Below are 144,179 nucleotides of genomic sequence, written 5' to 3'. Positions count from 1 at the left end.
AAAGCTGAATAGAGGCAGATTTATGCTGATATAATGAAAAACTTGCTACCTATTAGAGCTAAGTGGAATGAATTGTTTCATAAGGTGCGAAGTTCCCCATCACTGTAAATCTTCAAGACAATTTGAATGGTCATTTGTTGAATGTTGTAAAGGCGGTGCCTACTTAGGTACTGGTTGGAGTAGGTAACGTCTGGGGCTCCTTCCAACTCTGAGATACTGTGATCTGCAATCTTCAGCTGAGTTCCAGGTCTCTCTGAGCACAATATCCTTACCTTCTCTCTCTTATTCCTCCACACCACCAAGCTGCTTCTCTATTCTTACCTTGAGACCTATTTCTTCCCACATGCCTCCCTACACAATCCAGACCTCATGTTGAGTCATCTTAAGGTGCTTTTATTCATCGTTGTTGTTTGGTCATGTCCAACTCTTCATGACCCTGTTTGGGGTTTTCTTGGTAAAGATACTGGAGCAGTTTGCCATTTCTCCAGCTCATTTTATAGGTGAGGAAACTGAGGCAAACAAGATTAAGTGATTTGCCCAGGTTCCCACAGATAGTAAGTATCTGAGCCTGGATTTGAACTCAAGAAGATGAGTCTTTCTGTCCAGGCCTGGTGCTCTATCCACTGCACCACCTAGCTGCCCTCACATGTACTTAGCCATAAAGTACAATTCATCAATGAGTGCCTACTTAAGAAAGAGAGGCGATATAGTCAATAAAGAACTGACCTTAAAGCCAAGAAGACCTAGGTTCAAATCCTATCTCTGACATTACTGTTTGTGTGACCCTGGACAAGTCACCTAACCTATCAATAATCCATGAACCTCTTGAAGACTACGAGTTGCAGAGGTGCCAACCAGCATTATTAGAGGGAGTTTCCTCACCTGGGAGTTCCTGTGCCAATGAAATCCCAGGTTCAATCTCTATAGGCCCTTGGGATACAAAGATAAAAATGAAAAAAACACTCTCTGCCCTGGAGGAGTTTGTATCCTAACAGGTACATGACACAGACAAGGAAGATATTGGAAGCTGAGACTAAATAGGAGGCATTCACAATAGTCCAAACAAGAGGTGAATAGGGCCTGAACTAGGCTGATAGCCCTGTATTGGTGCAGAGATATTGAGAGAGAAATGGCAGGATTTGCAACTGATTAGATACAGAGAAATGAAGGAGAGAAGGAGAATGAAGAGTCAAGGAAGACACCAAGTTTGAGAACCTTTGTAACTGGAAGGATGATGTTTCTTTCAACAGTAATAGGGAAGTTTGGTGGAGAGGTGGGCTTTTGAGGAAAGATGTTTGGATATGTTGAGTTTGAGGTGCTAGTGGGACATTCAAGTGGAGCTGTCCAGCAGGGAGTTGGTAATATGGGAATGAGGATCAAAGGAGAGATTAAGCTTGCGCTTGCACACGCGAGTGCACACACATGCACATACACACACGGAAGTAATTTGCATAAAGATAATAATTGGATCTATGGGAGCTAAGGAGATCATCGAGAGATGATGGACACAGAATAATATAGGGCCTTAGACAAAGTTTTGGGGACAGCCATGGTCAGGGGATGGAAACCGATAATGATTCAGTAAAGAATACTGTGGAGAATTTGGAAAGTTGGGAGAGTAATATCATGGAAGTCAAGGGAAGAGAGTATTCATCCAGGAGGAGGGGGTTTTCAACAATATCTAAAGCAGCAGAGAGGTCAAGGAGTTCCTTTCTAATTTTTCTCTGATTGCTGAAGTCAGGGACCAGGACCATTTCATAAATGTTTCATGTTGCTGATTGCCAAGCATGAAACTTGATAAATAAAACTCAAATGGTAAACATGTACTAATAACCTATTTGTGCTAGGCATTGGCTATGCAGTTGGTGCTCATAAAAGCATGTTGGCTTAATTCACCTTTTAAATGTGATGCCATGGCACAGAGCAGAGTGCCTTATTTTGTGCTCCTTAAAGTGTTTCAAGGCCCAATAACCTATAGATTTCTCTCCTTCTCCTTTAGCTGCACATTGCCGGGGCCAATGGATTCCTTCATGCAGCTGAGCTCCTTCTTGATCAGGGAGTACGAGTGGATGTCAAGGACTGGGATGGCTGGGAGCCTCTCCATGCAGCTGCCTTCTGGGGCCAGGTACATCCTCCAACCCTCTTGGCTGCATGGGGGGAATATGTGGCACCTCATGGCAGAGCTTTGGGTGTCAGGGGTTTGGAAGGTTCTCCTGCCTGGAGTTGATGGCCCATGCACTCCCAGACTTCTAGTAGTAATCAGCATGTATGACATATACCAAACATATCTGGTAGACTGACTTCCCCAAACACACCCCATACCCCACAGTGGGTATAAGGATCTGCAGGGCAACTTTCTCATTTCCATCCCCAAAATATGGTGGCTCCTTTCCTGGTGACAGTCTATGCCTGGGTCCCTTTACCTCACTCTGGAGTTAGCACTCAGAATTTGATAGAGCTATGGTTCTTATACTCTTTGGTCTCAGGAGCTCTTTGTACTTTGAAAAATCATTGAAGCCTCCTCCCCCCACCCCTTGAGCTTTTGTTTATGTGGGTTACATCTATTGATGTTTACTATATTAAAAATGAAAACATCTTAGTTTATTATGAAAATAGTTTTGACCTCAGGGATCCCCAAAGAACATATTTATCATATTAAGAAATCTTAGCATTATTATGAAGATAGTTTTGACTGTAAGGATGCACTGAAGGGGTCTCAGAAAGCCCCATGGACCCCCAGATCCCACTTTCAGAACCGTTGCTCTGGAAGAACGGGGTCCAGAATAGTGTGCTGGGAAGAGCACTGGTTCTGGACTCAGAAGACCTGGGTTCAAATCCTGAGTCTCTTACTTATTAGCTGTGTGACTAGATAAGTAATTTTACTTTTCTGGGCTTGAGTTTCTTCAAATGTAAAATGAACATGTTTAATTAAATTGAATGCGCATGGTATAGTTGATAAAGCACTGGACTTGGAATGACAAAGGCCAAATCCTTCCTCTGACCTTTACTAGCTGTGTGACTCTGCACAAGATGCTTAACCTCCTTGTGCCTCAGTTTCCTCATCTGTAAAATAAGGAGGCCGGACTTGATGTTCTCTATGTTCCCTTCTAGCTCTGAGTCTATATAGTTCCATGAAACTATCTATAGCTTTTAGGACCCTTTTGCCTCTAGATTTTATGAACCTGGGCATCCTGCCTTTAGAAAGATGACAACCCCAGCTATAACCCCTCTATTTGCATCTGCTCCACTGAAGCAACTAGAAGTCACCTAGAAAGTACCTATAAATCCCTCAAGTGCCTGTTTTTCTTTGTTGAACTTTGAATGGAGTAGATCTCATCACAAATAGTGTGATAGAATTTAGAGCTGGAAGGTATCTTACAGAGGAGCTAGTCCAGCTTCCTCTAGGCCCAGAGAAAAATGACAACTCATGGTTACACAGGTAGCAGTTAGAGCCAGAATGTGAACCCCTGTCCTCTGATGCCAAAACTGAGTCTTTCTACTACAAGTGGGCCATCTTGAATAGCTAAGGGTAGGTGGCAGTCAGCAGAATTTGAAGGTTTCCATAAAGAATAAGCTCCCTAGGCCCCATCCCCTACCCTGGTGCCTGACATTCTGCTATTAGCTTATTCCTTTGGATCAAGCAGTGTTCCTTCCTTGACTTCTCGTTTAAAATGCATGTATCCCCGGGCAGAAAAGGGAAATGGGAAGCTTTCCTGAAGGGGATGAGCCCTGGTCACAGTGTCATTGTAAGGCTACCATGGGTCCCAGGTGCCCAGGATTTTGCTCCGTGGCCTTCAGTAAAGCTTCTTGGAGTTTGCTGCTAGTGGCTTTGTCTCTTTGTTTCAGATGCAGATGGCGGAGCTGCTGGTGTCCCATGGAGCTAGTCTCAGTGCTCGGACGTCCATGGATGAGATGCCAATAGGTCAGTTTTCTAGCTCTTCCCTTTCTTTCATTTTGCAGTCACGTGGGCTCTTTCTCTCTCTCCTCTTAAACACTGTCAGTTCTGGAGGGTCCTGGTTTACTGCTGGTTTACTCTTCCTCCGTATCCTAATAACAATAAAACTGAATCATGGGGTTTGGAACAAGTAGGGACCTTAAGGATCATTTAGTTCAATCCCCTCATTTTATAGATGGGGTACCTGGAAAGGCTAAGAAAGTTAGGTCACACAAGTAACATTTCTGGGATTTGAACTTAGGCTTTTCTGACTCCGTGACTCACATTCTTTCATCGTCATCAACATCATCTTTCATCAACATCAAACTGCTTCTAAAATAATGATAGCTGACATTTCTATATCATTTATGGTTTACAAAACACTTTATATCTAAAGGAGGGAGAGAAAGAAGGAAAACAACCAAAACATAACACAATGTTCACAACAACCTGGGAGGTAGGTATTATAAATATTATTATACCCACTTTACACGTTTTAAAAAAAAGAAGCTCTGTGAGTTGCACAGGGTCACATCGCTAGGGTGGTAGAGATAAGATGTGAATCGAGGTCTTATGCCTCTAAATCCAAGGTTTTTTCAATGATACCACCTTGCCTCTGGCTATTGCCTTGATCCTTTGCTTCCTATCTCCACACACCTTTTAGAGTAGGTTCTTTTTGTCCCGAGAAATGAGACTCATCTTCTAACTTTTGGGCTGCTCAGTCATTTTTCAGTTGTGTCTGATCTTCATGACCTCATTTGGGGTTTTCTTGGCAAGATTCTAGAGTGGTTTGCCATTTCCTTCTCTAGCTCATTTTACAGAGGAGAAATAGAGAAACTGAGGCAGACAGGGTTAAGTGACTTGCCCAGGGTCACACATATAGGAAGTGTCCAAGGCCCAATTTGAACTCAGGAAGATGAGTCTTTTGAACTCCAGGCCCAGCACTGTATTTGCTGTGGCCTCTTCCCTTTGTAAGCCCTAACAAAGCTGGATGCCAGGCCTTTCCCTGCCTGCCCTTAAAAAGGTCAGGCTTTATTCCAAGTAAGTGCTGCGTTGTCTGTGTCACTGCTGTCACATCTTCCTTTCATCTGGCAAATGGTCCTCAGCCCCCTGAAGCTAGGAGAGCCATCCCTTGTGCCCAATCTGACTCTCCCTGGTTTTTCTGTCTTAGACCTATGTGAGGAGGAGGAGTTCAAGGTGTTGCTGTTGGAGCTGAAGCACAAACATGACGTGATCATGAAGTCCCAACTGAGGCACAAGTCTTCACTGAGTCGGCGCACATCCAGTGCAGGGAGTCGAGGGTGAGTGGGGCCCTGACTGGGCACAGCCTGATTGGGTACTGCATATGGGGATTTACGCCCATCATCCTGCCTCCCTAGCATCTGAGAAATCAGGCATTCTCTCTCTCCGTCTCCACAGGAAGGTGGTAAGACGGGCAAGTCTGTCAGACAGGACCAACTTGTACCGGAAGGAGTATGAGGAGGAAGCCATTGTGTGGCAGCAGAGGGCCTCAGCAGAGGAGCAGAGAAACTCCATCTACAATGGGGATGTCAGAGAGACTCGTTCTGATCAAGAGAACAAGGACCCGGTAAGGAGAACTGTCCTAGAGCCTTTGGGTTAGATGGGACCCTAGAAATTATACACTCTGTGCTCTCACCCAGGGCAGAGATTCCATTTTGTTCTACTCCTGATAGTTGTTTTAACACTTCCAGTGATGGGGTACTTATTATCTCATGACAATGATACTATGGCTGAGGGTTAGATTGTATTCTATTGAGAGAAAATCTAATTCCCTATAACTTCCACCTAATGGTCCTAGTTCTTTCCTAATGGTCCTGGTTCTTTCCTATAGAACAACTCAGAACAACCTGAATTCCTTTTCCTCGGTTCACTGCCCCCATGGTTTCTTTTCTAATTTCCTTTCAAAAGCTAATTGGTGCGTGTAAGAGATAGAAAGTAAGAGTTAAATGATGAAAGATGGAGGCTGAAAATAGAAGATGAGGGGGAGAGTGAGGGATGGAGAATCGGGGTGAGAAATGGATGATAGGTAAGGATGGTTTGTGAGGAATGGAAGGTGAGAGAATAAGGGGTAGGGTCATGAAGGTAAAAGAGGAAAGAACAGGGCAAAACATAGAGGATTAGGGTTCTAGAAGGTAAAGGTGGGAGGAGAAATAGAGAAAGTCAAAATGAGAGAGGGAGAGTGATAGATGGATGAATAAATGAATGAATAAGAAAGCATTTATTAAGCACTTACTGTGAGTCAAGCACTAGGGATACAAATTGAAAAGGGAGATAGTCCCTGCTGTACTCAGGGTCCTCACAACTTAACAGGGGTAAGTAACACATAACATACATAGAGCAGTGGTGGCTGGCCGAGGATATTTGGATCTAGGAAGACAAAGGGATGGCGAGTAGTGCCATAGTGATGTTGATTAGACTATAATTCCCAAAGTAAGTGGCAGAAAGTGGGGAGAGGTGGGGTGTGCAGGCATGGTGTCATGTCTAGAACATGGCCTGGGTGTTGTATGGTCAAGGGTTAAGGGATAGCTAGATATGGTGGTCTATGGGGAAAAAAATGGAGGGTAAAAATGAGAGTGCAGGCCTAGACCTGAGGCTGATGAAGGCCTGGTGTGAACTGTTTAATAGGCATGTATCATCCTGTGATAAAACTGAAGGCATCTGAGACAGGCAGTGTAGAAAAATGACTGTCTGTCTCAGATGGAAGATGGATTCCTTCCAAGCCTGATTTCAGGGATCATCAGCTCCGGGATTTTGTTAGAGGAATTGGGAAGGGTGTAGGGGACAGGTAGTCTTCACAAGGCATATGGTCATTCAGAAAATCTGCATGGGTAGGATGAAATAAACATGTAAAAACTAAGCATTGAGAAAACAAATATATCTCCTGGCTTTGGTTAGTGGGACTTAGGACATAGACCAGCAACCTGGAAGGTGTGCAAATGCAGGAGGATGGCGCCCCCTGCTGTCTGTCCTACAATGTGGCTTCACTAGGTGCCAGGTCATTCTTTTTCCTCTTTTTAACACATCTGCATTTCCCAGACTGATTTGTCCATGCAGTCTTGAAATACAAGTTGTGCTAAAAGCCTTGGTGCCATTTAAGCTTGTTTAAGCTTGAATGACACTGAGATATTTGAGACATCCTGTATATCAATGGAAAACAAATATTTATGGAGATTGAGGATAGAGAAGACTTCTGGGATAAAAAAGGCTTCAGAGAATTTTGGAGCAAAATAAAGGAAATTAGGGCCATTCCTCTTTTATTGGGGGGGCAATATGTAATAAACATTTTTGGTATATCATAATTGCACATTTAATATCCTAGAAGGGAAAATATGGCTAGCATTGAACATTTTCTTATAGAAACCCTAGTTCTATGTCTCATTAGTTTTGTCTCACCGAAGTTAGTTGGAATACAGTTTGGAAAATGATGTGTGTAAACCAGCTTTTAATTTTTTTATCATGGAAGATATGAGATTTCATTGGCCTGGGTACTCCCTCTGTCAATGTCAATCTCTCCATATCCATATGTTCCCATGACCCCTCTATAGAAGATCTACCTTTTCAAATTAAATCTTTTTTTCCCCTTTGGACTTGACCTGTGACTTGGCATAAGGGATTACCCCAGAGGAATGGACTCTACCAGTGCAGCTTTATCTTCAACTTGTAGTCCTGGAGAGTTGCCTGGGGCAGCACTAAGAGGTTAACTGACTTGCGCTGAGTCACACAGGCCTTGTGTGTCAGCGGAGACTTAAACTCAAATTTCTGTCTTCTTGGCTTTCTACCTTCTATGCCAGGTCAAATCATTTTTGACAAAAATGAGTAAGGTCATAAGGTCATAAATTTAGAGCTAGAAGGGACTTTAAGGATCATCTAATCCAAGGGTTCCCAAAGTATGGTCTGAGCATCCCTGGGGCCCCCAGAGCCTTTCAAGTGGTCCTTGAGAGCAAAGCTATTTCACTTATAGTACTAAGAGGTTATTTGCCTGTTATAGATCTGTGTGAGGCCAGGTTTTCTTCAAACATTTCAACCACAATAACGTATCATAATCAATTAAATACAGAAGCATATTTAAGAATCCAGTTGTGTTCTAATAAGCCAGACATTAAAGAGATTTACAAAATATGAAAAACAATGCCCCTTTTTGTCACTAAATTTTTTTTGGGAAAATTTGTTATTTTTCATAAAAATGTTTATGTTAACTTGCAATGGGCTTATTTTTAAATGAATAAATATTTATAAATGTATCTGTTCTGATTTCTAATACGGTAAATATTGATAGCTATGATCCACATAAATAAAAGGTTTTATTAAGAGTGTAAAGATTCCTGAAACCAAAAGAAAAAATGAAAATATTGATCCCTTAATAGTACCGCTAATACAACCCCTTAATGTTGCAGATGAAGAAACTGAGCCAGCAAGGTTATGTGATGGATACAAGATCACACGCTAGCAAAGAGGCAAAGCTGCCCAGATCCTCCACTATTAAATCTAGTGTCCATTCTGCTAACTCACATGAGAAGTCCATTTCAGCCTGACCACCTGGCCTCTCTTATTATTTGTCAGTTTGTTCCAGGGTAACATTTAGAGGAATTAACTGATTTTGATTAAATTTTAAGTAAAACAAAAAGGTATGATCATAAAATTTGTAAGCTTAGGGAATTTCGTGGATCATCTGGTTCAATATCCTCATCTTATTGAAGAGGCCCAGAAAAACCAAGTGTCAGTATGTGAGGAAGTCAGGATTCAGGCCCAGCTCTCTGGAATTCTCAGTGTTCTTTCCACTTCACCAGGTCACAGTTTTAAATTTGATTTGTAGTTTAATTGCTGACTTGAAAAAAAAAATGGCAATTGGCAGTTTTTGAATGAGCATGTCTTCTATCATTTTAATGACATTTCAGAAGTTTCCGTAATATTTGGCCTTCAGGTAGAAGTGACCAGATAAATAGCCCTGAGTGAGATCTGTAGTTCCCTTAGTTGACTCAGGACCACTTGCTTTATAAAGGACTTGTGATGGGACAGTCTGGCCTAGGGGAAAGCACAGCACACTGGGAGTCAAAGGACCTGGGTGCAAGACTGGACACTTTCATTTACTCTCTGTGATAGCTTCAGCAGATCACTTCCTCCCTCTGGGCCTCTGCTTCCTCTTCTTTAAGATGATGGGGCTGGACTAGAGTTTTGAGGGGTGTTCTAGCACCAGGTCTTACGATGAATCATTTTGTGAATGGTCCTTCTTTAAAGCACAGAATTGTCTCCTAATTTGGCTGTTTGTGGAATTTGTTTTTGTGCTTTCTAATCGACTGAAGCCTGAGGTGCTCACAGAACTGGGCAGTCACTCAGAACCTGAAGAACTACCCGGGCTCTCTGTTCCCGGGGGAGCTTTGTGATTAGAGTTTTCCTACAGATATCCATGGGCTTGGAGAGCTCTGTGCTGAGCCTCTCCGACTTACAGGGAAGTCAAAATCTTCTGATAGCCCTGTCTTACCTTTAGATTTGTGTATCCCATCATTTAACACAGTGCTTTGCACATCATAAGGACTTAATAAATTCTTTCATTCATTTATTCATTCATTCACTGTATGGTGGGAGCAATGGTAGAGTTAAAATCCCATTTTGTTCAAAGCCTCTTCAGAGTTGGATGATACTAACAATCGGTGACTTTCCTTCCCTTGTTCACAGAACACTATGCTGGAAAAGCCATTGCTTCTTTCTGAATTTATGACCAAGAGCACATTGGGAAACACAGAGCTACCCATCCAGAATGGTCTCCGGGGTCCAGTCAGCACTTACCCATACTCATTGTCTAATGGGGACATGCCTATCCAGAATGGACTCCGGGCTCCGGCCACCACCCACCAATATTCTCTTGCCAATGGTGACATCTGGAAGGTTCATGAGGTGCCAGACTACACCCTGAGTGCATCTCTTCCCTATGGTAGCCCTGGCCTTCATGACATGCCACAGCCCTGGAATGTATACAAGGAACCCAGCCACCAGACGCTGTCAGAGCTGAAGCGGCAGAGGGCAGCTGCCAAGCTCCTCAGCCACCCCTTTCTGAACCCCCACCTAGGTGGTGGGGTGACAGGGGTGGGTGAGGGCAGCAATGAGAGCAAGACCCCCCTGATTGGAACAAGAACTTCTCCTTACAGTGCCAATGGGACTTCTGTATATTACACAGTAGCCAGTGGGGACCCTCCTCTCCTAAAGTTCAAGGCCCCAATGGAGGAGATGGAGGAGAAAGTGCGAGGCTGTTGCCGAATTTCTTAGTTCTGCTGCAGCCATGTCCCTGGACTCAGGAGAGAGAAGGACCTGGTCATGGCTAAGGCATGGAGCATTCCTGAGCCTGGCCTGGGGCAAGTACCTGAGGGGCAGCCTTGTGGGATGGAGAGTAGAAAAAATGAGGCCGATTCTCATTTTCAGAGAGGAAAATTTTACACAGTTGTCCTCAATCCTGGTGTCACTCTGAACTGCCCACCCCTGAGAACTTACCTTGGACTATACTTATCACCATTCTGAATGAAGAATACCAGTTTTTAGCCTTGTGCAAGTGACTGCCAGATGTCTGAAATGGGACACGAGGAATCCCGCTCTGCTCTTGTGAAGCACTTGCAGCCCTAGTGTTTAAACTCCTACATGTCTCTCACATGCATATGTGCATACACACAAACATGCACACACCCACACATGCACACACCCACACATGCATGTACAAACCACTTGTGGCCCCATTTGTGCCAAAGACCAAGGTGGATGGCTATAAATGGGAAGGTTCATGTGCAGCCTGGGCCCTGAGAATATTGCTTATATGAGTAACTGGTGTTGACACAGGATGTGTGTGAGACAGCAGTAGAATGTCTGTGGTGTAAGGTGTTTTCCAAACTATAGCTCAAGACCCATGGCGGGAGTGAGGTCCAACTCTACTGCAGCAAGGCTGCAGCCATGGTTAACTCTGTGGTTATGTTCAGCAGGGGTGCCTGAGGGTATTTATGCCTCTTGGGGTCTCCCTAGCAGTACCCCTTAATAGAATCAAAGCAAGAACCCTAAGTCATCTTGGAAGTTGGAGACTGACAGCACCATGCACACATGTACTCCATGTTTGTTGAGTGAATAGGTGAATGACCAGTTTCATAGCCATAGTCAGTAGGGGCTCTTTCCTGCGCATCATTCCAAGGGAGGTGAGAATCCGTGAAATTGTCCAGAGAAGCTGCCCTATCAATCCCACTAAGACAATGCCTCACTTTGTAGGATGTGGTCCCCCGGAGAGTCCACTGTCAGAGATAAAAAATCAGGTTGCTCCAATCTCATTTGATTTTTAAAACTCCACATGGAATTTTGCCAGTTAGCTCTACAAAATTAACATTTTAAAAAGAAAAAATCTTGCAAGACTAGTAAAAGTCAAGGGGAAATTACATTTGTCTCCAGTCAAGGAGATTCTCATGTTGGCTCCTGTCTGTCAAGGCACAGTTGTGTAAGGGAAAGATCACTGGATTTTGTATCTGGAGCACCTGGGTTCCAATTGTGATTCTCCTAATTACTAGCTGTGCAACCTTGGGCAGGTCAGTGAAGTTGTCTGGACCTGTTTCTTTATCTATAAAATTAGTGAGATGGACCAGATGATCTTTAAGATTCCTCCCAACTCTTGATACCTGGATCTCATGAAACTCAGGGACCAGCCAGTTTTTGGCTACTGAGTTATCTGCCTCTCAATACTCCAGCCTAGGGAAATAGGAACTCATGTTGCCAATTTATGAAAACATCACTGTAGGAGTGAGACTTAGCTTAAAGCACATAGCTAATCCCTGTAGTGTTTAAAGTGGACAAGTGCTAATGTCCCCAGCCCTTCAGGTGCTGGTAACAGAAGTAGGATCCCTGATGGGGCTAAGTGGTCAATACAAGATTCTGAAATGCTTTCACTGCCTCCCAAGCACATCCAGCTTTATTTTTGTGCCCATGTGTTGTGGGTACAGAGTCTCCTTTCTGGTGAACTGCAAGCACAGGATATGGAGGGTGACAGGGCTACTCCTGGAGGCATAGACAGTCAACTAATCTGTGCTGATGGAGCCCATGCCAGGACTGGTAATGTTCATCCCAGCAGAAAGCATTTGGTTCTTATTAAAGGTGACAGGAGGTGAGGAGGAGGCAAGCATGGTGCATATGACTGATGAGGCCATTTATTCAGTGGCTCTTCAGGAAGCACAGCATGCAGGAAGGCAGTAAGGGACTAGCCCATTGAAGAAATGGAGTTTCTAGGTTGCCTGTGTTCCAAAGGAACCTGGGCTTCACAAGCAGAAGGAAATCACCCCAACATTATTTCCACAATCCCTCCAGCCCAGGATTCTTTCTCTGATAGGAGCCATCGAGTGGCTTGATTGCTCCCAAACAACTGAAATTTTCAGCTTAGCCCATTACGACGACTACCATGGTGAATTTATTTCCTCCTTTGGAGGAAGCTGTTTATCTATTCAGCCTCAATCGCCTCTTGGGGGGCAGGGGAACAGTAAATTTCATGTTTCCTTTCCACTTAAGCAGGATAAATAAACTACCTCTTTTCAGCTCCATGGAGGTGCCCACGTTCTAGCTTCCAAGATTTGGGGAACGAGTACATGTTTATCCCTTTCTATAAGTTAGAGTGATCCAAAGGTGGAATGGGTTGCCCCAGGAGGTCCCTCACTGGAGGTGTTGAAGCAGAAGTCACAGAACAACTTGTTGGAGATGTTACAGCATGGATCCCTCCTTGGGTACAGGTTGGGTTAAAGGCCCTCTGAGGTTCCTTCCAGCTTTGAGATTCCTTAATTTCTTGAGTCAGCAAACAAATTTCTCTGCAAGCTGATGGACTAACTTTTTATTAAAGATCTGGGTCAGGGGTGGCGGCTGTGATATACATAGTCCCTGCTGCCAGAGAGGCTGAGACTGGTGGAATCTTTGATATCAGGGATTCTGTGCTGTAGTGGGCTAAGCTGACTGGGTATCTGAGTTAAGTGTAACACCAATATGGTGAGCTTCATGGAGCAGAGGTCCATCAAGCTGCCTAAGGAGGGGTTAACCATCCCAGGTGAGGAGAAAAAAAAGAGGTCAAAACTTGCCTACTGATTAGAAATGGAATCTGTGGTAAGTGGCCAACTGCACTTTTAACTTGGATGAGACAGAGAGGGCTAGGCTCAAAAAAGAAAAAAAACCCCCAAAATATTCCAGAGGTATATAAACAACATGTGTACATTTATGCAGACACATCTGTATATGCAAACACATCTTTATATGCAGCCCTTACACGAAACAGTGATGCCTGATAATTTTTACATTGTGTTTTATATGTTAATAGCCCTTTACCATCATGATTTGACTGATTCACTCAACCCTAGACAGGTCCAGAAGCTGAGACCATTGTCTTCAGGAACCTGAGACAGAGAGATAAAGGTGGAGGTAGAAATAGTGGGCTGGCAAAGGCCTTTCAGTGAGCCAGAGCTGGATGGGGAGAACTCAAGTGTTTTTGAGATATGATCTGACACCTTGCTACTGTAAGAAGGTGGACAGCACCCTGACTCCAAAAGACTAGCTAGGATTGGGCATCTCAGATGAGGACAAGACAGAGAAGATAGCTGGGGTCCACAGCTGCCCCAGGAGTTGGCACACATGAACAGTTTTACCTTGTTTGTGCTGTAGAACAGATGGAGTATAGTGACATTTTAAGTGTCCACATGTCTCGAGAACCAGGGGAGGGGCTAATCCAAAAACCATGTACTTAGTAACTATATTATTGCAGACCAGTCCTGAAATCTACTCAGTCCAGACTGGCCTCCATGCTGGGTGGGAAGGTGGCAAGGTGTGTAGCAGCAAAGAGATAGGAGCTGACCATATCTGACCTCTAGTTGTACCTGATGACATGCAGACCTGATGACTTTAGTCCTAAATATATAAGGACTCTAGGGCATGCCTATCCGATGTGTCCACTTCTAGACTCCCTGGTCTGAGTTCTGTCCAGGGCCTCTCATGTAAGGTGTATCTGCGTGTGAGGTGGAGGTTCTCCAAGGGTTTCTTTGGCTCCCAGTCTCCACAGATGAAGTCAACTGGCTTGGAAGAATTGCAGAAGTCTCTATGGCTGAATCTCAAGTTACAGATTGTGGAGAGCACAGGGAAGGGTCTGCCAGACTGAGAAATTGAGAGAACGATGATCTTACCTACTACATCTACTTCAGGGCAGCTATTATGGGTCCTTCTCCAGTGTGCCCTTGCAGTGGGATAAGGCTGACTCCCTGAAGAGGAAACTCTGAGCTTTGTCATTTCAGCCAGGGATTAAAGCCTCCTTGTTTCAAGGGCATTAAATATAGGAAATAAACTTGTCCAGCTTCTCATGGGTTTGCCTGGAGGCAGGGGGATGTGATAGTAGAAAAAGCCAGGTGAGTCAAAGACCCCCAAGCCTAGTTTTTTCTTGTGCCTAATCAATGCAAAGCAGAAACCTGCGAACACAATGGAGCCAAACAGGGCCCTGTTTGTTGTCTCCCTAGCAGCTAGGTAAATTAATAACCAGAGACTTTGCCTACTGTGGAGATAGGACCCCACTGACAGGTTCTCTGATTAACTTCCTGTTGTGGGATATACAACAAAGGAACACTGATGTGCTGAGATACAAAGCCATGGCTACAGGTGTATGAAGCTTGCCTAACTTTAAATGTGGCCTTATTGGGCACCACCCAATGTGTCATCTCAGTTCTGCCCCTGTATGGGGAGGCGCAAGGATTTCTACACTCACCATATTGCTGGACTCTTCCAAAATGGAGGACTTACTTGTGTCATAGCTGACCAGAGCTGCAGCCCCAGACTCATAGATGCCTGGCCTGAGTCAGAATGGCCTCTCTCCATTATCCTTTTGTTTCTCACATGCTCGGTGTTGCACTAGTCAACACAAGCTTGACAAGGAAACCATTGCTGCCTCCTAGAGTGGATTTGGCCTGACAGTGTCTGCATCAGAACAGTATCTAAGAGATCAGCGATGGCAGCCAGCTTGGAAGGAGAGTGTAACTTGAAGTCACAAGGACTTGAGTTCAAATCCCAGCTCTGACACTTACTACCTGTGTGGCCTTGAGCAAGTGACTTAACCTCTCTAGGCCTCAGTTTCCTCCTCTGTAAAATGAGGCCCATGTGCTAGCTGACCTCAAAGGTCCCTTCCAGCTCTAAAAATGAGATTCTAAATTCTTGCTGATGCCATCTCCTGCTCTGGTTGACACAGATCTTTGATTAATATGACTTAGCAAGAAGTGGAACAAAGGCTTCTTCATCTTTGCTGAGGAAAATTTCCCGTCTCCTTGAAGAAATGACTCTGCCTCCTCTTCTCTTAGACTGAGGAATGGGGGGAAGGATGGAGAAGTTGGACAGTTTACCAGATCCTTCCGAGTTACAGCTCTGGCACCATTATTTACTTTGAATTGTGAATTCCTTCAAAACCAGAAACACCCATATTCAACCACAGGTGCAAAAAGAACACCGCAAAGCCAAAAGAGATTTACAGGTTATCCATACTGATATACATATGTGTATATATGCGTGTGTTTATACACACATGTGGGTTTCTTATTCTTGGTTATCTGCTATAAAATTTAAACATTTTGTTTAACATATGCTTATATGTTTAATGTTTTGCTTAACATATGCTTATATTTTGTAGCAGATAACTGAGAATTAGAAACAATCTGCCTTTCTCTAACACCTTAACCCATTTGGTATGAGCTTTCATCTGGCCAAGAGCTAGTCCGAGAGAGTTTTTTAAGGTCACAGTCACAGGCTACCGGCTGCTAAGGCCTCGGGCTTAGTGGTGACTGTTAGATGAACTGTCTGCCCATGGAGTCTTAAGTCAATTACCGTGACCTTAGAACTTATTAATAGATCGTAAGCTCCATGAGGGCAGGTACCTCATCTTATTTATCTTTACATCTCCCCCATGCAGTGCTGTGCACAAAGTAGATACTTAATAAGCATTTGTTAAATTTAAATTTTGTTTCACCAGAAGAAAAAATAGTGTTGCCAATTGGTTGATCAAAATCAATAATTTTAAGCCATAAGAAATTTTTTAAAATGGGGGCTTTTCTTTCTTTATAGTTTGCTATGTACAAAATTAAGCTATACCATTTCCAGATTTCTCTTCCTCCTAGATTTGTTGCAGAACATGATGGTATTTTTCAGAATAGTCCAAGGAGCATTTCCACAAGGGTGCCCCCCATAAGATACCAGAAGGGTATCTTCTTTAATTTTTCATCATCTATAATCAAACAAGCCTATCCCTCACTCCTTTGGCATCTAGTAAGAGTAAGGTCTATGGTTAGGCCCCAGAGGGCATCTGAGTATGAGATGGGAGCTACCACACAGGCAGTGAAATTGGGCCTGGTTTAGAAACCACAAAGGCCTTTTTACAGGAGTGCTGAATGCAGTGTAGATAGGCATATTAAGTGGTGTGTAGCAGGGTGCAGACCTGAGCATCCAGGACATGTTTGAAGATACCTAACCCCCTGCAATAACTAATTCACCAGGCCAGAAGCCACCGATGTATATAAAACACTTAACAAAATGTATTTTATGTGAGAAATGTATGAACACTGTATATTGTATTAGCAACTTTGTGTAAAAAAATTGGTAATCAACAGAGTAATATATTTAAAACATTTTTTAAAGACAACCACCGATCTTTGATATTGTATGGAAGTGACTTCATGTTGTACCTTGAAGTCTAACTGGTGGTTTCTCACTGTATGGAGACAGTGCGTCTGGTCCCCAGGGCGCTGTGCATGCCAGATGGGGACCTGTGACAAGAGCAGCTTCTAAATGGCAGTGTCCTTCATAGGACATGAATTTTTTAATTAAAACTATTAAATTTCTTTTAATAATACTTGTCATTGTCACTATTCATTTCAGGGGGTGAAGTCTCCTCAGTTTGGCTGAGCTGGATTTGGGAACTCATTGAGGGAGGGCACTGAGGAACAAATTGGCAGATGGTTGGAGAGGAAGGCATTCTCACTTTCACTGCTCCCACTCACCCACCCCCACACAATCAGTGACAACTGATAGAACATCTGGTGATTCACCCTCAAGTCATTTTTCTTGGGCCTCACGGGCCCAAAGTGGGACTTTGGTGAATTCTAGTGTTTCTTACTTCCATCATGGGACAGATTAAAAGCAGTGTAACTCAATTCAACTAACATTAAAGCCTACTATGTGTAAGCACAGTGTTGGAAGATGGGGGCACAATGATGAAACAGTCCCTCCTCTTAAACAGCTTACATTCTACTTGCCAACTTAGCCAGCTGCTCTCTCCACCTAGAGGAGTACAATTGTAACAGTGCAATTTGAAATGCAAAATAAAATGAGGCTTTAGGGTCCTTCAAAACTGGGATCGCTGGGACAATTTCCCTTTTAGCTGGTAGAATAATTTCCCTTTCATTTTCCACTCTCTCATTTTCTGGTTTTACCTATCAGTCTACTTCCATATGATCTGTTCTTTCCTTGTTATCTATAAACTTGTTCAGGTGCCCTCTACCCTTAAAAATATGCCCTTGCCCTTGCCCATCCCCACTGGGACCTTCCAAGCTATTGTCCTATACTGAGCTGAAACCAGAAATTCTAGTGTCCTGGCAAGCTCCACAACACTAGCCCAGGGCAAATGAGGGTGGGACATGGGAGGAGGGAAATAGGAGCTTAGGAAACATGGTCCCATGGTGGGACAGACCCAGGACACTCTCCTGGGATGCCAGTGCCATTATGTACTCCACTTGGAGGGCTATTGCTCAGGAGGCTACTGGGGAAGCCAAGGAAGTACCCATCTAGAATGGGGGCTGGGCGGAGGCATCTGGTAGCCTTCCAATTTTAGCTAATTATTCTTAGTAACTAGCAATGAACTGTTTTAATTTCAATGAAAATGCAATAGAAGGGGTCCCCTAAATTTTCATACTCTTGGGAACAAAGCCCAGCCTAGCTGCCCCAGCCTAGTTCCAATTCTGATCTTCTTCCTGTCTTCCTTTTAACAGTTAAACTCCAAGAAAGGGTAATACCTACACTTCTTACCTCCACTCCATCATCTTCTAACAATCTGTCATCTGACCCCATTGCTCTACTGAAACTGCCCCCTAAAAATTCACCCGGGCCTCTTAAATGGCTAAAGCTTTTCTCAATTTTCATCCTCCATGATTTTTCTGAAGCATTTTATGCTACTGACCATCTTCCCCTCCCCGTACTTTCTCTTTCATTGTCTTCTGGGACACCACTCTCCCCTAGTTCTCCTACCTGCCTGAAAGCTCATTTCTAATCTCTTTTGCTAGTTTATCTTCCTCCTCTAGTCTTCTAAGTATGGGAGTTCTCCTCTCACCCCTTTCAAATAATAGCCAGTATTTATGTGCCAGGCACCATGCTAAGCATTTTACAATTATTGTCTCAATTGATCCTGACAACAACTCTGGGAGGTAGGTGTTATTATTACCCCACTTTTACAGATGAGGAAACTGAGGCAGAGGCCAAGTGACTTGTCACACAGCTAGTAAATATCTAAACCTGAACTTGAATCTAGATCTTCCTGACTCCAGGCCCAACGCTCTTCCACTGTACCACCTAGCTGTCCCAAAAAGCTCTGTCGTGTGCTCTCCTTTCTCTCTACATACTCTCCTATCCCTTTCCATGAATCCAATTGTCATCTTTATAGAGACTACTTCCAAATTTATATAATCAGCCCTAATCTCTCTCCTGAATTTCAGCCCCCATCAACCACTGCCTGATGGACATCACTTGGATATCCAACAGCATCTCAGACTCAATGTGTCTAAAACCAAGCTCATCATCTTCTCTCTAAACCTGGCCTTCCAGCTTCTCTGTTTCTTCCAATGCAGGTCTGTACAACCTGCAGCCTGAGGGCCGTAGGTGGCCCATGGGCATGCCAAAGGATTTCAGGCGGCCTGCAAAAGAATGGAGAGGATGTTTTCCTTTATATTTTTCACAGGCCACTGAAATCCTTTGGCAGGCCGCAGGTTGTGCAGGCCTGTGCTAATGTCACCACCAAACTCCCAGGAACTAGCCTCACAACTTTAGATTCAGTTCTGATTCTTCTCCTCCAACCCCCACATTTTTTCAGTTACCAAGTCATGTTATTTGACCTTTATGACTTCTATTGATAATGTCTACTCTCTACTCACAGGGCCCCCACTCTAGTTTAAATCACTCATCATCTCTTACCTAGATTATTGCAACAGCTTCCCAATTAGTCTCCCTTCCCCTTTCCCATCCATTCTTCAAACACCTGCCAAAATATTATTCCCATCATGCAGGTCTAACCAGGTCGGTTAGCCAGCTTTCAGTGACCTATTGTTTCTACAAGATAAGATGCAGCTTTCTTCACCCAGCATTTAAAGTCCTACACAGCCCTCCTTCCACCTACATTTTTGCTTTATTCCACATACTCTCTGAACTTCCCCTCCCTCTTCTGTGCCTTTGCAGAGGCCACCCTTGAAAAGCACTTCCTTCTCATCTCTGTCCTTCATAATTCCTTTTCTTCAAGGTGCAGTTTATGTGCCGCTTCCTCCATGAAGTCTTCCCTTCTTCCTCAGATTTTCATTGAGCTCTAAATTTCTGCTTTGCATCATCACACCTATATTGACACTTAGCTGTGTACGCATCGGAATCTTCCCAGTTGCATGTAAGGGACTGTGTCTTAAAAATTTTTGGATTCCTCATAGCACTTAGCTCAGTGCCCTGAATGTAACAGAAACAATACATGTTTGTGGAAAGCGTGCATGTGTAATAGTTAGAGGGGAGCTCCACCGAAATAGATGATGTCCCCGTGTAAGGGGGTAACCCTGCTTGTAATGAATGTGGAGCTTTAGAATATGAGCTCCTCTCATGAGATCAGCCCTGCCAGGGCATACATTTGACTCCAAAGCTTGTCTGTCAGGGCTAAAGGTATCTGTAAATTATGGTATTTGCTGATAAACTCTCCTATTAATAGGAAACATTCACCTAAGGGTAAAGTTATGATAGGTCTTTCTTGCTTGTGGGACACTCAAACGAGATCAGAGATCACTCTTTTCCCTCTTTCAGTTCACGATGAAGCAAAGATAATATCCCATGTTAAAAAAAAAACCAGCAAAACACCCACCTTCCTTTTAAAGGGATTTAAACCTCTTAAGTCTCTACCCATCTAGTCGTACTGATCTACCCCATTGGTCACATCAGAAAAACATACGGCATCTGCCTTATTTTGGGTCTGTAATCAGACACAAGACATCCAGGATGATGCATGGGTGAGAAGGGAACCCAACTGGAAGGTTAACAATGAGCACTGTGATTGCTCTTGGCTAGGAGCCAAGGAGGTCAGCCCTCTGACTCTCCTGTCTATTCCTTCCTTGTGTGGACTGGAGGCAGGTAGGGGCTCATAGGGAGTGTCCCATCAGTTCCATTTACTACCATTCAAGCAACAGCAACCTATAAAAAGTATCAGGGGTGAGGGGTAGGTACCCAGAAATTGGATTACCACTCAACACTGCCTACCACCCTTCCTCCTATGTGGTAACAAAAATGGAGGAACATCTACCTGTTTGTTCTGCCTAGAATTCTCTCGCACAAAAAGAAGTTATATGCCACCAAACTGATGAATTCTGGGAAAGAATCTGTTTGGCATAGCCATCTTCAGAGTCTAGAAGCTTTAATGAGAACCCCCTGAAGACATCGGCCCCAAACATTACATGTATACATGTGCATGAATAAATGAGTGGATGAATAAAACTAGCTCATGGTTGGAGAGCATTCCTTACCTTTGCCCTGCCCACTAACTACAGATACTACAATTTGGTGAATCACATACATTGGGATGTCTCACTATGGTGGTCTCTCAGATGGTGATCTAAAGTCTGGCAAATTGTTTTATTTTTTTCCCTGCTTATGAACCAGGAACTCAGTTCCGAGGAGTTGTTATTTTATTGTATTATTTATAATGCAAAGTGGATCTTTTGGGCCCTGAGACAACTGGTCTTTTACCTTTATTCTCAGCTAAGCCTGATCCAAGGGCAGTGTATTCCCAAAAGAGTTGCACAGGGGAAAGGTGGGAGAGAAGCCTGGTTGGGGGAGACATCAGAGATAGGAGGGGCTAAGCTGGCTCTGCTCCTGGTTCTGCCACATTACTTGAGTTTGACTTTGAAGGAGGGTCCAGGTTTCACCCAGCCCAGGTGAGGGGACATCCATTCTAGGTGTGGGCAATGATGTAGCATGTCTTGGGAAGAATGCTTAACTCCAGAGTCAGAAGTCCTGGGTCAAATCTTGGCCCTGTCACCTGCTATAGGTGGGACCTTCAGCTAAACAGCCTCTCCAAGCCATTTCCTCATTTGTAAAATAAAGGGATGGGACTAGATGACTTCTTAGGGCTCCTACAACTCTCTATCTAAACAGGGATAATTTGGCCGGAATGCAGAGCACGTGAAGAATTGTACAGTTAAGGTTGGGGCCAGACTGGGGAGAGCCTTGAATGCCGGCAGCAGGACAAGTCTTTCCCAATTTGCAGAATTTGGCAGCTCTAGTTGAAAGTGGGTACATTGAGTCCAACCTCCGCATTTTATGAAGTTTCTTAACTGAGACGCAGAGAAGGGAAGTCCTTCCTTTGTGACATGAATGGAGGGACCCGAGGATCTCTGCGATTCAATCCCTCCCTGGGTGCTTTGCAGCCTTTAAAGCGCCATCTAAATGCCATTTATTATTAGTTAGGAATGGAGCAGGTCCTCGAACCGTTCTCTGAACACGACTTGTCCACTGTAGTATGTACATAAGAGGCAAACACAATCGCTGACAATCAGCGCGTCCTCTCCAGCTTAGGTTGTGCCGGAACACAAGACGCTCCTCGGAACCAGCAGGGGGCGCCCCAGAGCCGCTCTCCGGGGCAAGGCCCGCGGTGCCCCGAGCTCCGGGAGGAATCTCTCGGGAGCTGTAACTCAGTGCTCGGTAGAGGCCAGTTTCTGGGGGCTTGCAGCAGAGGATCAGCTACCAGCTCAAACTGGAGCCTGGTCCTCTGGACCCCAGGCGCAGAAGTTCACTCCCCTCCGCTGGCTCCCCTTCAAACCTGGCAGCGTAGGGTGCACAGGACAAAAGCAGGCCATGCCACGGTTACGGCACGAGCCCTAAGCTTCACGGACCCACCAGGTTCTGGGTGCGGGGTTCGGAGCCGTTTGCAGGCGGGGTCTCTGTCTGCCTGGCTCCGCCCGGTGTCTCCTCTCTACACGCGCTGACTGAGCCGGAGCTCAGTTTAAAATCAGCTAACCAACCGCGGGCTCCTTGTGGGCGGGGCTTGGCCGCCGGTGCTCTGGGCGGGGCGGTTCTTCGACCAATGGTTGGGCCGAGTTTGAATTTAAATCTCCATTATAAAATGTGGGCCGGGCGCCGCAGCTGTAGCCCAGGCTGGCCGCCGGCAGTTCCTCCCGCTCCCTGCTGGCTGGCCCGCCATGGCTTCGCCCTCGCAGCTCCTGGATGACCTGGCTGCATCGTGCCTCTCCCCGCGGGGCCCTCCCAACCTGCCCGAGCTGTACAGCGAGGCGCAGCGGCTGGCCGTGGAGGAGCTGGTGAGCGGAGGCCGAGACGCCTTCATCGCTTTCCTGCGGCGGGAGAACGTGACCTGCTTCCTCTCGGAGGCGGAGATCCAGAGCATCCTCCAGGCTGCCGAGCGACCCCGAGCCCGGGGGGAGGATAGCGCGGCCGAAGAGTCCTTCGCCTCGTCCCAGGACTGCTCCTCGCTCACCTACTTCCCCGAGCAGTCGGACATCGAGCCGCCGGTGCTGGAGCTGGGCTGGCCCGCTTTCTACCGCGGCGCGTACCGCGGCCCCACCCGGGTGGAGGCGCATTTCCAGCCCTGCTTCCAGGACTCGCCGTACGGCTGCAAGGACGCGGTGCGCAAGCAGATCCGCTCGGCTAAGGAGGTGAGCCTGCGGGCTGGCGGGGCCAGGCTCCGGCCCCTGGGGTAGAGTAGAGCTCCCAGGCCACCCGAAGCAACTCCTGAAGCCTCCCTTAGCCCAGGCCGGCCCGGGGGAAGTAGTAACCCCCTTTACACGAAGGGGAAACTGAGGCCCAGGGCTACAGAAGCAGCTAAGGACCAAGGCCTCCGGGGTCCTTTCAGGAATCCTGGCCTTTGGGGCTTTGCTGCTGAAGCTTCCTACACCTTGTTTGTGTTCATAAATGGCTCGCGAGAGGCATGATAGAGTGGGAAATGTGGACTTGCAGTCATGAGAGACCCGGGTTCGAATTCGGCCTCAGACACTTTTCTTTAGCAAGTCACAACATCTCTGAGCCTCAGTTACCTCATTTGTAAGAGGAGGATGATATTTGCATTACCATCCTCACAGAGTTGTGAGGAAAGCACTTTGAAAACTGTATAGCACTGTCTACACCTGGTAACATTCTGGCTGTCAGCCCTTTGCTCCCACCCTGGGCTGCGGACCCCCTTGCAGGACCACCAAGATTTTCCACTCCTGAGTTTAGTTAATTTCTATTAATTTTTTTCTCCAGGACCAGATTATGGGAGGACACTCTTCCCAAGAGAGAAGGAGAGTGTGACCCTTCTGCAACCCCTAAATAACACTGCCACTTCCCAGAAGTGAATAAGATTAACACACCTCTTACCTCCGGAGCCCTGACCGATGGGCCCCCTCTCCTCTTAAAGGGCCCATCATCATAAAAGGCCCATTTGTTCCCTGTGGTGATGGGGTGAGGAAGAGGCAGGTCATGGAGCAGAAGAGCCTATGGGAAGAATTGGGTCTTGACCATTTACTTATTTCAGTAAGACCCAATTCCAATGGCTCCAACTAAGGCCTGTTAAATAAGATGTTATTCTTAAGAAGACAGCATTCCGTTAACCCCGATCAGTCATTGAGCATGTAAGGGTTGTTGTGTGGCAGGTGATGGGGATAAAAAGATAAACTTGAGGATGTCTAGTGATGACTGAGGTTCCTGGATCTAGAGAATTGGGGAACAGGGAGCTCTCATCAAGTGTTGATGACCTTGCTTTTAAACAAGTGAAAATTACTTGTGACTTTACTTATACTAGTTTCTCAAAAAATAGGGACTCTGCTGCCAGATAGATCAAAGACAAAGCTGTCTACTTTCATACCCAGGGTCCTCTCTTCCAGAGACTAGAAAAATACCAGTTCCACTTTGTAAAGTGGGGTACGAGAGGGAAAAAGAAGGAGCCATTCCTGCCTTCTTCCAGCCCTTCCCCCACTCACCCATCAATTAGAAATTTACTTGGAGATCACTTTCCCCACCCGCTCATCTTATCAGTTGTTCACATATTAATATTAATTTTCGTTCAGCTGGAGGGAAGGTATTGGTAAGTCAACTGAGGTAACCTGAAGACAGTCAGGGATAAGCGAGGAGGGACAAAGGGTAGCAGGAAATTGGAAAGGGGGCTGCTACAAAAAGGGATTTGAGAGGGAAAAGAGTAGTGTCAACTTTGCAATTTGGCCTAGAGCCTGGTGGAAGTTGGTGACTCAAGTTTGCCACCAAGAATGGCCTAGGTACTTCCTAGACAACTCTGGCTGCTACTTCAGGTCTTCTATGGAGGGTTGTTGCAGAATCCTGTGTAAGTGGAAATATTGGACATGTTATATAGAAATTATGTAAGCACTCAGGATTCTTACCTGTAATTGGACATCTAATTATATAATTGGGCATAAAATCAGTATTAAAAGCCTGAATTTCTCCCAGCTCTGCCCCTTGCTACCTGTGTGACTTTACATAAATTGCTTAAACTCCATGGACCTTAGTTCTCTCATCTCTGAAATGAGAGAGTTGGGCTACATTACTTCTAAGATCACTTTCAGGTCTAAGTCTGTTTCCCTATACAGTCACGTAGCTAATAAGGTAGGATTCAGACCTGGATCTTTGGACTCCAAGTCCAATACTCTTTCTAGCACCTTCTACTTCCTCTTGAGGGCTACGTGCCTGCCCTCCATAGAATCTTTGTGTATTTGTGTGGTTAGCAATAGCCAAATATGTGACTTCAGATTGGTATCTCTTTACTAATAATATTGGTGATGCTCTTCGAGGACTAGACAAGCTAACATTAGTGAACTGTTCTCTCTCCGTCTATTAAACCTGTGAAGTTACCATTTCTCAGTGGGTCTTTCCTCAAAGTTAGATCCAGCTCTGTGGCAAGATTTTGGGTGTCCTCCATGCTCTCTGTGAACAAGAACTAACTTGCCAGTTCAAACGAGAGCTTGTGGTTTTTTTTTTCTTTTAGCAAGAACAACCTGAGCTCAAAAATATTTCTTGTGATTTTCTTTTTTTTTTTTTAAAAAGCCTTGGATTCTTATCTAAGAGGCATACTCAATGGAATGTGGTCTTGCCTGCTTAAGGAAGAACCTTGGTATAGGGGAAAAGGATCTGGCCTTGGTGATAAAAGACTGATTAAAATTCCACCTTTGGTGCTTCAAAGGTGTGTTATCTTTGACAAGCTAGATACTTCATTTTTCTGGGCCTCAGTTTTCTCATCTGTAAAATGGAAGGACCCCTTCCAGCCCTGACATTCTAGGGGTCTTTACCAGATACCCTTGACATCATGGTGTTTGCATCATGAAAACCACTGCTAGACACTGGGAATGCAAAGACAAAACCAAAAAAAAAAAAAACCTTCCTTTAGGAGCCTAAATTCTACTTGTTGGGAAATGGAATGGAAGAGTTACAATATATAAACATATATGCTTGATAACTTGAGGAGAGAGAGAGAGCACTAATACCTATGGGGATCAGGAAAGACTCCCCCATAGGAGGTAACAAATGAGGGGAGTGTTGGAGAAAGAAGAGAGGAGGAATACTGAATTATAGACACTCAGGGATAGTTTGTACAAAAGAACAGTGAGTTTGGAGAACTTTGAGTAGACCAGTTCAACCAAGAGATAGAATTCTTGAGAGTGAATTATATGTGCTAAACTTGGAAAAATAGGCTGGAGCTAGATCATGAATGGATAACAAGTGGAAGAATTTGTTTTTTATCTTAGAGGTAAACAGGGGCCATCTAAGGCTCTTGAGCAAGAGAGTGGTAACACAGAGTTGTGCTTCGGGAAATTTTGGCAGATGTGTGGAATATAGAATAAAGAGAAAAGAGCTTAGGAGATGGTGTCCAGTTAAGAGTCCATTGCAATAATTCCAAGTGAGAAGTAACGAGAGCCTGAGCTAGGGTTGTGGGCCAGTAAATGGAGAAAAGAGGAAGGGGATGGGACAAAACTTGGCAGATGACTAGGTATGGGGTATGAGGGAGAAGGAAAAATCAAGTTAAGAAATTGGGCAACTGGAAGAATGATGGTGCCCTGCTGGGATGTTAACTTGAGGAGTAGTGGATTGAGTTTTGCTGTGGACATGTTGAGTTTGGGATGCCTTTGGGACATTCAATTAAAAGATATCTAACAGGACTAAAGCTCAGGAGAGAGACTGGGTCCAGATAAATAGATCATCAGCATAAAGATGACAACTGGACCTATGAGACTCTATGAATTAGCCAAGAGAGGGATTTTATAAAGAAGAAAATTGGGCCCAGTATACGTTCTTGGAGGACACTCCTGACATACATTTGATCCAACACAAGAGACTAAGGTGGAACAGTCTGAGAGATAGCAAGAGAACTGGGAGAATGTATTCTCATGAAAAGCCAGACAGGAGAAAGTAGCCAGGAGGAGGAGGAGGTGGTTTTGTTGTTGTTTTTCAGTCATTTCAGTTGTGTCCAACACTTTGTGACTCCATTTACAGTTTTCTTGGCAAAGAAATTGGAGTGGTTTACATATGAGGAAACTGAGACAAACAGGGTTAAGTGACTTGCCCAGGGCCACATAGTGAGTGTACACAAAGCTGGATTTGAATTTAGATCTTCTTGACTCCAGGCCTGGCTGCTGTCTCTAGTGGTTACTATCTAGTTGTTGACTAGTGGGCCCTCTATCTAATGGTCAGTAGTAGTTAAGGTCAAAGATTCTATGGTCCCAAATGCAGGCACATGAGCTCAGGTGATCCTTAGATCTGAGGTTGGTTATCATAATATATGGCCCCAACCTTTCTACTCCTTAATAGGCCCTGGCAGGTAAGTTGTCTGTAATTCCTCTTACTCTTCCCAGCTTCACATTTGCCTTCTATATGTCTCTCTCTGACCTTGTATGAATAAACAACCTGCTGAATATAAATAAACAATATGCTGAACCATATTCAGGAATTAATAAGGGCTTACTTTGTGCCCAGCTCTGAATTACATGCCACAGTAGATCATTAGGATATTGTCCTTATCCTATAAAAAGTTTATAATCTTTTGGGGGAAATAAAGAGTTTCACAGTTTAGTGAAAGATCGAGTGTCAAAATGTCTGATACAGACAGCAAGTGCTATAAAGGTTCAATTCTGTATAATGACTGTATTGGGCATAGGTGGGCTAGGTACAGAAGACCCAGAGATAGACCAGTGTCCTCATTTTAAAAAGGTGAGCATTTGGGAAAGAAAGAGGGATCTACTAAGAGCAGGTCATGCCCAAATAACCTATTTCCTTTTATGTTAGGGTTTTTGAACTGATAGACCAGGGAAATGCCACCAATATAGTCTATTTTATTACACTATAAATAATGTTAATTTGTGGCTTTCAGAGTCAATATGCTGGCTGCAGGGATCAGTTTCTATTTGAGTTGACACAGATGATCTAAGGTTCCTTCTGGCTCTAAATCTATGATTCTACAATTAGCTTTTAGAGATGACAGGAAGTTGGAAGGGAAAACTAATACGTTAAATGACAGAATCAAGATTCAATGTGATCACAATAAGATTAGAACAAAGGTCTGAAACCAGCAAGATAAAATTTAACATGGGTAAAAATAGACATTTGTTCAGGTTTGTTATTTGCTTTAATTATAGAGTGATAGAAAACTTGACAGTGGTTGGTGAGAAGGAAACCCAAGGTCTTATTTTTTTTTCCTTAACAGTATTTTATTTTTTTCCCAGTTGCGTGTAAAGATAGTTTTCAACATTTGTTTTTATAAAATTTTGAGTTCCAAAATTTTGAGTTTTTCTCCATCCCTTTCTTCCCTCTTCCCTCCCCAAGACAGCTACATGTTAAACATATTTCCACATTAGTCATGTTATAAAAGAAGAATCGGAACAAAAGGGAAAAGCAACGAGAAAGAAAAAACAAAAAAAAGTGAAAATAGTATGCTTCAATTTGCATTCAGACTACAAGTTCTTTCTCTAGATCTTGTGGTAGCATTTTCCATCATGAGTCTTTTCGAATTGTCTTGGATCTTTGCATTACTGAGAAAAGCTAAGTCTATGATAGTTGTTCATCGAACCATGTTACTATTGCTGTGTAGATTGTTCTCCTGGTTCTGCTCACTTCACTCAGCATCAGTTCGTATAAGTCTTTCCAGGTTTTTCTGAAATCCACCTTCTCACCATTTCTTATAGCACAACAGTATTCCATTACCACAACTTGTTCAGCCATTCCCTAATTGATGGGCATCCCCTCAGTTTCCAGTTCTTTGCCACCACAAAAAGAGCTGCTGTGAAGATTTTTGTATGAAAAATGTTGAAAAATGAAAAATATGAAAACCTGAGGTTTTGGAAAATGAATGAGCCAACTGAAAGCTATCCCAGTCTTTGGAGGCTTAAGTGGGATAATACACAAAAAGGCACACAGTAATATATGTAAGATGGAAGAGCTAATAGAAATCTAGCACCCAGAGTGTATCCAGAATATTGTGTTCCCTTCCGAATGTTACGCTTTAACAAGGATGTTGATACGCTAAAAAGCATAATTTAATAGTAGCTAACATTTACATAGCACCTACTACGTGCCAGACACTGTGCTAAACACTTTACAAATATTAGCTCATTTGATCTTCACAACAACCTTGGGAAGTAAGGTACTATTATCCTCATTTTACAAATGAAGCAAAGCAGGTTAGATGACTTGTTCAAAGTCACACAGCTAGTAAGTGTCTGAGGCTGGATTTGAACTCAGGTCTTCCTTATGATAGGCCTCTGCTGTATCTACAACTCCACCTAGAAGAAACTGGAGATCTCTTCTGGAGAAAGAAATGGAGATTTGGAGGTAGGGATATGAGAGTAGGGGTGACAGGAACAACTGATAGCCATTTTCGTGTATTTGAAGGACTGTAATATAAAAGAGGAATTAACATTATTTTCAGTGTCCTTCTTTAGGGCAGGAATAAAACCAGTAGATTGAAGTTACAGACTTTTTTTTTTAAGTGAAGTTTTATTAACACCTTTTGGGCTTTACATTTTTTCCAACTAACACATTCTCTTTCTTTCCCTACATCTCCATCCCCCACCTGTATTTAGAAGAAGAGAAAAACCAAAGCCTTGCAACACATATGCATAGTCACACAAAACTAATTCCTACTTTGACCATGTCCAAGAGATATGCCTCGTTCTGTATCTTGAGTGTCAGGAGGTGGGTAATGTGTCACCATGGGTCTTCTGGAATCATGGTTAGTCACTGTGTTTATCAGAGTTCTAAATCTTTCAAAATTGTTTGTTTTTTTACAATGTTGTTGTTATTATATGAATTTTTCTCCTATTTCTGTTACCTTCATTCTGTATCAATTCATGTGTCTTCCTAGGTTTCTCTGAAACCATCCCTTTTGCTGTTTGTTATAGCCCAATAGTATTCCATTCCATTAATACACTCATTTCTTTAGCCATTTCCCAACTGATGGGCACCTTCTTATCTTCCAGTTCTTAAAGAGCTTCTATAACACATGAGACCTTTGCTTTTTTCTTTGATATGATACTTTTTGTTTTATATCACAGTCATTTCTAGATATATCCTGTTTTCTGTCAGACTTCTGTAATTTAAAAAACAACATAGCCACAGGCAGATTTTAACTTGAAATAAGGGAAATTCCATGGTCCATATCCCAATCTTCCTATCCCCCTACCCCCAATTGAGAGCTGTGCAATGGTGAGAAAAGACTGCCCTCTGAGAAAGTGAGCTCCCTGTGCTAGAGCAGAGGCAGGTTGGCCATCCTGGCAAGGTTCTTTTAACACTCCCAAGTTGGACAGACTCAAGTAAGGCTCATTTGTGTTTGAGGTGAAAACCAGATTCAAGCAACCTCTAGTTTTCATTAATGGGATGGGGATTTTGGGGTAAAGAGTACATTTAGATTGGGGGGGAGGGAAGTATTGGGGCAGGGATGGAAGGCAGTGCTGAGGATCCTATCTCCCAGAAGTGGTGATGGTCAGTGGAAGGGAAGAGAGTGTATCAGCATCCAGGACTTGCTCTTTGCTTTGCCTTTGGCTCTGTAGACTGTACTAGATTGGAGCCAAAGCAAGGTGAGGGGTCAGGGGGACTAAGCTGCAAGGTGGTTACGTTGGATAATATCATGAGTTTAAAACATTAAGACTGAAGGGAGGCATCATAGAGGGAAATAGCCATTGGTAGCAGTTGTTTGGGAAGAGGAGTGCCTGAGGTCACATAGTTGGGTGGTTTTATTTTTACCAGACCCGGGCTGTTTTACAGGATATATGAGACAGGTACTGCTGTATGTCTTGTTTCCTCAATTAGACTGTAAGCTCTGTGAGAGCAGCGCCTCTGTCCATATTTCTTCGGATCCCTATAGCCCTTTTCATAGGTGGGTGCTCAATATTTAATATTTTAATTAAATAAATAATACTTATTTAATATGAATCACCTCCCCTTTCTAAATCAGTACTGGACTGTTCAGAGATGACTTAGTGGAAGAGACAGAATGCGATCAGGTTTCTGATTTCATAGTGTTTGGCTGTAAAGTGTTCTGCATATGGGATCTCATTTGATACTCACAGCAGCCTAGTAAGATAGGTAGTAGGATCCCCATCCTTCTTATTCAAATTATAATTTTACTATTCAGCTACCACGGCTATTTTCTAAAAGCATCAATGGAGTTGAATATGTATTTTAACTGTCGAGCAGTGTACTCCCTCTTATGTTAACTTGGTCTCTCCAGTCCACATTCTACATAAAGAACCACTACCTTTTCGCCGGAGGATTCTGGGATAACATCAGCTTCTCATTTTTAGGATTAGCAAAGTGTCAGAAATAAAAGTCCAGATCTTATCAGGTTACATTTATAGTTTTGTGGCTTACCTGTTAGAGGGAAGTATTGCATAATCTCTCCCCCTTCTTGGTTCGGAGACAGACAAGTGGTTTTAAAATTGTAAGATTTCTCTAATAAAATCATTGTACCTGAAACAGATATCTCTATGAACTTTCTTGTTATGCTGGAGCATCTCTATTATTTTACTACCAAAGGGATACTGGGAGGATTCCTCACAAGGTTGTTGTAAGGATCAAATGAGAATCTGTGTAGAATGCTTTGTATACTTTAAAGCACTATGTAAATATCAGCTTTTTATTGTTATTATATTAGTTTCTGGGAAGGAAGTCGGACGACTATACAAAATCCATCTTTCCTTGTCGCTTTCCCTAGCACATTGATTGTTCTGTCTCAATCTTCTTTTCGCCTCCAATAACCTCTTAGACCCCCACGCATACCCTGTTCATCCTTATTTTTGTTTGTATAGTCAGAGGTTTGTTTTTTGTTTGTTTGTGTGTTTTGGTGTATTGGAAGATTCAGGAGCTGTTAATCAACCAGTTGCTGAAAAACCAGGAAAGAATGGAGATCCTGGAGAAGGAGGAGGGGGAACTTGGTAAAGTTACTGGTGGTATTTGTTTTTTCTTTTGAAAAATGCTTGAAGATGGGATTTTGTTGTTCATTCATTTTCAGTTGAGTCTGACTCTTCATGACCCCATTTGGGGTTTGGTTTGCCTTTTCTTTCTCCAGCTCAGTTTAAAGATGAGAGAACTGAGGCAAACAGGGAGAAGTGACTTGCCCAGGGTCACACAGCTAGTAAGTGTCTGAGGCAATATCTGAACCTCAGGTCTTCCTGACTCCAGGCCTGGGGCTCTATCCACTGTGCCACCTAGCTGTTCCAAAGATGGGATAAGGTAACCTAAAAGGAAAACATACTGGACTCCTTGAAAAGGGAATTTGTGGTTACAGCTTTGTAAAGCAAATTAGGGCTTTCTAGTTCTAACCCATTTTCTGTACCTTTGGCAGACCAGCCAGTCAAAATACTGCTTTCATCCAGTTGCTTTTCCCATTTGAGATCCTACATTTTTTCCCCCTCATTGCTTTGAACATAAAGTCCAAACTTCACCTTGACATTCAAGGCCCTCCATAATATAACCCCACCCTGCCTTTTCACCCTTATGTCCTACTTCAGCCAGCTTTCAGATACACTGTGTTTATTCCCAATGCCACGCTTTTGTTTCTTTTGCCTGGTTTTTCCAGTCTTTCCCCCTTCTGTCTCTAAAATCATATTCATATTTCACCATGAAACATGGTGTGGTAGAATAAGCTCAGGCCTGGAATAAGAAGAAGCATTTGAGTGCCTCCTTCACCATCTATTGAGCTGAACTGCCCCAGCTTTAGTGGAGCTGTTAGAAGTATATGAATATACCTGAAGGTCAGGGACTGGTTAAGTTTTTTGATTGTTTTATCTGGGTGCCTCCAGTGCCTAACACAGTGCTTGCGATGTTGTAGGATACTGTAATAAGTGCTTGTGGGATGGAACTGAGCTAGTAAACAGCTGTAGTCTCTAAGCATTATGGTTGAGAAATGAACCCTTTTTTTAAGGTGGTACTGGCCACCTCAGATTTGATACTCCCCGCTGAGTATACTTCTTCCTCATCGATCTCTTAAAATCCTTGAGCCCTTAAGGCTTTGCTCAGGTGCCGTCTCTCCTGTGAAGACTTCCAAGGTTCCCCTACCTTTCCAGCTCCAGTCATTAGTGTTTAGGATCATCAGGAGACCAGGTCACTCTTTTCTCCCCTGAGAAGAGTGTGCCAGAAATGCAAAATCTCTTTTATGGATGCCTGGCTGAATATAGATCAAGGATAAAAGTCCAACCCTGTGGTTTGGGAGGAGGAGGGAGAGGGAGGATGAGTCGAAGGTCAGTAGGAAAATAGGCAGCCTTGCCCTGCAATGAAATTTCAAAAGGAAGTAATTGAGGTGTGTGAGCATCCACTCCTATTTATACGCTGTAGATGGAAATAGAGTACAAACTGACAGTTTGGAACAGAAGAGTCTTAAAGGAGGCAGTCTGATATAAAACAGTCTCTATCATTTAGTCATGTATCCCCCATGAGCTCTACAGGGCTAAGGTAAACAGCAACAACCAGGAGTGTATTATCTAAGAAAAAAGGCAATCTGTCACATCTGTACAAACCTAAAGAAACAGAACTCCTACTATTATTTTCAGCTGTAATTTTGGTCCGTCCTCTTGGTTAAATACAAACCAGAATGTATTCACGGATCTCTCCTTTGAATATCTTGCCCCCTGAATCAGTATACACCAGGACCAATGGCTCCCCAGTGCCTATGGAATAAAATGTAAATGACAGCCTGGCATTTACAACCCTGCACAGTCTGGCTCCATCCTACCTTTCTAGCCCTATTTTATACTATTTCCCTTCACAGACTTGTTTCATCAGCTGTTACTAGCAGTTCTTTAATTTAAATCCTCCATCTCTTGCCTCCTCTTTGTATTTGCACAAACTATCCCCTCAATGAGCTCTTCACTTCTTAGAATCCTTGTCCTCTTCAAGGTTTAGCTCCAATGCCACTCCACTTCCACTTTAAAGTCTTCCATGAGTTCCCTCTCTTCCAAGTTGTCAGCATCCTCTCGCTTTCAATTTTCTTTGTACTACACATAATCATGCATGAATTTTGTCTCCCCCCTCCCCCTCCTTTGCCCTCTCCCTTCTTCCTCCTCTCTCCTCCATAGAGCTCCTTGAGAGCAGGGACTATATTTCATTCTTGTCTTTGTCTCTAACACTTAGCCTTGAGTAAACTTACAGTTTTGTTTAATTGAATTGAATTACAGCAAAGTTGTATTTCCTGCACAAACATATATTTATTTCTTGTAGTATACATGGAGACCTAAGCTCAGGGCATCCACCACTTAGGAGAAATGTTGAATGGAAGCACTGTATTCTATTACATATTGGTTAGGTAGGTCCATAAGTAACTATTAGAGCATCCGGTATCCCTAGAATGGAGGGTTAGGGAGGGTGACATCTTAATTCATCATGTCCGTGCGATCATAATCTTTAGCTGTCTGACAGTAGCCACGTGCTCCTGTTCAGAAGAGGCCCTTTTGCTGTGATCTCAACATCTGGGATCCTTTTGATAATTTAAGGGTTAGTAGGAGTGATAATAATTGATGAGCAAGCTATCTACTGCTGTAAGCTAGAGTGCAGACCAGCTGAGTAGCTATTGAGGAATCTTGTTGGAGGCCTCCACAGATGATGGGCAGTGCCTTGGTTCACCTAAAAGTTGCACAACTAAACTACAAAAACAAGATTTGAGCATAGTAATTAGTTACTCTTTGAATAAAAATATTCCTAGAGATCTCAAGGGAATCACAATTATGGGATGGTAACTAATCAACTGAAATATAGCCAGTATTTCTGTTTCTTCTATGGCTTAATTGATGATTAACCTGTATATTCCTCAAAGCTCTTCTACAGTGGCTCTTATCCAGCTCGTAGCCATCATTTCCCATTTCCGAAATCTTTCCTTTCCTTCCACTGCATTAGGTATTAAAGAACCTACTTGATTGCTTTATGATGCCTATACAGACAAGATTCAATGTACAGCAGGAAGATTTCCCATAGCCATCATTTTTACTTGTCCCAACTGCAGTGCTTTAAGGAGCTATAAGGAATCATGGGTCTCTGTGGATATTTCTTCCTCTGACACAGATTATAACCCCTGTACAACTCAATGAATGGTATTCAAGAGATGCTGGGATCCCTGTGATCAATCTGGAAACAAGTCTCTCCGTAGGACACTCAACTTAGCTGGTCCTCAGAGGATAGACGCGTGATCTACCATCCAGCCTATACTTGAAGCCCCTCCAGCTTTGGTAGGCTCAGCCAGAACTTCTGTTCTGTGTCAAGCCATCAAAACGTATAGGATAACCCCCACAATGAGGAATCAGGTAACACAGTGGAGGTTTGACCTAAGGGGGGGAAATCTAGTCTTTAGAGACACTGAGGTTTTAAGAGAGATGCCTCTAAGAGTTATTCAGCTCCGAAGCTCAGTAAACTCTCTATCACTTATTTCACTGACATTGTTTTATGGATAAAATTATTTCATTTTTAAGCTCTTTAAGGGGAGGAACCTTCTGTAAACTGTCATCATCATTGTCAGCACCTACTTATTGAGCATCTGCTCAACCCCGTGCTGCTTGATGATTGATGGACAGGTTGAGCAATCCCGGAATATGTAGCTGGCTTTGTGAGCTAACACTGAGATGACCCCGGGTGTTGTTGTTGTAAGAAATAGTACTTTTTCTTCCTGCCAGAGGCCAGATCGTTTCTAAGCTTTTCTGAATTTGAAACAGTCAAGCCAAACAGGAGTCTCAGAGTCTGGCTCAGTTACGGACCCCAAGGGCTAACTGGACCCCAGTCTCTGGCTCCATTCTTGGCTCAATCTGTGGTGCTAAAGAGAACTGGATGCATCAGGGCATAGAGGAGAGACTCAGTCAGGAAGACCCAGGTTGAGACCCTGCCCAATACGTAGTAGGCACATGTCTATGGGTAATATACAGCCTCTCTGGGCTTCGCTTTCCTCATTTGTAAAATGGAGATAATACCACCGCTGGTATATACGTCATAGGATTGTTGGGAAGCTGAAATGAGATTGTATTTAAAATGTTTTGTCAAGTTCTGTATAAATGTTAGCTATTAAGTGATGTCTTTTTGGCCTTTCATGGTGAGGTTGTGGGCTGGGATTGTGGGACCCGAGCACAGTCTTCTTCCTGAGTCCTATATGGCCTGAGCCTGAAAACAGATCTATATGGAATAGCTTAGGTTTCATGGGAATTGACTTTAAACTTCCAGTTTTAATGCAAGTGATCTGAGGTCATAGATGGACCGGAATGAGATTCATCTTCCCATTTTTTTAAAAATTTATTTAATATATTTAGTTTTCAGCATTGATTTTCACGAAAGTTTGAATCATCATTTTTACCCTCCCCCCACTCCAAGATGGTGTATATTCTGGTTGCCCCGTTCCCCAGTCAGCCCTCCCATCTGTCACCCCACTCCCCTCCCATCCCCCTTTCCCTTCTGCTCTCGTAGGGCAAGATAAATTTCTATGCCCCATTGCCTGTGTATCTTATTTCCTAGTTGCATGCAAAAACTTTTTTTTGTTGTTGTTGTTTTTGAACGTCTGTTTTTAAAACTTCGAGTTCCAAATTCTCTCTCCTCTTCCCTCCCCACCCACCCTCCCTAAGAAGGCAAGCAATTCATCATAGGCCACATGTGTTATCATTATGTAAAACCCTTCCACAATACTCATGTTGTGAAAGATTAACTATGCTTTGCTCCTTCCTAACCTCTCCCCCTTTATTGAATTTTCTTCCTTGACCATGTCCCTTTTCGAAAGTGTTTGTTTTTTATTACCTCCTCCCCCCATCTGCCCTCCCTTCTATCATCCCCCCTTTTTCATCTTCTTCCTCCTTCTTTCCTGTGGGGTAAGATACCCAATTGAGTGTATGTGGTATTCCCTCCTCAGGTCAAATCCAATAAGAGCAAGATTTACTCATTCCCCCTCACCTGCCGCCTCTTCCCTTCCTACAGAACCACTTTTTCTTGCCACTTTTATGCGAGATAATTTACCCCATTCTATCTCTCCCTTTCTCTCTCTCTCAATATATTCCTCTCTTATCCCTTAAATTGATTTTATTTTTTTAGATATCATCCCTTCATATTCAACTCACCCTGTGCCCTTTGTGTGTGTGTGTGTGTATATACATATATATATATGTATATACACACACACACACACATATATACATATTCCTTTCAGCTACTATGATATTGAGGTCTCATGAATCATACACATCATCTTTCTATGTAGGAATGTAAACAAAACAGTTCAACTTTATTAAGGCCCTTATGATTTCTCTTTCTTGTTTACCTTTTCATGCTTCTCTTGATTCTTGTGTTTGAAAGTCAGATTTTCTATTCAGCTCTGGTCTTTTCACTGAGAAAACTTGAAAGTCCTCTGTTTTATTGAAAGTCCATATTTTGCCTTGGAGCATGATACTCAGTTTTGCTGGGTAGGTGATTCTTGGTTTTAATCCTAGCTCCATTGACCTCCGGAATATCGTATTCCAAGCCCTTCGGTCCCTTAATGTGGAAGCTGCCAGATCCTGTGTTATCCTGATTGTTTTTCCACAATATTCAAATTGTTTCTTTCTGGCTGCTTGTAGTATTTTCTCCTTGACCTGGGAGCTCTGGAATTTGGCAACAATGTTCCTCGGAGTTTTATTTTTGGGATCTATTTGAGGAGGCGATCTGTGGATTCTTTCAATTTCTATTTTACCCTCTGGCTCTAGAATATCAGGGCAATTCTCCTTGATAATTTCTTGAAAGATGATATCTAGACTCTTTTTTTGATCATGGCTTTCAGGTAGTCCAATAATTTTTAAATTCTCTCTCCTGGATCTATTTTCTAGGTCAGTGGTTTTTCCAATGAGATATTTGACATTGTCTTCCACTTTTTCATTCCTTTGGTTCTGTTTTATAATATCTTGATTTCTCATCAAGTCACTAGCTTCCACTTGCTCCAATGTCATTTTTAAGGTAGTATTTTCTTAAGTGGTCTTTTGGACCTCCTTTTCCATTTCGCTAATTCTGCCTTTCAAGGCATTCTTCTCCTCATTGGCTTTTTGGAGCTCTTTTGCCATTTGAGTTAGTCTATTTTTTAAAGTGTTGTTTTCTTCAATATTTTTTTCAGTATTTTTTTGGGTCTCCTTTAGCAAGTCATTGACTTGTTTTTCATGGTTTTCTTGCATCATTCTCATTTCTGTTCCCAGTTTTTCCTCTACTTCTCTAACTTGCTTTTCCAACTCCTTTTTGAGCTCTTCCATGGCCTGAGACCAGTTCCTGTTTTTCTTGGAGGCTTTTGGTGAAGGCTCTTGCACTTTGTTGACTTCTTCAGGCCACATGTTTTGGTCTTCTTTGTCACCAAAGAAAGATTCCAAAGTCTGAGACTGAATCTGGGTGCGTTTTCGCTGCCTGGCCATGTTCCCAGCCAACTTGAGTTTTTCATCGGGGTATGACTGCTTGTAGAGCAAAGAGTACTTTGTTCCAAGCTTGAGGGGATGTGCCGTTGATTTCAGAGCTATTTCTATATAGCCAGCTCTGCCATTCTAGCACTCCTCTTTCCTCAAGAACCACCAACCCGGACCTGACGCAAATCTTCAGCAGGCTCTTCACGCCTGCTCTGATCAGCCACTTAATTCCTCCCACCACGTGGGCCTGGGGCTGGAAGTAACTGCAGTTGTAGTTCAGTAGCTGCACCTCCCCCACTTCCCCTGGGGCAGTGGCTGAACCTCGAACTCTGTCCCCCGAAGTTTTTCCCACTAACCTTCTCTGTTGTCTTTGGTGTTTGTGGGTTGAGAAGTCTGGTAACTGCCACAGCTCACTGACTCAGGGCGCTAGGGCCTGTACTGCCCGGCTCCTGGTCTGGTTGGTCCTGCTGCCTCCCATGCTGAGCTCCGCTCCCCTCCACTTCGTGCGCGATAGACCTCATCCAGTGACCATCCAGTCTGTCCTGGGCTGGATCCGTGCTTCCCTCTGCTATTTTGTGGGTTCTGCAGTTCTAGAATTTGTTCAGAGCCATTTTTTATAGGTTTTTGGAGGGACGTGGTGGGGAGCTCATGCAAGTCCCTGTTTTCCCATCTTGGCTCCACCCCCGGAAGTCCCTTCCCATTTTTTTTCTACTTGAGCAAGAAAATGTTTCAAGTAATAACGTTATTGTGAGGAAAGACTCGGACAAGCATTCCAGAGAGATTCGATCCCTACTGAATTTGGTGTGAGAGATGGCAAATAGAGTATACAGTGGGGGAGTGTAATGAGAAAGAATCCACTTCTGTGTTAATTGTAAGACCATAGAATTGCGGCTGGAAAGGGCCTCAAAGATAATCTAGTTTAAACATAAGTGAAGTGAGGCCCATGGAGGTAAAGTAATTTGGCCCAAGGGTATCCAGGTAGAATCAGGACTTGAATCCAAGGCCTGATTCCAGATTTAGTGCCCTTTGCACTAAGCTGTGCTATATTGTTGACATTAAAAACAAATAGAAATCACAGGCTTAGTTTGCTACACATATTATTTTACTTCTCTAAAGCTCCATCTTACCTATATACTTTATGTTGAAATAATTTAAAGGGAATGTGGTCATGTACTGTCAATCCCTCTATTAAGTCAGCAATTTGTTTAATCCTCCACCCATTGAGTTAGCTTGCACCTTTCTGGAGTGAGGTTGTAACACCCTGTTTGAACCAAGGCTATCAGCCCTTCAACAAGATATCTGACTGTAATTTGGATAATGCTGATTAGAGACATTTTATAAAGGTATAGTGGATAGTTCTTGGTGTGTACTTTGTGGTAGTCCACAAAGTTAGGAAGCTTCTCCATAGGAAAAGCTCTGATGCTTGAAGACAGGCAGTTTCACAAATTGTACATTAGAAGCCCCGAGGTAAAGAGTGAAAAGGTAAAAAGGGATTAAAACTGAGTTTTTAGTTCTCTTCAAGTAATAAATAAACTGGAGTAATGGGCATATATTTCCCAGGCCACAGAGGTAATGACCATGCTGTGCTCTGCCTTGGGCAAAATCACATTTGGAATAGTGTGGGTTTTGGTTGTGGATGCCATATTTTAGGAGCGACTTTGACAAATTGGAGGATGGATAAGGATGCAAAGGGCCTGAAAACCATGTCACTGAAGGAATGGAGGTGTTTAGCCTGGACAAAAAAAGACATATGGAGCATGAGATCAGGGTCTTCTAGTTATAGGGTACACATTTAGTCTCCCTTGTTCCAGAAGCCAGACCTCTGACAGATGAAGAGAAGTCATAGAGAAATAGATGTTTGGCTCAATATAGGAAGATTTTAATAACAATGATAGCTAACAGAACGGGCCACGATATGAGACAAGGACCTCCCTGTCCCTAGAAATGTTCAAATAGATTGTGGATGTTCATTGATCGGGGACGCTATAAAGGGATTCCTACAGTGAGTGGGAGGTTGGACTACGTCCCCACCCTTACCATCACACACATACCAAGGTTGCTACTTCCAATACCTAAAAATCTGTGATCCCTTTTTCCCCCTCCTTTTCTGTTTCACATAATGAACGTCAATCAGGAAAGCTCCCGGCAAGTAAACTAAGGTAATTTAGAATCTGGGGCCCTGATTAGTCAGCAGGTAGCGTTCCATATCACAGGATGATGAGTGTAGGACACGAATTATTGTTATGCCTTTGACTAAATGGCTTCCTCTGGCAGAATTCCATGTGTGTTTTGCACACATACTTGTTTTAAAGGTAGGAGGTGGGGAAGGGAAACTGAGGCACTGAGGTAAGGAATGACTGACAAAGACTTCCTGTCTAAATTAACCTGAGAAAGAACTGGAACTAGAGTAATTTATCCACCCTGTAACCTTGGATCTAATACAGGTCAAAAGAACTTAAATTCAGTAAGGCTTTATTAAACTCCTGCCAGGTACTAGCACAGCACATACTACACTTTCAGGAACAATGCTAGTGACACAAAGATAAAACCAAACAATCTCTGCCCTTGAGAAGCTTACATTCTACTAAGGGGCATGAACAGTATAAAAATAAGTACATACAAAGTAAATGTTTGCATAATTGCCATGGTCCTGGGACTAGTCCAGAGGAATAGGCATCTACGTTAATCAACTCGGAAGAGCCCTCTGAAAACCTGCTCTGAAATTGGCAGACCCACTTTTTCAGTCAGGTAATAGCTATATATTAGACATGACTGAAATAATACAATAGGCATATGTTGCAAGCATAATCGTGTAGGGCAGAGGTCCTTAAACTTTTTGGCCTCCAGACCTGTTTTCACACTCTTAAAAAGTATTGAGGACCCCAAAGAGCTTTTCTTTGTATGGGTTATATTTATCAGTATTTGCCTTATTAGAACTGAAACTGGTAAATTAAAAAAAATTATTTTATTTTTTCCACCATTATATTTTAAAACAATTTTTTAACATTTTTTTTTAAGTTTTGAGTTCCAAATTCTATTCCTTCCTCCTCCCTCTCCTCCCCCTTCCCTGAAACAGTAAACAATCAAAAGAAGGTTATACACATGCAATCATGTAAAACATTTCCATATTAGTCATTTTGTACAAGAAGACTTGAATAAAAGAAAAAGAATGAAAGAAAGTGAGAAATAGCATGCTTCAATCTGTATTTAAACAATATCAGTTCTTTCTCTGGAGGCAGATAGTATGCTTCGTCATGGGTCCTGTGGGATTGTCTTGGATCATTGTATTGCTCAGAATAACTAAGTCATTCACAGCTCTTCATCATGCAGTATTGCTATTACTATGTACAGTGGTCTTTCTCCTGGTTCTGTTTACTGCACTTTGCATCAAGTTCGTGGAAGTCTTTCCAGGCTTTTCTGAAATCATCCTGCTTGTCATTTCTTACAGCACAATAATATTCTATCACAATCATATACCACAGCTTGTTTAGCGATTCCTTACTTGATGGGCATCCCTTTGATTTCTAATTCTTAGCCACTACAAAAAGAGCTGCTATAAATATTTTTGTACAAATAGATCCTTTTCCCTTTTTTTTATGTCTTTGGGATAGTAGACCTAGCAGTGGTATTGCTGGTTTTATAGCCCTTTGGGCATAGTTCCAAATTGCTCTCCAAAATGGTTAGATCAAAAACTGGTACATTTTTAAAATAATTATCCATTTAAAAAACAACAATAAACTCATTACATATAAACACAGGTATAAACATGTGAAAATAACTTTTCCAAAACAAAAAAATTTAGTGAGAAGAGTGGTATTGTTTTACATATTTTTTCAAATTTCTTTAATATCTGGCTTAATAGAAAACACCTGGGTTGTCCTAACTGCTTCTGCAATCAGTCATTGGTTGAAGTACATGAAGAAAATTTACCTTCACACAGATTTGTATTTGGAAAGGAAAGAATATTTTAAAAGGCAAACAATGTCTTAATATTATTATGAAAATAGTTTTGACCTTATATCCTCCTGAAGGGGTACTGGGGACCACCAGAGGTTCATGAATCATACACTGAGAGGCACTAGTTTCCAGGGAAGAGCTCTGATCAATCAGAAGATGTACCTGTGCCATTTACTGTGTGTGATTGACCTTGAGTAAATTAGTTCTCTTCTTCAGGCTTCATTTTGTTTTTAAGTAATATAAATAAACCGAACTAGATGATGGCCAGGTGGTGTCCAACACCTTTAATGCAAAATATTAAAAAAAGAAACAACCCTAAAAAGAACTCTGATTCCAAAATCTGTAGTGTTTTCTTGTCTACATCTTTAGAATTCTTCAGAAGTTGTCTTTTGTGAAAAAATTTTATTGATGCCTTTGGTCTTAGCCACTTTGGGCTGTACTTTACCCCTTGTTCCTCCACCCCCCACCCCATGAGCCCTTCCTTGTAACAAAAGTTACAAGTTTAGTGAAACCAACCAACACAATGACTACATATGACAATGTATCAAGTATTCTACATCCTAATTCTCCTACCTTCTATTGAAATGAAAAAGATGCTTTCAAGCCTTCTGTTTTTTCAGAGGTTGTCTTAATTTTTTTTAGCATCAAATGAGGCAATATTTATAAAGTGCCCAGCACAATCCCTAACACATAGTAGGTACTTTAAAAATGCTTGTTCCCTTTCCTTTATATCAAAGAACCCTGCTAGTTACCGCCATCTAAGACAGAAGAAAATTATGGCACAGAAGATAGATAATTCTTTTTTTTTTTTTTCCAAAACCACTGCAGTACTATAGTGGTCTCTAGTGTCAGATTCCCAATGTAAGGCTCTAGCTTATCCAATCTCTTGCTCTCCGGGGTTGAAGTGGGATGTATCAAACAGAACAATTCAGAAATAAAGGTTAGATCCTTAACTTTCACTTTCCTAACAGACAAGAAAATGCGTAGCTCATAGATTTCATTGCTACTATAATCAAAGTGATATGAACTTTTACAAGAATCAAGGCCCACCGTCCCCACCCCTAACCTGCCTGACTCTTAGCTAATCAAATCTAGCAAATAGTTCAGTGGACTTTAACATCAGCTACAATAGTATTAGAGTACCTGGGATGTTTGCACATCTGTATCTTTTTCTAGAGAAATTCTAAAATCCTAAAATTCCTCATCTGTAAAATAGGAGTTGGACTAAATGATCTCTAAGATTCCTTCCAGTCTAACATTTTGTGGTCTTGTGACCTAAAAGAACGGGTTCTAGCTTGTATGGCATGAATGGAAATGGGGTGGATTCTCAGAGTGGGGTGTGGCATGTGCTAGGCTCTTTAGGGTGGAGCACTCCTTTTGCTTCTCTTAGTCTTTGGTAGACCTCAGGTAGTGGGAACGATGTCTAATTTGTATTCTAGCCTAGGGTTTCTCATTTGGTTTTGGTCAGACAATTTGAAGCAATATGAGCAGGTATTCCAAAGAGCCTGGTGAATGACTATTATCTAGCAGTATGGGGTTGGGCAGTTGCGGGGGGGAAAGATTATTTTATTGAGGTTCTACAAACACCCAGCCAAGTTTGCTTTATACTCGGGGCAGGCATGAGTTATGTAGCAGGCTTCTAGCCAGGTAACTAGCAAGAAACACCACCCTTCAAAGGGGATTGACCATCTTCTAAAGAGTGTCTTTAAGACTAAAATCTCCCACTCTGAGAAATTCATTCAACAATCTTTATGCTTAGATTTTAAGGTACAAACAAAATGGAGAAGAGAAATCTTTAAAACCCCCAAAGAGACTCAATAGAATATGTGGCTGATTTTTAGATCCATGGCTTTCACAGCCCCAGTGGCAGAGGGTGTGATATTTATGAAGTCAATGAAATTAACAGTGAGCAAGAATCTAATGCTTAATAACATAATGGCATTACTCATGCCATTGTTTCATTAAATGACGAATCAATATTTGATTTGGAAGGAAGCTTGCACTTCTCCTTAGCTCACTTTTAGAGAAGCCTCACTTTTTTCCCAGTTAGTTTTGGAACTTGGCAGTTATTTTGCTTTGTTGAAATTACTTATTCTTTCAAGGTTAGAATCTGAAGTCACCCAGGCCCCTTCCTTGCCTTGGGGCCAGGAAAATCTATGGCCAAATGCAATGAAACTTTCCTTTACTTAAAAAGATGGGGGGCAAGTATGGGTGAATCATTCTGACACCTAAGAGATTCAAGTGATGTGAAGATATTGATGTTGTGAAACCTAATTCCTAGGGTTTTTTTTTCTAAAGAATAAAGCATTTCACAATAATACTCAAAGGCACTGATCCAGGAATGATATACTTATGCTCGTCAAGTCAATTCAGCAAGCATTTATTAAATGGATAAGTAGACCTGATTTGAAAACATTCACAGGAAAATCTGGATTAGCGTAAGATCAGGTAGGTAGTGGAGCAGTGAAGTGAGGAGGTAGAAAATAAGTGAGATCATAGAAACTTGACATTCGGTCCTTGCTTTTATCCCATAATAGAAGTTTATAGACTGCAATTGAAAACTTGTGAAGTTGCTCACTATGCCATTTCCTACTGACACATTTCTAAGTCCTATCTTCCATTTTGCTGGAACCATTGCTTTTTAGGGAACTCTCAAAGTTGGGGGGGTGGGGCGGGGTGGTGAGGAGGAAGATGACTGAAGAGAATACTCAGCTTTCCCAGACCTGGGCAGAGAATGAATCTCCAGGAACTTTGCCAAAGCAGACAAAAGGCCTCTGTTTTCGGTAGCTGATTGGTAAGACAAGCCGCCAAGATCTACAGCTTCCAATGACTACACAGAAAATGAAATGTTAATCTTTTCTTAACTTTGGCTTTAGGCGACTAGTTAGCTTACTTTGCATGGACTTGTAAATGTGCTTGGCATGTAAGCAGCACCTACACAGCCTTGTTGGAAAGTAATGCCATGCCACGAGGTAATGTTCCCTTGGAGCTCCAGAAGGCCATGACTAGTGGCTTCAGGGCTAGTGCCAAGTCTTCTCAGCAAACTGAAAGCTTTTAAAAGCTAATGTGTCCCCACTGGAGAAGTGACAAAGTATGGTGAATGATGTGGGAGGCCAGAAGGCCTGAGGCAAGACATTGTACTGCTCAGTGGTGGGGGCACCTCTCTATGACCAAGCTGTCTCCTGCATCAGTGAAGGGAGTTTCTATGCCGGCAGTGACCCGTGTAGATAAAATCACAGGTCTGGGACCTATTTTGTCAGCCTTCTCTCTCCTCCCCCCACCATAGTATATGAGCTATGAATTGGTCTGACTATTCTGGGAAGGGATTTGGAATGATGCAAGAAAAGTTACGAGATTGTTCATATACTCTAGAGAATCCTCTGTTGGAACTATTCCTTCAAATAGGTTATTGACAGAAAGATCTAGATTCTAATCCAGATTTACTGTGATCCTGTGTAAGTCACTTAACCTCTGTAGACCTCATCTGAGAAATGAAGTTTGGACTTGATTACCTACAAGGTTTCTTCAGGCTCTAAACCTGTGACCCTACAGTAGAGGTCATCAGCTTGAAGGTGGTCTTGGGATTTAGAGCTAGAAAGGATCTTGGGTATCAGCTAGTCTACTCTCATTTTATAGAAAGAAACAGAAGTTCAGAGAAAGGAAATGACTTGGCTAAGGTCACACATCTATTAGGTAGTAGAGATTTGAACCTAGGGTTTTTGACTCTAAATCTAGTGCTCTTTTACTATATTGCTTCTCTATACAGCTGATGTCATTAGATAGAGAAGACGAATGGGATGGAAATGGTTCCCAAGTTTCTAGCCTGGGAGTCTAGAAGAAGGATGGTACTACTGGTAGAGGAAGAACTAAATCAAGGAGTAAGCATAGAGAAAGAAGAACCAGATTCTTTGGGAACATCCAGGGTTAGAAGTTGGGAGAAAAAGAGAAGAGCCAGCAAAGGAAGTGAGAAAGCAACAATTGGAGAGGGAAAAGAACAAAGGGTAAAATGTGGCATCACAGAATCAAAAAGAAGGGGAATGTTTAGTAAAGTCAACAATATAAAATGAAAACTAAAGAAAGGTCAATGAATTTGACATAAGGGAATCAAAGTTGAATCCAGTTTGCAGGGCTTTCAGAAGGGAGCAAGTGTTGTTCATCCTTCGTTTTCAGAGGATATGAGTGATGTCTTGATTTGTATGTGAACTGGATTTAAGTGAGGCAGAGTTGCACAAAGGCATCAGCCTCACTCTTCTTGAATCATCGAAGTCCAGTGGCAGGACAAATTCAAGATGGCCCGGGATGCAGTGGCACCTTGGCACCTTCAATGTCACTGAACTTTAAGAGCTCCACAGCACCTGTTTCAGCCGCCTTCATGGCCATTGGAATTAATAGTTCCCATGCCACTGGAGAAATACTTCACACTCTTGGGGTAGATATCCCCTAACTCACTGATGGGTTTGAGCCTTGTCGATTACCTCAACCTGGTTTAGCCCATCTACCAAAGCGATTTACTGGGGTGTGGCCACTACCAAATGCTACAGCTTCTTGGAGCCACAGGTGAGAGTTGGGTGACAAGCGGACAACAAAGGTAGATGAGCAGCCCAGAAAAGGGCTTGGTAAGCTCTCACACTGGACGTGCTAGTCCTCCTTGAACATCCCATACACCCCAGCAGGTGTATATTAAAGTTGAAGGTGGTGGGCCTAAATTACATTTGAGGAATTTGGAAGTAAAATGAAAATTGAAGGCTAGCTAGGCCATTCAATAATTTTGTAGTTGAACATAGGAGTTCCTCAACTTTATTAGGAAACATTTGTATGGTGGGAGCAAAAGTATGAGAATGTGACCTTGGTATCACAGTTAATGTAAACAGCAAAGAAAGTTTTATCCCATGGGAAAACTTGCACATGACCATGGGCCATCTTTGGTACTAAGCTTTCTTTGTTCTGTTTCTGCATATCATCTGGCCTGGGTGTGGTATGGAGATCTACTACTGTCCTGTCACCACCCAGAGCCAGCCTTGTGAGTAAGCTCCCCCAATAAACCTACATACTACCACCCCCCCAAAACAAACAAACAAAAAACACATTTTAATATGTTGAACATATTTATGCTGAACACATTTAATAACTGTTATAAAGGAGGTATTGGGATTAGTAAATTGAGAAGAGGAAATGGTAAATGCTGGTGGGCAATTGGATAGATAGTATTGTGGGATTAAAGTCCCTTCTATCTCCTCCCAGACAGGGAACACAGTCTTGACCACCAGATGTGACGCGTACCTTTTTGTGAAGTAACAGCTCTGTTCTCTATCTTTCCACCGTGCCATAGGTTATTGCTGTGGTCATGGAGTCATTCACAGATATTGACATCTTCAGAGACCTACAGGGAGTATGTAGGAAGCAAGGGGTGGCTGTATATATTCTTTTGGACCAGGCTGTGATCCGTCATTTCCTGGACATGTGTGTGAATCTAAGAGTTCATCCTGAACAGGAAAAGGTTTGTACCAAAATGTCTATGGTAAGGGAAAATAGATTGCAACTGACTACATTTATTAATTTATTTTGTCAACTTACAGGTTTTTCCTATCTAGGAGATTGATTAATACTGTAGTTCTTTTAATGAACTATTGTCTTGAAAGGTGCCTTGGAAGTATTTGTAAGTGATCTTGTAACTGGTTACATTTATTTCTATATTGAATAGGCTTCTAATTTCATGTGAAATTAGAGGATTTTTCTGATCATGATTAATCATGATTCTGAGCATGATTAAAATTTAGTACATTTTTTGAATTTAAAACTTGTACACATAAATAACTATGGTGGGTTTCGGTAGTATGTAGGTTTGGTGGAATTTAATCACAAGTAGTTTTTAGTTTGAAAAAATAGCTAGCTTTTAAAAATATATGCCTTAAGGTTTATAAAACACTTTACAAATATTAAGTCATTTTATCCCCACAACAACCCTGGGAGGTAAGTGCTATTATTATCCCCATTTTACAGTTAAAGAAACTGAGGCAGACAGAAGTGAAGTGACTTGCATAGATTTATTAATACAGGAAACTCCATCCACCAGTGGGGATTGTTACTTGTTCTACAGCTTGTAGTCTTGGAGTTTCCTGGGGACTGAGAAGTTATGACTTGCCCAGAGCCATATAGATAGTATACATCAAAGTTGAGACTGGAACCCAGATCTTCCTTATTTTGAGGCTATATTTTTATCTACTATGCCATGTTGTCTCTCAAAAAGGATCTTATTGCCAGCAAAAAATAAAATTAAAGTAACAGTTTAAAAATACACAAGCTCTAGGATTCAGGAAGGTTGGCTGCTGGGTGGCATCTGTTGTTTACTACTTAAGTCCCAAATGTATCTGTTTTTTTATTAAATATTTGTTTTTGCAGAGTTTTTGGAGCATTTTACAAGAGCTGAGGTTTATTTCTGCTTCCTCACCTCCTCCTTCCTGCCTTGATAAAGAAACTAAGGAAAAAAACCATTAAACAGTGACTTGCCTGTGTTGCCCTTAAAGTACTAATAAAAGCCTTAAGTGTCCAGTCCTCTTAACTAAACCAAGCCGATTATCCCAGACCCACAGTTTGGAAGGAAATTGATGTCAAGTCTGAAAATAAGTGAGGCTGTTGGAAAGACGATTGTCAAATCTACAGCCCACAGCAGTGCCAGCACCATCTTTAAGGTTCTACTGGAAATGCTGTAGCTGATGAGAACAAGTGTACCAAAGCATTAGCTAATAAGACTTAAGAACCCTATTATGCACCTCATTGCCTGTGCCCATTTCTTGACAGTGCTGCCCTCTATGCTGCTGTGCCTTGGTGGCAAGCCATTTTCAACTATGTTGTAGGTTTTTTTTTTGTGAACGTAGATAGGATTCAGAGGAATAGACATGGTATTGAATTTAGCTTTGCATCTTTAAAGGTGGGGGAGGAAGGTAGGAGAGGGCTCCCAAATGATGATTTTCTATTATTTGTCTTCATTTTTTTCTAAAAGTTTTTCCATATTTTCCCTATTTTTCCATATTTACCAAAGTTTGGGGATCAGGCTTTCTGCTAAAGCTGAACCAGGTGTACAAAAACTTTAAATACCTTTTTTTGAGTGCATTACAAATAGACTTAAGAAGAATGTTGAGAGCGTATTCTAGATCTGAGATGTTAAACACCAGAATGCAGTCTACAACACTTCAGAATATTACTGGAACCAGATGAAAATGTAATTGGGAGATAGCTAACAAAATAAATAAAAACACAATAGAACACAGATAATGTTAATGTGTGGTTTCACTAACTATGCTGCCTGCAAGTCCTGTTTTTACTTGAGTTTGACATCACTGGTCTAGATGGAGGGGTGGCACATGGCAATACCAAGTAGGAAATTAGATTTGACCCTGGAGCATGGATTGGCAGTTATGCCAAGTGTCCATATGTGGTTACCAGTCATTAGTTTGCCAACAAGCAGGTCTGGTTGACAACTGTAAATGAATCTTGTCTTATATCTTTGGTATGTTGAATGAGCTTATCTAATTTCATAAGACTTTTTTTCTTTTTTCTCCCAAAACAGCTTATGACAGTGCGAACTATTACTGGAAATACGTACTATGCAAGGTCAGGCACTAAGATTATTGGGAAAATCCATGAAAAGTTCATGTTGATTGATGGCATTAGAGTGGCAACTGGTTCTTATGGGTAAGTGTCAAACTCTTAAGCTATTAACTACAAATTCTTCTAAATTAAATTTTTTTTGCAAAGGTAAGTTTGTTTTTTCCCCATAGCAGTTATTTGAAAATATGAAATTACTTTTTTTGATTCTTGAAAAGAGAGGCAGCATAGAGTATATGTAGAATGTTGGCCTTAAAGTCTGGAAGACCTACTTTCAAGTCTTGCATCTAGCACACGCTGGCTGTGTGACTCTTGCACATCAACAAACTTTTTAGTGCCCAAGGCAACTTTCTAATATTGTGAGTTGCAGAACAGTTGTTGATTTGTATTGGGAGAGAAAATTTCCTCACCAAATTCCCCTAAACCAATGAAACCATAAGTCTGAGACATCCCCCCACTCCAAAATATATTAGTTCTAGAAAAAATCTGCCCTTTTCTTGAGAGTGACTAATAACTCTACTAATACAGATTGGTACCCCTTCCATACCTTAGAGTTTTATGCATTCATGTGGCCTCAAAAAATCACTCCCTGATGGTCAGTTTTCTGGTTTTATACCTTCCCATAATTATCTTGGTTCCAGGACAGAAGACACATAGTCCATCACCAGGTTAATACCCAAACTGTTTTTAGCTTTATGTAAGACTTGCCAGAGCTTGCATTCTGTGAGTAGAAACTTTGTGATCACTGGGTTATACCCATACCACACTGAGGCATTGGACTGTGTCTTTGGTAGAGGATTATAAATCCACCATGATGAAGCTTTGATTTTTAAAAAGGGTTATTTCATTTTAACCATATGTTCTAGTCTTCCCTCCCCCATCCTTTTTATCATTTGGGAAGTTGAGGCACAGCAGTTGTGATCAGCCCCAATATCACACAGTGAGTTTTTAGTATCCTTTCTGATGGGCCAGGGAAGGCCCAAATTGAGCATCCAAGTTTGCATGTGTTCTCAACACTTTCCTCTGGCCCTTTGGAAGCCTGTAGTAGCTCTTAATACCTCAGACAAGTAAACTCTAATGATAAGGTAAGCATAGATTTTATATAAAAAGCATACTTGAGTTGTTAGCTCTTTTCTTACTTGACCTAGGTGTTCTGAATCTTGTCCCAGTTGAATCCAGTTTCTTATTGGTGAGAAGTGCTCAGGGATGAGGAATTCTGTAGAAGACTGGGTTGAGCCTTTTGGAGTGAGGAAAGTGGGAATGGAGGAAGGAGAGAAGACGATAGGAACAACTCTGCTTAGCATGTAACTAGACAGCTTTTCTGATTCAACGTTAGCTGTAAAACAGAAGCATCTGCTTTGATTCCACAGTCCTCAGGCCATTTAGCAGACCTAGTACAATGACTAGCACTCTACAGAAGAGCTTCTTGGGGCAACTGTGAAGGAAAAAAATTGGAAAAAAGGAACGTCAATGGCCTTTCGTACCTTAGTCTCGAAGAAAAGATGTGGGCTCTCATGTCCATCATTTGCTCTGACAGTAGTAGCTCTCATTTCAGCAGAGAGGGGTAGGACACCAAGGATTTGAATATGAAAAGGTGAAAACAATCAGTATGTAGGCAATAATTATTTTTAGGAGTTGTTACATATAATCTTTACAAATGGAAATGTAGCCCCAGCCATGATTTTGGCCACACTTCTACTTGACTATTGGTTGTTACTATACTGTCCATGAGTGCTGTCTTTTCAGGCAGGATAATACTTGGGGGGTGCTATACTCTTTTTCCAGCAGAGCTGCCGTTGCTCAAGGTATTTCTAGATTTCTTCTCTGGAAATTGCCTTCATGGTCTTTTTTTTTAAATCTCTGCGGTGATAGGAAACTGGTCTTTTATGAAGTTTGGGGGTTTTAAGAACAACTAGAAATGTGTAAGAGTTAAGTTAGAAGTCAGAGGCATCAAGTTAAAATTCAAGTTCTCTCATAATAGCTGTGTGATCTTGGGCAAGTCATTTCACCTCTTTAGGCCTCAGTTTCCCTGTCTATAAAATGAAGGAGCTGGATACATGATCTGTAGGATCTCTTTCATCTTATGATCCTATGAAAACATATGACACAGTAAAGTTGAAAAATAATACCTTTAGGCCAAAGTGACGTGTAAAGAATGCATTTGATTTTCTTGTCTTATAAATTGTCTCTGAAGATACAGTCCCAAAGAGGTATTACTTTACTGTCACATGTTTTCATCTGTGTTTTTACAGTTGTATCCACACCTGACTTTAATTTACATTTCTGATAGTTGTGACACCGCCTAAGTCTCAATAGCATAAATCTGCTGGCATTGTACCTTATAACATAAAAATATAACTAAATCTTTCTAAATAATGATTTTGTTTCTTATCTTTAGCTTTACCTGGACTGATGGCAAATTAAATAGCAGCAACTTGGTAATTCTGTCAGGCCAAGTGGTGGAACATTTTGACTTAGAGTTCCGGATCCTCTATGCCCAGTCAAAGCCCATCAGTTCTAAGCTCCTGTCCGTCTGTAGGAACAGTGACAAGTTTGACCACCTGATCGACAGAAAACCCCTGTCTCGGGAGCTCACTTTGGGAAACCTCCTGAGGATGAGGCTAGCCAGACTCTCAAGTACTCCCAACAAAGTTGATGTGGGTTCAGAGGTACCTGTGGAAGAGAAGATGGAAACTAACTGCTATGATCCAGAGACTTCTACCATTAGTGAGGATGACTGCCTAAGTCAGGAGGTTGAGTTAGAGTTCACAAAGGCAAATGATGTCTCCATTCAAACAGAGCCATGGGAGAAGATGCTGGTGATAAGCACATGTGATTCAGGAACCCAAACCCATATTCCTACAGTGTGTAGCGGAACCCAAACCGTGGTTCCTACCAGAGAGACTGGCTCACAAACAACGGTTTTGTCTAAGTCTGTAACCACACAGACTGTAAATGAACCTGTGGAACCGTCCTTTTCTCAGGGCACCCGCTCAAAAGATGTATCGCCAGCTTCTAAAATGTCCACTGCACCATCGACATCTTCCAGTGTGAGGTCCTTTTCTTCTTTGTCTTCCCAAGGCTCTGTGGCGAGCTCCATTGGCTCCCATTCTTCCACTAGAGCTACAGAGTTTCTGAATCCTGGGTATCCTAAGTACTCGGGCAACCCCCAGCTAGATATGTGCTTGAGAGACTCTTTCAGAAACCTGAATAAAGAGAGAGAGTTTCACTTCACCGGCATCAGGTCCAGGCTTAATCACATGCTGACCTTGCTGTCCAGGAGAACATTTTTGGCTGAAAGCTACCTGGGCTGTAATCCTGGGAGTTATACCAGAACAACACTTAGTGGAGTTGGCAACAATTTACTTGCTATTCGGGATATTGCACTGTACCCTTCATACCAGTGACTGATGCCTCTTGTTAGCTGACTTTGGGCGTAATACCATAATGAGCTCTTGCCAGCTGTGCAGCAAGTCTTGCCACTGGGGCCTCTTTCCTGCAGACTGCTAAAGTCTCAGTTTTTTTGATTAAAAATATCTTCTTGCCAAGGTGCCTTCCTTTACCTTGTAAAGCATGAAATCTTAGCCAGCCTATTTTCTTTGAATCCTTCTTAGTGCGCATTATTTCAAATAATGTTCATAACTTTATTTTATGTTGATTTGTATAGATCTTATGTTGGTTGCATTGGAGCAATTTTTTTATGGGTTATTATTTAGGGGGTTGCTAGTATATTCAGGATTCAGGCAAGACATAGAAATGCACTTGGGGATTTTACTTGTGTGGATGTATACTCTATTCTATTTCACTTTAGACACTAATGCTCTTATTACACATCTAATGCTGTTATTAAAAAAAAAACCAAAATTGTTCCTTAGGTCAAAATGAATTTTTTTTTCTTTTTAACTGTATGTTCTCACTATTAAATAAATATTCACGTGTATAGAACGTGTGTTTGATTACTTTGGCATAGATTTATAAGACTCAAACTGTACATTTAATGTTAGGGGGATATCTTATGAGTTAATGAACAACCAGACAACTAATGAATAAACCATTTGCTATTGAGAAGGAAAGAAATTGAGAATTCTGATGGAGGCTAGAGGTTAGAGATTCATGGAGAGGCAGAATAGCATATTGGATAGAATGCTGAAAGACCTGTGTTTGATTCCCACCTCTGGCACTTACGAGCTATGTGACCTTGGGCAATTCACCTACCGTCTCCAAGCTTCCATTTCCTCATCTGTAAAATGAGGCTAATGATAGCAAAGGGCTGGTGTGAGGTTCAAATAAAACCTCATATGTAATGAGTTCCAAACCTTGAAGAGCTATCATTACCATAATCATAAGAAAATTTAAAGATGAGGGGTAAGATCTTTATTAGCATTATGAAATGAAGGATTAAGACTATGCCCCAGATAAGCTCTTATAAAACTATATAAGTTTGCAAGCTACTTAAGTAAAAAGCCTGCCAGAAAAATTAGGCAAGTGTATGTACTTTGACTTTTCTTTGTTTTTTTTAAGTTTCCCAAATGGAACTTACAAGAGGCTGAGGTTTCCCTTTTGCTTCCATTTACCTGGCCAGTGAGGGCCAGGGGGACTAAGCTTTCCTGGATTAAGACTTGACTTGAACTGGAGGCACAACTTCATTAGATGGGTGTACTGGCAACATACAGATTGAGCAACTTACATACAGGCACAGGGGGAAGCCAAGAACACTGACAATTATCTTAGATTCCTACTGCAGTGGTAGGCAATGCAACTGGTTTCTACACCCTGCTAATCATGTTTGGGATGGCTATGGAATTTGTGTGTGTGTGTGTGTGTGTGTGTGTGTGTGTGTGTGTGTCTGTCTAGTTTCCTTCCCCTACATAGACAAAAAGGAGGAAGAGACTTAAATGTTCACTTCCTCCTTCACCTGACTCAACTGTACCAAAAGCGTTCCACAACAGTGATGCTGTACTATCTTTCACATACAGAGATAATACTACTGAAACATTGTCATTAGAACACTTTGAGATTTTTTTTCATACATTCATCAGTGAAATGTATGTCTGGAAAAAAAAGGTCATTTGGTCACAAAGCAAAAATGAAGGACAAAGATGGGCAGCCCTTGGGCTTAATTGGCATCCCTATAATGTCAAGAGATCTATAACAAGGTCGCTGGCATGTTAGGTAGAAATTATGGGAAGACATAGGAGTCCTACTAGGTGGGCAGGGATGATGATGGCTTGTGATCATTGTTGTAGGGAATATTCACATCAGTGAGATTGGAAGACCAACAAAGTATGCTTTGTGACCAACAATTTGTTTTTGTGAGGTGGCTTACCTTGCTACAGGGACAGTGGAATAGAGTAAAGCAAACTAACCCGTGTCTGCAGCTCAACCGTGTCCTCAAGAGTACCACATCGTACTTGAATGAGCTGAGATTTCAATTCAGCAGTTACCAAGCCCCTCTCCTGGGCTAAATGCTGGGAGGTAAACATGAAGAGTAATAGTCCCTGCCCTCAAGGAGCTTACCATTTAGCCAGAGGGAAATAGGATATGTGTGTAGATTCTTAATACAAAATGGAAAATGACAAATACAAGGAAAGGCACAAATGAAATGTTTTGATCTATGAGAAAGAAGACATTGCTCCCCAGACTTGTAGATAACTGAACTGTTAACTTTTCATTCTGATATTTTGGAGTCATGTGGGTGGTTCCACGTGCCATATTCACCTATCAAAAATCTAATTTTTGACAACAAATCCTGAATCCTCTTCATTGTGGCTTTATTCATTTTTTTTTTATCCCTGGATAGAATCTAAGGCTTTGCCCATCATTGGCTCTATTAGACACAGATGGAGAGCTTGCAGCTTCTCTTTACTCTCGAGGAGGATTGAGCTACATACAAAGATATGGTCTGTTACTAAGGTCTTTAAAAAGAAGCTGGATTGCTACTTGTTTGTGAGATTGTAGAGAAAATTCTCATCAAGAGTCTTTGCCTTCTTCCTGCACCTGTATGTTAAATGTTCAAGTTCAGGTTGAACTGGGTGAGTTATTAGACCCCTTCCAACTCTTTCTATCATGGAGGTAGATTGGTTCTTGTTATCTTAGAAGATGAAGGTGCTTCCTTGGGAATGTCATAGTTAGTGCAAGACCATAAATCATATAAAAATTTAAATGATCACATGCTCATAGTGTTTTTAAAAAAGAAATAGGCTGGGGAGAGGTATTTTAATGAAATATAAGACTTTTTTTCCTTGTAGCAGTGATGTTCAGTCATGTTTATTGTTGTTCAGTCATGTTTGACTCTGTGACCCCATTGGGGTTTTCTTGGCAAAAATACTGAAGTGGTTTGTTGTTTCCTTCTCTAGCTCATTTTGTAGATGAGGAAACAAGCAAACAGGGTTAAGTGACTTGGGCAGGATCACACAGCTCCTGTCTGAGGCCAGATTTGAACTCAGGAAGATGAGTCTTCCTAATTTCAGGCCCAGCACTAGCCATTGTACCACCTAACTACCCAGGCTATCATTATGACCTTGTAATAATATATATTTCTATAGCACATTCAGGCTTACCAAATATTTTCCTCACAACTCTGCGATGTATTATCCCCATCTTACAGATGAAGGAAATTGAAGCTAGGAGAAATTTTGACTTGGTAAAGGTCACATAAGCTAGTAAAATCCAGAACTGGGGCTTAAAGTTCTAGGTCTTTTGGATATAAAATTAGCTTTTTTCTACATCTGAAGTTTGCTTCTTAGTATATCCAAAGATACAGAAAAACTACTTAAGATTTTAGACTTTTACTGTGACAATTTAGGTTGATGTCTTGGGGGTGGTTCATAGGATCTTTTGTGGGAGAGTTTCCACTTCCAGATTTGAAAAATGATGAAGTTGGACTTAATTACCTCTAAAATCCTTTCTCATTCTGATCTGAGCAACAGGCAAGCATTTATCAAACTTCCAAAGCGAGCAGGGTAATTGATCCCTCCCATCTTTAAGAACTACTCACTAGCGAAATACTCTGCTCCCTTTAGAATGGAAACATCCCATGAAGACACTTCATGCCCTTAGTCCCATTTTGGTTCAGCAATACCCACAAAGGCACATGATCCACAACTGGTCAGTCATAGTATGATTGAAATGTATCTGCCATTGGCCCCCAACAGATTCAGTATCCTGGGGGATGTGGCTACCAAGTATATAGCTACATGCTGACACATGGTATTATGTCCATGAACAGAGGCAGTGCATCCTAACTGGCCATTTCTTTTGTGTGTATTTTACTTTGGGGTGCTATCTATGAAACTCAATCCTCAATATCCACTTTGGACTTTGATAGGATGTGGAGGTGGTGTTATTTCTTGTTTCTTGCTTTGGGATCTTCACTTTGAGACCTTGCATCCATTTTTATTGTTCATGGTTTCGTTTATGGGATGGTCCTTTGGCATCTAGCCCAGGTCTGCATTGCCTTGGCAGAACTTATCATTTATAGGATGGGCCCCTTTCAGGAATGTCGCAAATATTGCCAAGTAAGTGAAAGCTTTAGAGAAGTCTTTCACCGGCATGTATTTCTCTTATGGGGGTGCCTGGGTCAAGGAGGTGGGGAATGCTAAGGCAGTCAAGTGCCTTTAATGAGTCTTGTCTTTGTTTGAATAGGGCAGTTAAAGTGGGACCTTTTGTTGTCTTTGTTTTGGAGTGCTTCTCAGCACTAAGGAATCTTTGATTGAATTAGGAGTCTTTGATGACCTATTTATGGCAAGGGAAGGCCTAGTTCTCATGGGTTTGAGTCTCCGGTTGTGACACCCTCTGACCCTGAATAAGTGTATATATATTCGGAGGTTAGCGTTTTGCCTTTGGGGACACACTCATTGGAAGAGTGTTGGTGATTTGGCCAGATGAGACTCTGGGTTGCCATAGGAGCCCCCCTGTCTTTGAAAACCCAGATGTTGGTGTTTCTCTCTCCTGTAACTGTGTATTGCTTGGACAGTCAGCTAGAAGCCTATCTGCTGATTCGTGTTTATTTGCTCTGTTTATATAATGTATGCTTGTAATTTCTGTTTGTATTTTCTCTGAAGTTCAGGGTGCTGGCTTTTCCCCCTGAACTAAGTGAATGGTATATGTATGTTTAATTAAAGTGAGATTGTTAACCTCTTGAAGTTGCTTTCCTTAGAAAAGCAGATCAAAGAACCTGTGCTAGCAGCCTTCCTGCGTGCTTTTATTGTTGGTCTTGTGTTGGTCTTTCACCTCCACAGCAGCTGCTAGCAACGTTGTTGTTACATGTATATCCAGCCCTACTCTGAGGACCATAGATTTAAGAGCAGGAAGGGACCTTAGAAAGTCAAATGGCCTAACACCCTAATTTTTATAGAGAAAGAAAATGAAGCCCAGAGAGGTTAGGTCACATAGATCACAAGTGGCAGAGCCAGGATTTAAACACAGATTTGTTGACTCCAAATTTTGTGTTTTTTTCATTGTACCTCCTCTCCTTCACAGTCAGCATTTCCTCACTTAAATCCAATTCACCTGCATGTCATGGCATCACCTCCTTGATGTCATGGTCCTCTTCGAGAATGAAGGACAAGCAACAACAGTCTACATTGCAGTCCAACTGTTCATTGGTTAGCTCCTGAGTATCCTAGAGATATCTCAACTTCATTGTTCAAAATAGAGCCCATTATCTTTCTTCCCTGCTGTCCCCCCTCTTCCCCAGCAACTTCCCTTTTTCTTTTGCTATTTAATTTTCCTACGGTGGTAAGACTATCTTTCCAGGCACTCATACTCATAGTATCTGAATCATCCTTCTCCACATCCCCTAATTTTGTCAATGTTACATTCACAACATGTCTTATAGCCTTCCATTTTCTCACAAGGTTGTCACTCTAGTCTATATCATCACCCTGGCCACTATAATAGTCTCCTAATTTGGTCTTCCTGCTTCCAGTCTCTCCCCTTTCTCCATTTGGACCTCCACACAACTGCTAATTTTTCTATGGCCATGCCATTTTCCTGTTCAAAAAATTTCAGCAGTTTTCCGTTGTCAATAACCCTATTGCCTCTAGGATAAAATGCAACTCCTCACCTGATATTTTTCTTTTTACATACTCTGTTTTCCAAATTGATCTTCTAGCTGTTTTTTTATTTAATTTTTAATTTATGGAATAAAACAAGCATTTCTATAACATAGTTAAAGATGATTCTATATGAAACTGCAAATCTATTCTGTACAACTTGCTATTCCTTTTAGTATATAATAAAGTTATCATGTAAATTTATTTTTTTTTCTTCCCTGCTCTCCCCCTTGTCCCTCCATGGCTACCATTAAACACAAATATGTATATATATGTGAAATCATTCTATTCATACTTCTATTCATCAATTCTTCCTCTGGATGCAAATAGCATCTTCCTTCATGTGTCCTTTGTAGTTAATTTGGGTAATTATAATAGTCAAAATGACTTATTCACTCAAAGTTGTTTAAAACAATGTTGCTGTTACTGTATATGCAATGTTCTCTTGGTTCTGCTCATTTCACTCATTTCATGCAAGGCTATCTGTGTTTTTCTAAGATCATTAAACTGTTGCCTGCATATTGTATTCCATCTACAACATCTATACAAGTGGAATGCCCCACTCTTCCTTTTATCTTTAGCATTCCAAACTTCTTTCAAAATCCTGCTCAAGTGACAAATTGTAGATGAATTCCTACCTGATCTTCATTTATTAACATTCCCTGTCTCTAGAAATGAATTTGTATTATTTTGAATATACTTTGTTTTTCCTTGGGTACATGCCAAATCCCTCCAAGAAAAAGTAAGTTCCTCATGGGCAGACTTGTTTTGTTTTTGTATTTTTGGTGTCTAGAACACTCGGTAGGTGCTGATAAATGCTTATTGAATTGAGTTGAGACTCTAAGAGTCAGCTGGCTTGCACCATAATATAGCTGGTCAGGTTGTGAAAGGTGATTCAAACTCAGGTCTAGACTCCAGGTCTAGTGCTCCTTCCACTACAACAAGAAGTGTTGAGAGATCCTTAACTGCCTAATACTTTTGAGATATGCATCCACAGTGGTGTTCTGGATCTGGCTCTTACAGGCTGGAAAAGCCAATTGTTAAATTTTTAGTGTGAGTACTTACACCTCAGAAATGGGCAAAGAAGTGGTATGTCCATATGTGTGTGTATCTATCTATCTATCTATCAAAAATATATATTTTAAATTGAGAAAATAATTTTATTACAGGAGTTCTTATTTCAAAAAATTAATAATTAAAAAATCCATACCACTTTATTGTAATTAGCTAAAATTTATAGGTTGATTTTAGCATAAAGAAACCAGAATGATGATCAAGACTTCATGGAATAATAAGCTAGCCAGAAAACACCAGAACAAAACATTTAAACCAAGGCTTCTTAACTTTTTTTTGTGTCATAAGCCCCTTTAGGGGCCAGTCGGGAGAAGCCTATGAACTCCTTCTTAGATAATGTTTTTTTTTTCTTTTAGGGCCAATAAATAAATGTTTCTTTTTATCCAAGGATGTTGGGTTCAAGTTCTATAGTACTAGGTTATGAGATACTGATACCCTAGCAAATTCGGTGGGTCAGATCACTCTTTGTACTGCCCCAGACCCAACACAAGGAGAAGCAGCAACTTTAGGATTGATTATAGCTATCTATGTTGGTAACTTATCCCCTACAAGATTGTAAGCTGTTTGAGGACAGAGACCAGGTCTTTTCCAAACTTTTATCTCCAAATTGTCACATCTAGGGCTTTGAGCAGTAGGCACTTAGTGCATGTTATTTGCTTAAGTTGTGGTGGGTTAGCATGCTGAACTGGAAATCTCATCTCAATAACACAAGGTTCACCAGGAGATCATTATATACGATTACAGACACAGGGTCTCTGTAAAGGCTAACTGTGACAGACTTGACTCCTCTCATCAATACAAGGTTCAAAGACAGCCCCAAAAGACTCATGAAGGAAAAAGCTATGCACATCCAGAGAAAGAATTATGGAGTCTGAATGTAGATTGAGGCAAACTATTTGCTCTTTTTTTTCTTTTCCTTCTTTTTTGGTTTTGTTTCTCCTTTCTCATGATTTGTTCCATTGGTTATAATTCTTCTTTACAATTGTACTATTATGTAAATAAGTTCAATGTGAAGGTATATGTAGAACCTACATTGGATTGCATGTCTTGGGAGGGGGAGGGGAGGGGGGAAGAGAGGGAGGGAGAAAAAATTTGGAACTCAAAAACTTGTAGAACTGAGTGTTGTAAACTAAAAATAAAAAATAAATTTATATAAAAAAATAACGCAAGGTTCACAACCCTCAAGCATCCTCCATCCTTCACATTTTCTTTGACTTTTCATGTCCAGTGAGTTGCCAAGTCTTCTCGTTGACTTTACTTTCATAATGTCTCTCACATTTTCCCCCTTCTCTCCACTAAGACAACTTCCGTCCCAATTCCACCTTCAAAATCTCACCTGGACTCTTGCAATAACCTTTCTACATCTAAGTTTTCTCCTTTCAATCTATTCTCAATGTAACTGTTACACTGATTTTTCTAAATCATGAACATATTTGACCATGTTAAATCTCCTGCTCAAGAACCTTCAGTGGTTCTCTATTGCTTTGGGCTAAAATGTAAACTGGTTTTTTTTTTTTTTTGATATTTAAAGCCCTTCAAAATCTGCCACCCACCTAGCTTTCTAAGCTGATTTTCATGTTTCTCCTCATATAGATGCTCCATAATCCAGCCAAACTTGGCCTGTTTGCTGTTCTCTTCCCGCTCTAATCTAGCCTCCACTAAGCTACTAACGTGATTTTTCAAAAATATAGATCTGACCATGTCATTCCACCACTCAGTAAACTCCCAATGACTCCAGGATCCTCTGTGACAACCCTTCACCACTCTTGCATTTGACTCTTCCTCCAGGGACTCTGTGAACCAGGTACACCAGCCTACTTTGCAGTTCCTCTGATACATAGCTTCATCTTCAGTCTCAGTATCTTTGCCATGGCTGTCTCAAATGCTATCCTTTACTTATCCCCTTCCAGCTTCCCTAGGTTCCTTTAAGAATCAGCACAAATCTCACCTTTTGCAAGCCTCCCCCCCCCCCTTGTCCATTCCTCCACTTCGCATTCTATTACCTCCCATTGACCTTGTAAATATTTTGTGTGTACATGACTATTTACATGTTTTCTTTATTATTAGAATGTGAGCTCCTGAAGGGGCTGGACTGTGGCTTTTTTTTTTTTTGTCTTCTCTCTAGCGCTTAGCACTGTGCCTATACCTGTTTAATAAATACTCATTGACTGCTCTTTGTACCTAACGTTCTATCTCTAGCCTGCACATGCCTTCCTTTGCCCTTTGTGCCTCGAAGGAAACCTCTCTCTTTACCTTTTGTAACCCAACTCAGCTTTTGTAAGCCCTAGCTTCCTTCAAGGTCCAACTGAGGCACCCCCCCCCACCCCCACCAAAGCCCTTCCTGATTTCCCCAGTTGCTATTTCCTTCTTTCGTAATTCTGTATGTAGTGTTGTATATTTTATACGTATCGATCCACGTGTACACGTTTGTCACCCTCCTGAGATGAGGGCAGGCGTTGTATCCTCGGTGCCTGGCATAGAGTAAGGATTTAAATGAACCGAATGGGATATTTGACTGCTCTGCTCCTAACTTACCCCAGAATCACTTTTTTAAATTAGTTCTTATTGATGTACTTCCCCCAGCATCCTTCCCTCTTCTTCCAGACAGCCATTCCACATAACAATTTTTATAGACCAAGAAAAGAGGAATAAACCAGCGTAACTGGTCAATCGATGGATAAAGTCTGAAAATACTCGCAGTCCACAAAACTTCAGACTGGCGGCTCGGTGAGAGCCGGGACCAGCCCTTTCCTTTCTCGGCGCCACATGGAGCCTGGCTTGGCACCTGCTACCCGCTTAATAAAAGTTTGACTGACCTCCCACCTCGGCAAAGGCGGGGGGGGGGGGCGGTATTTTCTCTTTCGAGACTTGCTTAATTTTTATAATTTTCAACACTTTTTTTGGAGGATGTGCTTTCTGTCGGGTTATGGACGTTTATAACACAATTGTGGATTTAGATGCGAGGGGGGCGAGGGTGGCGCGGATCCAGGGTTCGGTCGGGGTTCTAACGCAGCGCCCCCAGCCCTCTGCGCTGCAGGCGCGCGCTAACGGCCGCGCGAGTCCGCTGCTTTCAACCCTCCCCAGCTAGTAGAGAAGTCACGTGAGGCTGGGCGGAGGGGGGGGGGGGGAGGGGAAGGCGGTGCTTAGCGTCCCAGTCCCCTGACGCCGCCGCCGTAGGCCCCTAGTGTGGGGAAGCGGGAGTGGGAAGGGCAGAACGCGAGGCTTCACAGCTTCCGAGGCTGAGCTCGCGACAGCGCCGGCTACCTCTACCGCCCCGCCTCCCTCTCCTCGCTCGCTCTCGGGCTCTCCCGCGGCCGGGGGCGGAGCCCTCTCTGTGACCTTTCACCCCAACATGGCCGCGCCCATGGGGCCCGTGAAGTTCTGGAAACCCGGTAAGGCCCTGAAGGGGCTCAGGCTTGGTGGGATAAGGGGTGGGTTGGCCCCTTGACCAGGGCCCCTGCGCGCTCTCCTGGAGCACGTTTGAGAGGACGCAGCCCTTGGACCGGGGGTCTGCCCTTGTGTCTAGCAGCCTCTGCCCAGTCGCTCTCGTACCCGGTTCTTTGGCCGCGGCCGGAATCGAGGACCACCCCTCCCCCCTCCAGGGAAAGCTGGGCCCCTAGAGGGATGACCGCCCCCATTCCGCCGGCGCTTTAAGGTTTTGCAAAGAGCTTTCCTCACGACGGGGTCGATGGTCTCATTCCCATTTTACAGATGAAGGAACTGAGGTCCAGAGTAGGGAATTGGTCAGCTCAGGGTCGCACAGCCAAGACGTGGCGGTCGTTATTACTTGAACCCACGTCTCCGGCTTCCCCACCGGGCACCGGCGCTCTTTGCCATCCCCGCGGGCGGGCTCCTCTCCTCGCCCAGCGGTCAGACTCGGGCACCCGGGGAGCCCTCCCCTTGTGTGGTGCAGTTTCATAAATCTCTGTCACAAAGTTGGGCTTCTCTTTCCCCATCGCGCCTTTCCTCTGCCCTCCTTTTCTGGTCACTTTGTGCTCTCTTCGGTCACTTCTCGATCTTTAGCGTCAGGGTCTGTTCACAGGACCAAGAGGCGCTCCCACTCTCACCGTAACCTGCCTGTTGAGGCAAAGAGGATTGCAGGGGAGATGTCACTATGTGGCAGGTAGAGTTAGGGTTTCAGGGGCTTTTCCCAGCTCCGAGGCAAGATGTTAGTTATGAACAACAGGGAAGATGTGTGAGATCCTTAAGCATGGGATGCTTTCTGTAATGTTAGAGAACCAAAAAGGCATAGTTTTAAAATTCCATTTTCTTCATCATTTGTTAATTTCTGAACATTCATTTAGAAGTCTTTTTGAGTTCAGAATTCCCTCCACCAGTTGTGGGGAAAGCAAACAGTATGATACCCATTACATATGTAAAGTCATGCAAAACATTTCAGTATTTAGCCATTTTTAGAAGGAGAAGGAAGACAAGAAGAGAGGGGGAAAAATAATGCTTCCCTCAGAGTTCATCAGTTCTCTCTGGAGGTGGATGGTTTTTCATCCTGAGTCGTTTGGAATTGTCCTGGCTCAGACGGAATTATTTTCTGCAAATAATCTGTAGGCTGTCATTGTCCCCAAACGCAATCTTATGATTCAGCATTTTAAATTGCCCGCAATTAACAAGGAGCAAGAAATGAACAGTAATAATTAGAACAAAACAACCAATCTAATAAGTATCCTTAACAAATGGGATATGTATTTATCCCCTGCCTCGTTTTTTCAGGAAGATAATGACTGGTCAAAATGTGAACCCTGGATGTAAATTAATAGAAGCTTGATTGAATGATGGATATTTAAAGAATCAGATCTGATTTCTGTTTTGCTCGTCTTTAATAGTACAAATTGCTGCAATATTTTTATCTTCTCTCACATTTTGGAATGTCTCCTCAACCTGTATTCACACCCTCTCCACACATTTTCTCCCTTAGTTATCCTGAAGTCATTTTTTTTTAAATTGACAGTTCAGGACTGGATTTTAGTTACTGCAATCTAGCATTTGTCTACAAACAAACATTCATAAATTACTTTTTTTTTTTTTTTTGCAAATTGTAATTGTAGTTATTCAATCACCAGTTATTTACTGAGGAAGAGTTACTAGCTACTCTAAGAATAAGAAATAATAGAAATAACAATAAGGAAATAAATAAGAAATTTAAAAAAAACTTGAGAAGGCTTGGCCTTGGAAATAGTTCCAAATTAGTTTTTGTATTATTTAGACTATTTGGATTTTTTGAAGAATCAATACAAAAAAGAAGGAAAAGAGGATTGCTTTTGTTATACGTAAGATTTAATCAGATTTTTTTTCCTGTTTTCTAGACTATTAATGCTTCCTGCCTTAAACAACATATGAATTTATTGCTGCTGCAAGATATGCCCTCTCTAAGCAAATGAAAAGTTTCTACGTTGCATTTTTTTGTCCTTTATAGAGATAGAAGATTAACATTCACTTTCCCTTTTCATTTACTACTGTATTCAATGAGCCTTGGTCACTTTTAGCTAGTAAATAAATGCTTTTTTTTTTTTTTTTTTAAATTGTACTCAGAGTTTACATAGACACACGTAAAAATCAATTTAAGTTAAGATATTGAAGCAAGGATGTTCATTTTGGGTAAGTTTTACTCTGAGTTTTTATAAAAAGCCTTAAACAATTAATTTTCATAGGCTAAGGCTACTAATGGTACCCTTTTCCTTCTGGTTCTTTTTCCTTTTTTTAAATGAAGTTCAATAATACACTGAAGTGTATTGATTTCATTAGATTTTTAAAGTACGGAATCGCTTTAAAATTATGGTGAAAGAAACCAATGATTTTATTGGTTATAGGAGTTTTGGAAAAAAATATATATGTATGCAGAAAAACATGAAGGAAAAGGGAATACTGAATTGAAACAGCCATTAGTTGCATTTTATGGGTGAAGAAAACTGAGACATTTAAGATTTGATGATTTTTCAGAAATCTTATTAATAAAAGGCCTGGCTTTCATTGTTTTAAGTAAAGAATAGTGCTCCTCAGGCTGAAAATGATCATAAAAGATATAGAATGGGCTGGGGAATTTATTGGTAGTAGAAAACTTTATTGATATTCTGATTTGGTTGAATGGAAATCTTTTAAAGGGAGGAGACCAGGTAAATACTGTGTGGCAGCTGTCATATAAAAAGTTTCATAACAGAAGATACAGTGGTACCCTTAGCTATAGGAGAAGAAAGAGGTAAATGACGAAAAGGAAGCTTGGGTGGAGTAAAAACAGATGATGGAGGAAGTAGTGTCATTGAGAAGCAGTGTTACCAAATCACAAACACGAGGAAAAGGTTTCAGTTTTTTCAAATGGAGGAAATGTTCAGAGCAGAAATTTGTAAAGGGAATATTTTTAAAAATAAATTTTTGTTTTTATATTGCTTAAATTTCTCCTTGGATCCTTCTCCCAGAAAGCTATCATCTCATATAACAAATAATATTTTTTAAGAAAAAAAATCAGGTGTTGTGCTATACTCATTCTAGCCCCTGTGGATGCTGATGCTAGTGGATCTCTTGAGCTCAGGAGTTCAGTGGATTATGCCATTTAGGTGTCCCACTTAGTTCAGCATTGATATGGTGAGCCCATGGGAGCATGGAAGTCACCAGGTTGTCGAAGTCCAAATCAGAAATGGATCAGGTCAAAACTCCCATATAGTGGGATCAGGCAGTGAACAACCTCTGCCCTTCCAGTGTAGGTGAGATGGGGAGATTCTTAGTATTTTGAAAAAAAAGAACAAAGAAAGAAAAGGAAAAGGAAAACAAATTGAGAGGAAACTGGATTAGCAAAATTGATCAGAAGAATGTATTCTTTCTAATAGAGGCCAGGAGGGAAAGATTAAAAAAGAAAGACTGGAAGGTGAGAGAGAACATTGAAGAAGTTTGAAAAGGTGAAATTAAGTAGATTTCAGTTAAATGAAGGTGATAGTGGGGCAAATTATTTAATGAAAACTGACATTTATATAATACTTTAAAATTTACAAAGCATTTGCACTGTAGTATTTTGGTTTGTGTATGGTAACATCCTGATTATTTGGAAGTTAGAATTCTGTCCACCCTAGTCGTTCAGAAAATAAAAACTTAGAAATAAGTGAGAAAGACCCTTGAATGCCAAAATAGAATCCTAGAATTGGAAGGGTTCTTAGAAGCTATTTACTTTACCTTTGGGGTATGTGGGGTAATCAGGGAGGACTAGCACCTCTGGTGTGAGGCTTTGCCAAGCCCTTTTCGAGGCTGCTCATCCACTTTTGGTGGCCACCTGTCCAACTCTCCTTTGTGGCTCTAAGAAGCTGTAGCATGTGCAGCAGCCACACCCCGGTAAACTATCTCAGCAGACGTGCTAAACCAGGTTGAGGGTATCTGAGAGGCCTCAAACCTGTCTGTGAGTTAGGGGGATGTCTGCCCCAAGCATGGGAAGTCTTCCTTCAGTGGAGTAGTAATAATTTGTTCCAGCAGCCATGAAGGTGGCTGGAGCAGGTGCTGTGTTGCTCTTAGAGTGCACTTTACCACTTTTATCTTTCCAGCCAATGTACAGATCTCTTATAAGAGTTTTTAAGTTAGGGTCTGTGAACTGTTTTTAAAAAAAATATTTTGGTAACTGTACTTTAAATGCAATTGTTTTTCTTCGTACTTTGAGCACTTAAAGACATTATCTTGAGAAGGGGTCCTTAAGTTTCACCAGACTGCCAAGGGAATATTGATGCAAAAAGGTTAAGAACCCTTGGTTTATGGTATTCTTTACAGACATTAAAGCTTATTTTGAGCATTTTCATTGCTAGAGACTCAGTCTTGTTTCACATAACAGCTAGAATTATTAGAAAATTATTCTTAGTTTAACAGAAAATCTGCCTTATTTCAATTTCGATCTGGTTTAGCCTTGTAGAGCCACATGGAATAATTCTTTAGTTGGTAAACTTTATGAAAGTAGAGGCTTTTTTGCTTCATCTTTGTCCCTTGCATTGTGTCCTATACATTGTACACATTCTGTAGTTACTTCTAGAATAATTGATTTTAATCCTTCCCTGTGTCAGCTTTTCAGACACTTGAAGACAGCTATCATGTATATTACCCCCTCCCCCTTTCCAAACCTCCTTAAGTTGTCCATTCTCCATTGTGAACATCCGCAGATACTTCAGCTTTCCTATGAGAGTTTCCGGGCTCTCCAGCATCCTCCTGATTACCTTTTTTGGATGCATTGCAATTAATCTTTCTATCCTTGAAATGTATCACACAGTACCAAGTGCCGCGGGATTATCTCTGCCTTCCATGTTCCCGATACTGTAATCTGTACGAGGGTAAACGTTTTCCTCTTCTGATACACACATTTCAAGATACTTTCCCTAAGGCAAAATTTAGTAACATAATATAAAAATACATTGGGTATTTTAATTTTTCTATATTTATCTGTTCATAAGATGACAGGACTTCAATAAATATTTATCTTATAGGCACAGAAGGCCCAGGTATCAGCATCTCAGAAGAGAGACAAAGTACAGCAGAGAGCTCTGGAACCGCTGTTATTTATAATCCTCATGCTGCCCTTTCTATAGAACAGCAGAGACAGAAGTTACCAGTTTTTAAGGTACTGTTTTATTCCAATATGCCTAAATTGTGTGCTCATTGACAATTTTTATATTCAATTCAGCAAACATTTATTAAGCCTCTACTATGTGCTAGTCACTATGCTAGGTACTGGAGATTAAAAGACAGAAAAGAAACACCTTCTGTCTTTAGGGAGTTTACTTTCTACTGGGGATAAACAAGGTGAATGCAGATAAGTAAATATAAAATGCATGCACAGTAAATCCAAAGTAATTTTGGGGAGGCAGAGAGAGCACTAACAACTGAGAGAATAAGGAATGACTGCGAACTTGAGCGGAGCCTTGAAGGAAGCTAGAGATTCCAAAAGTCAGAAGGGAAGAGGGAGGGCATTCAAGGCATGGGGGATAGTCTGTACAAAGGTAGAGGGGTGGGAGATGGAATGTTGGATATAGCAAATAGACTAGTTTGTCTGAAACATTGAATACAATTAAGGGTAGTAATGTGAAATTACTGTAGAAAAATAGGAGTCTGACTGAAGGATTTAAAATGCTAAACCAAAGTGTTTGTATTTTATCTTAGAGGCAGTTAGGAACCACTAAAAGTTCTTTAGCTCTGAAGTGACCTGGTCAGAACTACACTTTAGGAATATCAATTTGGTAGCCATGTGGAGAGGGGAAAGACTGATGGCTGGGAGACCAGTTTGGAGGCTGTTGCAGTATTCCAGGCAAGAGGTGATGAGAGCCTGAATTAGGGCTATACGAACAGAGAGAGGGGGACAGATGGCAGAGAGGTAAAGATAGAGTTGACGGGACTGGAGACTAGATAGAAATGGAGGGGTGAGAGGAAAGAGTAGATAAAAGAATGAATGGAAAAGCATTTATTAAATAACTGTTATATGCTAGGCCTGATATTAAGGACTGGGTATAAAGAATATATAGAGACAACCCTTGCCCTAAAGGAGCTTCTAGTCTGATATGGTGAGACAGCTCATAGGAGAGTAGTGGCTAGGGAAGTGAGTTTTGTTGTCTCAGAGATGATGAATTGATGTATGGGGCAGTCAAGTGATTTGACCTTCCCTGAAATAATTGTATTATTGATCCAGAGCAAGAGGTGGAAGGTAGGTTAGAGGAAGGAGGTGTATGTGACAGATGGCCTGGGTGGAGGACTAGATGGTATATGAAAATGAAACATGGTATGGTGTCTAGTGTCACCAGCAGATATAGCGGGCTACTTTTCGTTCACATGGTCACCATTCAGTCCAAGCCCTATGGGCTAGGGCAGGAATTAAAAAATGAGTAGATTAATTTCCATAGGGGCGAGGTTGGGATTCTGGGTGACTGGAATTATAGTGATGCCCTTGACAGAAGTAGGGAAGATGGGAGAAGGGGTGGATTTGAGGAGATCATGAGTTTTGTTCTGGTCATGTTGAGTTTGAGATACTTTTGGGACATCTAGACGATGGAGGAATTGAATTGCAAGAGAAAGATACAGCTTTGGAGTTTGTCTGCTTAGAGATGATAATTGAGTCTTTGGGAGCTGTGGAACTCACTGAGACAGATTGTATATATGGAAACTAGTGTATAGCCAGTTTTAGGTTTTTTAAATACATTTTATTCATGTGCTTAATTTTTGTATCACCTACATTTCCTACTTGATTTGCCTCCCAGAGAACTAGTCTTAATAATAAAGAATTTTTTTAAAAAGAAAAAATGGTTTTGTAAAACTAATCAAAATATCAAAAAAGTATGATGTCATAGGCAGTATTTTATGCCAGCGCTTCTTAAACTTTTTCTACTCTTGACCCCTTCAGCGATTCTTAAACTATGACCTTATACATCCAAGGAATAGGGGGTGAGGGCAGAGATATCTTTTTATATCTCTTTTTTGGGCCAAGTTTGGTGGTGATAATTTTGCAGCCTTTAGTTTTGATTGTTTTGGTCTTTTTCCATTTACATTGCTGTAATCATTGTATATATTTGTATTCTTGGTTCCTCTTACTTCACTTTGTATCAGTTGATCCTAATCTTTATATACTTCTCTGCAATACTTTTTAAAATTTCTCTAAAACATTATATTAGAACATGTCAAAGACCTATGAATCCTGAAACCTGCTACCTCTCACAACTTGTGAAATATTTGGAATTATTTTTGTTTGTTAAGAGTAACCTTATACAAATCTTGAAAGACTTTAGTGTTTTTCCAGTTAGATATCATATTACTTGAAAATATGAAAACATTTTTTAAATCTTTCCTTTAAATTAATTAGGAATATCATATGTTTATTATCTACAATATATATTTTACTCCAACAAAGTCATCTTTTTGTTCCTTAACGACGTACAGATTTGACCCTGTTTTCTCAAAGTCTATGCCAGTAGAGGGACAAGCTTTGACAGATCTGGTCAGATTAGAAAAACTTTAGACATCAGCAATGGACTATCTTATGTTTGTTGTCTGAGGAGTAGCCTGGGATAGTTCAGAGGGGCTCATCACCAGATTAGCTATCTCAGAGTGATGAGTTTTTCAACTATAGCAAATCCCAAAGAATGTTTTCTACAGGGATAGTGATATGATCTGTGTCAGTTGGGGGAGACCCAAACTAATACACAGATTCTTGAAGTATTGAAACAAGTATAATTACATCAGTTAATCAGTAAGCATTTATTAAGTGCCTCTGGTAGGCCCTGGGGATACAAAGATGAAGCCTCTGAACTCAGGGAGCTTACAGTCTAACTGAAGAGATAATCAGTAATAGCTCATCCTATTTATTAAGTGCCTCCTGTGAGCCAGGCACTGTGCTAAGCATTGAGGATACAAAGAAAGGCAAAAGACAGTCCTCCTCAGGCTACTTCCATTTTAATGGGGAAGACAACATGCATATAAATAGGTATGTGCAAGATACATATAGGGCAGGAGGAGAGGAATCCTAGAGGGGAGAGCTCTGAGATCTGGGGTGAATGGGAAATGTCTCCTGCAGAAGGCAGTGTTTAAGCTGATCCTTGAAGAAGGCCCAGGAAACTAGGAAATAGAGGTGAAGAGGGAGATCATTGCAGGCAGGGACAGACAGTGCAAAGGTGTGGAGATGGGAGATATCATATTGTGTTTGAGGAACAGCTAGGGCAGGGCTGGGGAACCTGTGGCTCCTTAAGACCACATCCCTGTAGGTCCTCAAGTGGGGCCCTTTTGACTGTATCTAAACTTCACAGAACAAATCCCCTTAATAAAAGGATTTGTTCTGTAAAACTTGGACTCAGACTCAGTCAGAAGGCCCCACCCAAGGACAACGTGTGGTCTCAAGGTTGCAGGTTCCCCACCCCTCATCCAGAGGGTCAGTGTCACTGGATCATGGAATATGTGGAGGAGAGTAAAGTAAAAGAAGATTGGAAAGGTAGGAAGGGACCCACTTGTGAAGAGCTTTCAGTGCCAAAAAGGATTTTATGTTTGATCTTACAGATAATAAGGACTCTCTGGAATATGTGGGGACCATGGTCAGACTTGTGCTTGAGAAGATTACTTTGGCAGTTATGTGGAGGAGAAGTAAGGAAAGACTTAGGTAGAGAGACCGATTAGGAGGCTGTTGCAGGAGTGCAAAGAAGAGGTGATGAAAACCTGAACTCCTTTGATGGCTGTAAGTAGAGAGAAAGGGACACAGATGAAAGATGTTGTCAAGGTAGAAATGACAAAGGTTGGCCACTGATTGGATATGTGGGTATATTCAGTGAGAGTGAGGAATCAGGTGTGACTGAGGCGGTGGACCTCTGTCACTGGAAGAAGGGTAGTACTCTATCCTAGGTGATAGAGAAGCTCAGAAGAGGGGAGGATTTAGTAGGAAAGATAACTGGTAAGGTGAGACTGGAACTGAGGCCAGAGACTAGGATTGGATTTATAGATCTGGGAATCATCAGCATAAAAATGACAATAGCACCCATGGGAACTGATGAAATTGCCAAATAGAACAGAGAGAAAAGAGAATAAGACCCAGGACAGAGCCCTGGAGGACACCCACAGTTAGTGGGCATGACATGGTTGAAGAGCCAGTAAAGGAGACTGAAAAGGAGTAATGAGATAGGTGGAAAGAAAACCAGGAGAGAGAAGTGTCATGAAAACCCAAAGATGCCATTGAGGAGGGTCAGTGTATTAAATGCTACAGAGAAGTCAAGAAGGTATGACAGTTGAGGAAAGCCTTTTAGATCTGACAAATAAGAGATCATTGGTAACTTTGGAGAGAGCATTTTCAGTTGAATGATAAAGTTGGAAGTCATAAACAAGAAAGGAGATTAAGTAATTGTACAAGCTGTAAGAATAATCAGAAAGGAAAAATGCTAGAATGACTTAAACAGCACAGTACTTTGTATTTAAAGGGAGTTTATTATATTAACAAGAAAAATGACAAGGAAAAGTCTCTGCTAGGTTTAAATTTGTGAGTCTATGATCTAATGAAAGGATTGGTTTATTGTTCAGGATAGAAGGTATAAAGTTAATGGACTGCAGAAATATTTTGCTTCCATCTTTTCTGTCAAAGAGAATGATTTATAGGTCTGTCAAAGTAGGATGAACATCATTAAGCAGAAATACAAGTGTATGATAGGTGAGGAAATAGTAAGAAAAGCCCTGTTATTACACATGAGTTATACTGTCTTACCCCAGATGAGTGACACCCCAGTGTAGGAAATTCCTTGTACTTTTTGAGGATATGTAGGGGAAAAATTGATAGGTGCCAAAGGTTAGAAACAGGCAAATAAATTTTTTTTTCCAAAAAGTGGGGTTCCAGTAATTATAGATTGATGAGCTTGATGTCACTTTCCAGCAAAATGCTAGAATGGGTAATTAAATAGTTGGTCTCTGAATCTTTTTTTTAAAAATTAACTTATTTCTTTTTAGCTTTCAGCATTCACTTCCATAAGTTTTTGATCTCTGAATCTTTAGAAAGGAAAGCAGTGATCATTAGGAGCCAGCATGGATTCAGTAAGAATAAGTTGTGCTATGTAACCAAATTTCCTTTTTTAACAGGTTATCAGGCTGATATGTCAGGGAAAGCTGTAGCTCATATGTCTGGATTGTGTGTAATTGTTATCATAGCCTACATTTATGTAACATCTTAAAGTCACAGAATACTTTATATACGTTTTCTCATTTATCCTCACAATCCTGTAAAACAGGGAGTACAAGTATTATCATTCTGATTTTACAGATGAGTCCTCATTTGCAAGTTATTTGATAGCCTGTCATGCTATATTTGTAAACCTGACAGATGATTATACATTGGATTATACTACGTGTAAAGTGTATTTATAAGTGGTGAATGTCTGGATCAGTAATGTATTGGAAGCAGGTCTATAGAGCAGTATTCTGCAGTTTCGACTGTGGCTCAAATGACTTAGATGAAAATGTATGCCAGTGACATAGTGGATATGAAAGGTTGGATTATGGAAACTGTGTAAAGACTAATGGGTTTGGAGTTAGCGAAGCCAGGCTCACCTCCAAACTGTGCACTTACTACCTCTTTTGTGAACTTGGACAAGTCACCTAATCTGTTTGAGCCTCAGTTTCCTCATCTGTAAAATGAGGGAGATTGACTAGATAACATCTAATGTCCCATCCAGCCCCAAAGCTATTATCCTGTTACCTATTGTATCTTGGTTGGAATGATAGGAAAAATTTAAAAAAAATAAAATAAAAATTTGTCAACATCAACCAAAGCAATCAAATAAAACGAGGAACAAAATATTATCTTAGCCTTTGACAAGGCATAACCAAACGAACTGATAAATAAATTTTTTTGTTTTCTTTAAAAAAATCCTTTTCTTTATAAATTTGACAAATAGTCACATAAACCCACAAAAACAAAGAATAAGGTAAAATTGAGTAGGCATAAGTTTAAAGTCTTACAATTAGGTTTTTAAAAATCATCTGCTGGAGTATAGAGTTTTAGAGCTGGAAGGAACCTTAGGATTAGGAAATTGTGCCTAGACAGCAGTTCACTTGAAAACAACTTGGGAATTTTAGTTGATTACAGGCTCAGTTTCAGAATGTAATGTGAGGTGACTGCCGAAAAAGCTCAAGTGACCTTAGGCTGCATTCCAGAACAGTAGCTAGGTGGCAAAATGGATAGGGCTCTGGACCTGGAGTCAAGAAGACCCCAATTCAAATGTAGCCTCAGACACTAGCTGTGTGACCCCGGGCAAGTCACTTAACCTCTGACTGCATGTGTCCTCATCTGTAAAATGAGGATAATAATCGTACCTACCTCCTAGGATTGTTGTAAGGATAAATGAGATATTTGTAAAGCACTCTCTAAACTGGGGGTTAGAGTACTGTAATCAGAATGTAGTACTCTTTGCTGACTTGACCACATATTCTTTTCTATTTTGAGTACTATATTTTGAGAGAGATACTGACTGACTGTGCCAAAACAAGCATGGAGCGATTAGAGCTCTTCTCTGGATGCCAACATCTACATGTAGAGGTGGAAGATAGATTTCCACTTCTCCCCCAGCACTGACAGTCCAACTAACCCATTTCTTCCCTCTCACCTGTCACCTCCTAAAAGCTAGCAACCAGCTGTACAGCCCTTCTCCTACCCAGCCTTATCAGCCACCCCTGCCTTGTGCCTAAGTAGCACCTTGCCTAGGAACCTTGAGGCCACGAGACAGCTAGGATTGGAAGCAACACGTCGGCCATGATACTTCCTTTCTTCTCCTATCTTCCCTCCTCCTGTAGTATACTCAGCATTTACCCATCTCCATTTCTGCCATCCCCTGCCTTCTGGCCTTCTTTTTCCCTTGAACCCTCTGAATCTTTTATCTGTGGTGACGTAGTGGATAGACTGCTGAATTTAGAGTAAAAAACCTGAGTCAGAATTCTGACTGTGGCTCTTAATAGTTTTGTGACCTTAGGCAAGTCACTTCCACTTTCTGCACACCATTTTTATCTTCTGTAAAATGAAGTGCTGAAGGCGGTTGCAGGGGTTGTGAATGGAAAAAGTTTAAGAAGCCCTGGAGTAGATAATCTTCAAGATTAGTTCTAGCTCCATGTCTGTGATTCCTGTATCCTAGATCTCTTCCTTTCATGTTTCTCCCTTCTCCTAGTGCTCATTGAAACTCAGTCTTTACCTGAAGACAGCCTATTTCTTGACATCCTCTTCAAGGCTGACTGCCCCTTTTTTCTTTACCTCCTGACTCTCAGGGCCAGAAACTGGAGGCATACTCTTTGCTTCTGATAGCACCAGTCAGAAACCACCTGTTCTCCCTTAAAGGTCATTTCATCCTGTTCAGGTACTTGTTGCTGTTATCCGTGGACCTCCAGGTCATTCTACCTCCTCTCCAATAAATTCAGTACTGGATTCATAGCCTTCTTTACCCCAGCTTGTACCAGAGGTGGGGAAACTGTGGCCTCAAGGCCACATGTGGCCCTTTGACTGAATCCAAACTTCACAGAACAAATCCCCTTAATAAAAACATTTGTTCTGTAAAACTTGGACTCAGTTAAAAGGACCTAGAAGGTCACATATGGCCTCAAGGTCTCAGGTTCCCCACCCATGTATACCCTTCAGACACACTGTCCTCACAGTTACTTATCCTTATCAATTCCCATGACTCTTGTCTCTAATTTACCTTAACCATGTACAGGAGTGTTAGTTTGTACCTCCCTTCTGCCCCATCTGATCAACTGAATTTGCCCCAGGTTTCAGGATTCCTTTTTGTGACACTGATCGGGGGTTCTTAACTTTTTTTTTTGTGTCATGGACTTCTTTGGCAGTCTAGTGAAGCCCATGGACCCCTTCTTAGAATGTTTTTAAAGACATAGAATAAAAAGATTTTGATTGGAAATGATGCCAGTTTTATCAAAATACAGTTATCAAAATATATCTATTTTTTAAAAGTTCAAGTTAAGAACCCCTGCTCTAGATACTGAAAAAGTGCAACCTGTCCAAAGAATAGTGATCCAGCTCGTGTGGGGATTCTAAGTGTCATACGCAGAATGATTAAAGGAGCTGGCAATGTTTAGCCTGGAGAAGAGAAGACTTAGAAAGGAGGACGAGATAACTCTCCTCAGACACTTGAAGGGCAATCATGTGGAAAGGGAATATTGGTAATAATAGCTTACCTTTATATAGATAGTACTTTATACATGTCCTTCACCACAGTCACTGAACAACTTTTACCTCTAGTTCCCTTTACTTTTTATGAATAAAGGAAAATAAGCTATATATTGAAAAACACACACACATATACATATATACATATATATATTCTGTAAGTAACTGGTTTGTGAATATCTTTAGAATTAAAGATTCAACCATCTCTAAAATATGCTCACTTAAAATAAACTGCCCTTAAGAAATAAACTAATTTCACAGATTATAAAGAATGTTTGTTTTTGTTGTTTCATATAGCTCATTGCTTTTTCATTTTTTTTTCCATTTCAGCTTAGAAATCATATCTTATACTTAATAGAAAACTATCAGACAGTGGTGATTGTTGGAGAAACGGGGTGTGGGAAAACTACACAGATTCCACAAGTGAGTATGTGTTTAATATTTGCTGATTTTTGCTTAGATTCAGATAAAATGTTTTTGAGGAGTGATTGTTAACTTCAACTATTTCTTTTCTCTTGTACTAAAGCCTTAAAACAAAATATTTCTTGGCAGCTAAGGATTTTTTTTCTTGAAACCATTTGGGCTATTTTGATAAATTCTTTGATAGTATACTAGTAACCATTATCTTATTCTTCTAGATTTATAAACCTTTTTATAGTTACATTTTTATATAACACCTTTCTTTTGAACTTCTCAAACTACTGAATCTCCATGCACTAAACATTTCTGAAGTGTGTGGATCCTTCTTGATATTATTAAATGTGAATAATATATTTCTCAAAATGAGCAAAATATAAAAGCAAGTAATTTTCTCGTGAGATGCCTGATACAATGAAAAGGGCACTGAATGTGGAGTTAAAGGGCCTACCTCTGTCACTCCTGTCCCTACTGTGTGATCTGGGGCAAGTTTGTGGCCAAGTTAAGTGATGGAGTTGGACTAGGTGGTCTCTAAAGTACCTTCCAGCTTTAAATTTATTATCCTTATGTTATATACACTTTGGATTAGTTCTATTTATTTTATCTTTTTCTATTATCTGTTACCTGTCATCTCTGTATTTATCTATTCTATTTATGATTCTTATGATATGTACACTTTGGATTAATTCTGTTTTCAGTAGAATTCTTTATAATCCAAGTAATAAGACCTTGCTGACTCTAGCAAGGAATGTAAATGTGAAACAAAAATTCTGAATTCTGGAAAAGATTCTTGTAGTAATGAAAATCAGTCAGTTAAACTAAACTGTTTATTATATGTTACAGAGGTACATTGACTTTATTTTATTTGTAGTATCTGGCAGAAGCTGGCTGGACAGCAGAGGGAAGAGTAGTAGGAGTGACCCAGCCACGAAGAGTGGCTGCTGTTTCAGTAAGTTTCATTAGCATTTCTTTTTCTCCTCAGAGTCTGTCTTTACTTTCAAGAATTATTATGTGTCACTTTACAAATACTACAGATGAAGAAGAAAGATTGTTTAATACTTTGTCCATCAGATATTTTTGATCAATTTTGGGTTGTAATTCAGTGATTACATAATACTTTTTCCATTGTGGCCCTTCTTTCTTTATTGTCCTCAGCTTAGAAATATCAATAAAATTAATTACATTTGTTACTGACCAATATTTCTTTAGTTGGGCATCTCAAAAACTTCAAGTCAGTATTTGAATAAATAAGCATAAAATTGGTTGAGGATGTGGCTGAATGTTAATAAAACAATGCCTAGCAAGTGACAGTTATTTTGCAGAATATTTTTACCATATTGGAAGGAGAGGATTTTTTTTTTTTTTGGTTCTGTTTCTGGTGTTTATTGCTGAGGTTCATCTGCTTTTAACATGTTACAATTTGGGTTGTATCCAAGAATATTGCAGTAAATCCTCTATTCTGAGGGCAAATTGTTTAACTTAATGACAGTCACATTAAAATAATTGTAGCAGTTATCAGTATTTTAGAGGCAAGTTTTTCAGGAATCCAGATCCCAATCTACACCCAACGTTAACCACAAGTCTTCCTAGAGGCAAAGGTCGTCCTTTTAAAGGAAATGATTTATGCAAATTAATCTGTGTAGCACACAAGTAGTTCCATCGAGTTTGGAAGCGGTTTCTCTTCTTTCTGAAATTCAAGAGCAATCACACTCACAGTGCAAATCAGGTTTCTTTGCCTCTCTTTGCTTAATTTTTTTTTTCATTTGTTAACTGGATAATAGTATCTGCCAACTTGTCATACAGGGTTGTCGTGAGATTAAGTGCACACAATGAAATGCTAGGGCTTTTTCTAGGGGAATGAGGAGGAAAGGAACAAGTACTTATTAAGTGCCTTCTGCGTGCCAGACACTGGTCTAAGTACTTCATCAGTATAATCTCATGTGATCCAACGACAGCCCGGAGAGTAGGTGCTGTTATTATTCCCTTTTCTCAGATGAAGAAGCGGAGGCAGACAGGTTAAGGAATCAGGGTAACATAGCTAATAAGTGTTTGAGATAGGATTTGAACTCCTTTGATCTTCTTGACTCCAGAGTCTGCGCTCTATCTACTGTCACCTAGCTACCGTAGATTCACATATTTTTATATTTTGTCATTGGAGAGAGGGGTCACATGTTCATCCCCCAGCACCATTTCCTTTATTATTTATTATAAGTGCAAATACTTGGAGAGTCTGTGATTTCATTGATGTGGGCACTCTGTCCAAAAATGCAGATCATAACCCTTCCATGCCTTCCTATCTTGTGCTTTTCTTGTTCATATCCTCCCATAACAAGAATCATCTACAGTGGAGCTCCTCCATGGTCTGGGAGCATTCCTCTAAATCTCTTGACATTGAGTAGATACCGGTGGAGTACCTGGACTATCCATTGGTTTTTTCCTCACTCTTGCTATTTTGACTGGCCTACTTCATTTTCTGGTCATAAACCTCTTTAATGATAATTCCTTGTGCCCCTTGGTAGTATGATGCCTACCGTGCACCTCTACATTGCCCTCTAGGTAACACACACTTTTTATCCTTCTGAGAATTTGGTTTTCTATGACTTGAAACAACATGATATTACTTGTAGAATACTGATGTTTTTAAAAACACCAAAAACTATGGGCCATTATTACAGGGAGAAGCTTTTGGTTATTCAGAGCTCTGCACTCAGGCCACTTTCCCCCTAATTCAGTTCTGGACCTGTTTGTTGTCCATCTGGAGAGTCTGTCTTCTGATGGACCAACTCTGTGCCATCTTTTTGAATATTATAGTCTGGATATTAAGTGCCCTTTATCTGATTGATTTTTTCAGTGAATGCTTCTGAGTAATTATGGATCTGATTAATAGGCTAGGCATTTAAATTTTTAAATTTTATTTTTATTCATTCTATTTTTTTATTGCATTAATTTTTAAGTATATCTTTCTTTCCCCTTCATGTGAAGTTAGGTAGCACAGTGGATAGAGTCAGGTAGCTCTGAATGCAAGTCAGGCTTTAGACATTTACTAGTGTGATCCAGGCAAGTCACTTAATTGCTTTCTGCGTCAGTTTCCTCATATGTAGAAAGGAGATAATAGTAGTACCTATCTCCCGGGGTTGTTGTGAGAATCAAATAAGATAATACAGTTATCCCTTCCACATGGTGGGAGTTAGGGGTGTGGCATCTCCACTATTTGGCAAAAGTTTTTGGCCCGCCCTTCGTACCAGAGAAGAAGTCTGAATTACTGTGGTATTAAAAGATAAAATATGTTGATATTATACTATACTATACTATATATATATATTTTATGCATTTCTGAGTTTCTAAACTTTTTCTGTATTGTTTGTTGGCCTTTGCATGTCATCTGTGGCTTCTGCAAAACTCCCTAAAAACTCCCATTTAATTTCTTTAACCAACCTGTGATGTAGCAAATCCACAATGGGGAAAGTTGCAGTGTGGAAGGGATAACTATTTATAAAGCACTTAGCACAGTGCCTCACACATTGTAGGCATTTAATAAATGTTTTTTTCCCTTTCCCACCCTCCTTTCTTTTCTAATATAATCATCCCTTATTAGTAAGATTTAAAAAGAAAGGAAAAAAAGCAGTTCAACAAAACCAAGCAACACTTTGACTGAGTCTGACAGTGTATATGATATTCCACACTTATAGCCCCCCACTTCTGCAGCGAAAGGAATATGGAACATTTTCTCAACTCTTCTTCAGGGCCACATTTGGTCATTGTAATTACACAGTGTTCATTTGTTTGTTTTTTAATTGTTCTTTCTGCTATAGTCATTGCGTATATTGTTTTCCTGGTTCTTTTTAGTTTATTCTTCATCACTTCGTATTAGCATGGTACTCTGTATTCTTCTTATTCTTTTCTTTCTTATAGCACAATAATATCTGTTTTATTTTAAATTTAGTTTCTTTTTAATTAAGAAAAATCTATTTTCTTTTCTCCTTTGAGGAAAAAAGAAAACAAGCCCTTTTAACAATTATGCATAATCAAAGAAAACAGATTCTTTCATTGGCTATGTCCCAAACCTTTATGTGGTAGTCTGAATCCTTAATATCACTTCCCTGTCAGATAAGTAGACTTCATCATTGTTCCTCTGTAATTGCTGTTGGTCATTGTTTGATTAGTCCTTAGGGCTTTCAGTGTTGTGATGATGGTATGTATTATTCTCTTGGTTTGCCCCATTTTACTCTGTATCATTTCATACAAATTTCCCAGAATTCTCTGAAACTTTGTTCTCTTCACCACCATTTCTTATATACCACAATTTGTTCATCCAGTCCCCAATGATGAGTACCTCTGTGATTTCCAGTATTTTGCCACTACAAAAAGAGCCTTTATTGAGTGGTACAGCCATAACTCATTACATTCATGTATCACAGTCTGTTTAGTTATTCCCTAACTGATAGGCACCTATTTCATCTCCATTGTTTTGCTGCCACCAAAAGTGTTGCTATGAATATTTTGGCATATGTAGGAATGTTTTGTCCCACAGCGTCATATGCCTAACAATGAGATCTGTTGGTTAAGAGATGTGGACACTTTAGGCATGTTCATATTTTTTCTAGAAGTGGCATGACATCATGCATAGAGTAGATCTCTGAGTCAGAAAGATTTGGACTCTACTGCTTTGGTAGATGTTGTTTGTGTTGCACTGGGCAAGTCACTCTCTTAGCACCCCAGGCAGCTCTCTGAGACTGTTTTGGTGTAGCTGCTGATCTGTATTGATAGGAGAGTTTCTAGACAAATGCCACTTCTCTCACCCTGGCCCCAACGTTTTCTGTGGCTATCACTTAGCCAGATTTTCTAATATTCTCTTGCTGGGTTTAGAAAGAGAACTCTTTGTTAATTGACTATTAGAGTAATCAGTTAATGATTGCAGTAATAAGTTAATAATTGTATAACTGGTTTGGGTTACTTGTAGAGACCTGTTAAGAAGTTTCCATAAATGTCCACTGTGTTGGCTTATTCTAAAAACACATTTGTTTGCTTTGTTCTGCCTAAATCAAATCAATACTCTTTTTGAGTCCCTACTATCATCCTAAGTCACAACAAGAGTTCTTCCACTGTCACTGTGCTCCTCAGTCATTTCTTTACATTATTGTCATGCCCAGTTCAGTTGTAGTCTAAACATGTTTTATCTATATAATTTTGACTGAACTGATCTAGGTAGGAATGGTACATTATTGGCTCTTAAGTTTAAGGTTAAAATTATATGATTTATAGATTTCTGACCATTTTATTCTTTTATCTAAGTTTTGCTGATGAACTTATAATTATGTTACAATTCTGCTGTGCTATAGATTAGCAAAATCACTTGGGCAATTTGTGAGCAATATAAATAATTGATGTCTATTGCTCCTTTTCCTGAATATTCCTTTCATTTATAGTTGCAGTACTTATTGCTAACACGTTTGCCGTAGGATCCCAGAATTTTAGGTGGAAGGGGTTTTAGAGAGGTCATCTAGTAAAAGTTCTTCATTTTTGAAATTAGGAAATTGAAGCCCAGAGAGGGGGAGTGATTTTCCCCAAATCACACAGGTAGTCATTGGCAGAATTGGAATTTCGGCATAGGACCTCAGACTCAGAGACCAACATTCTTTCACTGCATCATGCTGGGATTTGCTCTTTGGAGAATTCTAGATGGGTATCGAATAGCTGGCTACATGTGAGTGGGTGGAACAAAAAGCCATTGATGATCCCATATAATTTATAGAAACTATTACTCACTGGAAGGGGGAAGCACACTCCTTTCCAGCTCCTCAGTTTTCTTTCATTTTGGTTGGGTCTAACTGGTGATACATTTAATTTAAAACTTTTTATATATACTTAATTTTGTTGCTAAGGCAAATGTTGCCTCTAGTACAGGGTAATGATGCACTGACACAGTGTAATCCTGGTTTTCAAATATGATCTCATCATTATCAGATGCTTTTTTTGTGCCCAGAGTTGTGTTAGGAGCTGTTAGTTTTCCATGGTGCCTTTGCACAATCATGCCTTTACAGATCTTAGATTTTGGTGGGGTAACAGTATAGATAGTACAGGTTGCAGTTAGGCACGCAATGAAAATTCTCCACACTGGGTTTCCTTAGTATTTATTCACCTCCACAGAACCACTTGTTTTTGGAAGTGAAACATTAGTATAATAATAACTCGCATTTCTAATGCACTTTTAAGATATACAAAACACTTTCCTTATAACAGCCTTGTGAAATAGATAGTATAGAAATTGTTGTCCTCATTTTACAGATAACGTAATTGAGGCTTAAAGGAGACATGTGACTTACCCATGTTCGCACAGATAAATGGCAGTCAGGGTTTGAATTCTGGTTCCTACTTCTAGTTTGGTATTCCTTGTGTTATTATACCATGTTGTGTTCTCTCCTCCTCCCCACCCCCCAATCATCCATTCGAGCGCCTATGATGTGTGTAGCCCTGTGCTAGGCATCTCAGAAATTATTTTGAATTGTTATGTTAACTCATTCAGTTTACGGATCTGAAGGAGTGCCCCCCCCCCCAACAGCCTTTTAGTAGTGACAGAAGTGTAGAAAAATTGTGACTCATCCTTTTCCATTAACTGAATGAAAATATAGTGCTTTGTTCTTAATCTTGATTTTCATTGCCTCCTCACTTGTTTATTTATTTTCAGCCTGTAAAACTGGAAAAGGTGAGCAGGTGTCTAAAGGGAACTCCTTGTTAATTAACTATTAGATCAATAAGTTAATGATTGCTGTAATAAGTTATTAACTGCATAACTGGTTTGGATTACTTGTAGAGTCCTGTCAAGAAATTTTCATAAATGTTAACTGTATTGTCTTACTCTGAAAACATATTTGTTTACTTTGTTCCACCTAAATCAAATCAGTACTCTTTTTGAGGGTGTTACAGGAAATACAAAGAAATATGACTTATGTTCCGTGCCTTCAAGAAGTATATAATCCAGTTAATAATAATGTTAGTAATAAGGATGATAATAACAGTAACAACTTTTATGTAGTGCTTTAAAGTTCACAAAGCACTCTATGTACATTTCATTAGAGCCTCAAAACAACCCTGTAATTTATGTATTACAGATGAGGAAACTGAGGCTGAGAGGAAGGCTCTTGATCACACAACTATTAAGTGTCAGAGATAGAATTTGAGCCCATATCTTACTGATTCTATGTCTGGCACTCTCTTATGTATACCATCTGGCCTCTTTTTGGTTGAGATAAAGTGTGAACATGTGAAAAATTTAGTGAAACCTACCATAGAGATTGTCATAAATTCTATTTGTTCTTTTGTCATCTTTTCTCTTAGTGGTACATATACATTCAGTCACTCGAAGGTAGCTTATTATTTAGGTTTTTAATAGGTCGTATGCAGTGGCATAATAACTTTGTCTCCATTTTTCCCTCAAAGGTTGCAGGGAGAGTTGCTGAAGAAAGGGGTGCAGTGCTGGGCCATGAGGTTGGTTATTGTATTCGGTTTGATGACTGCACTGATCCGCAAGCTACACGAATTAAGGTGAAATGTTCAAACTTCCCCATCTGTTCTTTAGCATAACGAAGGCAATAAGTGCTGCTCATTTAAAAAAATTAAAGGATTCATGCTCATATAGAGAACTTATTTTAATACAGTTACTGACTATTCAAAAATATACCATATTTCTGCTATACACTGTGTCCTGACACAGGCACCGTGGGAAAAGACCTAAGAAATAGAGGCATGGTCCTTTCCCTCAAGGAACTTTTTAGTTTAATTGGGAAGTATTTAATCAGAGTAGAATAATAGTACGTATTTAGAACTGGAGGAGAACACAGTGATTATCTAATTGAATTCCCTCAAGCAATTGTGTGTGGGCCTAAGAGGTTACATGACTTGTTCAGGCAAAACTAGGACAAAACTTGGGTGTCCTGACTTTTAGTTCGGTGTTTTTTCCACCACCTCACATAGCTTTTCTAAAATATTTGCACTTAAAGGGACTTAAGACTTTAAGCCAAGTAGTGGAAATTGATAAATCAAAGCATGAAAATACTACTTTTTTCACCAGTTATGACTTCTCCATCTTTATATTTCTATGTTTAGTTTATGTTTTGTGTTTGCCAAGATTAAAATAATTGGCATTTAAGCACTGAGTAAAATATTGCATTTTTATTCACTGTTTACCATTTCACTTTAATGTAGCAGTCCAATTCAAAAAGAGTTTAAGAGTCTACTATGTGCCTGCCCCTGTGCTACCCTTCCAAGTCTAGAATGTAGCAGTGAATTAGATTAAGAAATGCCTGGAATGGGAATTCTGGAATGAAGTAAAGTTTAGATGTTAGTATCTCCTGATGATCTCCTAGGATTGGCAGCATAGATGCAATTATGTGAACTAGAGAATGAACAGATAAGGTAAAATTACAACAGTCAATCTGCAGTCTTTGTCTAGTTTAAACATACACTGCAAATATATCTCTGACTTCTTTCTTTATATGCAATATCAATAGTAAAAACCCAGGGAAAATGGTGCCCAAATAATATTTATGTACTTTTATACCATATAATCTTAAACATCATCTCTACAAAAATCTCAGTTAAAAAAAGACAAGCTCCTGTTGATTGTCCACTTATTTCAAACAGCAATTGGTAGACAAAGCATTTAGATGTTTTCTTAGAATCTGCTGAAATGGGATTGGTATTACACATAGATTTATCTTGTCAATAGGTTATACTTTTAGCTCATTTAAGGTGGGTTTTGTTTTTCTTTGAGTGAGACTGTATTGTAAATAATTCAATTGTATCTTTTTTTTTTCCATTTAGTTTCTGACTGATGGAATGCTGGTCAGGGAGATGATGGTTGACCCATTATTAACAAAATATAGGTAAATGTCTTTTCTTGACAAATTTTCTTCAAACTTTGTTAATTCTTAAATATTTAATTAAAATTTTCTGTGAGAAGTCATTTTGCAGGCTCAGAATGATGAAATAATAGTGATCTTATAGTTTAGGTAGCAGAAACACTTTGTTGACATTTAAAAATAGTCAAAAAACATGATTGTTAAAACACCAGTAAATTGTGTTGAGTTCTTCCCACTTACATACCAATATGGGACCTATATAGTGAAAGCCAAGTGAAGGAATTGTGTAATTGATTAGCGAATTTAACACTACTTAATTAACAACAACAACAAAAGACCTCTTAGTTACTGAATGAGTACTACTACGTGTCTACATTTTTATTTCTTAAGATAAAGTTGGGGAAGACATGCTTTCATATTTCCAGATGAAGCCCAAATTTTGCACCTGGAGTACGTTTGACAGTGCCTAGGTCAAACATGGTTTTGAGTTTACGCTGCCCTCTGTCATTAGCTATTGTGTGCAATTTAGACTGCACCATTTTTTCATATGATACATAGTTTTTCTGCCTATGATACAGTTCAGAATGAAATAATGATGCCTTTTGTAGTACTGTATTGATTTAAACCTTTTAGACATGAAAGTAAACACAGCATTGTTCTTTGAAGATACAGTAAATGTTGAGTTGATGCACAAATTTTTATTAGTATTAACATCACTGCATTTTCAGATAACTAGTTTTGCTGCTACTAAAAGGCAATAGATGGCTAAATTCCCAGAACACCTTTGGAAAACTAGATTTGATTATTCATATAGGGAATGCTTGTTTTTTTCCACTATTACTGAAATGTGTCCCCCTTTTATTTAATAGTGCTCTTATGCTGGATGAAGCCCATGAAAGAACTTTATATACAGATATTGCTATTGGCTTGTTAAAAAAGGTAAGTCTCTGCGGCTACGGGGACTTCTTGGGTACTGAGTAGAATATGTGCCATTTGCTTCTCATTTATCTTTTCCATACTCTTACTGCTTGATCAACAGATACTTCATTGTCAGTGCACAGAGGGAAGTGTCTGGCTTGCTAACATGCTGCCCTTCCAGTAAACTAGCATAATATGTCTTTAGATTGATTCACACTTCTTGGGACAAAGATTATGGTTTGGTTCATAACGAGTATCAATTCCAAAAATTTGACCATATTCACATCTATATTACATATTTGGTAAGGAGCACAGATACTTGTCTGTGTAATTTATCATGCATCCATTTTTAGTAGCTATTCACCCCAATTTTAGTACTGCTTATCTCTATGTAGTGACAAAAGTGTTAAAGTTCACTAATCCACTCATTCATCTGCTATCACACCCCTCCATGTATCATCCACTCCTCCATTATAAGAACATACTCTTAACTGTACAGTCCTACACCTGCCCATCCCATGTATACTCTGACCATGTTGCACATAACCCTATTCTAGATGTCAACATCACCTCATTAGTGATTACCCTTGGATTTGCAGCGTAGCTCCATCCATCATATTCAGCCCAAAAGTACACCTTTGTACACTATTTTACATTCTCCCCATAAATGCTTAGACATATTTAATGCATGCTTTTCACCATTCCCCACCACACAGTATACTCCCAGGGGTATCAAACATGCAGCCTACAACACTCCCAAGTATGGCCTGAATCAGAATGAAGTGTAATTAGATAATATTTAACAAAATAAATAAAAATACAATAAAATATAGATAATATTACATTTTAAGACTAACTCAGTATGTGGTTCAGAGGGAGCCTCACGAATGGATTAGTATCTCCCATTTTTATTTGACTTTGACACCACTGGTCTATCCCATAAACTCATATCTAGACATTTCCCTTAGCTTGTACTTCCCTTTTTCATACTAATAATAGTAACAGCTTTTTTATACTAATAATAGTAATAGCTCACATTTATGATATACATTTTATAGACAGAGAATCCGACACTCAGAAAAGTTTGATGATTTACTCAGAGGCAACATTTAATAAAGAGTAGAGCCATGATTCAAACCTATGGGTCTTTTGATCCTAAATCCAGCTCTCTTTTCACTGTACCTCACTGCCCCTCTTAGACTGATCCTTTTCCCTCATAGATGAATGTATGCACATTGATCTCCCCCTGATATACAGGCTGTTTCCTCCCTTTTCTCTTTAGTCCCCCAACCTTTGTATATCAAAACAGAAAAGTCTGATTTTCACGCATCCATATTACCCTCTTCCACTTTGCCGCACTCCAGTCATTGTTTTTGTCTCTTACATATATATTCTTTACTTATACCAAATCCCTCCCCTCCTACCTTTGCATAGTATAACCTAGCACTTAGTTCTTTTTTTTTTTAAAAAGGCAACTTTTCACCATTATTGTTTCTTGATTCTTTATTTTGTAGATCCAAAAGAAACGAGGGGATCTTCGATTGATTGTAGCTTCAGCCACTCTGGATGCAGAGGTATCACTCATTTCCCTCTACCCTCTCTGTTTTATTTGAACTGAACACATGAAATATTGTGCAGAAGGAGATAAATTTCACCTCTAAGAAAGATTTCACTTTTAGTAGAATGACATGCTTTTCTGTAGTCTAGGACGTGTTGTCCTAGATTCAGTTTTGAGAGGACACTCTTGTTCAACTTGTGGGTAGAAATTAATTTGTAGTTAATTAAGTGAGTCCATGACAAGTGACTTAAGTTGTTCTTCTGCAAACTTTTCAGTGTCCATGTAGTTAGAATTTTAGTTCTATTTTTTTTGAGTATAAAGTTTTTTTTTTAACCTTTGATTTTTCTTTAACTGTAAAACAAAAATTGTAAATTCTTTATGCAAATGAGCAAGGTTCCCCCCCACACCAGCTTTTCAGCTTTTTATCTAAAAAGACTATATTTTGAATAATGCTATATAAATGTAATTTTCCTGGCTTAGTTTGTTGCAAAATGAAAGTGATATTATTTGGTCTATTTGGACAGTGTTTTAATTTAAGTCATTGTTGATTGGTATTTAACGAACTTCTTTGCTTCATAATTTTCCTTTTTTTTACATGTGAAAATGGATTTCTTTCATTTTTATATGGAAGCTCATATAGATAGGCTTTCTTAAATCAAGTTTTATTAGCTCCCTTGAGGCAAGATAGGTGGAAGAAAATTATTGTGTTAATTAGTCCAGATGCTTTGTTGTAATTAGTTCAGCACTTTGTTTGTACATGTCCATCTAAAGTTCTAAACAAATACTTATAAGGTGACTAAACAATAACTGAGGAGTATTTTTTGAGCATTGTACCAGGTGTTCTTATTTTGTCTTTATTTGTCCTAACATATCAATATATATTTAATGCTTGGTGAGGTTGGGAAAAAATGTTTCCTAGACAAATATTTAAAGCATTTTGAAGATCACTTATTTTTTTAAAAAGCAAAGCTTAAATTGCACTAACTGGGAGGGCAGGGAGGATAATTTAGTTGACATTAGAAAGTTTTTTCCTAAAAAATACACAGAAAGGTATTTTATGATAAATATTTTATGAAGTAAAATTTTGTTGAATATTTTAATACCATTTTATGACGTACTCGTAGTTGCCATAATCACAGGCATCAGAGGTCAAATCCATACCTGAATGAGCATCCCCATTACAGTGTAATGGGCAGGTGGTCACCTAGCCTTTGATTGAAAATTTTCAGGGAGGAAGCTTTTGGATAACTTATTTTTAGGAAGTTTTTCTTTTGATTAAGTCTAAATCTGCAACTTTGCAACTTCCACCTACTGTTCTAATTTTGATCCTGGGCAATCTACAAGCATTTATTAAACATATGCTATGTGCAGGCACTGGGAGTACAAAGACAAAACCTAAACGGTTTCTGCCCTCAGTAACTTGCATGATATCTGGGGAAATGACATAACTACCAAGTAATTTGGGAGGGTGGAAGTGGGAGAGGGGTGTTTAGAGAAGGCCTCATATAGGCTAACTTCAGGCTAACTTTTCTTTTCCAGGCTTAACACCCACCCTGGTTCCTTCGTCTCATCTTTATATGTCATGATCTTAGGGCTCTTCACAACCCTACTTCCCCTTCTTTGGATGCTCTCTGGTTTTTTAATATCCATCCTAAAATGTGTCCCTTCAAACTGAATATAGTACAGACTGTTGCAGCGGTTCAGCTTATACCCATAGTTTGGAGAAGCAAGCAGGCGAGCATTTATTGAGTTCCTGCTACGTGCAAGGCATTGTGTTAGGCTGAGGATAAGAAGAAAAAGTCCAACAGACCCTGCCTTCAGGGAGCTCACATGGTAATGCGGGAGGAAACTTGTATATAAATAGGTCTGTACGGAGTAGATGGAAGACAACTTTAGCAGCTGGAGGGACTGGGAAAGGCTTCCTGCAGAAGGTGGTAATTGAGCTGAGTCTTGAAGGAATGCAGGAATTCTGAGAAGGTAAAGATGAGGAAGAAGAATATACCAGACATGAGGGACAACCAGTGTAAAGGCAAGGAGATGAGAGATGAAGTGTTATTTTTGAAGAATAGCAAGTAGACACATACAGCTGTACCATAGAGGGGAGTAATATGTAAGAAGCCTGGAAAGATAGGAAGGGCCAGCTTGCAGAAAGCTTTCATGTCAACAGAGGAGTTTAAATGTGATTTCTGAGGTATTCGAGAGCCACTGGAGTTTATTCATTGGAGCAGGGAGGGTGACATGGTCAGAACTGTTCTTTAGGAAAATCAATCTGGCAATGGTATGGAGGATAGATTGGATTAGGGATATTGTAGTCATCTAGCAAACAGGTGGTGAAGGCCTGAGCTAGCATGGTATCAGTATGAGTATTGAGAAAAGGATGGATCTGAGAGATGTCATGAAAGTAGAAATGACAGGATTTGGCAGTGGATTGGATGGGGATATATGGGGTAGGTGAGAGTAAGGATTTGAGGATGATACTGGAAGGCTAGTGGTGCCTTTGACTTTAATAAGGAAGTTTGGAAAGGGGTAGGGTTTGGGGGGAGGAAAGGGACTGAAGGTAATGATTTTAGATTTGGACATTTTAAATTTGAGATGACTGTAGGACACTTAGTTGGAAATATCTCATAGGCAGAAGATAGTGTAGGGATGGTGTTCAGGAGACACACCATGGTTGGATATATACATCTGGAAGTCATTTGCAGAGATGATAATTGAACCCTAGAGCTGATGTCGAAAATGTAGGGAGAAGAGATGACTCAAGACAGAGCCTTGGGGTATGCCTAAAGATTGTGGGTTTCAGATGGATGAAGATCCAGCAAAAGGGAAGGAGCAGTCATCTAGGTTACAGGTGAATTAAGAGAAAGCAGTGTCATTAAAACTCACAGAGGAGGTAGTAATGTGGTCAACTGTAGCAGATGTTACTGAAAGGTCAAGAAGGATGAGGATTGAGGAAAGCCATTAGGTTTGGCAATTAAGACATCATTTTAACTTTGGAGGGAGCAGTTCCCACTTGAGAACACCATAATAGATATTCTTATAACACCTAATATACTGCTTTTCATAAAGTAGGTACTCAATAAATATTTATAGACTCATTCTGTGAAATGATTTTTTAAAATGTAATTTGGAATTTTATTTAGCACCTAATTCTTTACCCTGTTTGCATTCCAGAATTTTTGGATTGTAAAGTTTTTTTTTTCCAATCTAGGGTGTAGTAAACCTGAAAGCATATGTTAATTTAGAAAGAATTCCCTCTTCGATAAGAACTATAGGACAAACTAGAAAGTAGTCTGGCAAAAATTAGGTTTACATCAACTTCTTACATCATATTCCACAGTAAATTCAATGTGGTTATGTGACCTGAATACTAAAGATTATATCATCAGTTAGAAGAAGAGGGTCCTATACCTTTTAGCTATTGATAAGAAATGTATTCTTAACCAAGCAAGGGATAGAGGTAATTACAAAGGTAAAATAGGTAATTTTTGTTATTGTACAAGAACTTGGAAAGCTTTTACGCAAACAATATATCTAGGATAAGAAGAGAAGTGGTAGAATAAGAAAAAAAATCTTTGTATCAGATATCTCAGGTGAGAGTTTGTTATCCCAGATATATGACAACTGACACACATGCAAATGCATACATATAATCAAAAACGATTGTCAAATAAATGATCAGAAGATATGAACAAACAGTTCTCAAAAAAGAAATGCAAGCAATTAACTACATGAAGGAATGCCCCGAATCACAAATAATAAGAAAGATACAAATCAAAACAATCCTGAGGTTTCACCTCACACCCAAGCAAATTGGCAAGATGACAAAAGATGGGAATAGTCAATGACTATTTACTGGAGAAAGAAAGGCACAAGCTGTGAAGCTGTGAATCAGCACAGCCATTTTGGAAGGCAGTTTAAACTTGTGCACGTAAACTGACTAAAATGTCCATTACAGAGATTCTCCTACTAGGCGTATATCCCAAGGAGGTCACTGATAAAACCCATATACACCCAGATATTTATAGCAGCACCTTTTGTGGTAGCAAAGGACTGGAAATGAATTAGATGCCCATCAATTGGGGATTAGCTAAACAAATTATGGTATGAGAATGTAATGGAATATTACTGGTCTGTAAGAAACAATGGAAGCATACAAAGATGCTATGAACAGATGAAGGATGAAGTAAGCAGAGCCAAGAAAACTGTACACAGTGATAACTATGTAAATAGAGCAACAGCCACAAAATAGCCAGAAATAAATGTTGGAAAATTACAGAAGAATGAGCTTGATCCCAAAGAAGAGCTATGAAAGCTAGGAGAAAACACTTCCCTCAGTTGCTTTGCAGAGGTGTGAAAATTCCATATATTTTCAGATTTTTTTCAGTGTAATAATTAGTTTTGCTGATTGTTTTTCCCTTTTTAAAAAATATTCTTTTTTCTGGGTTAGCTCTCTCGCAGGGGGAGGCATACGGGAGAAATCTAGATAAATTTAAAACAAAGGATATCAATAAAATTTGTTTCTTGAAAAGAAACATAAATTAGTGTTTGGGCCAGTATTTTAAAAATTCTCCCCAAATTGCACTGTCTTTGACAGCGCATACATAGGTTTTTATCTGAAACAAAGCATCTTACGAAATCAGATCAAAAGTACCACTTAAGTGCTTCCCTCTTTGAACTACTCATTAAATAATTTGGGTGTGTCATATTGAATGCAGTTTTGAAGGCTGACTTCTCTTTCTAAACCTTTATTAGAAATTGATTAAAATGTGATTGCCTAAAACTACAGTTTTAAAGAAATTGGGGAATCTGTTTTTCATTATCATAATACTTGTATAGTGCTGTTTGCATAGTAGATATTTTCATATGAATATAAAATAGAAATAATAATAATGATAGTATTTTAAAGCTTTCAGAGTGCCGTACATGTATTATCTCATTTGAGCCTTATAGTGGCCTTGTGAAGTATTATTACAGGTATTATCATTATTCGCATTTCACAGAGGAAGAAACTGAGGCTCATAGAAGCTCACCATGGTCTCACTGATAGTTAAGTGTGAAATTCTAACTTAGGTCTTCTTGACTCTAAGCCTATTACTTTGTCCATATAGTTTTATTTCCCATTTGCTCCTGGATTTAAATTCTCTTTTTTGTTTGAAATGTGCTTTTTTGGAGATGCATAGCAAATTGTTAACTTTTTTTTTTTAATATTGTAGAAATTTCGGAATTTCTTTAATCAAAATGAAACCAGTGACCCTGGTAGGGATACATGTGTGATCATTACAGTGGAAGGGAGAACATTTCCAGTGGATGTCTTTTATCTACAGAGGTTTGTTGTTATTCAAATCCTTAAAATGGTCTTTTGAAAAATATATCTGTGATATGACATTACATAGCATGTACTGAGTTCTGTGGAGAACTGCCATTTGGACATAGTCGAATTGAAATGGTTTTCAGGTACTCAAAATTTATTAAGATATCTTAGAAAGGTAATCTATTTTCAGATGGAGATATATTTTCTTTTATTCTATTAGTTGAAAGGAAAGACTTTGATTAAAGTGATATTTCAGGACCTCAGTGCTCTGGCTCTCATGGCTTCCTCAGATCTCTGATGGTGAAAGTTTTGCCCATCTTTCTTTGGATGAGGAATAACATGTGCCTTTATTTCTCTCTTCCTTGGTTTGTTCTGCTATGTGGCATTATATAGTTAGATATATAAACTGTACCGCACACATCCACAAATGCAGTAAGCAGAATCATTTTTCAGGCACGTAAATGCAGCTCTTGAGTATTCCTCAACACTTAACGTTTACATGCGTCTCTGGTTACCTGTGAAAAGAACACTGGCTCTGGATTTAGGAGACTTGGGCTTAAATATGGCCTCTGATGCTATTTGTGTGACCTTGGATAAGTCGCTTAACTTCCCGGGTCTTAGTTTCTTTGTTTGTAAAATGAAAGTCTTGGACGAGGTGGCTCTGAGGTTCAATCTAGGGTACTAATTTTCAGGCCTGGGGCAAGTAGGATTCTGACAGCTAGAAGCTTGATTTAACTGGTCCCCTGGCTTTCTGCCTCCTTTCCATTTCCAGGCTCTTGAGAGGTCTGTGTAGGTGATTAGTAGTGGTTGGCCTGTGTCTGTTAACTAGTGAAGAGACAAAGGCAAGGAGCAGGGTTATGTGGGTAGGTAACTGTTGTAAATTTGAGCTCTGAATGGCTGTAGATTGTGCCCTTCAACCTCAATCAGTTTTCTCTGAAAATGATAGGGGAGTGAATGTTAAAAACTAAAAAACAAATAAATAAAATAATTAAAAAGAAAAAGAAAATGATAAGGCATATTAGGTGGAGGATGTCTGTGGATCAACACTGCTAAGACAAAAAGAAATTGAAATGCCTGCCCCACTGATAGTGAATGCTGTTTTCACAAAGGAAAACACATCTATTTAAGTATTGAATGTGTTCATTTCATCTTTTTATAAAATAACATTAAAGGAAAACCCATAATATCTATGGTGCCTGTTTAGTAGAATAATATTAAGTGACACATACTTCAGAGGGAAACATTTTCTCCTGTATCCTCCTGTATATTAATTTTCAATTAGCCAGGCCTATGTTGATGGGTGGTTTCTTATTTTCATGAGGCTGTGTTACCAAATTAACAAGGTAATGATTGATTTCTAATTAAAATACAGGTTATAGTAAGTGAATTTAGTCTTTTTTTTTTTTGGCAGTCCTGTTCCAGATTATGTCAAATCAACTGTGGAAACTGTGATGAAAATTCACCAAACAGAGGGTGATGGTGATATCTTGGCATTCCTTACTGGCCAGGTAATGTCGTTGGATCTTTTATTTCCTCTTAAGGACCAATATTTTATTAATTTATTTTATTTTTTACACCATAAGCCTTTCCCAATAACTATTGCCCCAGTAGTTATCTTCTCATTTAATCATGCACGTACGTAATAGCTTAGAGTGTAGATTCCTAATGCTTTCTTTAACCATTCATTTGGTGTTTTATGTCATTTGCTTCCTTAATTCCAGAAAACTGACAGACCTCTATGGTTTGAACTAATTTGGTTAAATTGCCAGTGAATCATTAGCTTGTGGGGGCTCAGTGTGAAGTGGTTAGTCATGTTCTCAATTGATTAACTTGTTTGGTAGGAAGTTGAATGGTGCAGCCAACAGGCCTTAAATCCGTTTGGCTTTTTTATTTACAGAAGACACATGTTTCCACATCTGATTTTTGCTGTGTATATCTTGTTGCGGTATCTAGCTTTTCCCAGGAATTGTCGTAATCATAGGCCAGTGGTGCCAGGCTGCTTGACTGCAACAAAGCCCCAGTGCTGGTCTGTTATCTGAACACTCCTTAACTAACTACTTGCGTTGTAATCCTTTCCACTGTTACACATTTTCCACAACATAATGATTTTTCTCGGAGAAAGCTTGCTGCTGCCTCACAGGCCACAGCTTGCAATCAATGTATGTGTAATGTTTGGCTTTCAAGTACAGGAAAACTGAGTAGCCCAGTTACTGTTTGGATTCCCCAGGAACTTTTTTCCCTTCATGCACAATTCCTTTACTTGAGTTACAGATTTTACACCTAAATTTGTTATCAACCTAGCAATACTGTTTTCGTATGTAATGCTCAGTCATTATCATAAATAAAGTACTGGGTCTAGGTTTTCAGACTTGAAATCCAGTGACATTTTTACTGTGCTGTACTGCTTCTCAAAGATGTTGAGCATGAATTTCATTTTTAATTTTCCCTAACTATCACAAAATGCTCTTTGTCTTTTCTCATCTTTTCCCATTTTTCACTGCATTTTAGGAGGAAGTAGAGACTGTTGTTTCTTTGCTAATCGAACAAGCCCGAGCATTGTCTCGGACTGGTATGAAAAAGCACCTCCGTGTTCTTCCCATGTATGCTGGGTTGCCTTCGTTTGAACAGATGAAGGTGTTTGAAAGAATGTCACATAATGTCAGAAAGGTAATACTAATATTATAATAGCTCTGATTTATATATTGCTGTAAGGTTTGCCCTGCGTTTTATCAATATTGCTTTAAAACATTTTTCGCGTGATCAAGGATGAGCTGTAACTCTTTTTTTTAGCTGAGCGATCCATTTTTATAGGAATATTTTTGAAATGAATTTAAGGAGGTCAAGGGTATGTTGATAAACAGTAAATCTAGAAGCCATTGTAAATTGTTAGATAGCAGTTTGAAAAAAATCTAGGGGTTTTGATGGGATACTGATTTGAGGATCCTGAAGCTTAGAAAGGTTAAGTGACTTGCCTTACCCATAAGAGGACCAGAATTTGAATTCAGGTCTTCTAAGTCCATTGCTCTTTTTCTACTCTGCCTCTGTATATAACAAAACAAAACAGTACTAGCTTATGTTCCCGAGATTGACAAACCTGCTCTTTATTAAGATCGAACTAGAGGCCGCAATCTCAGAGTATGGAATTACTTGCTTTTCTGTTTTTCTATATTTAAATTTACCTCATGGCAAAACTACCTTGGCTTAGTGACTGACCCAGCACATGATGTACTGATGTACATAAGTCAATAGTAGATAAAATATTAGAATCTTGAGGGTGTGGTTTCTGGTCCACTTGTTTTGAATCACAATTTGCCTGTAGTACCACCTTTAAATTCAAGTTTGGGTGTGTCTAAAAGCATTTATTTTTGAGCCTGGCAAGCAGTCACTAGGGAGCTTCACCTTGGAAAACTGGAGGATCCAGCAAGTCTTCTACTCACTGTGCTTAGTTTCCCCAAGTGTAATATTGCTGTGCTTTTCCACTGAGTTGCCAAGAATACATAGGCAGGTCGAAAGTTGGCTTATGATTGCTGCCTTCAGCACCTGGTGGGCAGGGATGGCAGGGTGAGAGGGAAGTGGGGGGAAGTAGAAGTTTGTGGGTTCACCTCAAATTTTGGATACCATGGTAGTAGCTTCTTTTTCACCACTATGGAGACTTGGGACATAGCATGGTCAGAATGTAAAGAGTAAAAGGAGGAGGGAGGAGGAAGACCTTTGTTCTATTCCTGGTTTTATCAGTAATTTTCTGTGTGATCTTGGTCAAATAATTTAATTTCCCTACTTGCAAAAAAGGATAATGCTTGGCCTTCCTATTTTAGAGGGTAATTGTCAAAGTAAAAAACAGGGCCATAAAGGCACTATGAAAAAGTTGAACATGCTCTACAAAGGCAAGTTTATTCCTTAGCTACACCAAGAAAGCTTCTATAATCTCTGAAGATAAGGCCTTAAAATTTGCATTATATTTGGCTACTTTAAAACATGTTCTCAATATTAGATTGTATTTGATATTTGTTTAAAATTGGAAAAGATCAGTGTACTTTTTAAAAATTATTTTTGGTTACCTTTAGGTGATAGTGGCAACCAACATTGCAGAAACATCTATTACAATCAATGGAATTGTGTTTGTGATAGACTGTGGCTTTATGAAACTTAGAGCCTATAATCCCAAAACAGCTATTGAATGTCTTGTGGTAGTTCCAGTGTCACAGGCATCAGCCAATCAGCGAGCAGGACGTGCAGGTCGCAACCGCTCTGGGAAATGTTACAGACTCTATACAGGTTAGTATGTTTATTTATTTTTTTAAATCTTATTTTTATTGATCTCGTGTTTTTCTCTCATCCTTATTTCTGAATATGTTTCTCTGTTTTACTTTATCTAGTGACTTACTCCTTGTAATAAAGATTAAATAATTTTTAAAAATTCGGTATAACCAGCCAGTGTGTCAGTGTGTCTGACAGTAGCATTCCACACTCCTAGTCCTCTTCTTCTGCAAAGAGGAAAAGGAAGTGTGACAAACATTTAATGTGAAGGGACAAAACTACGTATTACACACAGTAGCCATTAACATCCTTTTCAATAGGTAGAAGTTATATATGACTTATTTAAAGTAATGGAGCAATTTTAAAAAAAACGTTTAATTTATATATCCATTTAAGTACTGTGCCCATCAAAACTTGGAAGGCAACCTGTTTTTTTTAGCAGTGCTGCTGTTGTTTAAACCTTTTGGAACTCTTCTTCGGGAATTGCTTTCAGACCTAGTTTACATGCCACACAAGAAAATCAACCTCATTACTTTCTTGTCACACCTTATTTTTGACCCCAAATAATATTAAGGGCAGTGAGATGGCACAGTAGATAAGAGTGCTGGGCCTGTAGTCAGAAAGTCTACAAATTTGGCCTCAGACACTTACTAGCTTTGTGACCCTGGACAAATCACTTAACTTCTGTTTGCCTCATCTGTAAAATAGGGATAACAAAAGCACCTGCCTCCCAGGGTTCTTGTGAGCATCAAATGAGATAATATTTGTAAAGCATTTAGCACAATGCCTGGCATATAGGAGGCACTCTATCAGTGTTAGCTATTATGATTACATTTTATCATTCAGTCGCTCACCTTATTAATCACAATTGTTTCTGCATGGCTTTTGACAATTTCTAAAACTGAGCTCTCAAAGAATAAGGCCATTTTGTTATTCCGTAAAAAATTCTGGCCTCCGCAGTTCTCTTTACTGAACTATGTAGTCATCTCTGTTTCCTTTCCATTTCAACCATCTGCACCTTAGCCCTCATCATCATTTTAACTATTTCAAATTCTAAGACCTGGGTCTTTGAAAATTACCCTACCTGTCCCAAATCTTACATCAGTGCCCTCAGTATTTGCTGGGGAGAGTGAGCACACACTTATAGGAACCTGGCAGGGAAGCACATATGAAGGGAAAACCCATTTGCTGTGCGTAACTGCTAAGGGATGGCTTTGATGCCATCAGTCCGTTCTGGAACATCTGCCCTAGACAAAACTGCTTCTCTGCTTGCTGCTTGTCTTTTGACCTTCACAGCTCTTCAGTTGGGCAACCTTGTTTTGTACTCAAACTACATTTACATGCTCTTTCAGCTTACATTTACCCTTTAAAGACTGCTTGGGAATATGAGTGAGTTTGCAGAGAACTGCACAATTCTTCAGACTGGCTATACAAACAGGGTTCTAACAGACCCATTTAGCCAGTTATTTATTCACCAAGATTCATCATCTGTTCAGTAAGTACAGATCACATAGCAACACAGTTTAGGTCGACTCTGAAAGCAAGCCAGACAAGCTTAGTCAGCTCACCAGGATATAAAGCAACTGAAAGTGCCTTTCTTCCTATCAGCTGTTTCTTCTCAAACCAGAGGTACAGCAGGGAGCAGCGGGCGCTCAAAAGACACTTCACCTCTCTTCATCTCTAGGTGGCACCAAAGGGCAGTAGGTGTGGCTGAAGCTCTTAGCTAGTGAAATCAATTCTCTTTCCCATCAATCAGGGACCACTTAGCTGAAGCCTTCTCTGAGTTGACTGCTTTTAGCTGCCACTACTCAAATCGCATAGCTTTTCCATCCTATGGTGTATCTTCTGGCCTCACCACAGATTCTTGTCACTAGCCTTCAAACCAGGTTCCTATCCTGGGTTTTATCTGCCATAGTTTAAATGAGAACCACTTGAAACTAAAAAGGTGAAATCACCAGATTTTCCCCATGAAATCAGCAGACCTTTTTTTTAATGATCCCTCAGTCACCAAATACATATAACACTTCTCATTTTGTGAATTTTACCCTTTTTAGAAATAAAAGTTATATGCAAATGAGCTAAGGGGCCATGATGTCCTGCAGCTCCAAAGTCTTCTACACAGTCTTCCCCCCCATTTTGTATTTTGAACTTTCTTTTTATTCACATTTAATAAATAAAAGTTCTTTCTCTGCCCCTTTAAATCATCAAACTATTTGCATGTAAGTGATATATCGACATAGTTCACACAATTTGAGTCATTCTATTTATGCTACAGATGACTTTCTGTCTAAATCCATCTGGAAGCTATTTCTTCATACACATATTTTAACAGTTTTTATTAAACAGGTTCATTTTCTATTTGTTCTGGGCATCAAAATGTTCATCTCTAACAGCATTATCTTACATCCTTTAACACCTGATATAACTATCTTTATGTAAAAATACTTTTCTGTCTCTTTCACTAGTTTATTTAAGGGACTGTACAGAATATCTTCATGATCTGCTACTGAATGAACCAGTTCTCAGCTCCGGCCACGTTCACTTTCTGTTCCTAGTTTTGCTGGAGAAAGTAATAAAATCATACTGATAAGGTCCATTAAAATTTATCCTTTACTAATTTCAGCTAGGCCTAGCTTTTTGCTTGCTGATTACTTACTTCTAAAATGAAGATATTGGACTAGATGGTCTTTTAGGTCCCTTCCTTCTGTGAATCTATGATCTTATGTGCTTCTGTAAGAAGATGTTTCTCCATGGCTAACTGTCGTATTTGTGCTCTTGATGCTCTCCCTTACCACTTCCTAGGCATCGTCAATAGTTCAAGCAGGTGTGGTATGGTAGAATCCTGAATCTAGTCAGGAAACTAGCTCTGTGACTTTGACCAAATCACTTAAACTCCCTGACCCTCAGTTTCCTCCCTGTAAGATGAGAATAACACTACCTTAGTACTACCTTTTTAGTTGTGGGGAAAGTGGTTTGTTAACATTCAAGTGCTATAGAAGAGTAAAGTCACTGATGTTATGATTGTGAAGCTTAATTCCAGGAATTTTTCTTTCCTGTTCTCAGAGGAAGACTTTGAAAAGTTGCCTCAATCCACTGTACCTGAGATGCAGCGTAGTAACCTGGCACCTGTCATCTTGCAGCTAAAAGCACTAGGAATTGACAATGTCCTCAGGTTCCATTTCATGTCTGTAAGTTCTGTCTTGCTCTGAGCTCCCTCTACTGGGCAAAAAAGTGGAGCTAATAATCTAGCATCTAGTTTTTTAAGATTGATTGCAAAGTGTAGTAATTGAGCATTACTGAAAAGGTAATTTCTCTGTAGTTTCACATTTAGAATGCATGAAAACAACACTCCTTTCCATTTGCCCTTTGTAACATAGTTTGTTATTATAGAGCTTCAAAAATACCATAGGTCAAATCATGTTCTCTTAAACTAAATTAAGATGAGTGTTAATACTATTTCCCAGTATAAGCAGTATAAAGGTTTGATAGTGGATCAGCTTTTGGATAATAAATGTACAAAATCTCATCTAACAATTCAGGCTATATATAGCAAGTAAAACCCATAAAGGCCTTTGTGCCATGAAGGAGAGTTAGGCCTCTTGAAGTAGGAATATTACAGTAGTTTTTTAAAAAATGCAGTTTTTGTGTTAAACATTAGTTTCTACAGTTGCATTAGTCATAGATCATCCATTTTTCAGAATCCTTTTCTAGCAGATTATAAAGTCAGTGTGGTGTATACAGTTGAAGCATATTGGAAAAGGCATTGGAGACCTGTGTTCTATTTCATGTGTCTCTTATTACCTAATTAATTCTGTGTACTTGGTCAAGTCACATAATTTCTGTCTTCTTCAACTTACTTTTCTGTCTAATGAGTATAATAATACTTGTTTCTCCCTATCTTATTAGAAATACTGTGAAGCTTAGATGAAACAAAGGCATGTAGAAAGTGTTTTGTGAAAGTGTTTGCAAATGTAAAGTGGTGATATTGTTCTTGTGACTACTTTTACATTAAAATTTTAAAAATCTTTAGAATTGTGAACTTAAGATCCAACAGTAAAAAGAAACAAACATGAAAAACAAAGGATAACATCTTACCCTACACATTTTGCATAGAACCAAACAATAATAAATAAAAATAAACAAATAACAAAGAGGCCAAGAAAATGCTTTATACTGTCTCATTCTAGACTTGCTCAAAGTTTTGCTACTTTTTGACCTTGTCCTTTTTTCCTTTGTTTTTTTTTTTAATGTGACTATAAAACAAAAATAGAGAATTTTATGTAACATGAAGAGACTAGATAGAATCAGAAAGTAGAAATTGGATTAAAGTTAATACTTTTCTCTATCAGAAAAAAGGATATAAATGTCTATGTTTAGAGATCATCTGGTTGGTCCCTATTCATGTGGGATGGAGAGCTTTGGTGTGCTGTGTTTTAGTGATATGGTGAATTTGTACAGAATAGATACACAGTAATTCAGGGAGGAAATCTTCATAGTTTCACAACAGTGGTCCCAGAAGAGTTTAATTTAAACTTAAATTTTTTTTACAGCCTCCTCCAGCACAGTCTATGGTCCAGGCTTTGGAACTACTCTATGCTTTGGGAGGTGAGCATATTTTTCTCTTATTGTGTTTTTACTTATACTTATAAATGGACAGTAGGCTAATTCAGGTAGTACGCTGGTATTCTTTGGGATATTAAAAGAATAGGAAGAAGATCTTCATAGATCTTCATAGAAGATACACGGGAAAGCAGACAAAATTTACAGGATGAGAAATTATGGAGGGCTTTTGATCCATATCAGTGGAGTATCCATCCACACTGATGAAACTGAATTTTTCAGAGGATCTAAGTATACTGGCAAAAAATGAGAAAAGTCCCTTTTATAGGACATATTTTGTTTCATTATGTTAACTTGATCATTAAATACTAGTTTCTTCTACAGGCATATCCTTATTGGAAAACCATTACAAGGAAATATTTATGAAAAAGAAGAAATTGTATTCATCATTTTGATAATACCTAATGTCATACTGTGTATAAAGATTTTACAAAGTATATCAGCACAGGTATAAATTGTTAAGAAGAGTCATGCAAAATCAAGCCATTTAGATGGAACAGACAAGAGGTTAGGTTTTTCCAGGGGATATTTATCTCAGAACAGAGACAAAGCCACAGTCTGAATTTAAAGTAAGAGAAATACACAGATTTTCCTTTTTAGTGGCTCTGGTTCTAAGGGACTATATTATACTGGATTGTATTAAACTTTAAAACCATATTTTGACTTGTTTTAAGAATAATATTAATTATCATAGGATAATTGTCTTTATTTCTTTACTTTTCTAGCTAGAGAGAATTTGTTAGCTTTCATTTATCAAAGTTCATAAATGAAAGAAAATGTAAGAAGCATTCCTTATATAATAGCTAATAAACTTGTGAAATGCAAGAAATATTTTAAAGGTTCACTTCTTTTGAATAACCATTTTTAAATGGCCATTATGTGTACAGCACTGTGCAAATGTAATGTTATAGGTTTATTAAGTACTGTGTAAAGGAATACTCTTTACATTTTTCCTTTATTTGTAAGCTTCATTTCCTCTCTGAAAGCTATTGAATTTACTCATTCAACTCTCCAGCTAGTCAAAGTTTAAAGTAGGAAAAAAATACCCTTGTGATTGGTTTTAAGCACTTTCTAAATCTTTAAATTCAGGGGTTAAGTAGTTTGGGGTTTGCAGGGACAAATGTTCTTTTTAAGAACATTTCTCAAGACAATAGGATATAAACCATTAGGAGAGTTCATTACTTGCCTATTTGATCCTGAATACTTAATGTTTTCCTTTTATACAGGCCACTTTCTCCAACATAAATGAGATTAGTCACTTTAGAGTTTTGTCTGAATTATCTGGGTAATTGTGGTTGCTTACTAGTATGTAAGCATCCATCAATTTAAGTTTTGATTCAGTTTCATATTTACTTTGGTTTCAGACCAAAACAGGATATAAACCAATCAATTAATAACCAAAGAATTCCTATTTGTAATCATCTTATATTTGCTCCATGGCAAGTGACAATTTATGGTCCCTTTCTTATTATTTGGCACATATTTTATTCTAGGTTTCTTCAGCTTTAAATCAAAATAGGATTTTTGAAATGCTTAGCTTTGCAAATTTCAACTGGATTTTTGACAGTCAAAATAGGTTTAATTCTAGCCCAAGAGTGAACACGGACATTAACATTTTTTCAGGTCTGACTTTGGGATAATTCTTATAGTATGTACAGTTATGTATTAGCTCTTAGTTATCTGTTAACTCCTCAATGGCATATATTTGAACAATCATTTCTATTTTGATTTTTTTAGAATGTGTTTTTTTAACATTTATATTGATATTTTTTATTTTTACCTCACCTTCATTTTCAAATATGTATCTCTCTCATCAGCTCACAAGAAAGCCATCTCTTATAACAAAGGATTAAAAAGTAAAAGGGGAAAAACAGTTTGGCAAAACAAACTTAATATATCAACTGAGTCTGATGATATATATGCAATTCCTTCACCTATATTTTTCTCCTTTTGCAGAAAAAGGGAGACAGGTATGAGTGTGCCGATAAGCGTTTAACAGCCGGCATTCCGGAAAAAAGATTACCCATGACACACTTTCAAACTTAATTCATATTATTAACATTTTGTCCATCACTTTCTTAAGTCTAGACAATGAACAAAACAATAAATCAAGCCTTGATATATAGCATTTGTTGATTTCTGAGGTATAAATGCTCTCCCTGAAAATTTAACAATCGGTTCTTATGAACTAGTTCGAGCTGGCCCCAGCCAGCATACCCTTCAGATGAGGTGCATTTTTTCATCTCTTTGTCTGGGCAAAACTTGGTCATTATAATTACAGTGTTCAGTTCATTTTCATGTTCTTTCCATTTACATTTTTGTAGTCATTGTGTATATCCCTCATTTTACTTGACTTCAGTTCTTATCTTCTCATGCTTCTCTGGATTCTTCAGGTTTATCATTTTTTTATGGCACATTATTCATGACCACACTACAATTTGTTTAACTGTTTCTCAGATGATGGGCATCACCTTTTTTCTTCAGTTCTTAACTACTTCAGAAAGTTCTGCCATGAATATTTTGGTAGTATTAATATGTGACCTTTCTGTTTTTCACTTCCTCACATATAAGTAGGATGTTTCTGTTAAGGAGTGTTATCATTTAAGACACTTTAATCCTTGACCCACTTGCCACCTAAATCCCAACTAGCAGCACCGGGCCCTTTTTCTCCCCATCCTCAGTCCCCACTCCCAGTTCCCATTGAGTGCCAGAAGGTCTAGTAAAGCAGTTACTGCAAAGAGCCCTTCCCTTCCATCTCTCATCCATTGCCCCCTTCCCTTTTTCCTTCCCAGAGCGACTGTTACCTCTTATTCCCAGCCCCACAAACCTTACTTCCTTCTAACCCTCTGCCCCAGTCCCCAAATCTTATTAATTGTGGTCTGAGCCCTTCCACGCCATTTTTCTCACTTTCCTCTAGGATGGGCATGACCATTTATACCACTTTGCTGAGCAGGGAGTCACCATCTATAATCCTTACAATAGGATAGAACTACCAGGCCTTACCCTCTGCTCTGCTGCTATGCTCTCCATACCCATAGGCATTGCCTTCTACCCTGTGGCTGGACCTTTCTATGTGTGTTCTCTCTCTCAATTACAATTTGAGTTCATTGACGGTGGGGACTGTCTTACTTTTGTATTTGTATCCCTAGTGTTTTAGCAAAGTGCCTGGCACATAGTAAGCACTTAAATGCTTTTTCACTCATTCATTCATTTGTTCTATTTGTTAGCATAATTCCAAATTGCTCTCCAGAATGACTGGACCAGTTCACAGCTCCACCAATATTAGTATTCCTGTTTTTCTGTAGACTTTCCTACATTGAAGAATGTGTTTTTAGTTGTCAAAAAACATTTATCAAACACCTATTATGTGCCAAGCACTGTACTAAGTGTTAGGGATACAAAGAAGGCGAAAGATAGTCCCTGCCCTCCAGTAGCTTACAGTCTAATACTTTAACATGCAAACAACTATGTATAATCAAGCTTTATGCAGGATAAATGTGAAATAATCAGCAGGAGGAGGGCATAAAATTAGAGGAGATAATGAAAGCCTTCCTTTTTATAATTAGAAGGATAGAATTTTAAGGATAGAAAGACTTTCAAAGAATTCTTAGTCAGTTCTCTCATTTTACATATAAGGAAACTGTCCATAGGAGTTAAGTGACATATATGATATTATACAACTAGTTAGTAATGACTCAGGTTTTACTATGTTCTTTTTAGAGTATGTAGGTGATTTTTATGGGTCGCCACGTGTAGGCCAATGATCTGTGGATGGTTTTACTGTTTGTATGCAGGGATTTGTTTTGATCCATTCACACTGCCAGATGGGGTCCCATAATACCCAGCTATGGTCAGGGAATCATGACTTTGCCTCAGATCTCTAATCTCATCCTATTTTAATTTATTATTGCCACTGGCCAGAATAATGGCAATACTCTTTTTTTTTTTCTTTTTTTAAAAATAGATTTTTATTAATAGCTCTTGTTTTTACATTGCCTAGACTTCCCCTTCCTGGAGAGCCATTCCCTTATAAAGAATTTTTTTAAAAAGAGGAAGAAGAGAGAAAATAATTAGCCAAGCCACTCAATACATTGAAAAAAATCTGCCATTATATACAATGTTCCATAGCCTGAGTCCTCTGCAAACAAGTAGGAAGAAGAGGTGTCTTCTCATTTATCTTCTTTGAGGCCAGGCTTGTTTTTTCAAATTTTGCGTTATTGAATTTTGATTGTTTATCGTGGTGGTTCTTTCTGTTTTCATGGTTGTAATCGTTATGTGTATTGTTTTCCTGCATCTACTTACTTCACTCTGCATCCTTTCATATAAGTCTTAATATGCTTATGCTTCTTTCTATTCATCATATTCATTGTTTCTCACAGGCATCGTAATAATATTCATTACTTTCATGCACCATAATGAGTTTAGCCATTCTCCAGTTGATGGGCATCCACTTGGTTTCCAGTTCTTTGTCACCACAAAAAGTGCTGTTACAAATATTTTGGCATGTATGGAATCTTTCTCTTTGTCGGTGACCTTTGGGTATATGCCATTAGTGAAATCTCTGGGTCAAAGGTTTTGGACATTTTAGACCCTTTTCTATTTCTTATTCTTGCTGCCATACTCTTTTTTTAGCTTTCTCCCAAAAGCACAGCATATAAACGTTGATATAAAAACCTACAAATGAGGAGAAGGTTTATGTACTTGGGAGTATTTATATTTACCATTTAAAGAAATCAGTATATTTATGCAGTCCTTTTCTTATCTCTCTTATCCTTGGGCTTTTCCTTTCTCGCCCTATATGGCCATAATCCCTACATCACTGTTGTCTCTTTGAAATGACCCCTTGCTCCTTCATTCCAACAGAGAAGAGCTTCTTTGGGCTGTGTAGCCCTGGTACATGGTGTTCATTAGAGCAACTACTGTCCTCATTCTTTCTTCAGTCCATGCTGACCACTCTTCTATCTTAGTCCTCGATATCCTTCCTAGTACTTTCTGTTGCTGATTTCCAGCCCCTTTATTTTGGTTTTCCCCTAGATCCCTGATCTCATACCTACTCCCAAAGGTAGGCCCATCAACATCTTTCACTTGCATGCAATACATTTTATTCTGAATTAATATACAGTGCTGTGCCTATGTCCTCACTTCAGCAGCCTGAAGGTCAAAATTATTCTTGTTTTATTTTTATGATTGCTTAGGGTATACATTGAAATATACCTACTTATAAAATCACAGAATAAAATAAAATCCAACTCACACATGAAAAGAAATTCCTTCTATATCATACCTGCCAGGTAGTTATCTATCCTGAGAGGAGGGGCCGTTATTTCCTTTTGCTGATGACATATATGCAGGATACAATTCTCATGAAATATTCTTTATGAAAATTACCTCCAAAAAAAAAAGAAAATTACCTCCAAGACTATAAATGAATAATCTGTTTGTTTTAATTGATCACCCAGCATTTAATTCAGCAAACATCCCTTCCACATTCAGTGGTACTCTGTGTTCAATGTATTTCATAAATGTTCTTTTCTCTTTTTTCAAAACAGCAATCCATACTCTTTAATCTATATCCGTTCTTTTGGCAGGTCTGGACAAACACTGTCACCTAACTGAACCTCTTGGCATGAGAATAGCAGAGTTTCCTTTGAATCCCATGTTTGCAAAGATGTTGCTGGAATCAGGTAGGAATAAACAAATAGCTGTCATTGATTTTAGTTTATGAAAGAAATTTTTCTACCCCCATATAATATTGTAGATTTGAGAATTAAGGAATTCTAAATTGTGACATAGGATGTCAGGTAAGAAATCACATTCATATTACTAAGAGGTGTTTAGCTTAGACTTGAGTGATTTGGGAAATATCTATTCTAGTCGTAATCTTGGAAATCTTGGAAGGCTATGTACCAGTCAGTACCAAATGAGAGAGCACTCAGTCTCTCTACAAATTTTTTAATTTTATGGGCAAAAGTTAATTCAATTAAAAAACATTATAATGTGAACATTTTTAGTTAGTAGTCAATAAACATTGATTAAGCACCTTCTATGTGCCCAGCACTGTGCTTCAGTGCTTAAGTATGTATAAGAAAAAAAAAAAAGATAGTCTTTGCCTTCAAAGGGCTTACAGTCTAATGGGAGAAGAAAATACACAAAAGGAAGCTGAAAAGGGGTGTGGAAGAATGTACCTGGTATGGGGTCATGATGTTTATGGTATTGAAACCAAGCAGAGCAGCTGATGGAAAATGGAAGGTTAGCTAAAAGTTCTGACCCTTCTGTAAAGGAAGACTTTGGGAGGAATTTTTCTGACTGTAAACTATTTTTTCTACTCCTCGATGGAGGAAAGTATTTCTTCTTCTTAACAACACACACACACTTCTGTAACATCATAATTCTCAAATCCTGAAGACATAAGCCTGAGAACAGTGAGAGGCTAATCAAATATATTTTGAGTCTTGGGACAACTGACACCCCCTTCCTCTTAAGCTACTCTGTGTTGGGGAGCAAGATTAAGTGTGGCAGAACTAGAGCCATACCAACAACTTAGCATTTCTGAGGCAAATGGCAGAGGTTTGAGAAGCTGATGAAAGTTGAGAAGGGACCCCATCAATATACCATTAATTTTTTTCCTTTTTAAATGCTCCTCTCAACTTCTGTTCTATTTTCCTCAGACTTTGCCCCCATGGTACAGTAGTTTTCCAAATAGTGGGGGTGATTTTCTGGTCCTGTGGAGTGTCTACAACTAGCTTGTAGAGCTTTAGAGGATTTGGCTAGGTGGGGGGAAAGTGCACAGTGGAGAGAACACTGGGCTCAGCTCTGCCATTTATTCACACTGTGACCTTGGGAAAGTTATTTCACCCCTCTAGGCCTCAGTTTCCCCACTTGTTAATACAGGTTTGACCAAGTAATCTCTAAAGTCATTTCCAGCTTTTAATATTCTGTGATTTTGAGTGAGTCTCCACTTAAAGGGTGGATGTTTCAAAATAGACACTAGTGGTCTTAAAAAGCACAGGAACAACGAAAGTGGCAAAATCCATGTGTTCCTGCCTCTTTTCTTCCTCCTAGTCCTACAGTCCAGGCTATGGAGTAACCCTGCTGGTAGCAGGGAGAGAGCTTGGGAACTAGAGGGAAACAGTACCAGGTAAAGATGAATACCTGTAGCCTGGACCTCTCTTACTTGGTTAATAGTCTAGCTGCTTTCTTTTCAGAACCTCCATGTTGTGTTGTAATGAATTTCTATAAATTTCTTAGTGCCTACCTTACCTCTAGGTCACAAATAATGCATTAAATATTGTAAGCATTTTTGCTTCATGTGTCATGTTTTTGGTACAACAACAATTTGTAACTTAATGAGTTAGTAGTATAGTACCCAGAAGATTTGACCAAGTATTCTTTGAGAAATTTCATGCCATAAGTCAAGCCCGCTACTTGTCTTACAGGAAATTTTGGCTGTTCTCAGGAGATTTTGAGCATCGCAGCCATGATGCAGATTCAGAATGTCTTTGTAATTCCACCAAATCAGAAAACTCAGGCTGTAAGTCCAACTTCTGCATTAATTCTAAATGCATTTCAGCCAACTTGTTCAGTGTTGATGACATCACCCAAAGTTATTGAAGAGAAAGCGCATCACTACTTTCGGCCCATTTTTTCCATCACTAGGCATAATTGTTATTGCTTCACTGTCATAACTTTGCAGCCTTAAAATAACCTTTCCCTCATTTCTACCCATCACTGCACGTTTCCATTCTTATTGCCAAATCCTGCCACCCTTTCCTTCACAATTTCTTGTGGATACGGTGCTTTCTATCTATGTTGTCACAGACATCTGTCACCTATCGCCTGTTTTTAAACTTTCTTGTTCAGCTCCTCTGCTGAGTATACACTACTTTGATATTGTTGTCTTATCTAGAAATCACTGTGACCATTGCCTCAAGATCCTATGATTATTCATTGCATCTGTATGACATTGGGTGAGCCTTCTTAGAGCCTCAGTTCCCTCATCTGTAAAATGGGGATAATGATTCTTGCACTACCAGTCTCATAGGGTTGGTGGGAAAAAAGTGATTTGCAAACCTTAAAGTGCCATATAAATGTGAGTTTTTTATCCCATCATCACTTCCTAAACCTTAGCTTGACCACTGCATTTATTTATGCCCTCCTAGAGGACAAGAACATTGTCTGTCAAAATGTAACCTAGTATAGTACCATATGCAACAAAATCTTAACTCAGTGCTTTCTTATAAATGAGACATAAAGTAGATAAAGTGGAATGCTGAGCAAACTTGTCTGAGAGGAGTAAAGGAAGTAGGTAAAGCGATCTGAGAAGAAAGATTGTCTAAAGTGTTTTGGTTTAAAAAAAAAAACACACCCCAAACCCTTTGTAACAAAGAATTGAGTTCTTATACACTATCCTTAGAGAAATGGAAAGCCATAGTATGATTGCAAAGAATTAAGTATGGTCAGAGCTTTGGACCAGGGTAACTAGTAGCAAGACTTAAAAACAATTAAAGAGGGTGGAAACTCAGTGCTATATGGGATTAGATGGCAGGGAAGAATTCTGGGCAGGACAAGTAGATTTTGATAGTGTCTGCATGTACACAGTAATTGAATCTGTGGGAACAGGTGATGTTGCCCAGGGTCTTGATGTATGAAGAGGGAAATGAGAGAAAGGATGGAGCCTTGGTGGGTGAGGGGGAGGGGTTTGATGTTGCTTCTCTAAAAGAGAAAACCCAATAGAAGACAAGGCAGTAGATGAATAATAACTACATTATAGTTACTGTTTGCGTAAAGATTAAAACATTTTTCTTCTTTCAGATGCGGGAACACCGAAAATTTGCTGTGGAGGAGGGTGACCATCTTACTATGCTTAATGTATATGAAGCTTTTATCAAAGTAAGCTAGTTGAAATACTTGACATATTGTTTTTGCTAGGTGTACACAAGTCCCTGAAGATGAAGTCTTATGAAGATAGTGATGAAGCTACCAACTTTTTCTTATTTGTTTTCTTAGGAATACCTCCATAATGTCTGGTTATTGGCCTCTTTGGTTCAGTTTACCAATTATATTGTTGGATAGAACAGGAGAATCATTAGCCTCATATATGAATGAGTTTTAGTAGGCTAACTGTTCAGCATTCTACAGGATTCTAAGTCCTTTTACTCTGTTCTTGCCATTAGTCTAGTGAAATGGCTCCAAATACCCATTAAGACTGCAAGTTACCTTCTGTTCTGAATGAGTGTGTGGATGAGTCAGTTGTATTTCAAGACCAAAGCTTTCAGGTTTGATATAGTGAGACTATTCCAGGAAATTTTCAAACATCAGCTGTTCCATCAAAACTTAGGGAACTTATAAAACTTTAACAGACAAGGCTTATACTAGTGCAAGGATCCATCTTATCAGTTTGAATTATGCTTAATGCTCTATGCTGTAAATATGGCTGAATTCAAGTTAACATGATAACTTATATTTAACCTGCTAAAGAAGGTAGGTTATCACATGACTTAAATTTCTGAGTCTGGATGTAGACCTGGAAGGGACTTTTGAGATCATTTAGTTCAATCTTCTCATGTTATAGATGAGGAAATTGAGACCCAACAAGGGGAATGGGCTTGCCTAAGTAGAACAAGGATAAAAATCCATGTCCTCTGACTCCAAGTCCAGTGTTCCTTCCAGAAAATTACACTGCCTTCTATTATGTAAGGAGTAGTAAGGGAAAAAATAGAGGTTAAGATTTTTTGGATTTAAAAACAATTCATTTCTAGAATGCAGCATTAGAAGAGATGAAACATTAAAATTAAATGTCACTGCATATTTAGAAAAGATGATCCAGTTAAAGAAAGACTTTCAGGAAAAAAAATTCATGTTTTAAAATCTAAAGGATAAATTTTACACATCAAAATTTTCAGTAAAGTTTGTGTCAAAAAAAGGATCCTGCATTTCATAATGTAAGCTAATATCCATAGCTTCTTATCGACCAGTTAAATATAACTACAAGTGTAGTATGTTTTACACAGTTAGGTATATTGCTTTATAATATATTGAAAACTTCTGTACAAATTGAATTTTCATGAATTAAATCATCTCCCCATTAATTTACAGTATAATTTCAGAGATGCATCCTTGGGCAAAAATTTTGTCTTAAAGCTGCACAAAAGTTTTAAAGTGCTTGTTTAAAGGGAAAATGATCATTTTTGGATAAAATGATAATTAAGTTCACTGTAGTTTGATTACTGTTGCCATAAAATTGGTGAGATGAAGAGGCAAGGGAGCAAATGTAGTTCAAAGTCCCAATAATAAACAATAGATGATAATAAGGTTGGTAATTTTTGAAGAAAAAATGTTGGCTTTATGTTGTTAATCAGCTTGGACACATAGATTAGCTAGCATTTAAAGTGATTCTGCTGGCCACAGAGTTCCTTTTTGTTCTTAAGTGGTCATCCAAGTGAAGAGAGCTTTAGTGTAATAGATGAAGGGATAACCAGATTTTGAGCATAATCATTAATATCTAGGTTAGAAAGGAGGGTCAGAAAAGGGGAATCCCCAAATGATATCACAAGGTCTTTAGCACATTAAATAGAGGGCAGCTAGGTGGTGCAGTGGATAGAGTGCCGGGCCTAGAATCAGGAAGACTCATCTTCCTGAATTCAAATCATTAGCTCTGTGACCCTGGGCAAGTCATTTAACCCTGTTTGCCTCAGTTTCCTCATCTGTAACATGAGCTGGAGACAGAAATGTGAAACCACTCCAGTATCTTTGCCAAGAAAATCCAAGTGGGGTCATAAAGAGTTGGACATGACTGACTGAAATGACTGAACAACACCACATTAAATGAGGAAGCATGAAAAGAGAAAATACCTTCCTTTTCATATATATTCCAGATGAAGAGTATTGCTGCCTGTTTTTAACAACTTTCTCTTTGTCTGCAAATTCTCTTCTCCCTTCTCCCATTCCTTTTCCTCCATCCTGTTATCCATTCCCCTTTCTTTCTTCCTTCCCTTTCTGTCTCTGTCTGCCTTTCTCTTTTCCTTTCTCCCTCTCCTTTGGTCTCCTCTGCTCTGCTCTCCTCTGCTCCTATCTTTTCCTTTTCTTTCTCCTTCTTCCTCTGTTCCCTATTCCCCCCCTCCTTTTTTTTTGTCTTGCAGCACAGTAGGAATTCACAGTGGTGTCAGGAGCATTTCCTTAATTATAAGGGGCTTATGAGGGCTGCAGCTGTAAGGGAGCAATTGAAAAAGCTTCTTGTCAAGTTTAAAATACCAAAGAAATCTAGTGAAGGTAAGAATAGACTGGAGTGAGCGAAACTTTGTTCAGAACTCGGCCTCCTATGTTCTGTTGTCTTGTCCTAGAGTTTTCTTTGTAAATAATACTGACATTAGAGTTTTAATTTAGTGCTTTAAGGTTTACAAAATGTTTTCACATTTTTGATCCTCGTAACAGCCTTGTGCGACAGACACCACAGCCTTCCTTTCCTGTAATGAAGAAAGTCAAGTTCAAGAGGTTAGATGACTCACTCTGGTCACAATTATTAATGTCAGAGGTGCTGGCAGGACTTTCCTTCTCTATTCCACTGACTTTTCTTTCTTTATAAGGGCAGATTTTTCCAAAGAGCAACATGCAGTTCTTATAACTGCAATTTTATTTTACAAGCTGTGGTTATAAATGATAAGTTGAATATGCAATAAGCTTTTGTATGTCAAATTATATTTTCCCATGGATGTTTATTATGATTTCAGAGACAGATTTCCAAAGAAAAATTGATGGCTAACAAAAATTACAGTTAGTATCCACTAACATTCACTTCAGAGAACAGTTGGTACGAATTTCATTTTCTCACATGACCTCTTCGAGAGGAGGTTAAATGGATGCTTCAGAAAATCTTTTTATGCTCATGAAAAGCACTGTCATTCATTCAGCAAAATGCGGAATACTGAATGCAGAATGAAGTTTTATTTCTTTAAAAAAAATACCTTTTCAAAGAACTTAATTTTCAGTTTTCTTTAGAATTTATTCAAATATGTATTAGTGTAATGTCTTTTAGTGCCTATGTGGATAGATAAATAATTGGGATTTTAGATAATTTCAATAGGATTCTTCAAAGATCACTCTTCAACCCTACGCTCTTGCACTGGTAGCAAGGCAAGGATTAGAGAGAAAAATGAATACATCTGAGTTCAAGAGTGTGTATTAAGTGGCTAATTGGTAAAATGTATAAAATCAACCTATTAAGAAATGACTACAAAGTAAAGTTGACTCTTAATGTGCAACAAGTTCATATTCATTGTGCATAAATCAATGTTCAGTTAGTCTAAAAACACAGGAACATTACCCCCTTGTGTTGAAAATGAACCTTTGAAATCTTGATCATATCTTATTGTTATTGGATTGATAGATACAAGTGTTTGCATTTGAAGAAAGGTGAAGTTGGGGCAGTTTTTTTGTGTTTTTATTTGTATGGAATATTAAACTTAACACAGCTCTTCTAGTGAATGTTGAACAATGCCCTGGTTCCAGTCATTAATTATAATGCGTATACTTTTAAAAATAACTTTTTATAGCCTGTATGATGATTGTACACATCCATGTTCGAGGTAAGATTATAGACTTAGACATTAGAAAACCCTAGATACTTGTTTCTAAAAGGTTTATTCTTTTCTGAATAGAGAATAAAAAATTAACTGTGTCTTTGAAGCTGTTTCAATGCACACTTGTATTTAAGGACTGGTATTTTCCCACTCCCATTCTAAGGGAGATGATTCTGCTTTTATATCCCCATTTTATTCTAATCATGGATAAACTTCACATGGGATTAGTGTGGAAGATCTGGTAATTTCATTCTGGTCTTTTCACTTTTATATGCAGATTGTAATCATCAGAGTTGTTCTTGTGTAATGTTTTAAAGTTTGCAGGCTGCAGTAGTATAAAATGAATATACTTTTTAGCATTAGGAAATCAAAGAACAGAGTAAAGTTCATCATTTCAAATAATGTTATTTTCTACAAATTTTGATATCAGAAAATGAAAAACTCCTTAAAAGAAAACTTCAGAAATAAAGTCTTTGCATGAGGGATGGAAAAGATTGCACTATCAAGGTACCAGAAGTGTAAATTAAGTTGTAAAATTTTAATAAATTTAGCCAGTTCAGATTATTTAGTTCATTCTTTACTTGAGCTGGATTCTGGTCATCTAGCTGTATTTGGTTTTTAAAAATTTTAGGGCTACAAGAGAGATATTTTCTTTATGGAATTTTTTACTGGAATCTTGCAGATCCCTTAAATACCCTTCTTTCCTCCAACTGATGATGATATTTTTGGACCTGCAGCTGACAAAGTCACCATGATCCTCAAATCCCTTCAGTTTGTGGAGGTAGGAAGCTGGAGAAGCTGATGGGTAGTATGAGGCTAGGCCAGAAGATGACTCAAGGAAACTATACGGCAAGATGGACCTAAATCTTTCTGTCACTGTAGTCTTGCCTGAATGTAAATAGGTTCTGCCTTACAAACAGCCAGAGCTGTCAAAAGTTGAGAAATACTAGATAGTTTGTCAGCTGCTAGTCCAGGAAATCTCCAGGGTATAGTTCAGTGTGCTGATAGTGGAGGCCTTACAGATTATTCTTTAGGTATGCTAGTCTGATGAAGAAGTTGATGGCGAGAAGGAACAGGGATATAAATGTAGAGCATGTAACTGGAGTAAGGCAGTTTACAGATTGAACTTTGAGAACATGTTGAGAAGCAATTATACTTCTTTATTAGTTTATATACAGTGTTCTGTGATGTTTCCTTGTGACTTGTTTTATGATTGAAATGTATACAATATTTATCTGATTTTATGTTGCCCTTGTACTATTATCAAGTATTTATTTAACCCTGTAAAATGTAATTTTTTATCAAAACATCTCCAAGCTTGTTCATTTAAACTTTAGTTGAATAAAGTAAAAGTATCTGATAGGTGATAGATTTATAGGTTGTATTTTTTTTTAAACTGTTTAGGTGACCCAGATCCTGTTCTAAAGTGTATTGTCTCTGGATTCTTTGCTAATGCTGCTAAGTTTCATTCCACTGGCGCTTATAGGTAACTAATATTTTATGACATTCTCAATGAATAAAGGAATATTGAAAGTACAGCATTATATCCACTCAAAAAGGTGATAAAGATGAACACAGAAAGTAGGCATTTAATGTCAGATATTAAAACAGTTGTGTACATAGTGCTTTTTTTTTTTTCTTTTCCTTTCCTGCGATGGTTTAGTCTTTGGGGGTAAAAGGAAGGAGAGAAAAAGAGAAAAAAATGAGATGTGGGGAAAAGTATTTTCTTTGTGTATATTTGAAGATTATTCTCTTTTCTTCATTAAGGTATGAAGCATGTCTGTAGGAAAATCTGGCTATAAACTTTTAAATGTTGACTGGACTTAATTTATTTTTAAATTTCTAAGGACTATCCGTGATGATCATGAATTACACATACATCCCACTTCAGTACTCTATGCAGAAAAACCACCTCGATGGTAAGTTACCTTTAGCTCATAGTAATTATAAGTGGCTCTGTTGAGGAGAGCCAACAGACTTCTCAAGGAATTCAGTACCTGTTTCTCTCACCTCCTCAACTACTGCCATCATACTCAGGGATTTTAATATCCATGTAGATGTTCCTTCATATTCCTTAATCTCCAGTTTTCTCAACCTCTTTGTGTCCTGTGATCTTCTCCATAACACTCTGTTAGCCATACATAGGAATGGTCACACACTAGATCTCACCGTCACTCACAAGTGTTCCAGTTCCCAAAGTAGAAACTGACATTTCTTTCTCTGACCATAACTTCCTGTCATTCCACCTCTCCCTGTGCTTCACCCCTCCTATACCTTTTCCTCACCCTTTTCAAGACCTTCATTTCCTCCACCCCTCACTACTTTCTCAGTCTATTACTCTTGTTCAGACTTTACTTTCCTACCTCTCCAGTCTCAACCTAAGATTAGCCATTTCAACCTTGTAGTGTCCTCTGATTTTGGATTCCTTACCCCCTTTTCTTTTTGCCATTTTTCTCTTGCCAAACCTCAACCAGGATTTACTACTACCAATAGCCTCTTGTGTTCTGACTCCTGAACTACTCAATGAAGCTGGAGGAAGCCTCAGAACTGCTAGTTGAGTACATTACAAATTCACATTATCAGACCTCAACTATGCCCTCACAGGAGCAAGGGAGCCCTTTTATTCTTCTCTTACTGATTCCTTAGCCATTCACCCCACAAGCTGTTCTAAAACTTCTCTTCCTTCTCTAAGTCCCCAATACTACCTCCTCCTTGTTTTCTTTCAGTTGAGAATGCTGCTTATTTTATTGAAAAAAAAGGACCATTTACTTTCTCCCATTCTCTTCATATTGGAATGCTTTGTCATCATCTCATACTTTCTCCTCCTTTCTCCTTTGCCAAGACCATTCTCTTCTCTTCTGTTCTTTATCTTATCCCCTCCCATCTTCTCCAGCAGATTGCTGGAGAATATTATTCCTCTTGAATCTTCAACCTCTTTCTATTAACTGGTTCCTTCCCTACTACTTTAAAAAATTCCCAGTTTCCCCCCATTCTTAAAAAAAAAAACTTCACTATACCTTACCATCCCTTCCAGTTATCCGTCTATCCTTTCCTCCCATTCTCAGCCAAACTCTTTGAAAAAGTCTTCAGCAATTGCTGCCTCCACATCTGTCCCTTGATTCTCAACCCTTTTGTAGTCGGGCTCCAACTTCAGCACTCAACAGAAACTGTTGAGTGTTACTCATGATCTCATAATTGCCATATCTGAGGTCTTTTCTCATTGCTAATTCTAATTCTAATTCTAATCTTTCTCAACTTATCTGTTGATGTCAGTCAATTTATTAAGTGTTTATTATGTGCTGGACACTGAAGTTTTGGGGAATTGAAGATCAAAGAAAACCTTGATGGGGAAAAGGAACTGGACCTTGAAGGGTTGGTAGGATTTTGACAGATGGACATGTAAAGACTTCCTAGGTAAGAAGAATTGTATAAAAATGTAGTTCATGTTCAAGAAATCATAATCTGAGTTTACTGTTCCTAAAAGTGGGTTGTAAGTATCATTTTCCAGTGTAAAGAATTCCATATGTTCTGTATTTGTCAATTCAGGGTGGTCTACAATGAGGTCATACAGACTTCAAAATACTACATGAGAGATGTGACTGCTATTGAATCTGCATGGCTTTTGGAATTGGCACCACATTTCTATCAGCAAGGAACGGTATGAATTCAGAGCTCACCAAATGGATGTGTTGGGGGGGAGGGAAGAGTACTGTGTTGGCTACATTTTTATTTTAAACTTACTACTTTCACCTGACATGAAAAGATTTGATTTTGAAAAATGGAACAAGAAGTCTTGAAAGTGGGCCCAAGGAACACTTCCTAATAATTAATTAATGAGAACTTCCCAAATTCATTTTGATTCAGTAATGTGCTTAGAGATCCTCAAAGGAAAGATAAGATATTGTCTAGTTAATCTAGAAGATTGTTACAGATTATGAGAGTAACTGTATTCAGAGTAAGTGGCAGGATACTTAATTCATTTTAGATATTGATGGATGCTTAGTTGTTCAAATAGTTTCCATTTTTTATTCCTAATGTTGGTTGGGTTTTCTGTTTTCTCTGTTTCTCAGGGCTCTTATGATTAGCCCTAGGCAGAGTGCTATGGAATGGAAGTGGGGTTTAAATGTCCAATCTTCTGTTATTTTTTATTTTTGTGATTTTAAAAATGACACCTTTTATAATTATGTAGACTTGGAACAAGTACAGAGTGTAAAAACATTTCACTAAAATGTGGAACAAAACTGTTTAGTTAAAGTGACTTATTAGTCACTTAACCCCAATTGCCCTGCCTTCCCCCCTCCAAAAAAAAAACCCCATAAAGTGACTTATTAGCATATCTTCTTTGAAATACTGCAGATGATGTCCAGTTTCATAGGCCTAGAAGTCAAGGACTTTTCATAGAAATATCTGGTAACTTCCAGGTCCCTAAAGGTGGACTTTGGGAACAATCACCAAGCTGTTGCAGATGATACCGGTTGTGACAGTTGTTTTGCAAGGAGAACGTGATCTAGGCTGGCTAGAACTTAGATCATATAATATTTGACATACTATATGTCCAATCAAGTATGCTTAGATACAACTAGTAACCAGGGCTGATAGCTTTATCAGGTCTGTGAGGATAAAGCATGCTGCAGTTGTTTAGCCCAAAAATCACAGTCACTAACCATGGCCAACTATGTGAATCTTATAATCAGTTTTTATCTGTAACTGGATGCTGTGTCATCCATGGTGTGATATACTTGTCAAGTTACAAATAATTAGGTAGTAATGAACTTTTAGAAACTCAAATAGTTTGTAAATTGAGGATTACTTGTTTCCCCAAATTCCCCAATACAAATTTTTCAGTCTAGAAACCAGCCACATGAGTGGCAGTTTAAAATATTTTTAAGAGGCTTGATAAAAATGCACTATTGAACCTGTCTCCGATCTCTGATGTATGTAGATACATCAGAGTAGATACAGAATCAGATATTTTTATGAGCTAAGACTAAATTTTGCTTAGTCTAGAAGGTTCAAAGTTTAAAAAAGATGCATCAGGCATTTGTGTAAAATCCAAATTGAAACTGACTTTTAATAATTTAACATTAAAAGTACACTATCCAAGAATTTAAAAAAAATACAACTCTCCTTCCATAGTCAACTCAAGGAATTGACCTGCAGGCATTTGGAATTCATGATAAAGATCTTTGATATATTTGTCTCTCTCTCTCTTCTCCACCTCTCCAGTTCTTTCATGTTTTAAGCTGCCAAATGTATAAAGCACCAGGTCAGGCCCCTGGGCCAAGGGACTAGTTTGAAGACATGCTGAAGCCACAACAGCTCTGGGAGCCCACCAAAGCTCCTACCAGAAATAAATAAATGTTTTTTCCAAAATTTGCATGGGTAGAAAAAAGAAAGCCTTCTTGAGAGATGAGGTGTTCAATACTTTTGACCAGACACATAATTTAAGTTCTGAAAAACACTGAAATAATTATAAAGTACTTGATCAAATAATTAGGCTTAGGGAAAATCTTCAGTATAAATTTGATAATGCCTCTAGATCACTCTTAACAGAGTAAAACTGAATCAGTTCTTTTACTTTTATCAAAACTAGTTTTATAAGTTTGATGGAAAATGACAGGGAGACAGGTTAAAAGTTCAAATTAACTAATCATTCGTACTCTCCTTGCTGCTTTTCCCAATTGTCCAGTGATGACTTCAGTTTTTCCTATTGTCTGCTGTCTCTGTTCTTCCAAGGGCTGGACTCGGAGGCAGACCCATTTGTTTCCGTCCTTTTTTCCATTTCCTGACCCAAAGGCAACTTCAGAGTTGGACTTCTGTGTACAGCCTGATCATGATAAGAAATACTTTACAATTAACCCATAACAATCCATTCATAATATATTATTGAGAATAAGTCTTAGTTACCTGAAATTAATTGACCAGGCTCCTTATTACTGGCTATTTGGTTGCTGTGTGGTTTGACTGTATCATTATTTGACCTTCATTTTTCAAAATTCAGTTCAACAAACATTTGAGTGCCTTTTATGTACATGTTTTTTATTCCAGTAATGAAGTTTCAGATAAAGAAGTGTATTGGTGAAATTCATTTTGGAATTTGTTAATCAACATTACTGTTTTTCTCTCTTCCTCATTGTTTTTGAGGGGAAGAAAGACTGCATCTTTCCTTTACCTTCCTTAAGACATTAAAAGAAAGAGAGTGCCCTTCTTTAGGGTATGAGATGTTAATAGCCAGTGTGCTTAGAGCCTCCTATGTTCAAGCAGTGTTCTGAGGGGAAAGAGGCCTGTTCTTTCTCAGTGATAATTTTCATACCCCAGAGACAAAGCCTAAATGTAGTCAGGACCACAGAGAGAGGATCATTGTCCCAGATCATAGTTAGCCTCATTAGAAGTCCTATTTTGCAAACAGGTGACTTGGTTTTTCTTTCACAGCATCATCTGAGATGTATAGATTTGAAGGAGAAAGTGAGCAGCAGGAAGAGACTGACCTACTTGTATATTGAAAGAAAAATGTTTTGCTATGAATTATTAATTGCACAATACAGTATATATATATATTTTAAAAATATATTTTAATTGTCTTTTTATCATTTCCTTTGCAGCCTCTTTCAATGAAAGCCAAAAGGGCCAAGGTTGATGACCAATGACCATAATCCAACTGTTGCTGACAGTACCTGATCCTTTTCTTCTTGGTGTCCTCCCAGATGCAGCTTTTGGGCCTTGGGACATGTAATACTAAACTTTTCACTCACTTAAAGCAGGCTATACTTTACTTTTCAGTCAGTTGTGTCAGCCACTATTCCCCGCCCCTCCACTAAATGTAAAAAAGCCTGTCAGGATCCTGTAGGAGCTGATGCATGAGCAGGACATGGCAAAGCTAATGCTGAGCTTGCATTGTGGACATTTTATTACTTGGCTGGTGTGGCCACATTTGTTAGCCTGGGCATGTTGTCCCTTTAACACGGGTAGACAAACAATCAAAAAGTACCTATGTAACGAGTAAGAACTGGAGCTTCTGTGGGGGAAAAGAAGCCTTTGAATGGTGTAATGCCATGTTAAGGAGGACAAAGAAGTTTGCATACCACAGCTCTTACCCCTTGGACCACATATGGCCTGATGGATGTGCTGCTGCCTTGTTGAATGCAGAGTAGTCCAGGAAAGAATCTGACCTTAGAAAGAAACATCAGGAGTTTCAGTTGAAATCTCTCTGACACCTGGAGCATGCCTACCTAGCACAGGACCTTAAAGCAATAGAGTCAGTTCCTGTAGCTTCTCATTTGCCTTTTGTCCCATTTCTCCTCTGTATGAAACTTTAGAATGGCATCCCATTTAAAGTGAAACAAACAATACATTTACATACAAGCTCTGTATTTTTTTAGCCTCTTGATCACTCTGGGCACTCCTGGTAATTCTGGAGAGCTTTGAGGGTCATTTGTGAGTGAGTACACCTCTAGGACCCATGAGCACATACTCCCTTATTGCAGTGAATGTACTCACTTTCACAAGTGGGCTTGGCTCCCTCTTCCGGGATTTGACATCTTAGACTTGATGCCGCTGGCTTCAACACTAGTGAAATCTTATGAAATTCCAGTTGGAAAAATCTCATGAGAATGCTTCTTAAGCAGGAATTAACAGTTTAGATGCTCTGAACTTCTATAAATCAGGAACATAACTATAGTATATTAATAATGGCTTTATTTTGGCTCTTTATTGGGAGGGGGTATCCTCCTTTTTCCAGCAGGCTCTGGTCATATTGATGCCCCAAGCCTACTTTGCTATAATAGTGTTTGCATTTAAACACAGTAGCTGCTGTAGGTTTATTTATTTATTTTTACTGTTTGGATGACATTTGTTTTAAAAACATTTAGCTTGAAAATTTATTTTTGTACTGACATTTATTTGTGGCCACTTTTGGCACCAACATATACTTTCATTTTTTTCTTTCCATTTTTAAAATGTGTAAATAATAGTAATACCTTAATAATGGTAGCAACTTTATACCTGAAATAAATGTTTTCCTCCCCCTCCCTGGCTCCTGTGACTTGTATTATGAGACATTCTCATTAATCCAGGCCTTTGAGAGAGAAGTAAGTATGTTAGTTCCACTCTGGAACAGCCAGTACATTTGGAGGATGTTAAGTCAATTTACTCAGGCTCATGGTAGCGTTAGAGATGAATTAAAGTCTGCAAAGAAGACCCACAAAGCAACTTAATATTAATAGCATGACATGAGGAGACCCAAATCAAATATAGTTATAGTTGACAAAGAATGGGAGAGAGATAACAAACTCCTGTGAATTTCTTCCACATCTTTCCAGAATCCAGATTCCATAGGAACCAAAAGTATAATATCATTTTAAAAGGGTGGTTTCCTTCTTGGTACAATTTGCTAATATTTACGAACATTGTTATCAAGAAATATTTGTTAAAATCCTACCTCTTTTTGATACTTGCATAATAATGTCCAAAGCAGATAGAACAGATCTAAGATGTACATGGTATCAGAAAAAAACACTAGATATCAGTCAGAGGACCTGGGTTCAAATTCCTGCTTACTGCCTGCTTACGACCTCCTTGCTACTGTTGTGACTTAAAGCAATCCAGTTCCCTTCTCTAGGCCTTGGTTAACCATCTGTAAATTAGGGAGTTGGCATTCGTGATCTAAGATTCTAATTTCCATGATTTTATGAACTGGTCCAGTCATAGTTTTGTGTCTTCAGCATTGACATTTATTTGAAATAGGGTGTCAGTACTCAGTTGATACAGAGTAAGAACAGTTTTGTTTATGTTTTGTAAAGACCATGTACCTGGTGAACCAGGTGGTGAGAGACATCCACATCACTACAAAAATGTTTTCTGTGTTCCTGGCTCTGGAAGGCTGGCATATGTTTCTTGCTGTAGATAAAACAGAACAACTGAAACCCCAAATCCCCAAGAAAACATAGGGGCATTGCATCACAGATTGTGTTTGACTGGTAAGAGCCTTTGGTTGTGGTGCTGACACGATCAAAAAGATTATTTGAAACTGGAATTGCTTTTAAGAATTCAAGAATTCTGTGTTTGGAGGCAAGGAAATAAATAAGGTTAGAATTAAAAGGCATCTGCAAGTGATTAAGCAGTATTTGGAAAATTGAGTAAACTAATGAGTGTCTGCTATGTGCCCAGTGGTTTGCAGTATACTGAGGTGTGGTATGAGAGGAGTCTATAAAACAAACTGTGCCAGGAGTTTGGCTTATAGTCCGATAGGGAAGGTGATGCTAATGTATGTGAAACAAGTAGAAAATAATAAAATCAATGCATGGTGATCAGGTGAATGGAAAAACATCACTACAGATCTGATATCATTTATTGCGCACTAATAGATTTCAAGCAATATGCTGAACACTGGGAATAAAAATGCAAGTAAGCTAGACAGTCCCTGCCCTCAAGAAGCTTACATTCCAGTGGGGGAAGACATAAAAGGGAGCTAGAAATGGAGGCAGGGAAAGAGATGGGTATCCATGGGGTAGGGCAGGGTAACCAGCAAGAAGGAGGAAAAGAGGCCTGCAGTGGGGAGTCAGGAGTCAAAGTGGAGTACTGATGGGGCCTCTTCTGAAACTGTTTGGGATGGCAGTGAGCAGTCAGGAGAGCTGCACCTCAGGGTGGAGTTAAAGCAGTCCAGATAGTCACTGTGCCAAACATTAGTCATTTCATTCAAATTACTGGTGTTGCTACAGTGCCCCAGGACGTCGTACTTAGGTGATGTTTTCATTCTTACTCAGGGCTAACTCTGCTAGGTTATAAGGAACTTCCTCCTTCAGTGTCTAGAGCAGGAGTTCTTCACCTGGGCTCTGTGAGCTTTTTTTCTTAGTACTTTGATAACTATTTTAAGTATAACTGGTTTCCTTTATAAGTCTGTTTGGTGAATTTTAAAACAATTTTCTCAGAAGGGGTCAATAGGCTGAATTCACTAGTCTACCAAAGGGATCCATGACACAAAAAAAAGTTAACGCCTAACCTAGAAGAACCCCATAATCAAAGAACTATTTGTTGAGAGTTGTCTCTGTTCTTTCTGTGTTGTTCAACCCTGGGTTTACTGAGGAACGTAAATTCTAGGTGGGCTAGGTCCGCATGCTGCTATAGTCTTTACGGAGAAAGGAAAAATCGGTTATTGGGTAAATCTTTCATATTTTCACTTTCTGTTCACATGTCCACCACCTTTGTCCAGTCCCTCATTGTCATTCTATACTATTGGTCTCACCTTTTTAGCCCTTTCTTTATATAGCTACCAGAATATTTCTTCCTAAGGCACAGGTATGACCATATCACCCACCCTTTCAAAAAACTAATGCTTCCTGATTGCCTCTGAGATAAAGTGCAGATTCCCTAGCCTGGCCTACGTCCCTCTACGTTCTGATTTCAACCTATTTACCCAGTCCTAAATCACCTATTTCCCTTCACGTACTCTACGTTCCAGCCAGAGTGGATTGTTAGCTGTTCCCTGAACTCATTTGTTGCCACCATTGTGGCGTGCACACAAGCTGTCACCCACGTCTGGAATGTAGCTCCTCATCTCTATCAGTCAGAATCCACATCTTCCAGGAAGGTTCAGTTCTGGTACTCCCTTCACTCTGAAGTGGAGTAGGCAGCATGGTACAGGTAAGAGAGGGCTAGACTTCAAATCCTGCCTGTGATGTTCGTTCCCTGTTTAAACCTGAGCGGATCACTTAACTTTCTTAGTTTCCTCAGCCGTGAAATGAAGGAGTTGAACCTGATGCCTACTGAGGAACCTTCTAGCTCTAGACCCATTCTCTAATCTCAGTTATTAGTTTTTCCTCCTTCAGCATTCCTGGAGCATTTGATGCCTGTTATATTTTACCTTTATTCCTATTCTATCCTGCTAGTCAAATGTAAAATCCCAAAGGATTTTATTGTGATGGTTTTGGTTTTTCGTTTTCTGTCCTCCGCTCCTTCCACGGTGTCTTGTACATGGCAGGCACTTAATAGATGGGTGTTGAAAACATCTCAGAATCCCTTGTTGAGCACCATCTCTGAGGGCTTAATGAACTTTTGATTTGGAGTGGGGGCAGGGGCCCTGTTCTAGTTTGTCCCTCCTACATGAAAGCATGCTTGCCAATTAGTAAGACACCAGAATGCACCACCTGTAGGGAACAAGCTCTGTCTTGTCCCTCAGGTAGCATGGATCATCTACTTGTCCATAAAACCTAATCATGTTCAGGGGCCCCTTTTATTCGTTATTCAGGTTTTGCCATTGCCTTCAGCCTTGAGTTCCCTGACTTAGCCCGGATTTGTCTACGTTGCTTGTCTTCTTTCTCAACCCTTGTTGAAGCAACTGTTTCTTAGACGATATCACACCTTTCCTTCCTCCTCCCAGTCTGGTGTCAGGTTAAGAGGAATATCCTGTTTAATAAATCCTCAACTCAGATAGTCCAGGGTACCTCCGGCATCTTAAAGGTGAGAGGGGGAGACTGATCCCAAAATATCAGAGTGCAAAGATCAAAGAACCAGGCCGCTTATATCCTACATGAAACAATAAATAGAAATTCAAAGAGAATACAGATGCGAAACAACTACACAAGAAAACAAAAACCAATTTTAAATAAGCAAAGGGGAAGGGAAAAACATTAAGGGCCTACTATGTGCTAGGAACTGTGCTAAGCCTGTTACAAATATCTTCACAATCCTCTGAGGTAGATGCTAGTTCTCATTTTACATTTGAGGAAACTGAGGCAGACAGTGGTTAAGGGACACCCAGGGTCACACAGCTAGTAAATACATGAGGCCGGCTATGAACTCAAATCTTCTTGACTCCAGGCCTAGCACTCTATCCATTGCACTACCTAGCTGCAAAATGCTAATACGATTTAAAAACATTGTAAAGCAAATGAGTCAGCTAAAGAACTTGGCCTTTTGTATGGGGAATTGCAAAAGGAAACCATGTAAAATGACCCTAAAGATATCTTTCAGTGAATAAGTGATGTGTGTAATTAAGCAATAATTAGAAATGCTAAGGAAAAAAATCACAAAAACAAATAACTCGAAGAAAAATCACAAAAGGATGTGAATTAAAAGATGCTAAGAAAAAGTAATATTAAACATAAGCAACTGGATTAGTTTGAAGCTGAAATTTTATTGGTAAGGAAATCTCTAACAATGGAGATAAACAACTGTTCTGCAACTTATAGTTGTGCCAAGTTGCCTGGAGCATTGAGACCTCTGGGTCACAACCAGTGTGTGATGAAGGCTGGACTTGTACCAAAGTCAGCCCAACTTTACTGCCTGCTAATACTGCGACTTCTGATTCTTCTAGGATTCTTTTTATGTTCTTTACAGTAGAAGAAAATAACCAACATGGAGAATATAATAGGAAACCTAGAAAAATGTATAGGAATAATTGACAACAAAATAGAAGGGCATACCGGGCACAGCAACTTTTTAATTTAAAAAAAAAATCATTGTTATCTATATTACTGTGAGGCAAGCAGATCTAAGTGACAGACCTGAATGTGGGTCATGACTTAACAAACTCAGGTTCACTGACATCCTTGAGAATTTAGCAAAACAAAACAATCTGTTCTCTATATTCCAGGTCACAGGGGTGAAGAACCTGTATCCTTGAGGCCACATGTGGCCCTCTAGGTCCTCAGGTGAGGCCCTTTGACTGAATCCAAACTTCACAGAATAATAAGGAGGCTGCAGGTTCCCCACCCCCATGCCAGGACATTTGCTAAGAGTAAGCAAGATATAAGACCCAGGCACTCACAAAGCAGACCTTTGGGTTTGCCAGCTTCTACTTCCACTTTTCCAGTGTCTTTTTCACCCAAGAAATGATTTTGAACCATCAGATCTTCTGTAACCTTGTTCCATCCCTCCCTTGCGAAAAGGGGGATAAATTTTTAAGATGGTTCATTGGGTTTAGAGAGATTCATCTGTAGCCACTGAACAATGTGAAGCCCACACTAGAATAAAACCCTTATGTACACAAGCATTTGAGATGTAGTTTTTGGGAAGTTAATATTTCCATAAGCAAAAATGTGTGAACCTTTGTGGAGGGCATGCTCTGGACCTCTAGCTAGGATACTTGTTGGGTTTGTTTTTCAAGGCATGGGGTTGAGTTGATTGGAACCATCCATAGGATAAAGTGCTTGAGTAGAGGTCATACATTTTGAATTTATGAAAGTTATTGAATAACAATAGTTGGTCAGGGAGTTGGGCCGCTATGGCAGTCAGTCATTCACCAATAAACATATTAAAAGCCTACTCTATACCAGGCACTGGTATAGGCAAACAAACCAAAAAACTCAACAGCCCCAGCTCTCAAGGAGCACATTGTATATCGAAGGAGACTAATAGGCAAACAGCTATGTGCAAATGAGATACATACAGGGTAAAATGGAGACAATCAAGAGAGGGAAGACACTGGAGGGTGACAAACATCTGAAGGAAGATCCAGGAAAGATGACTGTGAATGTCCAGGCCCCCCTGGAATGATGTAATGGGACGTAATAGCTGTCTAAGTATTTTAAGGCTGTTAAATGGAATAGGGATTAGGTCCTTTCTGCTTGGTTCCAGAAGGCAGAACAATGGGTATAAGTTGTAGATATAGTGATTTAGACTTAATGAAAGCAATATTGAGAAGTAGAATCTTTGGGCTCAGGATGTCATCAGCTCATCGATTTGAAGCTAAAACAGACCTCCAGGATCATCGAGTCAACCCCTCTTATTTTCGAGATGAGGAAAATGTGACCCAGAGAGCTTAAATGATTTGCCAAAGATCACACAGCTAGTAACTATCTAATGTAGGATTCAAACCCAGGTTTTCCTGAATTGGAGTTGTGCGCTCTATCCACTACATTTGAGTTTTCCATTTGGAGATTGAACTAACTGTTCATTGGCATTATTAGTACAGAGGGGTTCTTGTTCAGGTATGAATTTGAATAGATGGTCTCTGAGATCACTCCCTATTTTCCCCACATCTCCAGCATTTATCATTTTCCTGTTTTGTCATGTTAGCTAATCTGACAGGTATGATATGGTACCTAAGAGTTGTTTTGATTTGCATTTCTCTAATCAATAGTGATTTAGAGCATTTTTTCGTATGACTATAGATATTTTTAATTTCTTCCTCTGAAAACTGCCTGTTCATAACCTTTGATCATTTGTCAATTGGGGAATGACCTGTATTCTTATAAATTTGACTCAGTTCTCTATATATTTTAGAAATGAGAGACACTGGTTGTAAAAATTCTTTCCCAGTTTTCTACTTCCCTCCTAATCTTGGTTGCATTGACTTTTTTTGTACAAAATTTTTCAATTTAATATCAAAATTATCCATTTTGCATTTCATGATGTTCTCTAGCTCTTGTTTGGTCATAAATTCTTCCATTCTCCATAAATCTGACAGGTAAACTATTCCTTGCTCTGCCAGTTTGCTTGTAGTATCAGCCTTTACATATAAATTGTGTACCTATTTTGACTTTATTTTGGTATATGGTATAAGATGGTCTATGCCCAGTTTCTGCCATACTATTTTCCAGTTTTCCCAGCAGTTTTTGTCAAATAGTGAGTTCTTATACCAGAAGCTAGAGTCTTTGGATTTATCAAACAATAAATTACTATAGTCATTGACTACTGTGTCTTGTGTACCTAATCTATTCCACTGATGCACCACTCTATTTCTTAGCCAGTACCAAGTAGTTTTGATGATTGCTGCTTTATAATACAATTTAAGATCTAGTATGGCAAGGCCATCTTCCCTAGCATTTCTTTTCATTAATTCCCTTGATATTCTGGACTTTTTGTTGTTCCAGATGAATTTTGTTATTATTTTTTCTGTCTCTATAAAAGTGAGATTGCTTCCTACATTGAGATCCTGAGAATCTATGATATCTGTCAATGGCATTTATTCTTAGCTTTCAAAACCTCCCAGGCAACATTTTTCAAAACCTCTGAGTCACAGAATTATACAGTCTCAGGACTGGAAGGGAACCTGAGTCAAAGTTTCTCATTTTACAGATGAGGAAACTCAGTGTTTGCCTCAGAAAGCACAGCTGAGACACAAAGATCCTGACTGCCAAGTCTAGTGGTTTCCTTCCTTCCTTCCTTCCTTCCTTCCTTCCTTCCTTCCTTCCTTCCTTCCCTCCCTCCTTCCTTCCCTCTCTTCCTTCCTTCCTTCCCTTCCTTCCTTCCTTTCCTTCCTTCCTTGCCTTCCTTCCTTCCTTCCTTCCTTCCTTCCTTCCTTCCTTCCTTCCCTTCCTTCCTTGCCTTCCTTCCTTCCTTCTCTTCCTTCCTTCCTTCTCTTCCTTCCTTCCTTCTCTTCCTTCCTTCCCTTCCTTCCTTCCTTCCTTCCTTCCTTCCTTCCTCTTCCTTCCTTCCTTCCTTCCTTTCCTTTCTTTCTTTCTTCCTTCTTCCTTTCTTTCTTCTTCTTTCTTTCTTTCTTTCTTTCTTTCTTTCTTTCTTTCTTCTTCTTCCTTTCCTTTCTTCTTTCTTCTCTTCTTCTTTCCTTCCTTCTTCTTCCTTTCTTTCTTTCTTTCTTTCTTTCTTCTCTCTTTCTTTCTTTCTTCCTTCCTTTCTTCCTTCCTTTCCTTCCTTCCTTCCTTCCTTCCTTCCTTCCTTCCTTCCTTCTTTCCTTCCTATTGTCCGTCCTTCCTTCCTTACCATGCCACCTGAAAGATAAGGGTTTGAAGTAGAAATAAAATATAACAAACCATGTAAGGACGCAGCAAAGCGGATGGTCCCATCCACTGCTGGAAAAAAACTATTTGTTATCCTTGGATAAGAAACAGTTTTGTCTAAATGATTACTTCACCCTGTTGTCTTAGATGAAATGGACTTCTGTGACAATTGTAAGAGTATTTGGTCCCCTCCTTTTCTTTCCTGCCCCTGAACAGGGAAAGTTTTCTAATTCTGATAACAAATCCTGCCAGCTGCATGGGAAATATTTCCCCAGAAACTCTCCTTTTCCCTTTGGCTGAACTCCCCCTTCCCCTACCCCTCCTTCTCCTATGAAATCCTTTACTTATTTATCCTAACTTCTAACAGAATGCTACTGATTGGCTGCATACTCTAAATGAGCCTGAAAAGCTATAAAAACTAAATCTATACCCCAGGAAACTGAAGCTGCTATCAGCGATCAGTCTTCCTTAGTATGCTGTGGTAGGACAAAGCTTCCTCCACTTTCTCTAACTTCCTTCCTTACTCCCACCAATAACTCTCCCCAGCCAAATGGGACAGAGCTGTCCCTGGGACCTAACTGGCTTTGCTTCCCTTGTGTGGTTTCCTGGTTATCCGGGGGCATAAAAAATCCCAATCATGTGGTGTCTGGACCTCTCTATCTTGGTGGGTGTCTGAGACCATGCAAGTCCATACCCTAATGGCATTCTGACTAGTTCCAGATAGTGGGGGGCCATATCCAGAGAAACTAAGTGCCACTGTATCCTTGTTACATATTCTTGCTGTGTTAGGACAAAGTAAATTTCCTTTATTAAATGTTCAATGACTTGCATGTGCCTCGTGTCATCGTAACATTGAACCTGAACATTGAACAATGAACCTGAAGGGTATGGTGGAATTAGAGCCGTGCTTCCAGCACATGCTAATGATTTTTTTCCCACTTGGCTACTTAATTTTTTGGATCCCTCATCATCAGATTCGGCTGATGGTTGAGATTCTTCCGGGGCTTTCCAAGAACCTAGGCTGAGAAATTCTCCAGCATTTTTTTTAAAACCTCTTTTTGTGGCCATGACCCCTTTAGCAGTTTGGTAAAGCTTATGGACCCTTTATCAGAATGTGTTTAAATCCATAAAATAAAATAGGGGGAAGGGAATAAGCTTTTATATATATATATATATATATATAATGCTTACTATGTGTCAGACACTGTACTAAGTGCTTTACAAATATTTCATTTGATCCTCACAACAACCCTGTGAAGTATTATCTCCATTTTAAAATTGAAGAAACTGAGGCAGAGGTTAAATGACTTGCCAGGGTCACACGACTAATATGTGTCTAAGGCCAAATTTGAACTTAGGTCTTCCTGACTGAGGGCCTAGTGCTCTCTACTCACTGTACCACTTAGCTGCCAACGAAAGATGCTACTCCTACTCATGTGGTAAGGGAATCCAGAGAATCAGGGTGCCTCCCTGTTAGGCGATCTGGGCCTGCTCCACGCCCCCATTACACACATAACTAACTGCAGATAGTAGGTTCTGTTAATTCTTTTAATTTCTTCCGGATTTGTGATGATTTCACCTTGCTCATTTGCTATTTTGTCAATTCAATTTTCTGCCCTTTTTAAAATCAGATTGGCTAAAGGTTGATAAATTTTATTAGTTTTTTTTTAAAAAGAACTACCTTTTAGTTTTATAATTTTTTTTGAGGGGGGAAGGGAGGGCAATTGGGGTTAAGTGACTTGCCCAAGGTCACACAGCTATAAGTATGTCAAGTGTCCGAGGTCTGATTTGAACTCAGGTCCTTCTGACTCCAGGGCCAGTGCTCTATTCACTGCACCACCCAGCTGCCCCTAGTTTTATAATTTCTATAGTCTTTTTGGTTTTCAGTAAATCTATTTCTCCTTTACTTTTCGGTATCTCTTATATGCTTATTTTGGATTTATTTTACTTGTTGGCTTTCTAATTTTTAAACATGCTTATTCATTCATTCATCTTCTCCTTTTTCTATTTTGTTAATGTATTTTTTTTAGAAATCTAATAATTTTCCCTCTGGGGACTGCTTTAATTAAATACTAGAAATTTTGTTATGTAAGCCTATAATCTTTAAATTTTTTATGGTTATTTTTTGTTTTTACATCACCTTCTTTCCAAATATATACTTTCCCCTTCCTTACTCAGAAACCCATCTTTTTGAAACAGAGAATTTTAAAAGAAGAAAAACCAGTTCATCAAAAGTAACCAACACATCAATTTAATCCAACAATATATGCAGTGTTGCACACCCGTAGTTCTGTTCCTCGGTAAATAGCAGGTGGATAGGGGCTGCTAGGTGGCGCAGTGAGTAGAGCACCAACCTTGGAATCAGGAGGACCTGAGTTCAAATCAGACCTCAGATGCTTGACACACTAGCTGTGTGACCTTGGGCAAGTCACTTAACCCCAATTGGCCCTCTCTTCCCCACTCCAAAAAAAAAAATAGCAGATGGATGTGCATTTCCCCATTTCCTTTCTGGGGCCCAATATAGTCACTATAATTATTCAGTGTTCTGCTTTATTTTTGATGGTTTTTTTCCCCACTTATATCATTGTAGTAATTTTGTATATTGCTTTCATTCTGCTTACTTTACTTGGCATCAGTTCATATAAGTCTTCTCATGCTTCTGAAATAGAGGCAAGAGAAAGAGGGAAATACTTAATCATGATCATAGATTTGGAGCTCTAAGCAACCTCAGAGATCATCATTCTAGTCCAACCCTTTCTTTTTACAGATGAGGAAACTGAACCCCTCCCCTGCCATGGGTTACAGGATCTGCCCAAAGTTGCACAGGCAGAAAGAGAGTCAGAATTTGAACTTAGGTCCTCTGACTCCAAATCCATCTCTCTTTCCACTGTACCACCCTGTCTCCTGCAAATAATTTTAACTTTTAGAGAATTCCCTATCTCAGCAAGAACATGCAACTTCTTTACATCTATAAATTGAGGATATAATTCTTTTTTAAAAAATCATTTATTTTTAGTTTTCAACATTCACTTTTATAAGATTTTGAGTTCTAAATTTCCCCACCCTCCTTCCACTCCCTCCTCTTTAAGACAGCATGCAATCTGATATAGGCTATGCATGTATGATCATGTTACACATATTTCCACATTAGCCATGTTGTAAAGAAGAATCAGAACTAAAGAGAAAAACCATGAAAACACAAATACAAACAAACACAAAAACACAAAACCAAAACAACCAAAAAAAGAGAAAACAGTCTGCTTCGATCTGCATTCAGACCCCACAGTTCTTTCTCTGGATATGGGTAGCATTTTCCATCATGAGTCTTTTGGAATTGTCTTTGGTCACTTTGGTCACTCAGAAGAGCTAAGTCTCTCAATGTCAGTCATTGCACAATGTTGCTGTGGTTGTGTACAATATTCTGGTTCTGTTTACTTTATCCAGCATCAGTTCATGTAAGTCCTTCCAGGTTTTTCTGAAGTTTGTCCGCTCCTCGTTTCTTACAGCACAATTGTATTCCATTACATTCATATACCACAACTTTTTCAGCCATTCCCCAATTGATGGCATTCCCTTTATTTCGAAATCTTTGCCACCACAAAAAGAGCTGCAATAAATATTTTTGTACATGTGGGTCCTCTTCCCTTTTTTATGATCTGGGGTGGTATTATTAGATCAAAGGGTATGCACAGTTTTATAGCCCTTTGGGCATAGTTTGAGGATATAATTCTTAATAGCAACTCTAATGACACAGACACACAAACTTTGGGGCAAAAAGAACCATCTCTCCTGAACTCAGACAGGTACAACTGCACAGAGTCTCAATAAGAAGGTGTCTCCGAGGCAATTTAGTCCAAAGTGAACCTGAGCAAAAATCCCTCTACACCATACCCAGCATGTTACCATGTACCTTTTGACTGAGACTTCAGTGCAGAGCAATCCCTTGAACAATTAACCCTGGAGAGGCTATGTAAACCTTCCAGTTCTACCCCAGGGAGAGAGCCCTGACACTCCTTCCCTGCATTCCCTACCCAAGAGAAGAAGGTGTGGAAAGGAATAAGGATTTATACATTGCCTGCCATGTGCTAGACACTTTTTACAAATGTTATCTCATTTGATCCTTACAATCAGCCCTTTGAGGTAGATACTATTTTTATCCCCATTTTAAAGATGAAAAAGTTGAGGCAAACAGAGGTTAAATGACTTGCCCAAGGTCATACAGCTAGTAAATGTCTAAGGACAGATTTGAACTCAGAACTTCCCAACACCAGGCCCAGCATTCTCTCTCCAATGTGTCATTCTTATTTTCTATTTATCTTATACACATTCTCTCCTCTCTGTCACCTAGCCACTTCTGATAGAAGCAGGAGAAAGAAACAAGGTCTCCTGCTCTTCCGCTCATCAGAAGAGAGTGTGAAGAACTTAAGTGATGGGCAGAGGAAGCTTCCACATGCCTTGGTGCCTTTCCCACTACTTCTGATTCAGTCTAGAGACTTTACAACGCACGAAGCAAAAATTACAACCTCGTCCCAAGCTCTCTGTCAGTCTGAAGGTCTTTGGGGGTGCCATCCTCTTGAAAGTAACAGGACAATTTTGAATCAAAGTCAGGTGTCGTCCAGTGAAAACTGCTTTGATTTTGGTCTGGCCCCAGGCCCCCATTTCAGCTTCTTTCTAGAATGGGACTCTCAGGATTAAGTTTTCCACTTAATTATTCTTCCTTCTTCCTTTCTTGCTCCTCATTCTTCCATTCTTGCTAGGTAATCTAGAAAACAGCTTCATATTGTCAGTCTTGTAGATAACAGGGCAGTCTTCCATTGGTATCATACTGGTTCTTTGTTTCAAATGATATGCAGGGGGAGTCCTGAGGGTCTTGGGGCCTTCTAGTGGAATGTGAATACTGCACACTGCCAATGCATGCTGCCCACATGCCCAAGGAGATTGTCTCTGCTGGCCAGCTGTTTTCCTCCTCCCTTTGTGAGTGACAATAAAGTTTCTGACAGCTATCTCTGTATGGGATCATGCTTTTCATCTGGACTCCCCTGCACAAGGAGGGGGAACCATGTTAACAGGAAGCCATTGCCTTTATCCAATCAAATGACCTGTTATTGTTTCCTTGTTCAAGATCTATAGTTCTGTCTAGAGTGAAAAGTGGGATAGAGACCCACTATGATGGCCCAACTCCCATTCTAAATAAATAGAAAGTGACAAGGTGTCAGTTAAAAATCAGTCTATTGCTAAGGATAGCTAAAAAAAATAGCTTCCTAGTACCTGAATTTTGAAATTAGATGATTTGGATTTGAATTCTAGCTCTGCTCTGTCCTGGTTCTCTTCTCTTTTCCCTTGGTGATCTCATCAACTCCCATGGTTTAAATTATCATCATCACTCTGAGATCTACTTATCTAACCTTAACCGCTCTCCTGATCTCCAGGCTTGCATCTCCAGGTGCCTAAGGGACATCTTGAAGACATTTTAAACTCAACATATTCAAAATCAAACTCATTATCTTTACCCCCAAACCCTCTCCTCTTCCTAACTTCCCTGTTACTGTTAAGGGAACCACCATCCTCCCAGGAAGCAAAGCTCTCACTCTTTTACCCCAGATCGGATCAGTTGTCAAATCTTATTGTTTCTAATTTTGTAACGTTTCTTATATAACCCCTTCTCTCCTCTGGTGCTTCCACTGTCCTGGGGGAGGGCCTTGTCACCTCATGCTGGACTATTGCAGTAGCCTGCTGGTTTGGTCTCTGCTTCAAGTTTCTCTCCTCTTCAATCCATCCTCCACTCAGCTCTCAAACTGATCTCCTCAAGTGCAGGTCTGATAATGTCACCCCCTCATCTAATAAACTCCAGTGGTTCCTTGTTATCTGCCAGTATCAAATATAAAATCTTATGTATGGCTTTTAAAGCCCTCGATAGCCTGGACCCTTCCTACCTTTCCAGTCTTTTTACATCTTACTCCCCGCTATGTACTCTGCAACCCAGTGACAACAGTCTCCTTGCTGTTCCTTCTCTATGACTAGAGCACAGGACCCTCCATCTCCTGACTCTGCAGGTTTTCCCTGACTGTCCTACAAGCCGCAACTCTCTCCTCCTAGCTGTGCCTCCCAGCTCCTGGTTTCCTTTACATCTCAGCTAAAGTCCTACTTTCTGCAAGAAGCTTTCCTAGGCCTCCTTAATCTTAGCCCCTTTGCTCTGAGACTGCTCTCAATTTATCCTGTATGTAGATCTTGTTTGTACACAGTTGCTTGCATATTGTTTCCCTCGTTAGTCTGTAAGTTCTTTGAGAGTAAGGACTGCTTTTTACCTTTCTTAGGGCTTCTTCACAGTAGAAAGGCCAAGGTTGCTCATTGCATGCTGGACTATCGCCAGTCATCTAGACTTTTGTCCTGACTCTAGAGGAGAGATGGGGGCTGCTGACTTGATACAGCTCTGCCTCTCTTAAAGTCAAGACATCACCTTCATGATATCATTGTCCTCTTCAAGAAGGAAGGACAAAGATGAACAACAGTGCTTAGCTCAGTGCCTGGACATAGTTGGTGCTTAATGAATGCTAGTTGACTGACTGACTCTCTGGGCTTCGGTTTCCCCATCTGTAAAATGTAATAATTTGATTAGATGATATTTAAAGTTCTTTCTAGCTGTGAGTCTTATGATCTTCTGTCTCACTGAGTTTTCCTTAAGACCTTAAAGACACAAGGCTAGACCTAGAATATCATCACCTCACCTCTAGATTCCTGCAACAGTGTTCAAACTGACTTCTCTGCTTCGGGCTTTCTTTTTTTCTTTTTAATTTTAAATTTATTTAATATATTTAGTTTTCAGCATTGATTTTCACAAAAGTTTGAATTACAAATTTTTTCCCCATTTCTACCCTCCCCCCATTCCAAGATGGCATATATTCTGGTTGCCCCGTTCCCCAGACAGCCCTTCCATCTGTCACCTCACTCCCCTCCCATCCCCCTTTCCCTTCTTCTCTTGTAGGGCAAGATAAATTTCTATGCCCCATTGCCTGTCTATCTTATTTCCTAGTTGCATGAAAAAACGTTTTTTGTTGTTGTTTTTTAACGTCTGTTTTTAAAACTTTGATTCCAAATTCTCTCCCATCTTCCCTACCCACCCACCCTCCCTAAGAAGGCAAGCAATTCAACATAGGCCACATGCATATCATTATGTAAAACCCTTCCACAATACTCATGTTGTGAAAGATTAACTATGTTTTGCTCCTTCCTAACCTATCCCCCTTTATTGAGTTTTCTCCATTGACCCTGTCCCTTTTCGAAAATGTTTGTTTTTGATTACCTCCTCTCCCCATCTGCCCTCCCTTCTATCATACCCCCTTTTTTATCTTCTTCCTCCTTCTTTCCTGTGGGGTAAGATACCCAATTGAGTGTGTATGGTATTCCCTCCTCAGGTCAAATCCAATGAGAGCAAGATTTACTCATTCTCCCTCACCTGCCCCCTCTTCCCTTTCTACAGAACCACTTTTTCTTGCCACTTTTATTCGAGATAATTTACCCCATTCTATCTCTCCCTTTCTCCCTCTCTCAATATATTCCTCTCTCATCCCTTAAATTGATTTTATTTTTTTAGATATCATCCCTTCATATTCAACTCACTCTGAGCCCTTTGTGTGTATATATATATATACACATATATATACATATATACATACATAGACACACATACATGTATATATATGTATATACACACATATATACATATATACATATTCCTTTCAGCTACTATGATATTGAGGTCTCATGAATCATACACATCATCTTTCTATGTAGGAATGTAAACAAAACAGTTCAACTTTAGTAAGTCCCTCATGATTTCTCTTTCTTGTTTACCTTTTCATGCTTCTCTTGATTCTTGTGTTTGAAAGCCAAATGTTCTATTCAGCTCTGGTCTTTTCACTGAGAAAGCTTGAAAGTCTTCTGTTTTATTGAAAGTCCATATTTTGCCTTGGAGCATGATACTCAGTTTTGCTGGGTAGGTGATTCTTGGTTTTAATCCTAGCTCCATTGACCTCCGGAATATCGTATTCCAAGCCCTTTGGTCCCTTAATGTGGAAGCTGCCAGATCCTGTGTTATCCTGATTGTTTTTGCACAATATTCAAATTGTTTCTTTCTGGCTGCTTGCAGTATTTTCTCCTTGACCTGGGAGCTCTGGAATTTGGTGACAATGTTCCTCGGAGTTTTCTTTTTGGGATCTATTTGAGGAGGCGATCTGTGGATTCTTTCAATTTCTATTTTACCCTCTGGCTCTAGAATATCAGGGCAATTCTCCTTGATAATTTCTTGAAAGATGATATCTAGGCTCTTTTTTTGATCATGGCTTTCAGGTAGTCCAATAATTTTTAAATTCTCTCTCCTGGATCTATTTTCTAGGCCAGTGGTTTTTCCAATGAGATATTTGACATTGTCTTCCATTTTTTCATTCCTTTGGTTCTGTTTTATAATATCTTGATTTCTCATAAAGTCACTAGCTTCCACTTGCTCCAATATAATTGTTAAGGTAGTATTTTCTTCAGTGGTCTTTTGGACCCCTTTTCCATTTGGCTAATTCTGCCTTTCAAGGCATTCTTCTCCTCATTGGCTTTTTGGAGCTCTTTTGCCATTTGAGTTAGTCTATTTTTTAAAGTGTTGTTTTCTTCAATATTTTTTTCAGTATTTTTTTGGGTCTCCTTTAGCAAGTCATTGACTTGTTTTTCATGGTTTTCTCGCATTCTTTTCATTTCTCTTCCCAATTTTTCCTCTACTTCTCTAACTTGTTTTTCCAACTCCTTTTTGAGCTCTTCCATGGCCTGAGACCAGTTCCTGTTTTTCTTGGAGGCTTTTGGTATAGGCTCTTGCACTTTGTTGACTTCTTCAGGCCATATGTTTTGGTCTTCTTTGTCACCAAAGAAAGATTCCAAAGTCTGAGGCTGAATCTGGGTGTGTTTTCACTGCCTGGCCATGTTCCCAGCCAACTTATTTGACCCTTGAGTTTTTCATCGGGGAATGACTGCTTGTAGACCAACGAGTACTTTGTTCCAAGCTTGAGGGGATGGGCTGTTGATTTCAGAGCTATTTCTATATAGCCAGCTCTGCTACCCCAGCACTCCTCCTTCCTCAAGAACCAGCAACCCAGACCTGATGCAAATCTTCAGCAGGCTCTTCACTCCTGCTCTGATCTGCCACTTAATTCCTCCTACCACGTGGGCCTGGGGCCAAAAATAACTGCAGTGTAGTTCTGTAGCTGCACCTCCCCCACTTCCCCTGGGGCAGTGGCCGAACCATGAACTCTGTCCCCTGTAGCTTTTCCCACTAACCTTCTCTGTTGTCTTTGGTGTTTGTGGGTTGAGAAGTCTGGTAACTGCCACAGCTCACTGATTCAGGGTGCTAGGGCCTGTTCTGCCCGGCTCTTGGTCTGGCTGGTCCTGCTGCCTCCCACGTTGAGCTCCGCTCCCCTCCACTTCGTGCGCGATAGACCTCATCCAGCGACCATCCAGGCTGTTCTGGCTGGATCCCTGCTTCCCTCTGCTATTTTGTGGGTTCTGCAGTTCTAGAATTTGTTCAGAGCCATTTTTTATAGGTTTTTGGAGGGACGTGGTGGGGAGCTCACTCAAGTCCCTGCTTTCCAGCCGCCATCTTGGCTCCACCCCCGGAAGTCCTCTGCTTCGGACTTTCTTCATTCTAATCCCCCCTGCACATGCTGCCAGATGAATTTTCCCCTCCCATTTATATAACACTTTAAGATTTGCAAGGTGATCTACATAAATTATCTCCTTACAACAGCTCTATGAGGGACGTATAGGGACAAATGAGTAAACTGAGATTCAGAGAGGTGTCTTGTCCAGAGGTGGCACAACTAATAAAACAACTGAGTTGGGATTTGAAACCAGGTTCTCCTGATTCCAGGTGTACCACTCTACCCATCAAGCCACAATGAGTTTTATTTGGAATCATACACATTGCGAAAAGACCAGCGCAGCTCCAAACATCTCACATCCCAGGGCCTCTTAAAAATCTACAAGGCTCCCTGTTACCTACCACAGCGATTCACTCCTGTTCTGAGCTGGAGACACATCTGTAACCCTGCTAATGCTGCAGGGCAGGAGGGAGGGGCCCAGTTAGGCAGTGGTCCTATCTGTCTATGCAGCACACCAAATACCTCAGACACATGGGGACACTCAGATATACATGCACACACATATACACGCAGACACATACATGAACACACATCCCCACACGTTGTCCCTCCTTGTCCTCCTCTACTAGTTAAACATTGGCCAAGGGCATGAGGAAGCCCCAGTGATTGTCTGCTATAAATGCAGGGACAGAGGCTGCTCAGACTGTGCTGAGCAGGAAAGCACTGACCCCTGCTGGCCAGAGAGAGACCGTGTCCCAGAAACTTTTGATTGGCTTTTGGAGAAGAGGTAGAGATGGTGAGGCTGGCAGGAGCCAGGGATGGGGCAAGCAGAAGAGGGTGAGGGGAAGGTGACTAACAGAAGCTTTCATCTATGAGCCATGCCATAAGGAATTCACCAGGTATAGCAAAGCACTGACTACATCAGAATAAAAATCTGGTCAACCTCTGAGGGATTTTCAGAGGCCAGTTTCCAGCCTCAGAATTTAGGGAAATGGAAACTCTCTTTAATTGTAACATCGTTTTAAAAAATTTTTTAATTTTATTGATGACTTTAGTTCTCATATTATGATAATTTCTGGAAATGTCCTCAGGTTTGTAGTCATAGAATTATCCTGTACTCCACATTCTCCCTCATTCCATATTTTTAATCGGTTGCCAAAGCTTCCTGTTTACACTTTCACAACTTCCTGATGGACAGTGTGGTGGTGCTCACCTATACTCCATGTTCCTGGGGAGTCTGAGGCTGGTAGTTTGCTTGAGTTAGGGTGGAATAAGCTGCTGTGGGGCTAAAGAGCAAGTTCAGTGTAAGTATGGTGAGCCCCAGGGAGTAGGGGACCATCAGGCTATCTAAAGTGGGGCAAAGTGGTCCAGGTCAGAAACAGTGGATCAAACACTTCTGCACTGATCAGCATTGGAAGTTGGCTGTGAGTGGCCCCTGAACCTCTAGGCTGAGTGAGATAAGGAAACCCAGGCTCAGAAAAACAAAAGCAAAACCGTCTCTCACATCTAAGGCCTTCTCTCCACTCACACAGCTACCTCCTTAGTTCAAGCCCCAATGACTGCTCCCCTGGATTACTGCAAAGCCTCCTAATTGACCTCCCAGCTTCCAGCTTCTGCCTAGCCTATCCTCCAGTCTGCTGTCAGAGTAATTTTCCTTAGCACAGCTCTGACCTTGTGACTCCTCTAACTCTAGTGGTATCCTGTTCCTTCTATGATAAAATATATATTCTTCTGTTTAGCTTTCAAAACCCTGCCCCAAACTACCTTTCTAGTTTCAATGGACCCCATTCCTCCTCCCTTGCTCTGCAATCCTGCCAGACTGACCTACTCTCTGATCCCCACTCACACACTCTTCCTCCTTTCTCCATGTCTTTGTTCTGGCCATCCCCCATATCTGTGATGAAGGCTTCTTGTCTGAGCCTCATAGAGCCCCTCTCTTCCTTTAGGATACTATTCAGGCATCCTCCTTTGCATGAAGCCTTTTCTGATTCTCTCAACTGCTAGTGCCTTCCTTCCATGAATGATCTGATAAGTGTTTAGCAACCAGCTTTCTGGGGAAAAATATACACATGACACACTTACAAGCTGAATCTGGATAGACTCCTACCTCAGACACTGATTAGCTGTGTGATCCTCAAGTCACTTAACTCTGTTTGCCTCAGTTTCCTCATCTGTCAAATGAGCTGGAGAAGGAAATAGCAAATCACTCCAGTGTCTTTGCCAAGAAAGCTCCAAATGGGGTCACAAAGAATAAGACATGACTAAAATGACTCAACAACAGCCACAATGTGAAATAAGGCTGGAGAGATAAGGTGAGGGCAGCACAAGATTGTGATGAGGCTTCAAAGTCACATTAATGGGTTTAGACTTATTTTAAGAGGTTATGGGCAAGGCATCTGTGTTTCTGTGAGTGTGAAAAAAATAAAAGCAAACATATGTAACCAGTGGCTCAAAATCCACCTGCATAAGACTCTTTTCCTTGGTGGAGAGTGATTATTCAATGTTCCTGGCTTGCATGAGGGGGCAGAGTTGGTAAACTCTGAAGAGAGAAGAGATCCTGGTTTCCAGCTTTGAAAGAGGACTCAAGGTTCCAGACTCTCTTCATGCCCTCAAAGGGAGAGAAAGACTCTGGGAAAAAGCCAACATGTAGAAGAGCTGGCACCTGGATTGTACCCCTGCTCCATTATGTCCTGCTCCCCCCCCAGTTTCTCCATCTTGCCCCAGCTCACCCCACTGTTTCTACTCCCACCTCCACGGACCCCACTGTTTGTACTCCCATCTCCATGGAAATAATCTAGCCTCAGCTTGTCCCACTGTTTGTGTTCCCATCTCCACGGAAATCAAATTGTGTTCTTTCCCTTTAGGTACTCTGTCCCTACCCCTGCTCGGGGCTGTTTGATTTGAGTCTTTATTCTGAACAGTTGAGCACTTGAATAAATCCACATCCAAATTTATATCCGGGTCTCCCTCACTTTTTTCGGCACAACACCCCCAGCTGAATACACTAGTGATTTGGGGAAATTTCCCTTTGGATGAAGCCTGAGATTCTCTCTCTTGATTCAGCAAGGTCCTTCACTCTGTATTTGCCTGGTTTATTCTCATAGGTACAGTTTTTCTGATTTCTGTTTTGCTGTCAGCTTGAATAAATGGGTTTATTTGCTATTTGTCATGTGGCCTCTATGTGAAATGGGCATTTGGTTGGAAGAGAACCAAGCTTTGGGTATATAGCTTGGAATATTTCTTTAATATTATGGGACAGTGATCAGGAAATCAGCTTAAACCTAAAACTATTTTCCCCAGAATAATAATATTTAGGTAGGTGGATAGATATAATTTTTGTCTAAGAGAGCAGACCGGCTAGCCTCTGACCCCTCTTCCTCCTGCTTCCCCTTGTGTCAGGAATCAAAGTCTCCTTTGGAGAAGGATGAGGGAGGAAATTCTATAAATATCTATTTTTACCTACTTTCAAGCCACATCTAGACAAACCCATGTGGACACGCAAAATCTACATGGACCACAGCAAAACACACAGCATGCCAACACACCCTACATTAAAAAACAAAAACAACCCAAGAGAAATATTTAGATATGGAAAAAAAGGTGTGAAAGGGACACACTGTGGTCAGCAGCTAGTCTCACTGAGAGACCACTTTAGCTGCTTGGATCTTGGGCTAAGCCTAGCCACGACATTCTTCTGCTCATAAATCTTCATCGTTTTCCTTCTGATGCTAGGATAAAATACAAACTTGTCTGCTTGACATTTATATAAAGCCTTTCACAACCTGGCCTTAGCCTGCCTTTGCAGACTTACTTTACATTCTTCTTTGTACTCCGGATTTCAGCCCAACTGGCCTACCTCTCATTCCCTATACTTGGCATTCCCTTTTCCTACCTGTGGGCTTTTATACAGGCTGTCCCCTATGCCTGGAATGTTCTCCCTTCTCACTCC

The 144,179-nt window shown here is 39.8% G+C and overlaps 3 protein-coding genes across 3 annotated transcripts in view; all 3 read left to right on the top strand.

Moving 5' to 3' along the window:
- The window catches only part of PPP1R16B (protein phosphatase 1 regulatory subunit 16B), a 156,403-nt gene extending 139,618 nt beyond the window's left edge, over positions 1 to 16,785 (top strand). The window contains exons 7-11 of the mRNA XM_036750564.1: positions 2,000 to 2,125; positions 3,847 to 3,922; positions 5,106 to 5,235; positions 5,354 to 5,522; positions 9,629 to 16,785. Of these exons, the coding sequence (XP_036606459.1) occupies positions 2,000 to 2,125; positions 3,847 to 3,922; positions 5,106 to 5,235; positions 5,354 to 5,522; positions 9,629 to 10,216 (1,089 nt within the window). The 3' untranslated portion in view covers positions 10,217 to 16,785. The remainder of the gene's footprint in view (positions 1 to 1,999; positions 2,126 to 3,846; positions 3,923 to 5,105; positions 5,236 to 5,353; positions 5,523 to 9,628) is intronic.
- A 5,607-nt stretch (positions 16,786 to 22,392) lies between these two features.
- Positions 22,393 to 53,143, top strand: FAM83D (family with sequence similarity 83 member D). Its single transcript, XM_036750565.1, has 4 exons — positions 22,393 to 22,872; positions 47,351 to 47,518; positions 49,589 to 49,713; positions 52,025 to 53,143. Exons 1-4 carry the CDS (start codon positions 22,402 to 22,404, stop codon positions 53,031 to 53,033), a joined length of 1,773 nt encoding a protein of 590 aa, XP_036606460.1. The 5' UTR covers positions 22,393 to 22,401; the 3' UTR covers positions 53,034 to 53,143.
- Positions 53,144 to 63,075: 9,932 nt separating this feature from the next.
- Positions 63,076 to 122,947, top strand: DHX35 (DEAH-box helicase 35). The gene is made up of 22 exons (XM_036752621.1): positions 63,076 to 63,148; positions 68,216 to 68,349; positions 76,738 to 76,830; positions 77,696 to 77,773; positions 84,262 to 84,366; positions 85,645 to 85,706; positions 86,552 to 86,621; positions 88,115 to 88,174; positions 93,372 to 93,484; positions 94,881 to 94,977; positions 95,978 to 96,136; positions 97,534 to 97,744; positions 100,790 to 100,914; positions 102,277 to 102,331; positions 107,935 to 108,030; positions 109,783 to 109,877; positions 111,158 to 111,235; positions 113,485 to 113,614; positions 116,326 to 116,407; positions 116,769 to 116,840; positions 118,468 to 118,579; positions 121,524 to 122,947. The coding sequence occupies exons 1-22, from the start codon at positions 63,109 to 63,111 to the stop codon at positions 121,566 to 121,568; spliced, it is 2,112 nt and encodes a 703-aa protein (XP_036608516.1). The 5' UTR covers positions 63,076 to 63,108; the 3' UTR covers positions 121,569 to 122,947.
- Positions 122,948 to 144,179: the final 21,232 nt, after the last annotated feature.

The sequence above is a fragment of the Trichosurus vulpecula genome, chromosome 3 (assembly GCF_011100635.1).
Source record: "Trichosurus vulpecula isolate mTriVul1 chromosome 3, mTriVul1.pri, whole genome shotgun sequence".
Taxonomy (NCBI): Eukaryota; Metazoa; Chordata; class Mammalia; order Diprotodontia; family Phalangeridae; genus Trichosurus; species Trichosurus vulpecula.
The sequence above is the reverse complement of the archived record's forward strand: the minus strand, read 5'-3'. Positions and strand labels throughout refer to the sequence as shown.

Excerpts from the sequence above, each read along its gene's own strand:
- FAM83D (XM_036750565.1), top strand. The coding sequence starts at position 22,402 with ATGGCTTCGCCCTCGCAGCTCCTGGATGACCTGGCTGCATCGTGCCTC. Across the intron at positions 47,519-49,588 it reads TTCATCCTGAACAGGAAAAG|CTTATGACAGTGCGAACTAT; the intron begins GTTTGTACCAAA and ends CTCCCAAAACAG. Across the intron at positions 49,714-52,024 it reads GTGGCAACTGGTTCTTATGG|CTTTACCTGGACTGATGGCA; the intron begins GTAAGTGTCAAA and ends TCTTATCTTTAG.
- DHX35 (XM_036752621.1), top strand. The coding sequence starts at position 63,109 with ATGGCCGCGCCCATGGGGCCCGTGAAGTTCTGGAAACCCG. Across the intron at positions 97,745-100,789 it reads ATGTTACAGACTCTATACAG|AGGAAGACTTTGAAAAGTTG; the intron begins GTTAGTATGTTT and ends TCCTGTTCTCAG. Across the intron at positions 109,878-111,157 it reads CAAATCAGAAAACTCAGGCT|ATGCGGGAACACCGAAAATT; the intron begins GTAAGTCCAACT and ends TTCTTCTTTCAG.